The sequence below is a fragment of the Mytilus edulis genome, chromosome 2 (genome assembly GCF_963676685.1).
Source record: "Mytilus edulis chromosome 2, xbMytEdul2.2, whole genome shotgun sequence".
Lineage (NCBI taxonomy): Eukaryota > Metazoa > Mollusca > Bivalvia > Mytilida > Mytilidae > Mytilus > Mytilus edulis.
The window spans coordinates 71642205-71786383 of NC_092345.1; the positions used below are offsets into that span (position 1 = coordinate 71642205).

General features: G+C 32.0%; 4 protein-coding genes and 6 long non-coding RNA genes across 10 annotated transcripts in view; 6 read left to right on the forward strand and 4 right to left on the reverse strand.

Annotated features, from left to right (window-relative positions):
* The window catches only part of LOC139510670 (uncharacterized), a 4257-nt gene extending 2482 nt beyond the window's left edge, over positions 1 to 1775 (forward strand). The window contains exons 2-3 of the long non-coding RNA XR_011661950.1: positions 47 to 142; positions 1638 to 1775. This is a non-coding gene — a long non-coding RNA (uncharacterized lncRNA). The remainder of the gene's footprint in view (positions 1 to 46; positions 143 to 1637) is intronic.
* Positions 1776 to 11765: 9990 nt separating this feature from the next.
* Positions 11766 to 13924, reverse strand: LOC139511001 (uncharacterized). Its single transcript, XM_071297565.1, has 3 exons — positions 13201 to 13924; positions 12652 to 12999; positions 11766 to 12184 (listed from the first exon to the last, which is right to left on the reverse strand). The coding sequence occupies exons 1-3, from the start codon at positions 13922 to 13924 to the stop codon at positions 11766 to 11768; spliced, it is 1491 nt and encodes a 496-aa protein (XP_071153666.1).
* A 3325-nt stretch (positions 13925 to 17249) lies between these two features.
* On the forward strand, positions 17250 to 34115 carry LOC139510671 (uncharacterized). Its single transcript, XR_011661951.1, has 3 exons — positions 17250 to 17334; positions 31971 to 32066; positions 33980 to 34115. It is a non-coding gene; the product is annotated as an uncharacterized lncRNA (long non-coding RNA).
* Positions 34116 to 35997: 1882 nt separating this feature from the next.
* LOC139510672 (uncharacterized) lies at positions 35998 to 39574 on the forward strand. Its single transcript, XR_011661952.1, has 3 exons — positions 35998 to 36990; positions 38866 to 38967; positions 39503 to 39574. It is a non-coding gene; the product is annotated as an uncharacterized lncRNA (long non-coding RNA).
* Positions 39575 to 52847: 13273 nt separating this feature from the next.
* On the forward strand, positions 52848 to 57697 carry LOC139512843 (uncharacterized). Its single transcript, XR_011662348.1, has 3 exons — positions 52848 to 53041; positions 56311 to 56409; positions 57603 to 57697. It is a non-coding gene; the product is annotated as an uncharacterized lncRNA (long non-coding RNA).
* A 40858-nt stretch (positions 57698 to 98555) lies between these two features.
* On the forward strand, positions 98556 to 103889 carry LOC139512845 (uncharacterized). Its single transcript, XR_011662349.1, has 3 exons — positions 98556 to 98750; positions 102848 to 102946; positions 103794 to 103889. It is a non-coding gene; the product is annotated as an uncharacterized lncRNA (long non-coding RNA).
* An 8105-nt stretch (positions 103890 to 111994) lies between these two features.
* LOC139510673 (uncharacterized) lies at positions 111995 to 114710 on the forward strand. Its single transcript, XM_071297216.1, has 3 exons — positions 111995 to 112164; positions 113707 to 113940; positions 114580 to 114710. The coding sequence occupies exons 1-3, from the start codon at positions 112092 to 112094 to the stop codon at positions 114609 to 114611; spliced, it is 339 nt and encodes a 112-aa protein (XP_071153317.1). The 5' UTR covers positions 111995 to 112091; the 3' UTR covers positions 114612 to 114710.
* Positions 114711 to 124842: 10132 nt separating this feature from the next.
* On the reverse strand, positions 124843 to 132356 carry LOC139510674 (uncharacterized). The gene is made up of 4 exons (XM_071297218.1): positions 131807 to 132356; positions 129288 to 129431; positions 126175 to 126321; positions 124843 to 124930 (listed from the first exon to the last, which is right to left on the reverse strand). Exons 1-4 carry the CDS (start codon positions 131883 to 131885, stop codon positions 124896 to 124898), a joined length of 405 nt encoding a protein of 134 aa, XP_071153319.1. The 5' UTR covers positions 131886 to 132356; the 3' UTR covers positions 124843 to 124895.
* A 3348-nt stretch (positions 132357 to 135704) lies between these two features.
* On the reverse strand, positions 135705 to 140774 carry LOC139512846 (uncharacterized). The gene is made up of 4 exons (XM_071300774.1): positions 140650 to 140774; positions 138033 to 138185; positions 137529 to 137582; positions 135705 to 136041 (listed from the first exon to the last, which is right to left on the reverse strand). The coding sequence occupies exons 1-4, from the start codon at positions 140711 to 140713 to the stop codon at positions 136001 to 136003; spliced, it is 312 nt and encodes a 103-aa protein (XP_071156875.1). The 5' UTR covers positions 140714 to 140774; the 3' UTR covers positions 135705 to 136000.
* Positions 140775 to 144130: 3356 nt separating this feature from the next.
* LOC139512847 (uncharacterized) overlaps positions 144131 to 144179 on the reverse strand; it is a 1951-nt gene continuing 1902 nt past the window's right edge. The window contains exon 3 of the long non-coding RNA XR_011662350.1: positions 144131 to 144179. This exon is cut by the window's right edge and continues 439 nt beyond it. This is a non-coding gene — a long non-coding RNA (uncharacterized lncRNA).

The window sequence follows — 144179 nt, forward strand, 5'->3', positions numbered from 1 at the left end:
GAATACATTTAAAATATCGGTGATCGACGTTACTATCTTTTTTCAGGTTATGTTATACCAGTTCAAGATGGTACCAATCCAAACACCTGTGTATGTTCAACGGGATTAGTTTGTGACGAGGCAACCAACATGTGCGTTGAAGGCAAGACAATTTCGTTTATCTAATAATTAATAAATATCATTTCATTTTTACTTGACATTGTCAAGTCTAAACTAAATGCTGATTTGTTTAAATGTATAACAAAGTTTAAACAGTAGATAGAGTATGATGATAAATCAGTGTTAAACATCGGCTTACATCATTAACGGTAACAAATTATATTGCAACAGATGTGCACTTCGAAAAGTTATATTTTTTCAGTGATTGTCGAGGTTAACGTGCAAAAATCATTTTGTTAAATGTGTGACTAGACAATTTAAAATTCGATATATTTCGGTTGTAACAAAATCATATAAATTGGTTTTTTTTTCTTTTCATTTGTTTGCTTACACAAGTAAAATGAGTTCGTAGTCTTAGATGATCGTTTTGATCTAAACATCATCTGAACAAATATGTTTTAGTCGTGTTCAGTCATTCAGTCAATATTCATGCTTGTGTTTATGTGACGTTTTGAATTTAAACGAACGTAGTCTACCTATTACTTGCATATTATTAAGTCAGGGATTTCGTTATTACAAATAACTTTTAAAAAACTTACTAAATTTGTCCATCGATACAAAAATATGATTTGTAAGTTAAGCTGTACCTGTAGAAAACTTATTTCAAACGAGATAGCACATCCGTATTCTAACGAAGATTTTGTTACAAAGCCCGGATTCAGATACCATCCGAGTAAACTAATCAATCCTCTAAATAAACTTATTATAAAAAATTACCAAATTGAACACTGGAATTAGATATTAAAATATTGTTTTTATTGGTATAGATATTGATTTTATAAATTAAAACCAACATTTTATCATTGTTATAAACGTACAAATATGCACATTCACGGTTCTACAATATGTAGATACATGCTTTTTAACATCCCAAATATCTTCCACCACGCCACATTCTGTATATGCCTCTGTCAAGTCGGGAAACTATATGTCAATGGTTGTCGTCCTTGCTAAATATCGTATATGTATTTTTTTGACTGTTGTTTTTTACATAAATCAGGCCGTTAATTTTCTCGTTTGAATTATTTTACATTTGTCATTTCGGGGCCTTTTGTAGTTGAATATGCGGTATGGTTTTTTTCCCGTTGTTGAAAGTCGTACAGGGAACTATAGTTGGTTTCTAATGTCATTTGGTAATTATACCACATCCTCTGATTTTTTTATTATCCACTGCGGTAAATTAGGTAAAGTTTAGACTAAGTTATTTTCATTTAAAAAATATGTTTGTATGTCTTACTGCAAAGATATTTTTGTGAAACATTACATTGCAAATCGCTTCAGCTTGCCGGTCTAGCACAAAGACCGGTTCATGGTCATAATAATGTTATCTCGTAAAGTTAATTATACATGTTATACGATATTGTGTTATGTTGTTGCTACGATGTTGAACATAATATATGTTCTGCTGCAGTATTTTAATGGACCATACTTTTAATTTTATTTCTTGATACAATGTAATAATATTTACACAATTGTAGATGACGGCAGTACATATGGTAATGGTGGGGTGAACTTATCAGGGTAATATTTGGATGGACGACAAACAAAATGCAAATACAATGTACAAGCGTTACTTTCAAAAATAAACATTTACAATAAACAATAAACATATTTGTTTTTCGTTCATTTTTTTTATATGAATAGGGCCGTTAGTTTTCTCGTTTGAATTGTTTTACATTGTCATTTCGTGACCTTTTAAAGCTGACTATGTGGTATTGGCTTTGTTCATTATTAAAGGCCGTACGGTGACCTATAAATGTTAACTTCTGTGTCATTTTTGGTGTCTTGTGGACAGTTGTCTCATTGGCATTCATACCACATCTTCATTTTTATATTAATAAAATGTCTATTTATATAATGTGATTTTAGGCGCATAAATGCGGCGGGGTCACACATGTTTATGAGATCTCATGATAATGGTATACAATTTTTTTTGTAAGTAACAGAAGGGGTAATATAGGGGTCTCAATTTTATTCTTATTATTTTACCTTACATGTGTTGAAAATTTTGAAATTGGCTGAGTACCGGAAAAAGTTGAAAAGGGCTTGTTTCAAAATTGTTATATCAATTGTTCTTTGTCGTTTCTTGTAATTACGAATTTTGCATTGATATGTCAACTCAATAAGCAAAATATCCACGTGAAAAACTAAAAAAAAACACTTCGCTAGGGTAAGACACGATTCATTTGGTTTTAACAAAACTTTAACTTAATTTCCTCATCGGCACAAGGACATTATTCGTAAATATAAATCAATGTGCAAACATCTTAGGCCGTGTTTACATTGACCTAAACTCGGTGTTGTGTAAGTGTAACTCACACGTAAACTAAACAAAATTACGTTCCCATTGATAAAACTCAATGTTTACATGTAGTGTAGATCATGTTTTGTCTACATGCAGTCGATACTCGATGTAGGCCTTGTGTAGATTAAGTGTACACAAAACTAGGCATTTAAAACATTAGTTACACCGTGCATATTTAAAGAAGAAACGATTTTTGAATAAAATTGATATTTATAACAGTTATTAATAAAAGTTCTTTACAAAAATATTTGTCTAAACTTGATAGATATTTTTTTTTTATACTTTCAGGTATTTCACATCCAATATGTTATTGAAATACTCTATACAAAGCACAACAATGTTGTCATTCACCTAAAAAAACTAATCAAACATTTAAACAGACTTATTCAGAAGAGACATAGTTATAATACTGTTGTTGAGTCATGAAAGATGATATTTAATATTGGTGTACTAATAGGGTCTTTGCGACGGAAATAAACACATTTATTTTTAAGCCAGTTATATTCTTCATAACTGTTAGTTTCTTCTCGTATATTTTATGATGATATGATACTAAACCAAATACGAGAAGAATTGTGCTTGATTTTCATATGATGAAGACTTCATCGTTCAATCAGTTTAATTGAGGTCTAAAGTTGGCTTGTCAGTAACTGTTCGGAGTCCTTTGTTTATTTTTGTTCATCATTGTCATTTTCTGAGTTTTATCTGTTACCGTACCTAACATCGGACTCGGACTTCTTCTTAACTAAGTTTAACTGCGCGTATATCTTTGTGTTGTTTGATTCCACATTATCAGAACTACAGGGAGGGTTTCAGATCTCCCTAAACATGTTTGACTCCGCTGCATTTTTACGCCTTTCGAAAATCAGGAACCTCTGGCTTTTGTTAGTCTTGAATGATTTTTTTTTCTGTGGTTCGGAGTTAACGAATGACAAAAACAGTATACATTTTGAAAGGGACAGCTGAAGTCCGCCTCCGGGTGCCAGATTTTATCGCTGTGTTGATGACCCATTTGTGGATTTTGGCTGTTTTCTGGTTTTTGCTCGAGCTATTTTCTCTTGACAATCATTCCACTTTTCCATTCCCAATTGTATTTGTTGATTTTAGACACAAATGTTTTAGGTCGATCATGCTATATTATTTCAATTATTTCAAAACAATAAAACTTTACAAAGGGACATAAAACAATAGCAGGACTTTTCTACGGGGATTAGTCAAATAATAGAACTATTCACGAACCTAAACACATTTTTTTTTAAATAGAGAAGAAAATACAAAATAGAAGGCGTTAAGAGTTGGTCTTCTAAAATTACAGTGCAAAATGTAGGCGTCTAAAGGAATGCTCAAACTATTTCAATGAAAGTAAAACATTAATTGTACAAAGACAACTGTACTTTGTTTCAAATATAAAAGGATATAGTTGATACTTATTTGTATTCAGTTGTTACAGACCCCGTCTGTAAGTACATAATATAATGAACAAATACTTATGTTTAGTTCAAAGTTTTACATTTTTATCCATAACTGCAATTATCATGTTTAAGATTTATATTTCAAAAAGACAACGAAAAGGACGAAGCACCAATATTTACAATTTTGAAAATATTAATGTAATTGATGTTTTGAAGTTTGTGCTAAACGGCTGGCATGTTTTATTCAGAATCAATTTATTATAGTATTTCACTTCTTTAGGGATTTAATTTGTCAAAAATAAATTAACAGTTATAATACAAGATAAAGATCAACTAAGCAACACTGATGATTCAGTGAATTCTGTGAGAGACATATATGTCATGCAGTTCCTTGATTGCAACATCCGCCACTGCCCATATTTGAACTACCTATCAATAAAAACAAATGCATTACGATCAGTGTTTTGTTCAGCTGTTTTTTATTTGTTTTACAAATGTTTGTTGAATACAAGCTCTAAATTACAAAGAACACAAATACGTTCGAAATGGAATACAAAAAAAATGAAATTATTGAAAACATCTATTTTATAAAAGAAACTATTACATAATAAAAATTGAGAATGGAAATGGGGAATGTGCCAAAGAGACAACAACCCGACCATAGAGCAGACAACAGCAGAAGGTCACCAACAGGTCTTCAATGCAACGAGAAATTCCCGCACCAGGAGGCGTCCTTCATACTATTAAATATTTAAATCAAATAGTACAGGAGAAATACACAATCAAGGCATCACATTTTATTGAGATTGATATCGCAAAGAATAAATTCCGAATACATTTTAGAAAGTTTTAATAAATCAATGACGTTAATGATTTCCATAAAACGTTTCTTAACGTATATACAAACATACCTGTTAACTCGATAACACACCCTTCAACTTCAACGTACTTGTACCCCGCTGGACAAGATTGTCTTTGCTGAAGTTGTATTTCATGTTCATCATTCTTTTGTCTACGAGTATCTAAGCAGAAAAAGGTAAAATCACAAAAATACTGAACTTAGAGGAAAATCAATGCGGAAAGTCCATAATCACATGGTAAAATCAAATAACAAAACGCATCAAAATCGAATGGACAAGAACTGTCATATTCCTGACTTGGTACAGGCATTTTCAAATGTAGAAAATGGTGGATTAAACCTGGTTTTATAGCGCTAACCCTCTCACTTTGATAACAGTCTCATCAAATTCCGTTATATTTACATTGATGCGTAAACTAAACCGACACAATAAATAAAATAGTTAAAATATGGGTACATCAGTCATCATCGTATAACAATTTTAAAAGGAACAAGCCAACAGAACACAACAAACTTCCACCTACAAACACATTCATTGATTTGTGTGTCTGACTTCAGAAATATTTATACGTCACATAACGTTCAATGTGCATGCAAACAATTTTAAAATTTACAAAGGCAGTTTTAGCATATAGGGTTAAAAAAATCAAAGGTATGTAAGAATAAATATCAGAAATAGACCGAGATTGAAAATAGTCCAAAAGTTATATGTAGTATTTATAAGAATCCACAAATAGTCAATAATAGAAAATGTGACTCTATAAAACTGGTATGTATAAATTATCATATGGATGTAAATGAAATATAAAATTAAAATCATTATTTATAGCAGTGACATAGTCTCAACATAATAACAAAACCGTTATAAACTATATTTTCTCATTTTTCAAATTTGTAACCTATATTCATGGAATTAATGTATGTGTATGATATACAGCTCACTTATTTAATTATACCCCCGCTTTAAAAAAGGGGGGGTATACTGTTTTACCTCTGTCTGTCAGTCCGTCCGTCAGTCCGTCCATCAGTCCGTCCGTCAGTCAGTCCGTCCCATGAAACTTTCGTCACATTTTTCTCAGGAACTACACATCCACCCTTTCTGTAATTTGGTATCAACATTTATATATGTCAGTCATACCGTGTGATGCGTTTTCAGATTCATCACTTGACAACTTCCTGTTTACCGAACACTTGTCTGATTTTACACATGATAGCCAAGTTGAAAATTTTCGTCAAAATTTTCTCAGGAACTACAATACAAGGATTTCTGAAATTTGGTTTCAGGATTTATATAAGTCAGCTATACCGTGTGATGCGTTTTCAGATTCATCACTCGACAACTTCCTGTTTACCGAACACTTGCATATTTTTACACTATTAATATTATCCACTTGCGGCGGGGGTATCATCAGTGAGCAGTAGCTCGCAGTTTCACTTGTTATTTTAGAAATAATACATTTTTGAATCGCATTTAACATTAAAGATATTTTTTTTTTAATCTTTTGAAGACTCTGGCAATTGTATTTCTTTTAAACAATAGTAAATTCCAAGTTTTGTCGATGGATTATTTATAAGAAGAACCAACTTCACATTATTAAAATACTCAACCGTATCAAAGATGAAACAAAATGAAAACAACACATTGAATAATTGTAAGCGTTCGAAGCGCTTATCTGGATTTATCTACACCAGGAACCCTCAGAGCCTTATATTTGAAAGCCGAGGATGTATAGGCACTGACATAATTGAAAAATTTTATGACATAAAATACCAAATATTAGTCAAATTCATTTAAAGCGAAATGTACATGAGGGAGTTTATACCTTAGTTTCTTAATAATTTCAAAATTTATAAACGGGCAATTTAGATAGATTGTAAATCATGTCAGTACCAAAGTACTGACTAGTGAGCTGATTATACCCTAAGGGACTGATAGTCCACTGACTAATAAAGGTATCAATTCAGTGCTGTAAAAACATCACATTGAATAATTTCATGCGTTTGGGGCGCTTTACTGGATTAACATTCATCAGTAACGTTCAAAGTCTAATATTTGAAAGCACAGGATATATAAGTAACGATACAGTTAAAGCTTTATGGAAAGAAAATAGCCAAAAAATAGGAAAATCCTTTCAAGGCCAGGTTTGATAATCGGTGTACGTAAAGTTATATCTGATTGTGTATAATCATAATCTTTCTGAGTAGATGATCGATGTGTGTATGTTTAAAAATTAAGATGCTGTAAGTGAGCAAACGTTTTGGAATCAATGCCTTTCTCAATTTTATTTTACTGATAAGACGCTATACGCACATTGAATAGTGTCTCAAGATTTTTAACAATAGAGGGATGGTTTTGGTGAGAAAAAAAAATATATTTACAGTTGTGTCTAATAATATATCTATACATGAGTAAAACTATCTGTGACGTTTGAGGCTCACGGTTATTGTTTTATTTAACCAAAAGTATTTCTAGCTCTCCCAAGTAGCCCAATTTTAATCTGCAAAGATCATTTGGATCTTAAGAGTTCTTCAAATACTGATCGATATTTTTTAAGTTATACTCTTTATTTCTATTGATTTTCAGACTTATCCACGGCATAAAATTCAGAACCATTCAGAAAATTCGCCACCAGTCAGTAACAATCTATTTCCGACTGCTTTTTACCGTTATTTACATGTACAAAGATGCAACATTCTCAAAATTCCTTAAATGTCTTGAACAAACCTAAATTTACTGTAACCCAAATGTGCAGTAATGAATAAACCACAAAGACGATATCTAAAATATAATGAAACTCTTTAAAAGACGCAACGGTTTTATTTATACACTTATCAGATAATATTGATGTGATATTAACAATTTAAGACCATTGAGGTGTATTTATAAGTTTTGGTACTCCTATACATTACTGTACAATTTTATATAAGCAAAACTATGTGGCCTGATCCAAGAAGAAACTCATCTTGTCTGCATCGAGGACAGTGTTCTTTTTTGTAAGCCTGTTTCTGAAAATCAACGATGAATGTCTTACATAAAGGTAGATACATGAATACTCAATTACTATGAGTTTAAAACCAAACTCCCTTTTATAGTTCGTTCTTATGTGGTACTGTTACACCGCTGTCTCACGTATAGGGGAAAGGCCGGATCCAACTTACATGTTCAACCCCGCCACATTCTGTATGTATGTACCTGTCCCAAGTCAGGAGCCTGTAATTCAATTGCTGGCGTTCGTTGGTGTGTTACTTATTCGTTTTCGTTCATTAGTTGTTCATAAATTATGCCGTTAGTTTTCTTGTTTGAATTGTTTTACATTTGTCATTTCGGGGCTTTTTATAGCTGACTATGCGGTTAGTGCTTTGTTCATTGTTGAAGGTCGCGCATGGTGACATATATTGGTTAATTAATGTGTCCTTTGGTCTCTTGTGGAGAGTTGTCTCATTGGCAATCATATCACATCTTCTAGACTATATATACGCTGTCATGTCCGATTCACATACAATAACTTCTAAAAGGTTTTACATGTGAAACAATACTAACAAAAAAAAAGAAAAAAAGAAAGTTCGCAAATACCAGTAAGTTCAAAGCCTTTGCTTCACAAAACATTATTACTTTCTTATACCACACCATTATTCGCTTTGCTTCTAAATTGTTAGCAAAGTAACACTTTTTGTGTAGCAGCAAAAAAAATGGTTTTAACAGTGAATGCCTAACACTTTAGATAAATAAACATGGAGTTTTCCTAAATCTATTTTACATTTAATAGGAATTTGATATGACCATCTTAAAATTGAGAATGGAAATGGGGCATGTGTCAAAGAGAAAACAATCCGACAAAGAGCAGATGACAGCCGAGGGCCAAAAGTTCAGTGATGATGGACGTCATACTAAACTCCGAAATATATAAAAGAAACAAATTAAAAATCATACAAGACTAAGAGGCTCCTGACTTGGGACACGCGCAAAAAAAATGGCGGGGTTAAACATGTTTTTTGAAATCACAACCCTTCCCCTAAAAATCTAGCAAATGTAGAAAACAAACACATAACAATACGTAAAGTTAAACTCAGTCCGGGTCCGAAGTCAGAAAATGTATCAAAAGAGACTGAACAAAATGACAATGATACATAAATTAACAAAGGAATACTAGCAGTTACTGACATGTCAGCTCCAGGCCTCAATTTAAACTGATTGAAAGATTATGTCTTCATCTTCAACTTACACAATCAGCATTCCAATGGAAACCAAGTGTGCTCCTCGTTTGGCATACGATTCATATGAGACAGACTTCATATAAAAAGTTGAAAAGGACAAACGAGAAGAAGCCAACATTATCCTTTACTTTACAGCCGCTTTAAAGATGATCTTCTCTCATTGAATAATTCAAAGTTTGATGAATACAATGAAAAGTATCTATCATATCGCACAAGACATAAGGATGGACCATATACAATTTATATAAACATAAGATGTTGTATGATTCCCAATGATACAACTATCAACCACAGTTCAAATGAAGTGAGTATAATCATTTAAAGGCTATCGTACAGTCTTAGTGTATAGTTGCCTATAAAAGGATTCAATTCAAAAAATCAATTTTAACAGCCTTATTTATAACAAAACTATTTACGCAAAACACTTATAACATAAAAGTACCATAAAGCATAAAGCATAAAAGATTTATTTAAAGTCGGTTATACATATAACAATACAACATAAGCTCTGTAGAGCTTTTATCCGACATACATATAAGACAAGCACAATACATAAAACACATAAAACATGCAAAATAAATAATGTTATCAAGCACAACAATTAATTAGCACAATTAAAGCATATAAGCAAACATAAAATGCAGATAAACTAACATTCATGCAATAGCAATTATAAAGCACTAAAAGTAATCCAAGCATTAAGAACACAAATAAAAAAAAAAAAAAAAAATTATGCCAAATAATTTAAAAGCCAGAGTATACATGATAAATAAATAAACTGATCTACAGCTCATTGAGATCTGCAGGAGGAACACTGACACGAACTGCCCTCCCAATTACCAACCAAACCTTTGAACTGACCCAATGGCATTTCGTCCCTCATTTTATTTGGCAGTTCGTTCCAGAGTTTGGCTCCTGCATATCTAAATGAGTGTAGCCCATGGGTAGTTGTCCTTACCCTGGGAACATCTGCTATGTTGTTATTTCTAAAAGAGTAATTACATTTTTTAATTTCAATAAGTTCATGTAGATATATGAACTTATTAAGTACCAGCGATAATCGCTGATCTATAGGTTCGTGACATATGATAGATTAATAAAGCATTTTAGGTACAACATGTTTGGCGGTGCAAACTCACCCTAACACGAGACAGTAGTTTAAATCGGCCTAATATCTTGACTCACACATCGAAAAAAATAACAACAGGGATCGATTACGAACAAAACATTAAGATATAAGATAATTTTATCTTCTCAATTGTGAACTTTTAATTTCTATGTCGCAACATTTAAGTATGTCCTGTATATCTGATATGTTTTACATAAAATAGAATGATAACCAAACGGCAGGGACATACATGAAGATAAAGAAAGAAATAGAGAACAATGGTCTGAAAATTTTAGGAATAAAGAAATGGAGGACTCCAAAGATTTCAAAGATTGCATTTTAATTTATGATGGTCTTGATAGACGGTAGCTACTTACAGGGAAACTATTAAACCAAGTGTTCTAATTGGTGAAGTTAAAGTCATCCCTTTCAAATTTTAAAGAATATCAGGTTAACAGATGACGGTATATATTTTTAAGTTGTCGTGACCATAATCCCGTCATCTTTACTTTGATTGTGGTTTACTGAATTAAACTTATGACTGGTTTTTTTTACTTACATAGTAGCATATAACGGATGCTGCATCTTAGGCAGGATCTGCTTACACTTTCAAAGAACACGAATGCCGCCCCGGTTTTTCGTTTGGTTCTTGACTTTCGGTTTATAGTTTGCTAAAATTTGTTTTATACATTGATGTTTGGTTTTTGTTTGGTCATTTATCTCAATTGTTTGCCATGGCATTGTCGGTTCATAATGTGAATACACGGTGTAGATATCAGCCGTATGGATGGTGTAGATATCAGCCGTATGGATTAATAATTTAACGATACTTACCTTGGTTAAGTTGAAATTAAAGTGTAATTCTATGGAGACATAGAATAACACTGGAGGTGTTAGATGAGATAGTACTGCGCAACTGCAACCTCAATATTTACAGTAAAAACAAAAAATGTTGGTATTAAAAGTACATCTACCAATCACAATATACAAAGATGTACCAAGCCCTATAATAAGAGCTGATGGAGGGGGAGGTGGCATCTAACACCTCCAGTGTTATTCTATGTCTTCATAGAATTACCCTTTAACTTCAACTTAACCAAGGTAAGTATCGTTAAATTATTAATTCTATTACGTCATAACACTTCTGGTATTAGATGAGACTTCAAAGCTACAACTTTTTTTTCAGGTGTGCTTTTGAATGTATGTTACATGTATTTCTCACTTTGTTGACAATGAATACCTGTGATGATCATAAGATACTATCAGACAATTTTGCAACAACCAAATGCCAGTGATATGCATTATGTAGCACTCATACATGTAGATCATTTGATCTTTCTTATTAAAAACTAAATCATAAATCAAACATTTAATACAGTCAAATTTGTAACACTTTTTCTGCAAAAACATCACTTCTTGTTACTGTCTTGTCATAAAATTTTCCAAAAGTCGTTGAACTTGACCAACCGGCTTTAGCTAAAATATCACTAACAGGCACGTTATTTTGCTTTGCCTTCGAAGTAGATGCATATCGTGTACTGTGTGCTTTAAATATAGTTGTGTCGATTCCTGCACGGCACATAATAGACTTAATCCATCTAGAAATAGTTGAGCAACTAACTTTATTGTATGGTTTAATATAACTTAGTATTAATGAATCTTCTTCTGATCTTATATCAACAGTACGTTTCAAATATTCCTTCAGCACTAAATACACACATAGTCTCCTGTCTGGAGGATTCTTTTTAAAATAACTGCTGGATTCTTATATCCAGGTCTGCTTTGTTTCAGTAAATCAAATATCTTAAATCGAAAACAATCCTTCTGTTTTTGCATATTGCTGAGTTTTAATAAATGAATACTTTGTGATCTAGTAGCATTCGTCAATGCAATTAACATAACTAGTTTTAAAGTTAAATCTTTCACTGATATATCAGCAACTGGTGATAAACGTCTCAACAATCTCAAAACAATAGAAACATCCCAAATATTTACATCATTATGTACAGTTGGTCTCAAATGATATACTCCTTTGAGAAATCTTATCACAAGTGGATGCTTTCCAACAGGCACATAATCAAAAGTCAAACCAAACGCAGAAAGTGCTGACCTAGCACTATTCAATGCTGAATAACTCAATCCACATTCAAACAAATAAGTCAGAAATTCTAGCACAAGTTTTGCAGACGTGTGAAATTTATCCTCTTTCCGTTCAAGACAGAAAATAAATCATTTTTTGATATATGTTTTATATTGTTTTTGAGTTCCTGATCTCCATGATGCCATGATAATAGTGGAAGTTTTCTCTGAAATTCCTCTGTTTTGTAATCGGTTCCGGATAGCCGACATACCATCAAATTCAATGTCTTTTCTAAAGGATGAACTATGTCCTTGTATGGTAGGGTCAATAGCTTTTTGTTTGCTTTGATCACATATGGATTGTTTATTAACAGTTTCATTACTTGAACAAACCATGGTTGGGTTGGCCAAAGTGGTCCCACAAACAACACGTCTGCCTTGTCTTTTATAATCTTCTTTACACAGCGTCCGATCATGCTGAAAGGAGGAAACATATAGCTGTATGAAAAATTACCCCAATCAAGAGTAAAAGCATCAACAAAAGATGATTCTGGGTCAGCTTTCCATGAACAAAAAATTGGTAACTGAGTATTTAGATGTGAAGCAAATAAATCTATTTCTGGTTTATTCCATAATAAACATACTTTTTCAAAATTGTTTTTATTCTGTTGCCATTCTATCTGATCATTAAAATTTCTTGACTGATAGTCTGCTTTTGTATTCAACTTTCCTGGTATGTGAGTAGCAGTCGGCCATATCTGGTGTTCAATGCACCAAATCCAAATTTTTCTAGCAATGCTATTGCATTCAATAGACTGTATACCACCCATACTGTTTATATAGCTTACAGCAGTTGTATTGTCTGTAAGAATTTTAACATTTTCAACAGTATTCAAATCATCCTTAAATGATTTCAGAGCATAATAAACAGCTAATAATTCTAAACAATTAATATGATTATCTTTTTCATCATTGCTTTATCTGCTACCATTTTTTTGTTCATTCAAGACTGCTCCCCAACTTAATTTTGAGGCGTCTGTTTGAATTATAACCTATGGGTTACCTCTATTAAATTTTCTCTTCTGAGTATAAATATTTTCTGACCACCATTTTAGGTCTTGTTTCATTTCTGATGTTACAAACATTTCAGAATCAAAATCTCCCATAGCTAATTTTAATGCTTTAATTTTCTCTCTCTCTATTTTCCTGTAATAGAGTTTACCAAATTCCACAGCAGGGAGACATGATATGAGTATGCCAAGTACTCTAGCTACTTCCCTTATTTTACATTTATATTTATATTGTAATTGTTTGCATTCTTTAGCAATAGTATCTTGTTTTTCAACTGGTAAAGTAACTATCATTGTTTCCGAGTCAATGTAAAAACCTAAAAACTTGATGCATTTTTTAGGAGTAAACACTGACTTCTCTTTATGTACTATAAATCCAAGGCTTGACACCAAATTAACAGTTTCTGTAACATTATTTTTGCATTCGAGTTCAGTATCACCAAATAGTAGTGAATCGTCAATGTACCCAATATTAACATAACCCATTCTACGTAAACTAGCATATACAACTTTCATAATTTTGGTGAAAAGCCTTGGTTCCATAGCTATACCATTTGGTAAGCAGGAATATTGAAAATATTTCTCTTTCCAAACAAATCTTAAATATTTCCTATGCTGTTCAGCAATGTTAACAGAATAATAAGCATGTCTTAGGTCTACACTTGACATGTATGCATTTTCTTTAATCAAATTTAAAGCGCTTTCGAAAGAATCCATTTTGAAATGTTGATATTCAATGTGTTTATTTAATTCTTTCAAATTAAGTATCATTCTGTATTCGCCATTTTTTGGTCTTACAAAAATTGGGGAAATAAATTCGTTTATTTCAGATTCAACTTCTTGAATTACATTCATTTTTAATAATTTTTCAATTTCAATATCAAAAAATTTTCTTCCTTTAAATTGAATTTAGAATTTCTAATTGACATTTTATTTTGTATAGGAAGTTTATTGTCTATAAATTCTATATAACAGTGCTGAACCGCATCTAAAATATATTTATCAGATGTTAATTTTCTCCATTCATCAACAAACAATTTCAATCTTCCTGTTGAAAATCATTTGTGTTTATACTCATAATATCTAATTCCTGTACTTGTTGTGAGTCCAACGGGAGTTTTTTGACTCAGATTTGTAAATTGACCTTGAGGCACTACCACGACCTCTTCTGCCTCTGCCTCTACCACGGCGTCTATTCCATGAGGATCTCCACCCACCACGGAAACCACCTCTAAACTGGTTATAACCATTACCAACTGAAAGGCGATTTGAAATCTTACTACATTCTCCAATGTCTTTGACTGTTTTAGAGACATCTCCACCAAATAACCATTTATTGAAAGGTTGTGTTTTATTAAACAGGTGACTATATTCACCTTTTACATCAGGTTTCATGAGTTCTCTCCTAGCTAAGCATATTTCTTTATTTGCATGACCAAATAAAGCAAGAGAGTCCATACAGTCATCAAGAATACCTTCCAACTCAGGTTTGTTTTGAGTATCTTCTTTACCTAGAATTGTGTCTAGTCTATTCACTACTTTGGACAGATAAGTTGCCCCTCTGACTACAGTAGTCTGACATTGTCTCATTCTATTGTCATTAGTTCTAGTTCTGGGCCATAACAAGTCCCATACTAACTGATCAGTTTGAACTGGTACAAGTCCTTCACAATTCTCAGGCCGATTACTCTTTTCATCTTTCATAAGTTCTCTGTATTTCTCTTCAGAAATACCATTTCTGAACATATCTGTGATATTGTCTGCTAGATGTTCATCTAGTTTATCACCACATCTCTCACCAGATCTAAATCTTTTATTCATACTAGAAAACCTGGACTCTTCGCTATTTGAGACAGTTTTCTGTTTTTACAAGGGGGTTCATTACCGGTATCTTGACCGTCATCAGGTTTATGGACCTCGTCCATATCTTCATCCACATCACCTATATTATCATACTCATCATCATATTCATCATTATACAAAACGTCTATACGTTTGTTCATATCTTCCAACCTTTTATTAGTTGAAGATTGTTCATTTCTCATGTCAATAAGCATATTAATAATCACATTATTATTGCTATCTGAAGTACTAGCCGACACCTCGTGTCCCTTGTTTACCACAGTCTTTCCTTTAGCGTCCTTGTTATTAACCTTTGGACCTCTACCTGTACTACTTTTACTGGCAATAGGTTTTGAGCATTTTCTTTTAGCGGGACCTTTACCCTTCCCTTCATATGCTATTTCATCTTCATCTAACCTTAGTAAATCATCTTAAAAAGAAGATTTAGGAGTTTTATCTCCTTTCTCTTTATGCAGCATGGCGTCCTCCATCTTTGTCAAGTAGTAAATTAATCTCGTTTCACAAACGAAATAATTAAGATTTTTACTTGCGTAAAAAATCTCTATTTAAAGACATATACTTTTATTTAATATAAATAAAATATATGTACAAGTCAATCACATTGACTTAATATATCTTTAATGAAATCTTTAGTTAGAGGTTGCGCATCGAGACAAACCACGTCCGCTCGATAGCAAAGTCAGCAACACATTGAGGTTGCAGTTGCGCAGTACTATCTCATCTAATACCGGATGTGTTATGACGTAATAGAATTGTGTAGATATCAGCCGTATGGATGGTGTAGATATCAATCGTATGAATGGTGTAAATATCAGCCGTATGGATGGTCTAGATATCAGCCGTATGGATGGTGTAGATATCAGCCGTATGGATGGTGTAGATATTAGCCGTATGGATGGTGTAGATATCAGCCGTATGGATGGTGGAGATATCAGCAGTATGCATATGAGCGGCTGACATCTACAAATAGAGAGACATACAAACATCATCCAAAGACTATGGTGAGAAGGGCACACTTAAATCCCAAACAAATACTCATGAAAAAAGGAGGCGAGAGGTATATTTCATAGAGAGAGCGACACATTGAAATGAAAACAAAAAGTCTTATATAGGAATTATAAGGTCATTCAAAACCGATAGCTGTCAAAATTGGTCAAATTCTATTAAACTTTCATCGGTACAAAAATTAACTTTAATATAGAATTATGTCTCTGTTCTCCTATTTCAATAAATTATTTAAAGTAGAAAGATAAAGGTTTTATTACAGAATTAAATAAAAGTACGTAAAATACATCTTAACAAGAAAAGTAATGAAATTATAAAAATAAGTATGCGTGGCAAGATAGCCATCGAGACAACTCTCCATCTGAGACTAAATTACAAAAAAGTTAACTATAGGTGTACGGCCTTTCACAATGAGCATCACATATACCACAACCTCATCTATAAAATGACAAGCATACAACAATATAGACGGAAAAAAGACTAAATACTATGTTTATATGTATACATATGAAGTGATATTAATTTGATGTACACATCAATCGAATATCATGTATTCTTATTAAACGCTTTGACTCATACTTTGAGGGATTGTAAATACTAGTTCCCTATAGAACTCACAAGATCGGCATACATTTTGAAAGCGGTTGAATATGTTGTCTTTTATTGTGAAAAGGACTGATAAAAAATCGCTTCATTTCGTCTATATAATATAATTATTTACACTGTCCCAGGTTTTCTGTCTTAACTTGGCTGATGGTATTCCAATTTTTCTCAATGAACCACCATCAAATTCGACAAGAAACTCATATTTGCTTTATGTTGCCTATGCGTCAGTCCCAGTAATTAATGTTGGTAGCATAAATTTTGTTCAAATCTATAGGAAATTACTAAATAACATATCTCTACACCCACAAAAGACTTATATAGCAAGGAAGTAAAGAACAAAAATATTTCAAACATGTTACCATTTGAAATTATCTAAAATGTTAACATGATATTGATTTTGAAGAAGGCATTCAGTACATGTACTTGTTCATTATGTTTCATTGTTAACTTTCTAGTCATCATAAATTACATAATTTTCCTGAATATATAACGAACCTCATTATAATTTTATTGCAAATAGGTATCAAATCAGTTCTGTACGACTAATTTCAAGTTATAACTAGCAAACAACTGGACCGTGAATATGAATAGAAGCTTGATTCAAGTATTGTTCATGTTTATGTTGTTTCTACATATACAGCAGAGCGTGGATGGTATGTATATTATATTGATGCATTAGGTGACAAGGCTTTGAAAATAAAATCTTCAAATGACACTTAACTTATAAATTATGTCTTACATATAAATGCAAAGGAAAGGAATTTTTTAATTTTCAAACGCTCATGATCTTGATCTACCTTTACCGTGTTTTGAAAGACAAAAAAGAGGGGCGAGAGATACCAGAGGGATAGTCAAATTTATAGATAAAAAATAAACTGACAAAGCCATGCCAAAAGACAAAAATAGCAAGTAATCATTAAACTTTCTTTATGTGGTCTGAAAACGGAAGCGGTAGCCAAACATAAATATCCTTAAATTAAAGCTTTGTATGCGTTAAGGTGGATAAAAATAGAAAGTTTTTTAATACACAATCAAAAGGTTAAAACCACTTTATATTTATGTTAGATATTTTCTTTTACGTGATCTCTTGTTTGTTCATTTGTGATACTTTCTATTTGCTTTTGATTTGTAGCAGTCGTGTATAACATGTTGCAGGATTTGCCCATTGATCATTCGACAGTCAGTCCTTAATGTTTGATAGTTATAATAAAAAAATAATGAAAAATAATGTTCTTATCACAAGTAGAAAATTAATCATTTGTAAAGAACTCAATTCAGTAGATCAAAGTGCATAATAAAAGAACAACATTAAATTTTATTTTAAACCACTTCTACAAGATTTTCAAAAAGAGTAACAGCAGTAGATATGTGTTAAAGCCACAGTTAACATAAAACAGATAGATACGAGTACAAAGGTATAAGTCTATTAGCAGGATTTTTGTTATTGTAACACTAATATTGTATAGTTTATAGACATGAAGAATGGCGGACAGCTTTTATAAGATATTGAAAGTCATTTGTTGGTTAAACCTAGCAGAAATTGCAACAGAAATCAACATTTGTGTTGTGAATGTTTTGTTAAGAGAAAGATACAGCAGAATCTAAGACAATTGGTTTGACTCCGCAAAGCATTAATTGAAGTAGTTACATTTTTTCCACGATTCAAAAATCAAATTAACATTCATGTATGACATGCTTTCGAAAAAAAACTAAAGAACTTGAAGAAAGAGGACGGCGCAAATGAACAGCAAATTGATTCAAGTTCTTTTCTTGTGTATGTTGTTTCTTAATACACACCAGAAAGTAAATGGTATGTACTTCATATAATTAAAAGAAATGTTTTCATTTTAATACTACCGTTTTAAAGACATACTTCTTAATTAGTATCAAATTTGATAAAAATCAAATTTGAAATTTATGAATGAGATGTGATGTAAATGTCACAATGCAAAATTGATTTGTATCATTGTGATTAGTTAAGCACTTTCAATCGGTCTTATAGTTTGTTCAATGCCAATGGTTAAGGGTTGGGTAGGTGTCCGCTAATTAAATTAACTTTGCCTAAATTCTGTATGTATCTGTTTTAATTCTGAAGCCTGTAATTTAGAGATTGTCGTTTATTTCTGTATACCATATTTGCTTTTGGTTCATTAATTTGTACATAATTCAGGCCTTTAGTTTTCTCGTTTGTTTTGTTTTTACATTTGTCATATTGGGGGCATTTTTATAACTGAATACGCGGTATTGGTTTTACTCATTGGGGAAGGCTGTACTGTTACATATAGTGGTTAATGTCTGTGTCATTTGTTCTCTTGTAAAGAGTTGTCTCATTAACAATCATACCACATCTTCTTATTTCTATATAATAACGTCAGAAAAGAATATTGGAAAATTCATAAGAAAAAAATTATCATTAGTTCATGGTTTAAGTAAGTTTGATCAAGTGTTGACACATAGAATGTTAAAGATCTGCAATATTTGCAATATAAAAATTCCTTTCTCATTCTAAGTCCTTAGTCCTATTTTTTATGTTCTGTTCAATAAATAGTGTTTTGTTGTCAGTGATCTTGGATTTTCTTTTTGTCACAAGTTATTTGTTTGAATTCGATAGATGATTTTTTTTGTAGGCCGCTGTGTGTCGTCGTTCTCTTTTTTTGTTATGGGATTTTCAAAGACACATGGAAAGTGTGGACGTAAAAAAATGTTTTTAAATGCAGCCTTAAATAAAAGTTGATATATATATTTTTTTTTTTTAAATTGACACGGGTAGTAAGAAAAAAAAATGTCGGTTATACTGTCAACGGATCAAAAAATATTTATTTTGATTTTAGTTTCCTATTATTTTTTGTTTTAATTTTTTTTTAAATAATATCTTCTATTGTATTTGGATTTTCAACATATAAGCATCGATCATCACTGAGAAGATATGGATTTTATTGCATCTATGCAGTAATATTCAGTTAAAGGGCATACGATACAGTTTTGATCCGTGTTTACATTTTGATAAAAATTTCCATAAAGACTATTTTTTACCTGATTAAATCAAATATGCAATAAAAAATATACCTTCATGTGCTACTTTTTGAAATTTTGTATATTTGCTCAAAAGTAGGATTTGTGGCCGTATTTTCCCTTCCGAAAGAAAGACATTACTTTTTTGTTTTAAAAGATAAACACAATTTTTGTTTTGTTAAATAATTTGTAATTTCTGTATTTTATAAGAATCCTTAAAATTTATACAGTTTTTAATCAGAAATAACTCATATTTATCAAATGTTCATGAATGTAGAAAAAACATCATTTTTTGCTGTATATTTATCAAATTTTTAAAAATTGCACTATTTACGTTACGTGTATCATGAAATTTGGAACACATAATCTTCTCCCGATATCAAACCAAAAGGCATTTTTCAAAAAGAGGGGTCGTTTTCAAGTTTAATAAATTTGAATGATAAAAATCAGTAGAAAACTGAATCTTTTCCCGATAAGTTATAATTTGACGTCGCGAAAATAACGATTTACGTTAGCAACGTCATTACCTCCCCTGTTAGTGTATCGTATGCCCTTAATGTAATTGACTCTAGCCATAGTTACAATTAGAAAAGATGTTTATGACTGAAAGTATCAACGAGCCATTTATAAATAAAGCGATTTTATTTCGATATGATCTGATATTGGTTCAGTCGTAGTGTAGCAAGTCATTACATAATGCAAACTTTGCGTACTTCAGTTAACCTTTGAGATATAAATGAAATATTTAAATTATGAGTAAAATCTCTTTTTTTTTATTGGAAGTATTACATATATCTATTATAGCAAATAAACGATATGTTATTTTAAAATTTGGTGACTATGTGGAACGCATCTATCCCATCGAGCTAGAGATAAAGGATACTACAGATACATTACCGGATTTGTTATCACATAAGCAACACGACCGGTGCCGCTTGTGGAGCAGGATCTACTTACCCTTCTGGAGCATCTGAGATCACCCCTAGTTTTTTGGTGGGGTTCGTGTTGTTCATTCTTTAGTTTTCTATGTTGTGTCGTGTGTGCTATTGTTTGTTTGTCTGTTTCATTTTTAGCCATGGCGTTGTCAGTTTGTTTTAGATATATGAGTTTGACTGTCCCTTTGGTGTCTTTCGTCCCTCTTTTATAACCACTGGGTCGATGTCTCTGCTGGTGGACCACGGTGGGTATGGTTGTCCTGCGAGAGAACGTTCTGTGCTGATGATTTGGTCCTGTCAGGTGCTGGTGGGTCCTGATTCTGTGCTGGTGGGTTTGTTTACATTGTATCAGAACGTCAGTAAAACAACCATTTTGTTCCTTAATTTTTCTCTGATACGTCATCTGTACCATTCAAAGAATATTACAACAATTTTTTATTGCAAAAGTCGTGCAAGTTTGCAAAACGAAATTGTCCTGATGATGTGCTGGTGATTAGAAAAACGGTCCTGGTTCTGCGCTCCTATGTCCTGGTTCTGTGCCTTTATATTTTAGTCTAAAGTGGCATATTTTGAAGATCATTGATGCTGTACTGTTATTGACTAATTAACTGTTGTCTGTTTTCTTGAAATTGACATTGTTGTGAATCTGTTTACTGTTATTAAGAGAGAAAAAATACCCCTATTTTTAAATTTTTTAAAAAAATTAACTGTAACCTTATTTATTGGCCTGTTAACGGAACCCTTCTTGTCCCCTTTTAAGATCAAGACAATATGTTTACGATTTTCGGGATTACGATCATTGTACAACATTTTTATTTCCATCTATCCGTTTTCAGGACTTTAACAATCAACGTAAACACGCCTTGAAAGTAAAATGCGTATTCGGCTGTCTGTAATCGACCATTTTTAGACACCCTCCTAAAAAAAAAGCCGGAGTGGGGGGGGGTTCAGAGATGCAAATTAAGTACTTAGATCAATATCTTTTCGTGTATGGTTTATGACCCCTTCTGTGGCCTGTCAATTACGAAATGTGGCAACTGCAATAGTATCAAAAAAGAACAGACAATGCATAATAGAGATATAATTTTGTACATATATCAAGAGGAAACTTCTTGCAAAGCATTATTATTTATAGTTCATTATTGTATGTAGTAGAAAAAGAGAATTTGGTGAAAATAAAATCACTATTTTTGTAGAAAATTCACAGACTTTTGTACAGAGATTTGTGTTATGTTTAGCATCGGATCAACACAAGGGTACATTATCCTTAAACATATATATTTGAAAGTATTTGAAACTACCGTTTGCTTTGTTAATTGTGCCTTCAATTTCAAAAATTAAAATATCTCGTAGCTTCATACTATCAATTTAGTATAAATCAAGTATATAAGTTTAAAAAAGAAATTCTTAGATTAAACACCTACAATTAACTTTAAAAGGTCATAACAGTTTAAAACAATACAAATCTACACACACAAAAAACTGGCTTAATTTCAACTGGTAATCAACCCGAATCGCTATAAGATCATATATAAGCTCACCTGTGTCGAGGGGTCGTGTGATGTTCATGTATTGTCTTGGCGTCCGCAATTACAAAAAGATCTTTTCTGAAATTACTTGACCAAATGTTACCAAATGATTTTTCAAGAGTGAATCTAGGAAAAACAATATTCATCAACAAACATGACCATTGTCTGTTAAAATGTATTCGAGTTTTTAGTTACAGCCAATTCCATTGAGTATGTAGGCGAAGGTAATATCTTTGGTTAACTTGCTTGTTAGCTAAACCGTGAAGTCATTGTTAGGTAAGGTATACTACACTCCTTTCGAAGTAGCCTGGTCCTACAGACAGAAAGATGTGTCATTTGTCGGACTAGTCTACTCTTAAAGTAGGGTAGTTTACATAACCTAACAATGACTTTTCTGTTCAGCAAGCAAGATAACCAAAGATATTCCCTTTGTCTACACACTCATTGAAATCGGCTTTGCAAAAGTTCAAGCAATTAGGGCAAAACTTACCGAGTAAAAAAAATCCAAAAGGCTAATGTCTATCTACCTTGCACATTTCAGAAAATTCAGATCAGATAACGAAACTGGGTCCAGCAACATTTATAAGCAATTTAAGATTTTGACCCTCACAGTTTCCATTCAGCACAAATATATTCTCGTTACAACGAATCATTTTAGATACAAAAATACCAGTTGCAGCCTTTTGTTTATCTATTAATATATGTATACGGATAAAGTTATGAAAGGCAGCAGGGTCACCAGGGTGAGGAGTCCATGTCATCTGAAATAAATGCTAAGCATAGATATAGAAAGCGACAGATAATCATGACATTAAAAAAACTCTCTTCTTTTCGACTTTTTTCGAACAAATTATAGATAATATATATTGTTATCAGATATTGGACGAAAGATGTTGCCCTTTTATGTAATAATGTAATACAAGTTACGATCATTTGAAAACACATATTAAACAGCCAAATGGATGCACAAAAGCTAACATAGGAGTCATAGATCCTATTGACAACAATTATCTGCCCAATATTATTGATTTTGTAACATTTGTTTCAAATATTACCAACTTCTTATCCAAAATCAACAGCACCGTATCAGGACCAACCAGCACAATGACAGGACGGTCCGTGTAACACTTATCAATTCAAAGTTTTAAAAAGTTTTGAAATTTTGGATTTTTGGAATTTTGATCAAAGTTTTAAAATATCAAAATTTTAAATTGTGTTAAAGTTTTGAAATTTTGAAATTTTAACCAAATTATTAAAATATTAAATTTCTAAGTATCGTTTTTAAATTTGATAGTTTAGGAATTTGATCAAACTTTTAAAATACTAAACCTTACGTGCAATTTTGATTATTTCACTTTTAAAATATTTGATTAAATATCAAAAATAGAAAAGGGGCAAAAGAGGGGTACCTGTAAAAAGCGAACCGAATTAAAAGCGGAACGAAACGAAACAATATGAATTGAAAACATACTAAATCAGATACTTAAAAGTTGATGTATGAAATAAAGCTACAGACAAACAGTTGTAAGCGGTAAAAAATTGGATGACAAAATAAATATTTTTCAAAAGAAGAGAATTCATTTCAAAACAAGACGTACGGCTCTGATATTGGCCATTTTACTTGCTGGTTTTTCTAGCACCCATATTTTAGGAGAAACAGGAGTAACAGTAAAAACTGAACAACTCGCAGTAGGTCAAATAGTATGGTTAGGTTGAGCATGTATATATATTTTATACTGAACTCTAACACCGCAGTCCCACTAGGCCACGATCGCACTACGATCTGTGAAAAAAATGCAAATTTGGATGATCGTAGTAGGATCGTGTAAATCGTAGTAAGGTCGTATTACGGTCGTGGTGAGGTCTTCAAGATCGTGATGAGCGTGGCCAACTTTGAACATGTTGAAAACATTCGTGGTGCGGTCGTGGCGAAATCAGGTCGTAGTAGAAGCGTAGTGAGAGCGCACTAAGGTCGTAGCAAGATCGCAAAGGTCGCAATACCATCGTAGCGAGAGCGGATTGAAAGCGTGATTCTATTCGGAGAGAATGTGCTACGATCTCACAGCGACGTTATTACGGCTTCACTATGACCATCACGTTCCCAACTACGCTTCTACTATGACTATACCACGTTTACACCACGCTGTTCAAGACCATACTACGTTTCTAGCACGCCCTTGCCGTCCTCATCACGCTCTTCTTACGACCTGACTACGTTCATACTACGACCATCATTCTCATTGTCATTTTCACATAAAATATGTTAAGCCCCAGTCCCACTAGACCACGATCGCACCACGCTCACCGCGATCTAAAATAAATTTAGATCGTGGTGAGGTCGCGGTATGAGCGGCATGAAAATGTTAATTTTCGTTGCTTTCACGATGCTACTACGTCCTAATTACGCTTCTACAACGATCCCGCTACGATTAAACCACGTTCTCACCGCGCTTATTCTGCGACCTCACTACGCTTATAAAGATCTTTCTACGCTCTTCACGTTCTCACTACGACCATACCGATTTTATCGAGTTATCCGATTGCAACACGATCTTTCTGCGATTATAGCACGTTCTTATCACGATTATACTACGTTCAAACCACGATATTACTCCGTTCTCAGCAATACCGTCAATATCGTGTTTCATATCAATAAAGTTCCATTCCTTCTATTTCTGATTAAAACGGAGATTTCTCGGAAACAATACATTCATGCCACCAAAATCTACTAGAACACGTGGGCGTGGTGGTAGGGGTTGATGTAGAGGCAGAGGGAGCAAAGTATGAACGCCATACTAAACTCCAAATAGTACACAAGAAACTAAAATCAAAAATAGTACAAGACTAACAAAGGCCAAAGGCTCTTGACTTGGGACAGGCGCAAAAATAGTGGGGTTGAACATGTTTGTGAGATCTCAACCCTCCCCCTATACCTCTAGCCAATAAAGAAAAGTAAACGCAGAACAATACTCACATTAAAATTCAGTTCAAGAGAAGTCCGAGTCTGATGTCAGAAGATGTGACTAAAGAAAATAAACAAAATGACAATAATACATAAATAACAACAGACTACTAGCAGTTAACTGACATGCCAGCTCCAGACTTCAATTAAACTGATACTATACACATAAGTAGTATAATACTTGTCATCAAGAGATGTCGGAACGACCAATCAAACCTAAACTACAACCTATTTCTGGTCCATAAAGCTAAAATGACGATATTTTAGAGAACGATAGCAGAGATTACACAGATGTGTCAATATATGTAGAAAGATGTGGTATGAGTGCCAATGAGACAACTCTCCATCAACGTAAAAATCTATAAAAGTAAACCATTATAGGCCAAGGTACGGCCTTCAATACGGAGCCTTGGCTCACACCGAACAGCACGCTATAAAGGGCCCAAAAAAACTAATTTTAAACCATTTAAACGGGAAAAACCAACGGTCTATTCTATATAAAAACGAGAAGCATGGTTGAGCCGTTAGAGCAAATGGATAAATACATTCAGACAAACAAAATCTAGGGAGTTTTTTTTATATATTTTATGTGAAAATGACAATAAAAATGATGGTCGTAGTGTGAACGTAGTAAGATCGTGAGAAGAGCGTGATGAGGACGGCAAGGGCGTGCTAGAATCGTACTATGGTCGTGAAGAGCGTGATAAAGTCGTAGTGAAAGCGTACTTGGGTCGCGGTGAGAACGTGATGGTCGTAGTAAGGTCGTGATAACGTCGCTGTGAGATCGTAGCGCAATCTCTCCGAATAGAATCACGCTTTCGCTACGCTCTCGCTACGATTGTACAGCGACCTTTGCGATCTTACTACGATCTTACTACGATCTTAGTGCGCTCTCACTACGCTTCTACTACGACCTAATTTCGGCACGACCGCACCACGATTGTTTTGAACATGTTCAAAGTTGGCCACGCTCTTCACGATCTTGAAGACCTCACCATGACCGTGGTACGACCTTACTGCGACCTACACGATCGTACCACGATCATCAAAATTTGCATTTTTTTCACAGATCGTAGTGCGATCGTGGCCTAGTGGGACTAGGGTATTAAATTTCTCCAGATTTTGTTTGTCTGTATGTAATTAAGACCTCTTGTCCATTTTCTCTAACGGCTCAACCATGCTTCTCGTTTTTATACAGATTAGACCGGTGGTTTTCCCGTTTGAATGGTTTTACATTAGTAATTTTATGGCCCTTTATAGCTTGTTGTTCGGTGTGAGCCAAGGCTCCGTGTTGGAGACCGTACCTTTGCCTATAAGGGTTTACTTTTATAAATTGTTAATTCGATGTTGAGTTGTCTCATTGGCACTCATTCCACATATTCCTTTAATATATCTATTGACACATCTGTGTCATCTCTGTTATTGTTCACTTAAATTTCGACATTTGATCTTTATGGACCAGCAATAGGTTGTGATTTAGGTTGGATTGGTCGGTTCGACATCTCTGTTTGTTCAGGATTCGTTATTATCAGAGCTCCCGTCTGCCCCTACATCAACCCCTACCACCATGCCAACGTGTTCTAGTAGATTTTGGTGGCATGACTTTATTAGTTCCGCGAAATGGAATTGGAACTCTATTGATATGGAACAAGATGTTGACGTTATTGCTGAGAATGTAGTAAGATCGCGGTATGAGCGTAGTATAATCGTGGTAAGAAAGTGATATAATCGCAGTAGAAGCGTGGTGAGATCGTGTTGCAATCGGATAACTCGTGGTATGGTCGTAGTGAGAACGTCATGAGCGTAGAAAGATCTTGATCAGCGTAGTGAGGTCGCAGGGTAAGCGCGGTGAGAACGTGGTAAAATTGTAGCGGGATCGTTGTAGAAGCGTAATGGGGACGTAGCAGCATCGGGAAAGCATGGGAAATTTACATTTTCATGCCGCTCATACCGCGACCTCACCACGATCTGAATTTATTTTAGATCGCGGTGAGCGTGGTGCGATCATGGTCTAGTGGGACTGGGGCTTAAGCAATAAAAAGGCTCAATACACAGTGTATTATCTTTTGATTTCAAATTTTCTGTTTTGCTCTACGACTTCTTACTTTCTGTAATCATGTTGGCTAAAGAATATATCATTCCATGTACATTATGAACGATCATCTTTAACGTTTTAATCTATTCTTTGTAAGTTGTTGGCCCTAAATATTCAGCTTTCAGCGTTCCCTAAAAAGGTCGATCCAGAAAAGCGCTTTGGTCGTAACTTTTAACGTTATGTTTTCATTTTTATCGGTTGTATGACGATCATAATTATATTGCCTTGTATCAATGATTTTAGTTAATATTGTTTTGGTACGGTAGAATACTGAATGCATTGTGTCCCAATTAAGGTTGTGCTAGTCTACAATGTGGGAGGTTTTTGATATATATATATCTTATTTACGCTGAAATTAAGAGTACTAAGATCAAATATTAGTAGATTGGAGCCAAAATACTGTTACAAGGTATTTACATAAACTCATCATAGATGGATACCAGGTTTTTGCGCCAGACGCGCGTTTCGTCTACAAAAGACTTATCAGTGACGCTCGAATGAAATTAAGTTAAAAAGGCTAATAAAGTAAAATAAAATTAAAAGTAAACGTTTATATCCAACTTAGATAAAAGATTTTTGTAAAAGTTAACGACGACGAAGACGACGACGCGGGACGCCGGACGCAAAGTGATGAGAAAAGCTCACTTGGCCCTTCGGGCCAGGTGAGGTAAAAATGATTTGATATATTTCGTGCTATTTATTTATAACTAAGAGTGATTGTTATCAGAGCTGTGTTTACATCAGTGTTTACAGGTACCCCTCTTTTCGCCCCTTTTCTATCTTTGATATCTTAATCAAAAACTTTAAAAAAATCAAACTTTCAAAAAGTGAAATAATCAAAATTGCACGTAAGGTTTAGTATTTTAAAAGTTTGATCAAATTCCTAAACTATCAAATTTATAACGATATTTAGAATTTTAATATTTTAATAATTTGGTTAAAATTTCAAAATTTCAAAACTTTTACACAATTTGAAATTTTGATTTTTTAAAACTTTGATAAAAATTCCAAAAATCTAAAATTTCCAAAAATTTTTAAAACTTTGAATTGATAAGTGTTACACGGACCCAGGACCCACCAGCACAGTATCAGGACATGAATAAATTGAGAAAGTGCTAAATTTTAATAAATTGCAATGTTTTTTCACAAAATAGTTTTGTCGTGTGGATTGCGGTATAGAAAGCGGACTCTATGAGCATTTTTGTTTTATTTTTTCAGTTCTAGATTTTCTGAAAATGAGCACTTTTGTGTTACGCTTACTGAAACAGTTTGAGGGTCAACTTTTTAATGGTATTCCTATGAACCCATAAGAAACAAAACTGAAAAATCTCAACTGTTTCCTTCCATTTTCTATTAATGAAAACGTCAAAAATCATCATTTTCGTCTTGGTTTACATTTTTGCATTGATCACCAGCACCCGTCAGGACCGAATCACCAGCACAGAACGTTCTCTCGCAGGACAACCATACCCACCGTGTGGACATTTTGTCCCCGAGGACATCATCCGCCCAGTAGCAAAACTAATATTGCATGAATTTACGAAGATCTAACAGGAAACTGGCTCGCACGTCGCCCAGTATAAACAGGTCCGAAACAGACGTCACCATGGACACGGTGTCGTCTGATACGGCAGGTGTCCCCTCATCAACAAACATGGCAAATATCACAAACATGACTCATTCAGATCATCATCCTAGTGACAACAGCAATATTACACATATACAGCCATGTTCAGTTCTCCTTAAAGACATTTTGGTTTTTGATGACACAGTACAACACTGTCGCATTTCGAAATGTGAGACCAAAGGCTGCAAAACTTGTGCAATTTTAATTACAGATGCTGATTCCCTAGCAATTTGACCAAGATGTCCTATTTTACCAGAAGTTACGATGATCTGAATTGTAAATCGATAAATGTCGTCTACGGATTAGAGTGCAACCTTTGCGGATTGGTATACGTCGGTGAAACGAAAGGAAGGCTAAACAAACGTATGTTCGGTCATAGATCAGATTCTATACCAGCATTTCAATCAGCCCGATCATTCCATCGTTTCCATGACAGTTCGCATTATCGAAAAGATATACCATAGCTCTAACAATCCTAATCTTTCAACAACTCTCCGTAGACAAAAGGAGGACTACTGGATTAGACAATTGGGAACTGCGACACCTTATGGTTGCAATGACAAAATTGATGGTATAGGTATTCTATCTAGTCCTTCGTGTAACTCGGTGAATGTGATGAATATTTTCAACTCGACTCCTCGACGTAGACGCAGTCATGGTCATCGTCATTATACATCACCTTCTCTGCATGATGTATCTGTTAATGACTTGCTTCTATTTATACAAAAGCCGTTAGATATTCGTCGCATTCGCACGAAACTTTATTCATTACCCCTTTCAAAACTTCATTCTCTGTTCAATTTATGTTTGGAATCCACTGTTACAAACCCTCATTCAAACCAAAACAAAATTACAGCTATAATTTCGGATATTGCAAGTCACAGACTTTTCAAGTCAGTCCGCAATGGCAAAGATGAAAAAGAGAAAAGATCTTTCCTTACTCGTTCCTTTGCCAACAAAGGTATCGATGGCGTCAACTTAGGCAATATCCTTCATCATAAATTAGTTCAATCGAAGACAATACCTTCTTATTTCAAAGACCAGTCTGTACCAATCATTTCTTATACCTATACCAAACCTATTGCAACTACAATTTTCAATTACAAACACGTTTTGCAGGATCTCGATATTGACGACTTCAAGTCTAAACCTCCTGATTGCACTTGTGCTAGTTCCCAATTCACATATAATCCTGCTGGCCACGTTATTACCGGTGACCTCAACATTGTTAATAACACTTCTATACGAAATGTGTTATCGAAAGGTCCGAAATATCGTGAGCCTAAATCCATCAATTTGAAATACAACTTTAAAATTTTGATGGATTCAGTTGAGGATTATGCCAGGCAATGGGCTAAGCGCGAGAAAGAAGACGCAATGCCTATGATACGTCAATCTTTAAAGACCCAAATGTTGCAAAGCACCTATCCTACATCCATGACAAATATGTTGTTGTCCCCGCAGATAAAGCCCCAAACAACATCGTTTTTGTATGTAAAACTCAAATAACTGCTTGATAAACGAATTAGGTATTGACAATTCACTTGGAAACTCAACATATACCCTCACGACACTTACCAAAGAGGAAATCCTGGATAATCATAGGTCTGTTTTGTGTTCCTTTAATTTGGAATTTCAACCAAAGATGAAGAACTGGATCTGCCATCACTGTATTGGATACCTAAACTACATAAGTGTCCTTACAAACAACGGTATATTGCTGGGTCTTCCAAGTGCTCCACAAAACCTCTTTCTAAATTATTAACATCTATTTTATCAGCAATCAAAGACGGGTTTCAAAGTTATTGTGAAACTGCCTATTCTAGAGGGGGCGTGAATCAGATGTGGATACTTAAAAATTCAAAAGATCTTTTAGAGTACATACAATCTAACTCTCTTTTATCTTGTAACAGTATTAAAACATTTGACTTTTCTACTCTGTACACTAGTATTCCACATTCCAAACTAAAAGACAAATTGATAGAGTTGGTATTGCTTTGCTTCGTAAAAAGGAATGGCCAACGTAGATACAAGTATCTTGTCTTAGGGAGGGTAAATCCTACTTTGTAAAGGATCACTCTGATTCGAACAAAAAATTCTCGGAAACTGATATTATCAAGATGTTTGATTTCTTGATTGACAGCATATTTGTTACGTTCGGAAAACGTGTTTTTCACCAGACTGTCGGCATTCCAATGGGAACAAACTGTGCTTCTCTACTTGCCGACTTGTTTCTTTATTATTATGAGGCTGACTTCATGCAGGAACTTCTTAGGAAGAAAGATAAGAAGTTAGCAATATCCTTTAACTCTACTTTTCGCTATATAGAGGATGTTCTTTCATTAAATAATTCAAAATTTGGTGACTATATGCAACGCATCTATCCAATCGAGCTAGAGATAAAGGATACTACAGATACAGTTAAGTCAGCCTCATATCTTGATTTACATCTAGAAATTGACAATGAGGGTCGGTTGAAAACAAAACTTTACGACAAAAGAGATGATTTCAGCTTTCCAATTGTGAAGTAGCAACATTCCAGCAACACCTGCATAAGGGGTATATATCTCCCAATTGATACGATATTCCTGTGCTTACATTTCCTATCATGATTTTCTTGATATAGGGTTGCTGCTCACAAGGAAGCTATTAAACCAATAATTCCAAATGGTGAAGTTGAGATCATCCCTTCGTAAATTTTACGGACGCCATCACGAGTTGGTTGACCGTTATGGAATAACCGTTTCACAAATGATATCGGATATGTTCCTTACGTCGTAACTACAATTCCCTTCCCTTTCATGAATGTGACCTACCGAATTAGACTATTTACCGGATTTGTTATCACATAAGCAACACGACGGGTGCCACATGTGGAGCAAGATCTGCTTACCCTTCCGGAGCATCTGAGATCACCCCTAGTTTTTTGGTGCGGTTCGTGTTGTTTATTCTTTAGTTTTCATGTTGTATCGAGTGTGCTGTTGTTTGTTTGTCTTTTTTTCATTTTTAACCATGGCGTTGTCAGTTTGTTTTAGATTTATGAGTTTGACTGTCCATTTTGTATCTTTCGCCCCTCTTTTACATGAATACATTTAAAATATCGGTGATCGACGTTACAATCTTTTTCAGGTTTTGTTATACCAGTTCAAGATGGTACCAATCCAAACACCTGTGTATGTTCAACGGGATTAGTTTGTGACGAGGCAACCAACATGTGCATTCAAGGCAAGACAATTTCGTATATTAAATAATTAATAAAAGTCATTTCATTCAGTCTTACCTAAGTGCTGATTTGTTTAAATGTATAACAAAGTTTAAACAGTAGATAGAGTATGATGATGATTCAGTGTTAAACATCGGCTTACATCATTAACGGTAACAAATTATATTGCAACAGATGTGAACTTCGAAAATTCATATCTTTTCAGTGATGCTCGAGGTTAACGTGCGAATCATTTTGTTAAATATGTGACTAAGCAATTTAAAATTCTATATATTTCGGTTGTATTACCAATGTTATTTCAACTGATCGGGCGGAGTTTAAGTTTTAATTTGCATAAGGACAGTCTATTTGAAGATGTGTGTAATAAGGAAGATTGCTGTAATAATTATAAAATGATTTCTAATCACCTATCAGTGTTATTAGAGGAATTTACAAAAGAATGACTGAACACTTCATTGATGAGTGTATTCTAAAATACCTATCTGTAGATTGACTGGTTTTTTGTGAGTGAATCGTTTAAACTCCGCCCAGCCAAGTGAAATAAATCGAGTAATAACAAAATCATATAAATTGAGTTTGAATTTGTCCATCTATACAAAGATATGATTTGTAAGTTAAGCTGAAACCTTATTTCAAACAAGATAGTTACCTCATTCTAACGGAGATGTTGTTACAAAGCCCGGATTCAGATACGATCCGAGTAAACTTATCAATCCTTTAAAGACATAAGAAACGAATGACTGGTGAAAAATAATGTTCTTCCAATTTTTGAACCAATGCATACAAACATCATTAACTTCGTCCTCTGTGCACGAATTTATCATATTTTTTTTCGTGTAAATTTCGTTTAATCGTCAATATTTTTTTCAATCGGTCAGTGTTGTTGTGAAAATATGGCAGGTAATTAAAGTTAGTGTTTTGAAACCGAAGTTTACCGATTGTCACCTGTTTGTCAACAATCGACAAAAAATCAACAAAAAAGCATGGAAATTGAGCACGTGTTTAACATGTAAATTCAGATAATTTTAAGGATATCCATGCGTATTGTGATCACCGGATGTTTACGAGATGGGAAACACTGAGGTCACTTTGCATACGGAAAATATGCCAGGGGAATTGTTTCCTGGAAGGAAGCAATTAAAATAAAGTAAACTTCTTCTAAATATTAATAAATCAATGAATTTTCTTCAAAAAAAGTATATGTACATAAGTTTTATAATGAAAACTATCTATTGAGTTATGAAAAAAACATATGCACTGATTGTTTTTGGATTTGAGGTTTCTAATGACTTTAAAAAAAATTATTCTAAATAATTACCAAATTCAACACTGTAATTAGATATTAAAATATTGTTTTTATTGCTATATATATGGATTTTGTAATTTAAAACCAACATTGCATTATTGTTATAAACATACAAATATGCACATTCACGGTTCTACAATATGTAGATTCATGCTTTTTAACATCCCAAATATCATCCACCACGCCACATTCTGTATGTGCCTCTGTCAAGTCTATAACTTGTAAACTATAATTCAATGGTTGTCACGTTTGTTAAATATCATATTTGTATTTTTTTCATTGTTGTTTTTTACATAAATTAGGCCGTTAATTTTCTCGTTTGAATTGTTTTACATTTGTCATTTCGGGGCCTTTTATAGTAGATGAATATGCGGTATGGTTTTTGTCCGTTGTTGAAAGTCGCAAATCGCTTCAGCTTGCCGGTCTAGCACAAAGACGGGTTCATGGTCATAATAATTTTATCTCGTAATGATAAGTATACATGTTATACGATATTGTGTTGTGTTGTTGCTTACGACGATATTGAACATAATATATGTTCTGCTGCAGTATTTTCATGGAACATACTTTTAATTTTATTTCTTGATAATAATATTTACACAATTGTAGATGATGACAGTACATATGGTAATGCTGGGGTGGTCTCAATAGGGTAATATTTGGATGGACGACAAACTAAATGCAAATCCAATGTACAAGCGTTTCTTACAAAAATAAACATTTACAATAAACTATAAACATATTTGTTTTTCGTTTATTTTTTATATGAATAAGGCCGTTAGTTTTCTCGTTTGAATTGTTTTACATTGTCTTTTCGTGACCTTTTATAGCTGACTATGTGATATGGGCTTTGCTCATTGATGAAGGCCATACGTGACCTATAATTTTTAACTTCTGTGTCATTTTCTTGTGTCTTGTGGACAGTTGTCTCATTGGCATTCATACCATATCTTCTTTTTTATATTAATAAAATGTCTATTTATATAATGTGATTTAACATACCATCTCTTGCTGTTTTATAAAAACCACAGCGCTAACAGTCCCGTATATCGGTCTCATGTATATATAATTAAAATACCTTATAAAGCGTTATCAATTTCCGTACAATAACCGGTATGTACCATAATTGAACGTTAAAATGTATCTTATACTGTTTCAACTTGATAACTGACAAACAAAACAAAGGTAAACAATTATTGTTTGTAGGCAGTAATACGTGAAAACACAATTTGATAAACTTCATGAAGATTTTTCTGAATAAACCGTCATCACATATGCTCAAAGACAAATATTTGGAGGCGAAGGGTGTACTAAAACCAAAACAGTTGAAATACTAAATGACCAAAAGGACATAGTCCTATATAACTAAGATAAATTTCACTTTAGCAGAAAGAAAGAGAATGATTATATAGCAGTGTTACAATAAATATTTGTTTAATTATTTCAATGATAATAATTGATGGTATCTCACCGAAACATTTGCTGACAATCAGGTTAACAGATGACGGTGTATATTTTTAAGTTGTAGTTACCATAATCCCGTCATCTTTACCTTGATTGTGGTTTACTGAATTAAATTGATGACTGGGTTTTACTAACATAGTAGCATATAACGGATTCTGCATCTTTGGCAGGATCTGCTTACATTTTCAAAGAACATGAATGCCGCCCCGGTTTTTCATTGGGTTCTTGACTTTCGGTTTATAGTTTGCTAAAATTTGTTTTATACATTATTGTTTAGTTCTTGTTTGGTCGTTTATCTTAATTGTTTGTCATGGCATTGTCGGTTTATAATGTGAATACACGGTGTAGATATCAGCCGTATAGATGGTGTAGATATCAGCCGTATGGATGGTGTGGATATCAGCCGTACGGATGGTGTAGATATCAGCCGTATGGATGGTGTGGATATCAGCCGTACGGATGGTGTAGATTTCAGTCGTATGGATGGTGTAGATATCAGCCGTATGGATGGTGTAGATATCAGCCGTATTAATGGTGTGGATATTAGCCGTACGGATGGTGTAGATTTCAGTCGTATGGGTTGTGTAGATATCAGCCGAATGGATGGTGTAGATGTCAGTCGTATGAATGGTGTAGATATCAGCCGTATTGATGTAGTAGATATCAGCAGTATGGATGGTGTAGATATCAGCCGTATGGATGGTTAAGATATCAGCTTATGGATGGTGTAGATATAAGCTGTATGGATGGTGTAGATATCAGCCGTATGGATGGTGTAGATATCAGCCGTAGTGATGGTGTAGATATCAGCCGTATGCAGATGAGCGTCTGACATCTACAAATAAAGTGACATACAAACATCATCCAAAGCTGTAAAGGAATACAACTATAGTGAGAAGGGCACACTTAAATCCCAAACAATTACCCATGAAAAAAGGAGGCGAAGAGTTTATGTCACTGAGAGAGCGACACATGGAAATGAAAACAAAAAGTCTTTATAGGAATTATAAGGTCATTCAAAACCGATAGCTGTCGATACAATTTGTAAAATTTTATTAATCTTTTACCGGTACAAAAATTACCTTTAATATAGAAATATGTCTTTGTTCTCCTATTTAAATAGATTATTTAAAGAAGAAAGAAAAAAGTTTTATTACAGAATTAAATAGAAATACATTAAATACATCTTTACAAGAAAAGTAATGAATTTATAAAAATAAGTATGTGTGGCAAGACTGCCATCGAGACAACTCTCCATCTAAGACTAAATTACAAAAATATTAACTATAGGTTGTACGGCCTTTCGCAATGAGCAAATAATACCACAGCGCCATCTATAAAATAACAAGCATACAACAATATAGACGAGCAAAAATACTATGTGTATATGTATACATATGAAGTGATATTTCTTTGATTTGCACATCAAACGATTAGCATGTATTCTTATCAAACGCTTTGACTCATAAATTGAGGGATTTTAAATACTAGTTCCCAATAGAACTCACAAGATCTGCATATATTTTGAAAGCGGTTGAATATTTTGTCTTTTATTATGAAAAGGACTGATAAAAAATCGCTTCATTTCGTCTATATAATATAATTATTTACACTGTCCAAGGTTTTCTGTCTTAACTTGGCTGATGGTATTCCAATTGTTCTCGATGAACCACCATCACATTCAACAAGAAAGTCATGTTTGCTTTATGTTGCCTATGCGTCAGTCCCAGGAATTAATGTTGGTAGCATAAATTTCAAATCTATAGGAAATTACTAAATAACATATCTCTACACCCACAAAAGACTAATATAAAAAGAAAGTAAAGTACAAAAATATTTCAAACATGTTACCATTTGAAATTATATAAAAATGTTTACATGATATTGATTTTGAAGAAGGCATTCAGTACATGTACTTGTTCATTATGTTTCATTGTTAACTTTCTAGTCACCATAAATTACATAATTTCCCCTGAATACATATCGAACTTCATTATAATTTTATTACATATAGGTATCAAATCAGTTCTGTACGACTAATTTAAAGTATAACTAGCAAGGCACTGGTAGAAAGAGGACCATGAATATAAACAGCAGTTTGATTCAAGTATTGTTCATGTTTATGTTGTTTCTGCATATACACCAGAGCGTGGATGGTATGTATATTATATTGATGCATTAGGTTACAAGGCGTTGAAAATAAAATCTTCAAATGACACTTAACTTATAAATTATGTCATACATATAAATGCAAAGGAAAGGAATTTGTTAATTTTCCAACGCTCATGATCTTGATCTACCTTTACCGTGTTTTGAAAAAAAAGAGGGGCAAGAGATACCAGGGGGATAGTTAAACTGATAGATAAAAAATAAACTGACAATGCCATGTCAAAAGACAAAACCAACAATTAATCATTTAAATTTCTTTATGTATTCTGAAAAACAAAAGCGGTAGCCAGACATTATTATTATTTTAAAAGTAAAGCTTTGTATGCGTTAAGGTGAAAAAAAATAGAAAGTTTTTTAGTACACAATCAAAAGGTTAAAACCACTTATTTGTGTTAGATATTTTCTTTTACGTGATCTCTTGTTTGTTCATTTGTGATACTTTCTATTTGCTTGTGATTTGTCGCAGTCGTGTATAGCATGATGCAGGTTTTGCCCATTGATCATTCGACAGTCAGTCCTTAATGTTTAGTAGTTATAATAAAAACATTGTTCTTATCACAAGTAGAAAATTCATCATTTGTAAAGAACTCATTTCAGTAGATCAAAGTGTATAATAATGAAAAACAAACTTTAAATTTCATTTACAACCACCTCTACAAGATCTGCAAAGAAGAGTAACAGCAGTAGATATGTGTTATAGCCACAGTTAACATAAAATAGATACGAGTACAAATGTATAAGCCCATTGCAGGGTTTATGTTATAGAAACACTAATATTGTATAGTTGATAGACATGAAGAATGGAGGACAAGTCTCATAAGATATTAAAAGTCATTTATTAGTTAAACCTAGCAGAAACTGCAACAGAAATCAACATTTGTGTTGTGAATGTTTTGTTATGAGAAAGATACAGCAGAATCTAAGACAATTAGTTTGACTCCGCAAAGCATGAATTGAAGTCGTTACATTTTTAGCAAGATTCAAAAATCAAATTAACATTCATGTATGACATGCTTTTAAACAAAAATATTGTACTGAGGAGTTTTTGGAATGACTCTTGACTTCTTTAGATAAAAATCTTGTACGGCTTACGAAAAAGTTGGACTGGGAAAAGGGATTATATAGTAATGTTCCGATGAGGGATATTTTGTAGTCCAGAGGATGGAGACTAAAATGACGTAATCGTATGCAGATGAGTCAATTTGTTCCAAGGATAATCCTCTTGAACTGACTATTTCTAATTTTCGTTACAAACTTGACCTCAGTTTTAATTTTTTAACGGTACAATTTTCACTTATATAAATATTGCAAAAAGAGACTTCAAAGTTTCTAACTCAGTATACCATAATTATCAAATGCAGTGTTGAGTTTTAACACAACTTTGGCAGATGATAGATAAACAGCTCCTTAAGGTGAATGATTTCATTTCATTGAATGCATATACTAGTTTATATAGAAATTATACAGAAATTTAGAAAGCCATTATATATTTGAATCGTAACGATGTTCAGCGTGATATTCGGACGTTGTCGCATCAATAGAAAGTGAAGTGTTCTTTCCAACGTTTTTCAATGTAACAATGCACAGTTTAATTATAACTGCATAGCTAGAATGTTTGTTGTGTTTTATAAAAATTCTATAGCAAATTTGTTTTGAGAAACAACTGCTATTTTTAGGTCATACATTTTTTATCGTGCTTAGGTCTTAAACATTCTTAACATTAAAATGTGTGGCTTTGAGCGAATCTGAGGAAGGGTTAACCCAGAAAAGCTTCTCATACACACGAAATTGCTAAAGGTTTTCATTCTTTTAAAATATTGGACATTAAACTTAGAAAGATAACATTTTGTTTTTATAAATAGGTGTAAGATGTCCACCAAATTCTGAGTACGATTCAACAGAAGCAAAGTGTGTGTGTCGAGAAGGATATCATTGGGTCGATGAAACCCAAACATGTGATCCGAGTAAGTTAAGTAAATGGAAAATTCTTTCGTTCATCAAAAATATTCATAAATGGCATTTACTTTTTACTGAAATAAGTTGTATCTTTTTCTGCATGAATATTTTAAAAATGAAACTGGTATTCCATTCTCAATTTTATGATAACTCAACATTCTAAAGTACAAAAATCAAACAGAGAACCAACCCAAGGTGAAATGTAAAGAGACATATGAATTTGACTCTATAGACGTAGATTTTCACACGAATCTAGAACAAACATTCACAAAGAAAAACAACAGACAATTAATTATAGTAATGCATTGCTGAATGTCGAAGATTTCAAGTACTTGATAGTATTTATTCTTGAAAACAATCAAAAACGAACAATTCGTAGCTAGGAATCGCACAAATTCGAATTTTTCGGGAGTAGTAATTTAATTTAATTATGCATTGATGTAGCTATATGATAATGCCATTGAAAATATACAGTTACATAGTAATCTAATGGAAACTAATTTAATGATATGATATCTGAATCAAAACAATTTATAATTTCAGACGATATAATGTGTTGTAATCAAGACATAAGCGGTAAACGGTGACAGATTAAAATAAATCTATAACTACAAATTAGTTGTTTAGTCTTTCCACCTTTAATGCATATCTTTTGATTTGAAAATATTAACTTCCGAATATGAATTCAATTTTTGATGTCGGGTGAAATCAATTCTTTTATTGTTTCCAAAAATGTGAACATATATTCCTGAAAAATAAAAGAGAGACGATTAACCACGGACAAAATCAAACGCTATCAACCAACGGACCAAGTGAAAAACAACTGCCATATTTCTGACATGGTACATGCATTCTCTGAACAAATGGTAGGTTAACCCTGGTGTTAAAAGAGGGACGAAAGATACCAAAGGGACAGTCAAACTCATAAATCTAAAACAAACTGACAACGCCATGGCTAAAAATGAAAAAGACAAACAGAAAAACAATAGTACACATGACACAACATATAAAACTAAAGAATAAACAACACGAACCCCACCAAAAACTAGGGGTGATCGCAGGTGCTCCGTTAAAGCTCGCCATACATCTAACTTGTATGACAATTGTTTAAAGTTCCGTTATATGGTCAATTTGGGTGAGCACCCTTAACAGACATAAAAGATTAATGTGACAATAATTGGGATTCAGCAGTAAAAACTGTGTAAATATACATCACATACATACAAAACATCTCATTAAAGAAGTTATACAAGCATACAAATTAGTCTCACAGATGTGCCAACAAAAAAGGTGTAGTAAACAATTTCAGAGTTTTTGTCGTTGATTTTATATATATCGTCTCCCTTGTATTTGTTAACGTTATGCTATTGTTAAAGTCAATCAATTGTTTTATATACAAGTCACAGGATCTGTGAAAGCAGTGAAAGTACCAGTAAAAGTGATGAATTAAAACCGTTATTATCTTTTAATATTTTTCTTATATATATATACCTATATAGTTTTATAAAATTCTTGACAAAATAAAAATTCAGTGAATATCAATACAAAAGTAATAATGATATAAAAACACATCTGATAGTTTTCTCAAAACTGATTTAAAAAAGGTTTCTATGTTTTGGGGGTTTAAATTAAGGAGATAATATGATACTCCCTATTTACATAATGTTATTTACTTGATATTTTACTAAGATGTATGATTTCTAACTATATTGAATACCTGTCAGAATAAGAATAATCTGATGGTCCTTCTTCCGATTCATGTGTGACTGAATTGAGAAAAAAATCGTTGGCATAAAAAGTTTTTTTTCGAATATAACACGAACAGTACACTAGTTTCATGGGCTGTGTTCTTATTTTTATTTCACACAACTATGACTTCAACAAGTATTGTACTAAGAAACGAAAATGTTACTGGTAAATTGCACTTTTTTACACGGATTTCTATTTTATTTACCTGAGTCAATCGGATAACTTGATAAATGCAAAACATATCAATGTTCTGAGTCTTTTATCAGTTTGTTTAACTATGTGTTTTTCCATTTTGAAATACTACGTTACTGTTTCAGATTAGGCTGAATGTTGGCGCATTTTAAATGTTTAAACTAACTACATGTTTGCTCCTGCCCTACGTGTTATGTTCGGTGGTTGTAGTTGATTGGAGGGGTTTCATTTGTGTTCCTTCTTTTTTTGTATATCGAGTAGACCATTGTTTTTCGTGTTTCAATTGTTTTTCAATCGTCATTTGGGGCACTTTAAAGCTTTCTGTTCAGTGTTAGACAAGGCTACGTCTTTAAGGCAGTATTTTGACCTATAATTATGATTGCATACGTTCATGAACCGTTATAACAGCTCTAAATTATTTGTAAACAAATAAGTAAGGTACTTAGAGGCTTCTCAATACCACTCTGAGTAAGTATATCAGAAGTCCTTAACTTTATGATTCATATCTTAATAAATTATAAATGCATACACAAATCAGCACGCATCATATCATAAGATACTTTATACTTGAACAAATAGAATGAAAATAGAAATTATCTCATTCTTTCTAACATTTGATTAAAGTTATAGAGCTTTTCAAACCTTAAATAAATTACTTATGATGTCGTATTTTAATATCTAACAGCATTACAACAGTTCACTTGGTACATAATCAATTTTAATTTTAGTATTTGAATTCTTACAACTGTTACCTAACAGACAGGAAAGACAAATTTCCAACATGTATATGCGTCAGATGTAATAAAAAATATTATACTCATTCCCATATTGTATCTGATGAAAAACAAAATCGAATTAATACTGAACTCCAAGGAAAATTCAAAATGGAAAGTCCCCAATAAAATGACAAAAGCTCAAACACATCAAACAAAAGAACAATAACTGACATATTCCTGAATTGGTACAGTCATTTTCTTATGTAGAAAATGGTGGATTTACCCTGGATTTATAGCTAGCTAAAGCTCTCACTTGATTGAATAACAAATTATACATAAATCAAAGCGTAACTCGACTTTTCAGAATCTAAAGGACTATGGGTAATCTCATTGTTCGTACACCAAAAGAAAAATAACGTTATGTCATTGGTTGAATTTGCATTGTTTAGAACGTTTTGAACCAATCAAACGTTTTGAAGTACGTTTTTTAAAATAGAACCCAGAATGTATTAGATTTTGAATAGGCGTATTACCACACTTACGAACAGCCACTTACCTCAATTATATATCAACCCTTACATTCAAACCAATACTATAAGAAATCAAAACTAGTATTGCCATTGCAAGCAATAGCAGATGTCACCCATCCCCAATTACCACTAAACCACAACCATTTCAATAAAATTTAACAGTGAATGCATATATGTGCATCGCTATACATCTTTCTGTAAATTTTCAGAACATTCAGAGTATTTTAAAAAAAATCACATTTTGGCCGTTTCCATGGCAACGGCAACCATTTTGAAAATTTCAAAATGAAAAGTCTCATCTGTACTTGTCAGTTTACAATACTGTCAAGTTTCATTAAGTTCAAAGCAATTTTGGAGCATTTTGAATTTTTTGAAATTTTTGACATTTGTGATGGTTCCTATGGCAACAGAGACCATTCCCAAAATTTAATGGCATATACCACATTGGTACATAGGAGGGACCATACCATCAAAGTTTTGATCAATTTGACCTACCATTTTAAGAAAGTAAATGCCACTTTAAGGTTTTTGGATCATTTTGACCTGTTTTGCATTGTTTCCATGGTAACGGCAGACATTTTCGAAATTCCAACGCCAAATTCCACATCTATCAGTGTTGCTCATCGTTACATAAAGTTTCCAAAAAATTGGAGCATTTTGATATTTTTGAAATTTTTTGGTGTAGTTTCCATGGCAACATAGTAGTTCCAATGATTGCCAAAATCATCCAAAACCAGTATATGCCGGGCACCTACATTAATCAAAATATAATGATTCTAAGTTTAATTATGTCCAAATAATTCACCAAAACAAAAACTGAATTTTTTCACGATTGTTCCGTTTCCATGGTAACGGCAGCCATTTTTTTATGTTCTTAAGACCTACTGCAACCCGAAATTTTGTGTTCATCATTATAGTTAACTTTCATTAAGATTGATTCCATTGGCTCCGAGAAAACTGCCGGACAAAATAGGTGGAAGAATAATAATAATACAGAAAAAGAAACAGAAACAGAGGAAAAGCAATATGTCACCCGACATTGTCGATCGGTTGACATAACGATGCTTGCAGATTCTGAGAACTAGATCATAATATTTGTTTAAAGAAATGAAAAAAAAGAATATTTGACAGATAGTATTCAATACTCAACCGATTTATTTCCAAACTATTTTAAGAACTGTAATTCGCAAGGTTATGCTTTAGACAAAGTAGAATAATTAAAGATAGAATTTTAATGCATAAAAAGAAAAAAGTAAAGATGAAAAACGTGTTTCAAACTGAAAAAAAGCGAATCAACATTCATCCGCATAATACATCACATTGTGATCTCACTCCAGTTACGCAGCTGTATTGTGTGATTTGATTTCCACATATTCAACATTTTTTTAATGTTTTTACTTTTGATTGTTCTGTGTATTGTATGCGGAACTTGTATACGAAAGTTTAAAGAACCACGGTTATTTGTTTCCCAATCTGTGTAAATTATATATACATCCATATGGTACTTTCTGTTGTGACAAACAAAAACCTTCCGAATAAAAGACAAATTATTCAACTAAATTAATATATGATTGACATTGTACAATGACCCTTGAAACATCGTCATGATAAAACATTTGCTCGAATAAAAAATGTATGTGTTTTAATTATGCAAGTATGAAGTCAGCATGTGGCAACCAAAATCCATTGATATAAATAACACAGGCAATATTATAAGCAATATACATATAATTTGCAAGACATGTATTCCATTACGGTCAACAACAAACTAATGCCGTCCACGAAAAAAGTCGTAGAAAAGACACCAAACATGTTCAATAACATCCTTGTACGTCTTTAGTTTTTTTATGTTGTGCCTTGTGTATTAATATTTTTCTGTTTGTCTTGCAATGGCGTTTTCAGTTTACTTTCTTTCTATGGATTTCAATGTGTATCTTTCGCCATTCTATAATCTATAATAAAATAACGTTCTGAGGAATATGAAACAATTCAATTGAGAAAAAGAATTTTAAAAGCCTAATATATAACAAAACCATATACGCGAAACGATATTCTAGTATTACACACAAGTGATAACGACAACCACTGAACTATTGGTTCTTGGCATAGAATATAGTAGCTAAATAAAACATGTTGCGTTTAACATGTTTGGGGTGCAATTAGAGTTCTAATTGGCAACGTGAAAGTCATTCATTCGAAATTTTACGGAATATCAGGTTAACAGATGATGATAGATATTTTTTCAATTGTCATAACCCCAATCCCGTCATATTTCCCTTGAACATATGGTTTACCGAATTAAACTTTTTCGATTGGGTTCGTAGTTTGTTATAATGTGTTTTGTCATCTCTTGTTTTGTTTGGATTTTTTTTTGTCGTTTATCATTATTTTTTGCCATGGCATTGCTGGAATATACTGTGAATACACGGTGTAGATTCCGCCGGTCAGAAAGATTAATGTGTGTGTTTTTTTCAAATTTCTTTTCTGAACGGCTGATATCTACACATAGAGTAACATACAAATATCAGCCAAAACTGTCAAGGGCGAGACTATGGTGAGAAGGACACAGTTAAATCTTAAACAATTACTCGTGAAAACAGGAGGCGAGAACTATATGCCAAATAAAAAGTAACACATTGAAATAAAAACAAAAAGTATTATAGGTCTCTCAAAAGTGATAGCTGTCGATACAATTTGTCAAATTTTATTAAATTTTCATCGGTACAAAACTAACTTTGATATAGAAATGTGTCTTTGTTCTACGAATGAAACAGATTGTTTAAAGTAGAAAGAAAAGGGTTTTATTACAGAATAAAATAAAGATACACAAAAAACATCTTAGAAAGAAAACTAATTAAATATGATAATAAGAAAGTGTAAAATGATTGTCAACGAGACAATTCTCCATCAGAGACCAAATGACAAAGCAGTTAACAATTACGTCACCGTACGGCCTTTAAAAATGAGCAAAACATATACCACAAAGTCATCTATAAAAGATTCCGAAATGACAAGCATGCAAAAATTCAAACGAGAAAACTAAACGCAAAAACATAATATATGTATACATATGAAGTGAAATATATTTGATCTACGCATCAAATGAAAAGTTTGTATTCTTTTCCAACGTGTTGACTTATAGATTGAAGGATTTTCAAAACTAGTTCTCTAAATAACTTTGAAAGCTATTACTTTGTCTTTCATTGTGATTTAAAAATAGTTTTCATATAAACTAATAAAAAATCGCATCATTTCGTCTATATAATATAATTATTAACACTGTCCCATGTTTTCTGTCTTAACTTGGCTGATGGTAGTCCTATTTTTCACGATCAAACACCATCACATTCGACCAGAAAGTCATGTTTGCTTTATGTTCCTTGTAATTAATGTTGGTAGCATAAAATTTTGTTCAAATCTATTAGATGTTACTAAATAACATATCTCTACACCCACAAAAAGACTAATATAACAAGGAAGTATAGTACAAAAAATGTTTCAAACATGTTACATGTACCATTTGAAATTATATAAAATGTTTACATGATATTGATTTTGAAGAAGGCATCCGGTACATGTACTTGTTCATTATGTTTCATTGTTAACTTTCTAGACACCATAAATTACATACTTTTCCCTGAATACATATCGAACTTTATTACATATACGTATCAAATCAGCTCTGTACGACTAATTTCAAGTTATAACTAGCAAAGTACTGGTAGAAAGAGGACCGTGAATATGAACAACAAAAGAGCGGCGAGAGATACCAGAGGGACAGTCAAACTTATAGATCAAAAATAAACTGACAATGCCATGCCAAAAGACAAAAATAACAATTAATCATTAAACTTTCTTTATGTGGTCTGAAAACGGAAGCGGTAGCCAAACATTAGTATCTTAAAATTAAATCTTTGTATGCGTTAAGGTGGTAAAAATAGAAAGTTTTTTAGTACACAACCAAAAGGTTAAAACCACTTATTTATGTTAGATATTTTCTTTTACGCGATCTCTTGTTTGTTTATTTGTGATACTTTCTATTTGCTTTTGATTTGTCACAGTCGTGTATAACATGTTGCAGGTTTTGCCCGTTGATCATTCGACAGTCAGTCCTTAATGTTTGATAGTTATAAAAAAAAATAATGAAAAATAATGTTCTTATCACAAGTAGAAAATTCATCATTTGTAAAGAACTGATTTCAGTAGATCAAAGTGTATAATAAAAGAACAACTTTAAATTTCATTTAAAACCACTTCTACAAGATTTGCAAAGAAGAGTAACAGCAGTAGATATGTGTTATAACCACAGTTAACATGAAATAAATAGATACAAGTACAAAGTCTATTAACAGGGTTTTTGTTATAGTAACACTAATATTGTATAGTTGATAGACATGAAGAATGGAGGACAACTTTTATAAGATATTGAAAGTCAATTGTTGGTTAAACCTAACAGAAATTGCAACAGAAATCAACATTTGTGTTGTGAATGGTTTGTTAAGAGAAAGATACAAGAGAATCTAAGACAATTGGTTTGACTCCGCAAAGCATTAACTAAAGTAGTTACATTTTTTCCAAAATTCAAAAATCAAATTAACATTCATGTATGACATGTTTTGAAAAAAATATTGTACTGAGGAGTTTTTGGAATGACTCTTGACTTCTTTAGATAAAAATCTTAAACGGCTTACGAAAAAGTTGGACTGGGAAAAAGGATTATATAGTTCCAATGAGGGGTATTTTGTAGTCCAGAGGATGGAGACCAAAATGACGTAAAAAGTAATTTCACAAAAATACTGAACTCAGAGGAAATTCTAATCGGGAAGTACATAATCACATGGCAAAATCAAATGACAAAACACATCAAAAAACGAATGGACAAGAACGTTCATATTCCTGACTTGGTACAGGCATTTTCAAATGTAGAAAATGGTGAATTAAACTTGGTTTTATAGCGCTAAACCTTTCTCTTTTGACAGTCTCATCAAATCCCGTTATATTTACAATGATGCGTGAACTAAACAGACATAATAAATAAAATAGTCAAAATATGGGTACAGATTTCTGTAATCGTATGCAGATAAGTCAATTTTTTCCAAGGGTAATCCTCCTGAACTGACTATTTCTTATTTTCGATATAAACTTGACCTCATTTTTTTTAACGGTACAATTTTTACTTACCGTACACCGTAATTATGAAATGCAATGGTGAGTTTTAACACAACTTTGGCAGATGATGGATAAACAGCTCCTTAAGGTGAATGATTTAATTTCATTGAATTCATATACCAGTTTATATAGAAATTATATAGAAATTTAGAAAGCCATTATATATTTGAACCGTAACGATGTTCAGCGTGATATTCGGACGTTGTCGCATCAATAGAAAGTGAAGTGTTCTTTCCAACGTTTTTCAATGTAACAATGCACAGTTTAATTTTAACTGCATAGCTAGAATGTTTGTTGTGTTTTATAAAACTTCTTTAGCAAATTTGTTTTGAGAAGCAAATGCTATTTTTATGTCATCCATTTTTTATCGTGCTTAGGTCTTAAACATCCTTAACATTACAATGTGTGGATTTGAGCGAATCTGAGGAAGGGTTAACCCAGAAAAGCTTCTCATACACACGAAATTGATAAAGGTTTTCATTCTTTTAAAATATTGGACATTACACTTAGAAAGATAACATTTTGTTTTTATAAATAGGTGTAAGATGTCCACCAAATTCTGAGTACGATTTAACAGAAGCAAAGTGTGTGTGTCGAGAAGGATATCATTGGGTCGATGCAACCCAAACATGTGATCCGAGTAAGTTAAGTTAATGAAAAATTCTTTCGTTCATCAAAAATATTCATAAATGGCATTTACTTTTTACTGAAATAAGTTGTATCTTTTTCTGCATGAATATTTTAAAAATGAACCTGGTATGATAACTCAACATTCTAAAGTACAAAAATCAAACAGAGAAACAACCCAAGGTGAAATTTAAAGAGACATATGCATTTGACTCTATAGACGTAGATTTTCACACGAATATAGAACAAACATTCACAAAGAAAAACAACAGACAATTAATTATAGTAATGCATTGCTGAATGTCGAAGATTTCAAGTACTTGATAGTATTTTTTCTTGAAAACAATCAAACAAGAACAATTCGTAGCTAAGAATCGCACAAATTCGAATTTTTCGGAATTAGTAATTAAATTAAATTATGCAATGATGTAGCTATATGATAATGCCATTGAAAATATACAGTTGCATAGTCATCTAATGGAAACTAATTTAATGATATGATATCTTAATCAAAACAATTTATAATTTCAGACGATATTACATGCTGTAATCAAGACATGAGTGGTAAACGGTGACAGATTAAAATAAATCTATAACTAAAAATCAGTTGTTTAGTCTTTCCACGTTTAATGCATATCTTTTGATTTGAAAATATTAACTTCCGAATATGAATTCAATTTTTGATGTCATTAGAAATCAATTCTTTTATTGATTCCAAAAATGTGAATTTATATTCCTGAAAAATAAACGAGAGACGATTAACCACGGACAAAATCAAACGCTATCAACCAACGGAACAACTGAAAAACAACTGGCATATTTCTAACATGGTACATGCATTTTCTGAACAAATGGTGGGTTAACCCTAGTATTATAGCTCTCTGTACCTCTTACTTGTATGACTTGTTTAAAGGTCCGTTATATTGTCAATTTGGGTGAGCACCATTAACAGACATAATAGGTTCATGTGACAATAATTGGGATTCAGCAGTTAAAATTGTGTAAACATACATCAAAAACATACCTACAAAACATCTGATTAAAGAATTCATACAAACATACAAATTAGTCTCACAGATGCGGCAACAAAAAAAGTGGAGTAAATCAATGAACACGTAAATAATTGTTAAATAATTTTATACTGAATACTAGTACCTGTAAGAATTAGAATAATCTGATTGTCTTAGTTCCGATCCATGTGTCACTGATTCGAGAGAAAAATTCAATTCGATAGCATTAAAAGTTTTTCTATTTTGGAATATAACACAAACAGTACAACAATTTCATTGGCTGTGTTTTTAATTTATTTTAAACAACTACCACTTTAACAAGTATTGTACTAAAAAAGGAAAATGATACTGGTAAATTGCACTTTTTCACACGAATTTCTATTTCATTTACCCGCGTCAATTGGAAAACATGATAAATGCAAAATATTTCAATGTTCTAAAACTTCATCAGCAAATCATTGTCTTTTTACAGTATGTTTTTTAATGTGTCTTCCCCTGTTGTAATGTTACACAACTGTTACAGATTAGGCTGAATGTGGTGGCTTGTTTAAAAAACGTTTCAACCCACTGCATTTTTTTTTAATATCGAGTAAACCGTCGTTTTTCCTGTTTAAAATGTTTTACAATAGGCATTTCGGGCCCATTATAGTTTGCTGTTCAGTGTGAGACAAGGCTCCGTCTTTAAGGCAGTATTTCGACCTATAATTATGATTGCATACGTAACAGCACTAAATTAGCTGTAAACAAATACGTAAGGTAATTAGAGGCTTCTCAATATCACTCTTAGTTATATTGATAATATATCAGAAGTCCTTAACTTTATGCTTCATATCTTAATAAATTCTAAATGCATACACAAATCAGCACGCATCCTATCATAACATACTTTATGCTTGAACAAATAAAATGAAAAAAAAAATGAGCTCATTGTAAATATAACGGAATTTGATGAGACTGTCATCAAAGTGAGAGGTTTAGCGCTATAAAACCAGGTTTAATCCACCATTTTCTACATTTGAAAATGCCTGTACCAAGTCAGGAATATGACAGTTCTTGTCCATTCGTTTTTTATGCGTTTTGTCATTTGATTTTGTCATGTGATTAGGGACTTTCCGATTATATTTTTCTCTGAGTTCAGTATTTTTGTGATGTTACCTTTTATCTTACATTTGATTAAATTAATAGAGCTTTTCAGGCAACCTCTAACCTTAAATAAGTTAATCATATCGTATTAATATCTGACAACATTAAAACAGTTCACTTGGTACATAATCAATTTCAAACTTAGTACTTGAATTCTTACAATTATTATCTAACAGAAAGGAAAGACAAACTTCCAACATTTATATCCGTCAGTTTTAAAACGATTTTTACTCTTTTTTAATACTCACTCCCATATTGTATCTTTAGAAAAAAAGCGCATAAATACTGAACTCCGATGAATATTCAAAACGGAATTCGAAAATGCCTTATAAAATGGCAAAAGCTCAAAAACATCAAAAGAATGGACAACAACTGTCATATTCCTGAGTTGGTACATGCATTTTCGAATGTAAAAACATGACGGATAAACCCTGGCTTTATAGCTAGCTAAAGGTCTCTTTTGATTGAATAACAAAAGGTACATGAATCAAAGCGTAATTATCACACTTCAGAACAGCCACTTACCTCAGTTATATATATACCCTTATTTGCAAAACAATACTATAAGAAATGAAAACAATGCTTGTAGTTTCTGAGAACTAGATCAAAGCATTTGTTTAAAAAAAAAACGAATACTTGACATCTAGTATTCAATTCTCCTCCGATTGATTTCTAAACCATTTTAAGGAATGTATGTAAATAAAGGCAACAGTAGTATACCGCTGTACGAAATTCATAAATCTATTGAGAAAAAACAAATCCGGGTTACGAATTAAAACTGAGGGAAACACATCAAACATCAAATATAAGATAAGAACAACGACACAACAGAAACACTAAAATGCAACATACACAGAAACGAACTATAATATAAAAATGGCCATTTTCCTGACTTTGTACAGGACATTTTAGGAAAAAATGGTGGGTTAAACCTGGTTTTGCCTCTAGCCAAACCTCCCTGCTTTTATGACCATGGTATTTATAACATTAAAATGATAACGATACCTAACAGGACTACAATACAAATAAATAGGAGAACATGCAGGACAGAGAAACACAAATAAACAATACAATATAACATTACGAGACGCTAATATTTATCAAAGATACCAGGCTTGTAATTTAATACGTCAGACGCGTGTTTTGTCTCCATAAGACTTATCAGTGACGCTCAGGTCAAAATAGCAAAGAAAGCAAAACAAAGAGGAACGTATTGATGACCAAAACATTCCTAAAAGTAGTGCCAAATACGGCTTAGGTTATCAGCCTCGGATAAGAAATTCCTTAGTATTTAGAAAAATGCATACTTTTGAAAACAGTAAATTTATACAAAATTACTATATAATAAATATACATGTTAACACCGAAGTGATGGTGGCTTACTACTGAATAAAAACGAATACGTAAAAAGGTTATGCTGTGGACAAAGTCGAATAATTAAAGATAGAATTTCAATGCTTACAAAGAAACATTTAATCATGAACAATGTGTTTCAAACTGCAAATAAGCAAATAAATATTCATCCGTATAATACATCACATCTCACTACAATTAAGTAGCTGTATTGTGTGAGTTGGTTTCCAATTATTTAACAGTTTTTTAATGTTTTACTTATGTGTTTATTGTATACGGGACTTAAATACGAAAACTTAAAGTACCACGTTGCTTTGTTTACCAAGTTGTGTAAATGATAATCCATGTGATACTAATTAATTTCTGTTGTGACAATCAAAAACCTTACGAATAAAAGACACATGCTGCAACTAAATTGATATGTGATTGACATTGTACAATGACCCTTGAAACATCATCATAATAAAACATCTGCTCGAATCAATAATGCATGTATTTTAATTATGCAAGACAGAAGTCGGAATGTTGCAACTAAAATCCATTGATATATATAACACAGACAATTTCATAAGCAAACGACATATAATTTGCAAGACAGGTATGCCATTACGGTCAACAAAAACATAATGCCGTCCACCAAAAAGTCTTAGAAAAGACATTAAACATGTTCAATAACGTCCTTGCACGTATAAGCCGAAACAAATGACATAAACCGTGTCGATTCCTTTTGTACTGTTTTGTAACCAGTGTATTCTTACTGATGATATTTGTTTATTTCTAATTCTTCAACTGAATTCGTATATGAAATGTCATCAATATCCCAATTCTTTCATTCCATACATTAGGGTGGGCTTAGCGGGAAATCTACACTTTAAATGAAAAGCATTTACTATTATCAAGGCCTTTGACTAACAATACTAGTTGTATATAGAACATGCACCTCTATATAACTAAGAAGATCTTCATATATTTAAAAGCGCTAATAAAAAATATCGCAGAATTTAATCACCACATTACTACTATGCATAATGGCAGTCATTCTGTGTTTTTGTGTTATATATGGTAACTGGACTTATGATATTCCAACATTTCTCAGGAAACCTCACATTTAAGAAGACAGTCACGCTTGCTTTATGTTGCCTTCACGTCTGCTCCTGTATTTAATTTTGGTAATATCAATTTTCTCCAAATGTATAAAAGGTTTCTAAATAACATATTTGTACACCCACACAAAGACTTATACAACATGGAAGTAAAATACATATTATTTTAAACATGCTACCATTTGAAATTGTATAAAAATAAATTCATGATATTGATTTTAAGAGGGATTCATTAGGTACATGCATTTGTTCATTATGTTTTACTGTTAACTTTCTAGTCACCATAACTTGATATAATTATTTCTGAATACATTTTGAACTTGATTAGAATTTACTTGCATATATGAGCATCGCTTCAGTTCTGCACGAATTATTTGTAGTTTTCACTAGCAAAGTATTGACAGAAAGAGGACGATGAATATGAACAGCAGTTTAATTCAAGTATTGTTCATGTTTGTTATGTTTCTACATATCAGTCAAAATGTAGATGGTATGTATTTTTATATTAAAGCATATAATAACAAGGCTTTGGAATAAAGAAAATATTTAAAAGATACTTAGTATTTTAATCATTTAAAGAGAAAACTTGTTAAATTTCCAACCCTAATCGATTTGATTTATCTTTATAGTGTTTTCATCATGAGGAAACCTCACATTTAAGACAGTCACGCTTGCTTTCTGTTGCGTAAAAGTCTGCTCCTCTGTTGTTAATTTTGGTAGTATAAATTTTCTTTAAATCTATAAGATATTACTAAATAACATGTCTATAAACACAAATACTTATACAACAAGGATGTAAGGGGGAAAAATATTTCAAACATGTTACCTTTTGAAAGTATATAAAGATAAATACATGATATTGATTTTAAGAAGGATGCATTGGATACATATATTTGTTCATTATGTTATATGCTAAACATCCCAGTCACAATAACTTGAGATAAATGTCACTGAATACATATTGAATTGGATTACAATTTGTTGTATATTCGCATCACATCAGTTCTGTACGAATAATTTTAAGTTATAACTGGCAAATTACTTGGAGAATGTGGACAGCGAATACGAACAGCAGTTTGATTCAAGTATTGTTCATGTTTGTTTTGTTTCTACATATTAGTCAGAATGTAGATGGTATGTGTTTACATATATAAGCATGGGTTAACAAGGCTTTGGAATAGAGCAAATATTTAAAAGAAACTTAGTATTTTATACATTTAAAGAGATAATTTGATTATTTCCCAACCTTAATGAATTTGTTTTATCTGTATCGTGTTTTGATCATGAGACCAAACAAATATTGTGAATACTAAACACATTAAAATTTGCCCTTTTTGCGTTTTGAAAAACAGAATTGGAACACCAATATGAAATATCTAAACTGTAAATCTAAATCTGTGTTTAGAAAAAAACCAATAAGAAATGTTGTAATGCATATTCTAAATATGATAACCAATGATTTGGGCTTGATTTTTTTCTTTTATGTGATCTCTTGTTTGTTCAGTTACACTCTTATCTAGTTGCTTGTGTGTATTGACATATGAACATCTTTCAACCATGTTGCCCATTGAGAATTCAACATTCTAGCCTTTTCAACGTTTTGTAGTCAATGTTGGGAATTCATTATCAGAAATAATGAAAAACACAGATCTTGTCGCAAGTCAACCAATTATCATTTTAAATGAATGATTTTCAGTAGATCAAAGGTATAAAATAATAGAATAACTTTCAATTTCAATTTCAACAACTTTTGTGATATTTGTAAGAAATAAAAACAGCACAAGATGTGTGTCATTGTATGATTTAATAGTGTCCCCCATGAAATGATGTCCCATGGAAAAAAATTCACGGATATGACCTGTGAAATTTTGTCCAGGACATAATTTTATTATAAAACATGGTCCACTTCTGTGTAAAAGTGTCTCTTGAAAAGATATTTTATTTTTACCTTTGTTGGATATTTTTTCATCATGTACAAAATGCATAAAAGTCTTGTCTAATAACAATTAATTTACACAAAAAAATAAAGACTAACTTGACATTTGTTTTTAAATATACAGAAGGAATCAATGAATTGTTTTAACATTTTTGGATTGCCATTTTTTACAAGATCAATAATGTCATGAATAATATTAATAAATACTCGATTGTCGTTTCTTTTTGCGCATACGTTTAGGTCTTGCAGAATTTTACATTATTATCATTATTATTTAACTCTGGAGGGTATCGACCATCATACAAAAAGTCATATAGCTGTTTATATTCACCACTTTCCATTTTTGTTTAAATTTTGATTTAAACTTCAATTATGATTTAACTAATTGGTTATAACATTTCAATGATTGTTAAATTATTTCCCTTATTTAGGGACAGAAAAAATAGCTACACTATGAAAAATTGTTCCTTGTGACATATTTTTATAAAACATCCATGAAATTATGTCCAAGTACTAGGGACAATTTTTCACTAAGGGAGACACTATTTTATAGTTTACAAATGTGATATTCTGTCCCGTGAACGAAAATTCTTAGATGAACTGTGAAATATAGTTCATGAAGACACAATTTCATGGGAAACTTTTTTGGCTTACATTATAACTAGATTAAACTTAAAATAAGTGAATACAAGTACACACTTATAAGCCTGGTATCTTATTGAGATTTCGATAGCTACACTGAAATTGAAGAGAGTTGTTAGATTTTGGGTATTGGAGACAACTCTTTTAAAGGAATCGACAGTCATTTGTGAGTTTTAACCTAGCAGTTATTGCAACAGTGTTCAAACATTTTTGTTGTTAACGTTTGGTAATGAGAATGATACGGAAGGATGTAAGACATATTGGAAGATTTTGGAAAATTTAATTGGAAATATTGGATTGAATCATTAACTCATATGGATTTAGTACAAAGCTATTGGTTGATAGGCCTTACTTAACTATGGTCTGTGGATTTCAAATACAAACGGCAATATTATAGTCTGACCATCCAACCTAGTACAATCTAATATTAACAGATAGACTTAATTAGCACACAGAGTGTACTTAGACAGACTGTCAAAACATTAATTTTAGCAATATTTCTGACATGAACTGCAATTATGTTACTAACCTTACCTTTTTCACTTATGAAAATAATGTAAAAGGAGACAATATAAGTTTTGTTGGGGAAAACACGAATTTTGTCGAGATATTTTCTTTTCATTTTACGACTGTAAGCAAAATTGTTTAAAATTTAGTTAACTTTCAAACCGTCAAATGCAATAATAGTTCATGATAAATTAACTATCATTGATATGGTCATACTTTTAAAATAACTGTTTACAAAATTTTGAATTTTGACATGTTAAGGCTTTTCTACCCTGGAATCGATTACCTTAGCTGCATATACTAAGATAATAAATTAAAACACCAGACGCGCGTTTCGCCTACATAAGACCTATCCGTGACGCTCATGTCAAAATAGATATAAAGCCAAACAAGTACAAAGTTGAAGAGCATTGAGGACAAAATTTCGCAGGCACCGTTGACTTAAGAAGCAGTGCTATTTTTGGTTCCTTTTTGGGCATACTTTTGTTATCGTGCTTAAGGTCTTATAAATTCGATGCATGCACATTTCTTTAAGTTTGAGCGGTACCAAGGAAGAGTAATCCTAGAACAGCTTCTAAGACGCACGAAATTAATAAAGAAAAATATTCAATAGTTCCAATGCAAAAAATATTGGAAATTGAATTGAGAAGGAATATATTTTTTTTCATTTATAGGTTCATGCCCACCAAATTCTGAATTTGATTCAACGGAAGAAATGTGTGTGTGTGAAAAAGGATTCTCATGGAACGAGGCTTTCCAAACATGTTTTCGGGGTAAGTTTATTACTTGATAGAAGCTTTCACTTTTGATCAATATTCATAAATGACATTTTCTTTTAGTTTAGATATGTTGCCACTATCTCTGCATGAATACTTTTTATAAAAATTTTAAAGAGACATATGAATTGGAATATCTTTATTAAGTAAATTACACAAAACAAGAACAAACCATCACTTTAAAAAACACACAACAGCCATTTAACTATAGTAATGAATCGGGGAATGTCGTAGATTTCTAGTCATTGGTAGCATTAGTTCTTGCAAATGAATTTAGTCCAATTTACGTTCTAAACATTAAACAATAATAATTCCACTGCAACAACGTTTGTAACGTTCATTTTGATTGGATAACGTCACTTATTTACATGGCATCAATTGACAATTCATGCTATGGGACGTACGCGCAAGCGCAGACGGCATATGACAGATTTTAAATACATGTTTTAACGTTGTTTTCTGTCAGTTTCATTAGAATGGAGATAACAATATTGTATTTTAAGCTCCGAAGGCATCAATTGGGGATTTAATGGTCGCAAATACCCGTTTACTGTCTCCGCTAACGCGTTGCCAGTAAACCTAATTTGCGACCATCAACTCCCCAATTAATGCCGTCGGAGCTGAAAATACAACACAGTTATCTCCTAATTCATTGTTGGAAACTGCACATATTCGAACTATTTTGGTTGTAAGAAATAAACTTACCATAGATACCAGATTGAAATTTTATATTTGCATCAGACGCGCGTTTCGTCTACAAAAGACAATTCAGTGACGCTCTAATCAGAAATAAGTAAAAAGGCCGAATAAAATACGACGTTGAAAAGCATTGAAGAAAATACTTCCGAAGAGATTGCCAAATGCAGCTAAGGTAATCGAGTCTTGGGTAGAAAAGCCTTAATATGTCAAAAAATCTAAGTTTTGTAAATATTTATTTTAAAATTATGACCATATCAATGATAATTCATTGTCAAGGCAGAACTACAGACTACTGGGTTGGTGATACCCTCGGTGAATAAAAAAACTCTACCAGCAGTGGCATCGATTCAGTGGTTGTAAATAAACTCACCATAGAAAGTAACTTGATGAAGCTTTGCGGTAATGACATGGCAAATATCCTACGAAAAGGGCAATTGATGGAAACTAATCTAGTGACCCGATATCTTAATAATGCATATTTATAATTTCAGACAGTGGTGTATGGGATAACCCAAATATAAATGTTGGCAAAAGATAATACTTTGAACATTGCGAAGACAGATAAAAATAAATTTACAATTAAAAATCAATTGTTTATTTTTTTCATCCAAAATGCTAATTGAAATTTTAAATGCGCACTAGCTGTCAAATTCATGTTCATCGATTTTAATTAAATTCTCATATTTGATTTATAACAATGTAAAACATTTATCCAAACTATTAAAAGTCTAAAATAAACAATTTACAGGGCACGGGCATGAAAATACGTAGGTTCGTTTCGTGTGTATTTTAGTCTATACGCCATCTAATTAAATATCAAGTTGACCTCTTTAGTCATCCGATGCCCATATAAGCGATGTAAACATAAATATAGATATAAATTTTAGTAAACTCGTGCTGTTGTTTTTGTAGGCATATTTAATTTCATATCATAGATGAAAAATAAATGTTCAGCATCGTTTTTACCTGTGCAAGAATGATTTTTTGTGGATCGAATCAGTCAATTAATTGATTTACCTTTGTTTCACTTTCAGTGTTGACATTCTTTTCCTTTAAATAACTTTACACATATAATTCACGTGTTATTCATCTCAAGCAAGGGGTTAAATTGAAGTTCACATGAATACGGATTTAATGAGGTAGAATTATTCACTTGCAAGTGAATAATTCATAATCAATGTTTTTAGCTTATTGTGACATAATTGAACCATACTGGCTGCTAAAAGCGAATTATTATTTCACTATTTGCATTTCATTAATGATTGAGCAAAAAATATAATAAATTATATTTTTTACATATCTCGTAGCTCCTTCAAGTTTTGGTGTCAGAAGAAATCAAATTAAAAAAAAATGAATATTTATTAGTTACAAAAAAAGTCGATTTATCAATTACAGTTTACTCTAAACAACTTCATTTGTCCAAAGTTTCAAAAAAACACAAAACTCTAAGGCAAATCCAAAAAGAGGAAGTCCAGAAAAACTGACAAAACCAAAGCTATCAACCAACGAACAAGTGAAAAGCAACTGCCATATTTCTGACATGGTACAGGTATTTTCCGAACAAATGGTGGGTTCAATCTGGTTTTATAGCTAGCTATACCTTCCACTTGTATGACAATTGATTGTAGTTATTTATTTTGACAATATGGGTGAGCAACCTAAACAGACAAGGTCAATAGGTTAATGTGACATTATTTGGACTCAGAAGTCAAAACTGTGTGAACATATATCACATGCATAAAAAATGTCTAATAAAAAAAAACCATAAAAAGAACAGAGGAGCCAACAAAAAAGATGGAGTAGATCTTTTAACTTGACGTCAACAAACGAGTTTTGTCGTTGTTTATTTGCCTATATAGTTTATACACATGCTCAACAAAGTACAAATAAGTGTATACCAATACAAGGGTAAACAAAAATAGAAAAAAAAAACACAACTGATAGCTTATCTTACACTGATCGGTTATATGGTTTTTTTGTTTTGTTTAAATAAGAGAGATAATATGATTCTTCTGTTTACACAGTGTTATTTACTTGGTAGACTACTAAAATATAGTGTTCCTAGTTACGTAATATTGTTCTACTATTAGGAAACTGTTGTTCAGTGGGTGTCGTTTGTTGATGGTATTCATAAGTGTGTCTCGTTTCTCGTAGTGTTTTTTCATATTTATTAAACCGTTGTTTTTTTCTGTTTTAATTGTTTTACAGTTGTAATTTTGGGGCCCCTTTATAGGTTGTTAATAGATGTAAGACAAGGCACCGTGTTAAACGGCCTACTTTAACCTTTAATTGATTTCTTTTTACACATTGTGACTTGGATGAAAAACAAATAATTGTGTACTTCAACCAGTTTCGTATGCCACATTATGAGTCTGCACCACAAAACATAAAAGCAATTGTAGTAAAGGTGTTAGCGGAGCTAATTGTCATAAAGATAAGCGTTCGTCCAAACAAGGTGAACTTTAAAATCAGAATCCATTTTAGACATAATATATTAGTGATATTTCATCTTTTCTTAAAATATCTAGTTCCGATTTTAGTACCTTCTGACGCACCTTGTCTTGTTTTTTTTTAAAATGTATGTGATTCCCTCAGGTTTTGTTTTTAGCCTTTATGTGGCTCATCGTAATCGATGCACGATGTATATACATCGGCAAGATATTTTGCCCTTATTAGTCATATGGCTTGTAAATATGCAAGTATGATACAATACTGAATTTTTAGCGCCTTAGAGTAAGTTTTTTTATATAGGGATCTCTATAAATTTTCATTTTTATTATTATTATTATGATTCTGAGTTTGATCACTACTGATTTAGGTTAAACCGAAAAAGCTCTTCGAACGTATCAAATATATAAAGTGTTTTATTCATTATATATGACCATATAGATACCGCGTTAGTGTTGATAGCTTGTCTATTATTGTAGCAAAAGGGATCATTTGAGCAGACAAGATGTATGCCGATGATTGGTCTGAAAATATGTTAAATATCAGAAATAGAAAATTCGACAATAGAAACGTCGAAATCGTCATTTAAAAAAAATAATGGAGATATTGTATAATTGCAAATGAGACAACTTTCCACATAGTTCAAATTCCAACGATATAAGCAAGCAAATGTCATCATATGGCGTTTAACTACGAAAAAAGCTGACCGTATAGTAAGCGATATAATTGACGGCAAAAACTTACAATTGGTACCACCGGCCCCAGATAAAGTAATAGGTCTTTTCATTATTTGCTGAGGGTAGCCGCAAAAATAGATCAATGAAGGAAAACAAATGCATTAAGGCATTGTATGATGAAGTTTAGTAGTAATTTGTACTGTAGATACGAAAGTAGGTCCGAATATTATAATTTCAGTTTTGATTTTCAAAAATGATTCCTTTCCTAACAAAACTACAAGTAAGTCTATGCCTCTGTTATTATATGAATTTATTCTGATATATGATTATCAAATTATTTCACCATATTGTATCAAACCAGCATTTTAAAAGATACTACAAATGTCAAACAAAAAAAAACAAAAAATTAACCAAAAATACCAATATCTTTCTTCAATGTTGACTGCTGCACCCCATTTTTAGACATTTTCACCTTTTATATCAATTTGTTTTCCTCATCCTTTGTTGTAAATTTAATAGAATTGCATATGTCTGTCATACACGTTAGAGGTTATGTTAGATATAAAACCAGAAAAAAATCCATTGTTTTTCGCGTAAGGAAATACCAGTACCAAAATCAGGAATATGACAGTTGTTTTCCATTCGTTTGGTGTGTTTGAGCTTTTAATGACATATCAAAATAAATTCTAAACGCATACACAAATAAGCACGCATCTTTTTAAAGTTATAAAGTAATTTTTAACATAATCTTTAAGCCTGAAATAAACCGAATGTGTCTGGTCGATACCTGAAAACATTATGACCGTTCAATAAAGATTCAAATATAGCAAAACACTTGTCCTACCTCTACGACAAATGTGTCTTATCCCCGCAGATAAAGCCCCAAACAACATCGTTTTTGTGTGTAAATCTCATTTCATAAAATGTTTGGTAAATGAATTAGGTATTGACAATACAGTTTGAAACTCAATTTCTGTGTCGTCTGAGTGCTCCACGAAACCTCTTTTAGCATCAATTTTATCAGCAATCAAAGCCGAGCTTTCAAGTTATTGTTCAACTGTCTATTGTAGAGGAGGTGTGAATCAGATGTGGATACTAAAAAATTCCAAAGATATTTAAAGAGTACATACAATCTAAGATTCTTTCATCTTGCAATAGCATAAACACATTTGACTTTTCTTCACTTTACACAGGTACATGTATTCCACATTCAAAACTTAAAGACAAATTGAAAGAGTTTGTATTGCCTTGTTTCATAAAAAAAGAATGGCCAACGTAGAAACTAGTACCTTGTCTTATGGAGGAATACATCCTATGACTTAGAAAAAAATCGCTAAGACTGACATCATGAAGATGATTGATTTCTTAACTGTAATCATATTTGTTACGTTTTGAGTAGTGATTTTCAACACACTATCGGCATTCCCATGGCAACAAATTGTGCCCCTCTTCTTGTCGACTTGTTCCTGTATTCTTATGAGGTAGACTTCATACAGAAACTTCTTAGGAAGAAACACAATGAATAAGCAATATCCTTTCACTTTACTTTCCGCTATATAGATATTGTTGTCTCACTAAATTATTCCAAATTAAATGACTATGTTGACACATCTAGCTCATCGATCTAGAGATAAAGGATACAACAGATACAGTTAAGTCTACCTCATATCTTGGCTTACATCTAGAAATTCACAATGACGGTCGGTTGAAAACAAAACTTCACGACAAAGAGATGATTTCAGCTTCCCAATTGTGAACTTTCAACTTCTATGTAGCAACATTCCAGCAGCGCCTGCATACGGAGAAATATCTCCCAATTGATACGATACTTCCAGGCTTGTATTTCCTATCATGATTTCCATGAAAGAGAGTTGCTGCTCAAGAAAGCTATAAAACCAAGCGTTCCAAATGGTGAAGTTCAAATCATTCCTTCATCAATTGTTTGAACGCCATCACGAGCTCGTTGACCGTTACCGGATATGATCTGCATTCCCTTCCGGAGCACCTGATATCATCCCTAGTTTTTAGTGGGGTTCGTGTTGCTTAGTCTTTAGTTTCCTATGTTGTGTCTTGTGTACTTTTACTTGTCTGTTCGTCTTTTTCTTTTTGAGCCATGGCGTTGTCAGTTTATTTTTGATTAATGAATTTGAATGTCCCTCTGGTATCTTTCGCCTCCCTTTGGTACATAAACAAATTTAATTTAAGTACTGAATTCGTATAACTATTACCTATCAAAACCGAAAGAAAATAATTCCCACTTTTACATTTAAATTTGTCATATTCAATTAGTTTTACATTTAATAAAACTTACTGTTTGCATAGCATTAATTGTTCTAAATAATAAGGATGTTCTTATCCCAAGCATAAAAACATAGTCGTATTTGAAACAACCTTTTTCAACTTTTAATCTTCAGTGCTGTACAACTTTGTACTTTTTTTCACTTTCGATCTTTTATATCTGGGCGTCACTGGTGCGTCTTGTGTGGACGAGGCGCGTTTTGGCGTATTGAATTTTAAACCTGATGCCTTTTGTTATCTATTAATCATGTGTTTCTTTGTCTAATACGTTCTCCTATTTATTTGAATTGTAGTCCTGTGATATTATGTTGTCATTTCAATGTTATATTTAACATTGCCTTTAAAGTGCGAGGTTTGGCATGCCACAAAACCAGGTTCAACCCACCATTTCTATCTTTAAACATAAAATGTCATGTACCAAGTCAGGAAAATGGCCATTGTTATATTACAGTTCGTTTCTGTGTGTGTATCATTTTAACGTTGTGTTTCCGTTGTGTCGTTTGGTTTCTCTTATATTTGAGTGTGAATTAACATTACTATAAGACGTGTCAAGGTACTTTTCTATCCCAAATTCATGTATTTGATTTTGATGTTATATTTGTTATTCTCATCGGATTTTTTCTAATGCTTAGTCCGTTTCTGTGTATGTTACATTTTAATGTTGTGTCGTTGTTCTCCTCTTATATTTAATGCGTTTCCCTCAGTTTTAGTTTGTTACCCCAATTTTGTTTTTTGTACATATATTTACGAGTTTTGAATAGCGGTATACTACTGTTGCCTTTATTTACCAAACTTACTCTCTTATTGTATCCTGTGGAATAAAAAAAATGACATATAATACAGCATTAATAATAAAAATCTGAACAGCAAGTTAACTCAATTATATGTATATCAACACAGTACACTTACATGCAAAACAAAACTAAAAGAAAAGAAAAATGGTTGTAGTTCAAAGAAAGTTTGATAAAAAAAAAAGGATAAAGAATTCGAGTACTCAATACTCATCCGATTTACTTCCAAACTGTTAAAATTGATTAAGACAATCCAGGTTTAACAATGGACAAAGTAAAATAATAAAGATAATGTCAATAGTAACCTACGGTCTTATTTGTAACAAACCAATTTACGAAAAACAAAGCATGAACCACACCAACAACTGAACTAAAGGCTCTTCATATCGGACCGGCACATAACAAATGTTGCGGTGTTTAACATGTTTGTGAGCGCCCAACACTCTCCATAACTTGGGACACTGGTGTAAAAGTACAACATAAGAACAAGCTGTAATATCAGTTGGAAAAGGCTTAAGTCATCAGATGGATATAATGCAGAGTGGATGCGGACAGGTACTTCTAAAAAACACAAATACATTAAGTACTACAATAAGTACTCAGAGAGTACTCACAGTTCCTGGCAGCTAGTTAACAGCCAATAACAACTATAACAACATCGGGTATATAAGACCAAATACATCATATTGTGATCTCACTTCAATTACGTTAAGTACGATTTGGGTTCTAACAAATTTTTTTTATGTTTTTCTTTTTATTATTGTCTGTATTGTATGCGGGAAAGCTTACAGTTCCACGGTAATGTTTTGTCAAACTATAATAAACCCATATGGTACAAATTACTTTCTGACAGACAATAGCCTTGCGAATAACAGATTAGGCGAATTATTAAACTAAATCATATGTGTTTGACGTTGTATGAATAATTTTTTACTGTGAACCGACCCTTGAAACATCATCATAATAAAACATCTGTTTGAATTGATAACGCGTGCATTTTATTTATGTAAGTAAGAAGTCACCATGTGGCAATCAAAATCAATTAATATAAATAACACTGATAACATTATAACCAATAGAAAATAGATAAAACTAATATCAGACCACAAAATATTACATTGAACAACAACAACTGTGGATAAGCTCATGGGTTTTCTAAGGATTAAAAGTTTCTGCTTCATAAGCGGTATTCTATGTCCTGTATATCACTAAATACAACTTCGGTTGTTTATTCACATTCGCTGACTTAATAAACAATAAGCAAGAACATGAGGATGAAGTATTGTCAACAATAAATCAAATGTATGTGCGTTAGTCTGCAACACAAGTATATCCAGGTATTCCATAATGTCACCAAAAACATGATGCCGTCCGCAAAACTGTCGTAGGAAAAAATATCAAATCTTCCTTGTATATATAAGCCAGAAACTGTTACTAGTATTATTAGAAAATGCAGACAGAAAACGACCATATTGTTATATATACTGATACTCAACTGGGAGGTGCCATTGTTATATTATAGTTCGTTTATGTGTGTGTGTCAACCGTAAGTGTTGTGTTTTTGTTGTGTCATTATTCTCCTCTTATATTTGATGTGTTTCTCTCAGTTTTAGTTTGTAACCCAGATTTGTTTGTTTTTCTCCGAAATGGTTATACTTAACTGAGAGATACATACTCAAAGGATACTCATATAATCTATTAATTTTTTCTTAAATATGTCTTGTATGAAGTATCTTTAGAATGCAAAAAGATGTATTCTTTTTTAAAACGCATGATTTACTACGAAATGGTGTAGTAAATTAAGAAATTTTTTAATTAAAAAAATGTAGAGCTGTCATTGTCTTTTTTTTTGTGAGATAATACATGGGCTAACTTATTAAGTCTTTTTCTCTTAATTTAGAGTGAAGAGTACTTTATAACGACTTTATTAGTAAGATATTTAAAACAATTAGTGCACGATGAGAGGGATTTGGTTTGTATTTACATTGTGCTCCGCTTCATTTTTATGCAGAACAGTTTTTTGAATTTATCCACTTGAATTCTCAATAGAGAAGGTAGTCCTTCAAAAAGTGTTTAGCACGATTTTGAAGATCAAGATTGGTGTGTTTTGTAAAAATTACCATTCGATTTTTTTAGTCAAAAGAACGATAACTCTCACTATTTCTGTTCTTCCTTACCATATATATCAAACTATGTGTACTTTCCTTGAAGTGACCATTGGTATATACAACTAATGGTACCTCAATTGATATATAACGCTTAGAGCCATTTTTCCTAAATGATCGATTGGTACTTTAAATATCAAATAGTAATACACATGTCGAAAGAAATGATAAGATCCGCGTGTTAAAACGTTTAAACCCGCTGCATTGTATATACATCTGTCCGCAGTCAGGCGCCTGTTGTTCAGAAGTTTTCGTTTGATTGTGTGATTCATGAGTGTTTCTAGTTTCTCGTTTTTTGTTTAGATTAGACTGTTAGTTTCCTGATTAAACCAATACAAAAACTGTGCGGTAAAAATATCCCCAGTAAAGGCGTTATCCCTTTTTTAATTGAGTGTTAGGACTTAATTAATAAAGTATCTCTCTTTTCTCCAAGTGATGTAGCATTTAATTGATTTACATGCTACAGTGAACAAACACCTTTACGCAAGGACATTGTAAAACGTGATGAGAACATTAGATTTTAATTCTTAAAAAACTTTGTTTTTAATTAATATGTGTTTTGCGCTATTGGTTGTTAACAAATACCCTGAAAGGTTCAACTAACCCAAGTAGGTTTTAAAACCTTATGACCTGGATACTTAGAAACTATTTCAATTAATGTGTTTGTATACGCCATTCCCTTGCACCATTTGAACTCCAATATAAGTCATGCTGACGTGTTTTGCATTCGATAATAACTGATTTACAAATTTATAATTTTCTAATTAATTTTGAACATGTCATTATCAAACTTTTATTATATAAGCTACTTTTTGTTCAATATGATAGAAAAATTAATCCGTTGAGGTTTAATTACGTGTATATGGTATGCTGTGCTTGATCAGTTCTGTGGTTAAAACAGACACATAAGTATCATTTGCAGAGTTTGTTTTGACATAAAAAATAAAGAGTATTGGAAACGATAGTGAACAATACAATATGATATCCAACTTTATGTCACCGTAAGGTCTTTTTTAATGTGCAAAGTCAATATCGCATAGTCAGCTTTAAAATGCTCCAAAATGGCAATTGTAAAACAGTTCAAACGAAGGCTATGTGCACGATTGTATAATATCCACTTCGAATATTACTGTCTTCTTATATACATTTGTAAGTGCCGTTGCGAAAATCTGAATTCAATATTTTTTCTAGCCTAGATGATCCTATACATATAAAAATTTGCAATGTTTTCCTTAATATAGACTTCAATATAGTACATGGAAGTCTTGTGTGGACGAAAAAGTACTTCTGGCGTGTTAAATTTTAAACCTGGTGCCTTTTGTTAGCTATTATTCGTGTGTTTCTTTGTCCAATATGTTCTCCTATTTATTTGTATTGTTGTCCTGTAATGTTATATTGTCATTTTAATGTTATATTTAACATTGTCATTAAAGCGGGAGGTTTGGCATGCCCACCATTTTTTTTACTTTAAAAAAATGTCCTGTGCCAAGTCAGAAATATAGCCATTTTTTTTTTTATTATAGTTTGTTTCTGTGTGTGTTACATGTTAACGTTGTGTTTCTGTTGTGTCGTTTGTTTCCTCTTATATTTGAGTGGGAATTCACATTACTATTAGACGTGTCATAGTACTTTTCTATCCCAAATTCATGTATTTAGTTTTGATGTTATACTTGTTATTCTCATCGGATTATGTCTAATGCTTAGTTAGTTTCTGTGTGTGTTACATATTAATGTTGTGTTGGTGTTCTCCTCTTATATTTAATGCGTTTCCCCCGGTTTAAGTTTGTAACCCGGATTTGGTTTTTTTCTATCGGTTTATGAGTTTCGAACAGCGGTATACTACTGTTGCCTTTATTTTTTGTGATAGATAAGAAGATGGGAGAAAATATAAAAGACGGAAGATATTCACTTTTGATCAAAGTTCTGCTATCCCGTTTCACCTGTCCAGAAAACGTATATTGGGACTATGACATAGAACAATGTGAAAGTAATGAAAGGGTTCAGATTGATTGAATAACAAAAGGTACATGAATCAAAGCGTAATTATCTTCAGAACAGCCACTTACCTCAATTATATATATTTTGTTATTTGATTTTGCCATGTGATTATGGACTTTTCCAATTGATCTTCCTCTAAGTTCAGTATTTTTGTGATTTTACTTTTTATATATATACCCTTACATGCGAAACAATTATACAAGAAATAAAAACAATGCTAGTAGTTTCTGAGAACTATATTAAAGTATTTGTTTTTGGGGAAAAAACGCATATTTGACATCTTGTATTCAATTTTCCTCCGATTTACTTCTAAACCATTTTAAGGAATGTAGTAATGTAATCAAATAAAGGCAACAGTAGTATACCGCTGTACGAAATTCATAAATCTATTGAGAAAAAACAAATCCGGGTTACGAATTAAAACTGAGGAAAACATCAAATATAAGATGAGAACAACGACACAACAGAAACACTAAAATGCAACATGCACAGACACGAACTCTAATATGACAATGGCCATTTCCTGACTTTGTACAGGACATTTTAAGAAAAAAATGGTGGATTGAACCTGGTTTTGTCTCTAGCCAAATCTCCCTTCTTTTGTGACCATGTTAATTATAACATTAAAATGATAACGATACATGACAGGACTACAATACAAATGAAAAGGAGAACATACAGGACAGAGAAACACAAATAAACAATACAATATAACATTACGACAACCTTATATTTATCAAAGATACCAGGCTTGTAATTTAATACGTCAGACGCGTGTTTTGTCTACATAAGACTTATCAGTGACGCTCAGGTCAAAATAGCAAAGAAAGCAAAACAAAGATGAACGCATTGATGACCAAAACATTTCTAAAAGTAGTGCCCAATACGGCTGAGGTTATCAGCCTCGGATAAGACAGTATTTAGAATAATGCATACTTTTGCAAACAGTTAATTTATACGAAATTACTATATAATAGATATACATGTTAACACCGAATTGATGGTGGCTTACTACTGAATAAAAACGAATACGTAACACGGTTATGCTGTGGACAAAGTCGAATAATTGAATTTATAATTTCAATGCTTACAAAGAAACATTTAATCATGAACAATGTGTTTCAAACTGCAAATAAGCAAATAAATATTCATCCGTATAATACATCACATCTCACTACAATTAAGTATCTGTATTGTGTGAGTTGGTTTCCAATTATTTAACAGTTTTTAATGTTTAAAATTTACTTGTGTGTTTATTGTATGCGGGACTTATACATGCTTATATACGAAAACTTAAAGTACCACGTTGCTTTGTTTACCAAGTTGTGTAAATGATAATCCATGTGGTACTAATTACTTTCTGTTGTGACAATCAAAAACCTTACGAATATAAGACACATGCTGCAAATAAATTAATATGTGATTGACATTGTACAATGACCCTTGAAACATCATCATAATAAAACATCTGCTCGAATCAATAATGCATGTATTTTAATTATGCAAGACAGAAGTCGGAATGTGGCAACTAAAATCCATTGATATATATAATACAGACAATTTCATAAGCAATAGACATATAATTTGCAAGACAGGTATGCCATTATGGTCAACAAAAACATGATGCCGTCCACCAAAAAGTCTTAGAAAAGACATTAAACATGTTCAATAACGTCCTTGCACGTATAAGCCGAAACAAATGACATACACCGAATGCACGGCATTCCACAATGAGCAAACCCTATACCAAATAGTCAGCTACTAAAAATCCCAAACTAAAAAAGTAAACCCTACAAACGAAAAAACTGCAGGTAAATTAATACATATTCTAGTATACATATTCTAGTATGTGGTTTGTTGATGTGGTTCATAAGTGACCCTCGTTTCTCGTTTTTACATGTATATAGATTAGACCGTTGGTTTTCCCATTTGAATAACTTTACACTGGTAATTCTGGGGCCCTTTATAGCTTGCTGTTCGATGTTAGCCCAAGCTCCGTGTTGTAGACCGTACTTTGATCTATAATGTTTACTTTTACAAATTGTGATTTAGATGGAGAGTTGGCTCATTGGCACTCATTCGACATCTTCTTATATCTATATATGAAGTGAAATAGAAACGAACGGTTTTTGTCATATAAAGATATCCTATTCTCCTTGTGTGTTCATTCTTTTTGTACTGTTTTCTGACCAGCGTATTCTTACTGATAATATTTGTTTATTTCTAATTCTTCAACTGAATTCTTATATGAAATGTCATCAATATCCAAATACTTTCATTCCATATATTGGGGTGGGCTGTGCTGGAAATCTACACTTTAAATGAAAAGCATTTACTATTATCAAGGCCTTTCACTAACAATACTAGTTGTATATAGAACATGCACCTCTATATAACTAAGAAGATCTTCATATATTTAAAAGCGCTAATAAAAAAAATTGGCAGAATTTAATCACCACATTACTACTATGCATAATGACAGTCATTATGTGTTTTTGTGTTATATATGGTAACTGGACTTATGATAATTTCAACATTTCTCAGGAAATCTTACACTTAAGAAGACAGTCACGCTTGCTTTATGTTGCCAACACGTCTAACCCTGTATTTAATTTTGGTAATATCAATTTTCTTCAAATGTATAAAAGGTTTCTAAATAACATATTTTTACACCCACACAAAGACTTATACAACAAGGAAGTAAATAACAAAATATTTCAAACATGTTACCATTTGAAATTGTATAAAAAATGTATACATTATATTGATTTTAAGAGGGATTCATTAGGTACATGCATTTGTTCATTATGTTTTATTCTTAAATTTCTAGTTACCATAACGTGATATAATTATATCTGAATACATTTTGAACTTGATTAGAATTTACTTGCATATATGCGCATCGCCTCAGTTCTGCACGAATTATTTGTAGTTATCACTAGCAAAGTATTGACAAGAAGAGGACAGTGAATATGAACAGCAGTTTAGTTCAAGTATTGTTCATGTTTGTGTTTCTACATATCAGTCAAAATGTAGATGGTATGTATTTTTATATTAAAGCATATAATAACAAAGCTTTGGAATATAGAAAATATTTAAAAGATACTTTGTATTTTAATCATCTAAAGAGATATCTTGTTAATATTTCAACCCTAATCGATTTGATTTATCTTGATCGTGTTTTGATCATGAGACAAAAAATGTTGTGAACAACTAAAAACATTAAGATTTGCCTTATTTTGTGCGTTTTGAAAAACAGAATCGAAACACCAATATGAAATATTTTAACTATAAATCTTAATTTGTGTTCAGAAAAAAAATAAGAAATGTTTTGGTGCACATTCTAAACATGATAACATCTAATTCAGGCTTGACGTTTTATGTGATCTCTTGTTTGTTCAGTTATACGTTTATCTAGTTGCTTTTGATTTGTCACGCTTGTGTTTTATCCTATGCACATCTTTTAACAATGGTGCATGTTTTGCCCATTTAGCATTTGACATTCTAGCCTATTTAACGTTTTGTAGTTACTGTTGGTCATTCATTATTATAAATAATGAAAAACATAGATCATGTCACAAGTCAAACAATTCTCATTTTAATAAATGATTTTCGGTATATCAAAGGTATAAAATAAAAGAACAACTTTCAATATCATTTCGAACAACTGTTGTAATAGTTGTAAAGAATAATAACAGCAGCATATATGTTTTATATCTAGATTTAACTTTAAATAAATTAATACACGTACAAAATAAGAAGTCTGATACTAAATGAGATTTCTATGGCTATACTGAAATTGAAAAGATTTCGTTTACATTGAGATTGGGAGACAACTCTTTTGAAGGAATTGAAAGTCATTTGTGAGTTTTAACCTATCAGTAATTGCAACAGCGTTCAAACATTTCTGTTGTTAACGTTCGGTTATGAAAATTACACAGAAGGATCTAAGACATTTATCGCCGCGATATAGCCTTTTTGTGCTACTGCGGCGTCAAGCAACCAACAGTCAATCAATCTAAGACATTAAGGAAGATTTTGGAAAAAATTAAATTGAAAATATTAGATTGAATAATAAGGATTTAGTCCTAAGCTATTGGTTGATAGGCCTTACACTTACTTGTGTCTCTTTGGTTTTCAATATTATAGAAGTTATTGTCTGATCATCTACCCTAGTACAATCTAATGTTAACAGATAGGCTTTATTAGCACACAGTGTGTACTAAAATCGTGACAGAAAGTACAAAATTATAAACGTGGTACTACTGTGGATTCATTTATTTTCGTTGGTACCAATTTTCGTGGATTTAGAAAAACTTGCATATTCGTGGATATTTAATTTCGTTGTTTTGCTGGAGTCTGCATTCAAACCTATAGAAAAATTATCATTCGTTGAATATTGAATTTCGTGGTTTGACTGTGCCCACGAAATCCACGAAAATTGGTATCCAACGAAAAATAATGAATCCACAGTAAATGAGATTTCTATAATTTCACAGAAATTTTTGTTGTTTACATTGGTTATTGGAATGATACAGAAGGTTCTAAGATATCTAGAAAGATTTTGGAAAAAATAAATCGGACATATTGGATTGAATCATAACGTTTTAAGGATGTAGCACTAATCTATTGGTTGATAGGCCTTACTTAACTGTGTGTAAAATGCAAACGGCAATATTATAGTAGGTATAATCTGATTATCCACCTTAGTACAATTTAATGTTAACAGATTGCCTATATTAGCACACATAGTGTACTTAGATAGTGACAGACTGTCAAAACATTCATTCATAACACACACTCGTTTGATAAAAAGGAAACTAGTAGCCTAGAATATTACGTATTTTAATGTTGATATGTCAATACTGAATATTTCTAATTTTCCTTATAAAATGAAATGCCATTATGTTTGGAACCTTACCATTTCACTTATAAAAATAATATAAAAAGAGACTATATAAGTGTTGTTTAAAATAAACGAATTTTGTCAAGATATTTTCTTCTTCTTACGACTGTCAGCAAAATTGTTTTGAATGTTGTTAACTTTAAAACCGTCAAATGCTATAAAAGTTTATGATAAATAAACGTTATTTTTTTAAACATTTTTGATAGGAATTTCTTTCAGTTTGAAAAACAAATATGTAATCTGACAGGCCAGTTGTAACTCATTCATTATACAGGCTTCAATTTTTGCATGACATTTTCGAAACTTTAAAATATGTTTCTACATTTTGTTTATCAAACCCATGGGTCTTCCCAAGAAGTACGTACAAAAACACAGCAGTAATAGTGCATTCGACTATTTTTAAGATACCCTCAAAATTGTTCACATTCAACGATTAATTTCAATAAGACTTCACCGGATGATGCATGGACCCAAACGCTTTCAATGGTGTAAAAAGTAATTATGTGTGAAATGTTTATGATTTCAAAGATCTATCCCATTAAGGATAAGTATATATTTTATTTAATTTACATACTAGTTTATATAGAAAGCCATTACATATTTGAACCCTTACGATGTTCAACGAGATTTCTGAACTTTGTCGTATGAATAGAAATGAAAGTGTTCTTTTCGATGATATTCAATGTAATTTATTCAATTATAATAGCATAGCTAGTTGTCAAAGATACCAGGATTATAATTCAATACGCCAGACGCGCTTTTCGTCTACATAAGACTAATCAGTGACGCTCAGGTCAAAGTAGGTATAAAGACGAACAAGAACAAAGTTGAAGACAAAGTTGAAGAGTATTGGGGACCTAAAACTCGAAAATGTTGTGCCAAATTAGCCTACGGTAATCTATGTCTGGGATAAGAAAGTGTTAAGTTTTCGATAAATTTAAAGTTTTGTGAAATGATAATATCATTGACATTCATGTCTACACCGAAGTGCTGACCACTGGGCTGGTGATATCCTCGGGGACAAAACGTCTACCAGCAGTGGAATCGACCCAGTGGTGTACATAGTTATCAAAGGTACCAGGACTATAACTCAATACGCCAGACGCGCGTTTCGTTTACATAAAACACATCAGAGACGCTCAGATCAGAATGGTTATAAAGCCAAAACAAGTATTGTTTTTTAGTTTGTCGAAGCTTCTCAGACGTACGAAATAAATAAAGAATAAATTTCTATAGGTCAAAATGTCAAAATGTTGGAAATTGAACTGAGAAGAAATACATTTTTTTATGTATAGGTTTATGCCCACCAAATTCTGTAGTTGATTCAACGGAAGATAAGTGTGTGTGTACAGAAGGATACTTATGGGTCGAGGTTACAAAAACATGTGATCAAAGTAAGTTTATTAATTGATAGACACTTTCGTTGATCAACAATATTCATAAATGATATTTACTTTTAATTTAGATAAGTTGTAACTAGCTCTGCATGTAAATACTTTAATGAAATTTTAAAAGAGGCATATGCATTAGACTGCATTAGGTTAATGACATAAACAATAACAAACAATGACTAAGAAAAACAACAGCTACTAGTCTTTTGTAGTATTTCTGCAAACGAAGTGAGTCGCATTTAGTTTCTAAAAATTAAACAATAATAATTCATATTAGAAAATTTCACGAATTCAAACCATTTTGTTTGTTGGCAATTAAGCAATGGTGTAGCTTTGTGGTAATATTATTGAAAATATCTTCAGAAAAATGCAATTGATGATATCTATTTATTATTTCAGTGAATGGTATCACTGCGTATGGTAATCCAGGTAGTCCAGGTGATGGTAGAAGGTAGTTCTTGGAACAGAGCAAAATATAGCCAAAAATAAATATACATAGATCAATTGTTTAGTCGTTTTGTCCCAAATGCACATATGTTGATTTGAGATATCGACTTCCTGTTTAAACGTTTTAGTGTCAGAAGAAATCAAATTCATAAAATTTGAATATTTATTCGTGACAAAACTATATTTTCGTGAAAAAATGCATACACAAATTAGCACATATTCTATCAGAAGATACTTTATATTTGAACAAATGGAATGAAAATAGAAATTATCTCATTTTTTCTAACATTTGATTAAAGTTAAAGAGCTTTTCAAACAATCTTTTAACCTTCAATATTCGTATTTTGATATCTAACAGTATTACAAGAATTCACTTGATACATAATCAATTTTAATTTAAGTATTTGAATTCTTACAATTGTTACCTTACAGGAAGGAAAGACAAATTTCCAACATTTATATGCGTCAGATTTGTTAAGTTTTTTTATACTCTCTCCCATATTGTATCTTATGAAAAACAAATCGAAAAAATACTGAACTCCGAGGAAAATTCAAAACGGAAAGTCCCTAATAAAATGGCAAAAACTCAAACACAACAATTGAATGAACAATTGTCATATTCCTGAGTTGATACAGGCATTTTCTTATTTAGAAAATGGTGGATTAACCCTGGCTTTATAGCTAGCTAAAGCTGTCACTTGATTGAATAATAAAAGGTACATAAATCAAAGCGTAATTATCACACTTCAGAACTGCCACTTACCCCAATTATATGTATACCTTTACATGCGAAACAATACTACAAGAAATAAAAACAATGTTTGTAATTACTGAGAACTAGATCAAAGTATTTATTAAAAGAAAAAATTCAACACAATACTTGACATCTAGTATTCAAAACTCCAACGATTTACTTTCAAACCATTTAAAGGGATGTAGGTCACAAGATAATGCTGTTAACAAAGAAGAATAATTTAAGATAGAATGTCAATGCATAAAAAGTAAAAAACATTAAAAACGTGTTTCAAATTGCAAATAAGCGAATCAATATTCATCCGCATTATACATTACATTACGATCTCACTACAATTACGTAGCTGCATGTGTGATATTGGTTTCCTATTATTAACAGTTTTTTAATGTTTTACTTTTGTTTATTGTGTGTATTGTATGCGGGACTCTCATATGAAAGTTTTAAACTACCACGGTGATTTGTTTACCAATCTGTGTACATTATACATCAATGTGGTACTAATTACTTTCTGTTGTGACAATCAAAAACCTCAAGAATAAAAGACACATGCTACAACTGAATTAAAACCCTTGAAGCATCGTCATAATAAAACATCTGGTCGAATCAATAATGCATGTATTCTAATTATGCAAGAAAGAAGTCAGCATGTGTCAACCGAAATCCATTGATATAAATCACACAGATAATACCATAAACAATAGACATATAATATGCTAGACAGGTATTTCATTACGGTCAACAAAAACATGATGCCGTCCACCAACAACTCATAGAAAAGACATCAAATATGGTTAGTAACGTCCTTGCACATATAAGCCGAACAAAAGTTACTTTAACTGAATGTACGGCATTCCACAATGAGCAAACCTATTACCAAAATAGTCAGCTACTAAAGACCCTAAATTAAAAACGTAAACCTCTACAAACGAGAAAACTACAAGCTAAGTAATACATATACTAGTTTACATATATGTTGTTTGTTGATGTGGTTCATAAGTGATCCGTGTTTCTCGTTTTTTATATAGATTAGACAGTTGGTTTTCTCGTTTGAATGACTTTACACAAGTATTCTGGTAGCCCTTTATAACTTTCTGTTCGATGTGAGCCAAGACTCCGTGTTGTAGAACGTTCCTTAACCTATAATGTTTACTTTTACAAATTAAGATTTGGATGGAAAGTTGTCTCATTGGCACTCATACCACATGTGCTGTATCTGTATATGAAGGGAAATAGAAACTAGCGGTTTTTGTCATATTAAGATATCCTATTCTCCTGATGTGTTCATTCCATTTGTACTGTTTTCTGACCAACATATTCTTACTGATGATATTTTTTTTTTCTAATTTCTTCAACTGAATTCGTATATGAAATGTCATCAATATCCCAATACTTTCATTTAATACATTGTGATAGGCTGTGCGGAAAATCTACACTTTAAATGAAAAGCATTTACTATTATCAAACGCTTTGACGTATAAATTGCAGATCTTACAATACTAGTTGTATATAGAATATGTGCCTCTATACAACTAAGAAGATCTTTATATATTTAAAAGCGCTAAATAAATAATCGCATAATTTCATCACCACATTACTCCTATGCATAATGACAGTCATTCGATGTTTTTGTGTGATATATGGTAACTGGATTTCTGCAACATTTCTCAGGAAACCTCACATTTAAGACATTCACGCTTGCTTTTTGTTGCCTAAACGTCTGCTCCTTTGTTTAATATTATAAATTTTCTTCAACTCTATAAGATATTACTAAATAACATGTCTATAAACACAAATACTTATACAACAGGAATGTAAGGGGGAAAAGTATTTCAAACATGTTACCCTTTGAAAGCATATAAAGATAAAAACATGATATTGATTTTAAGAAGGATGCATTGGATACATATATTTGTTCATTATGTTATATGCTAAACATCCCAGTCACAATAACTTGAGATAAATGTCACTGAATACATATTGAATTGGATTACAATTTGTTGTATATTCGCATCACATCAGTTCTGTACGAATAATTTTAAGTTATAACTGTCAAAGTTCTTGGAGAATGTGGACAGCGAATACGAACAGCAGTTTAATTCAAGTATTGTTCATGTTTGTTTTGTTTCTACATATTAGTCAGAATGTAGATGGTATGTATTTACATATATAAGCATGGGTTAACAAGGCTTTGAAATAGAGCAAATATTTAAAAGATACTTAGTATTTTAAACATTTAAAGAGATAATTTGATTATTTCCCAACTTTAATGAATTTGTTTTATCTGTATCGTGTTTTGATCATGAGACCAAAAAAATATTGTGAATACAAAACACATTAAAATTTGCCCTTTTTGTGTTTTGAAAAACAGAATTGGAAGACCAATATGAAATATCTTAACTGTAAATCTTAATCTGTGTTTAGAAAAAACAATAAGAAATGTTGTAATGCATATTCTAAATATGATAACCAATGATTTGGGCTTGATTTTTTTCTTTTACGTGATCTCTTGTTTGTTCAGTTACACTCTTATCTAGTTGCTTGTGTGTATTGACATATGAACATCTTTCAACCATGTTGCCCATTGAGAATTCAACATTCTAGCCTTTTCAACGTTTTGTAGTCAATGTTGGGAATTCATTATCAGAAATAATGAAAAACACAGATCTTGTCGCAAGTCAACCAATTATCATTTTAAATGAATGATTTTCAGTAGGTCAAAGGTTTAAATTATAGAACAACTTTCAATTTCAATTTCAACAACTTGTGTGATATTTGTAAGAAATAAAAACAGCACAAGATGTGTGTCATTGTAGGATTTAATAGTGTCCCCCATGAAATGATGTCCAATGGACAAAATTTCACGGATATGACCTGTGAAAGTTTGTCCTGGACATAATTTTATTATAAAACATGGTCCACTTCTGTGTAAAAGTGTTCCTTGAAAAGATATTTTATTTTTACCTTTGTTGGATATTTTTTCATCATGTACAAAATTCAGAAAAGCCTTGTCTAATACCAAATAATTTACACAAAAAAATAAAGACTAACTTGACATTTGTTTTAAAATATACAGAAGGAATTAATGAATTGTTTTAACATCTTTGGATTGTCATTTTTAACAAGATCAATAATGTCATGAATAATATTAATAAATACTCGATTGTCGTTTCTTTTTGCGCATACGTTTAGGTCTTGAAGAATTTTACATTATTATCATTATTATTTAACTCTGGAGGGTATCGACCATCATACAAAAAGTCATATAGCTGTTTATATTCACCACTTTCCATTTTTGTTTAAATTTTGATTTAAATTTCAATTATGATTTAACTAATTGGTTATAACATTTCAATGATTGTTAAATTATTTCCCTTATTTAGGGACAGAAAAAATAGCTACACTATGAAAAATTTCCCCTTGTGACATATTTTTATAAAACATCCATGAAATTATGTCCAAGTACTAGGGACAATTTTACACTAAGGGAAACACTATTTTATAGTTTACAAATGTGATATTCTGTCCCGTGAACGAAAATTCATAGATAAACTGTGAAATATAGTTCATGAAGACACAATTTCATGGGACACTTTTTATAACTAGATTAAACTTAAAATAATTGAATACAAGTACACACTTATAAGCCTGGTATCTTATTGAGATTTCGATAGCTACACTGAAATTGAAGAGAGTTGTTAGACTTTGGGTATTGGAGACAAAGGAATCGACAGTCATTTGTTAGTTTAAACCTAGCAGTAATTGCAACAGTGTTCAAACATTTTTGTTGTTAACGTTTGGTAATGAGAATGATACGGAAGGATGTAAGACATATTGGAAAATTTAATTGGAAATATTGGATTGAATCATTAACTATATGGATTTAGTGCTAAACTATTGGTTGATAGGCCTTACTTAACTATGGTCTGTGGATTTCAAATACAAACGGCAATATTATAGTCTGACCATCCAACCTAGTACAATCTAATATTAACAGATAGACTTAATTAGCACACAGAGTGTACTTAGACAGACTGTCAAAACATTAATTTTAGCAATATTTCTGACATGAACTGCCATTATGTTACTAACCTTACCTTTTTCACTTATGAAAATAATGTAAAAAGAGACAATATAAGTTTTGTTGGGGAAAACACGAATTTTGTCGAGATATTTTCTTTTCATTTTACGACTGTAGGCAAAAATTTTTAAAATTTTGTTAACTTTCAAACCTTCAAATGCAATAATAGTTCATGATAAATGAACTATCATTGATATGGTCATACTTTTAAAATAACTGTTTACAAAATTTTGAATTTTGACATGTTAAGGCTTTTCTACCCTGGAATCGATTACCTTAGCTGCATATACCAGGATAATAATTTTAAACACCAGACGTGCGTTTCGCCTACATAAGACCTATCCGTGACGCTCATGTCAAAATAGATATAATGCCAAACTAGTACAAAGTTGAAGAGCATTGAGGACAAAATTTCGCAGGCACCGTTGACTTTTAAAAGAAGCAGTGCTATTTTTGGTTCTTTTTGGGGCATACTTTTGTTATCGTGCTTAAGGTCTTATAAATTCGATGCATGCACATGTCTTTAAGTTTGAGCGGTATCAAGGAAAGGTAATCCTAGAACAGCTTTTAAGACGCACGAAATTAATAAAGAAAAATATTCATTAGTTCCAATGCAAAAAATATTGGAAATTGAATTGAGAAGGAATACATTTTATTTTCATTTATAGGTTCATGCCCACCAAATTCTGAATTTGATTCAACGGAAGAAATGTGTGTGTGTGAAAAAGGATTCTCATGGAACGAGGCTTTCCAAACATGTTTTCGGGGTAAGTTTATTACTTGATAGAAGCTAGCTATCACCTTTGATCAATATTCATAAATGACATTTACTTTTAGTTTAGATATGTTGCCACTATCTCTGCATGAATACTTTTTATAAAAATTTTAAAAAGACATATGAATTGGAATATCTTTATTAAGTAAATTACACAAAACAAGAACAAACCATCACTTTAAAAAAAAAAACCACAACAGCCATTTAACTATAGTAATGAATCGGGGAATGTCGTAGATTTCTAGTCATTGGTAGCATTAGTTCTTGCAAATAAATTTAGTCCAATTTACTTTCTAAACATTAAACAATAATAATTCCAATGCAACAACGTTTGTAACGTTCATTTTGATTGGATAACGTCACTTATTTACATGGCATCAATTGACAATTCATGCTACGGGACGTACGCGCAAGCGCAGACGGCATATGAAAGATTTTAAATACATGTGTTAACGTTGTTTTCTGTCAGTTTCATTAGAATGGAGATAACAATATTGTATTTTAAGCTCCGAGGGCATCAATTGGGGAATTAATGGTCGCAAATACCCGTTCACTGTCTCCGCTAACGCGTCGCCAGTAAACCTAATTTGCGACCATCAACTCCCCAATTGATGCCGTCGGAGCTGAAAATACAACACAGTTATCTCCTAATTCATTGTTGGAAACTGCACATATTCGAACTATTTTGGTTGTAGGAAAAAAACTTACCATAGATACCAGGATTGAAATTTTATATTTGCATCAGACGCGCGTTTCGTCTACAAAAGACAATTCAGTGACGCTCTAATCAAAAAAGGCCGAATAAAATACGAAGTTGAAGAGCATTGAGGAAAATACTTCCGAAGAGATTGCCAAATGCAGCTAATGTAATCGATTCCTGGGTAGAAAAGCCTTAATATGTCAAAAAATCTAAGTTTTGTAAATAGTTATTTTAAAATTATGACCATATCAATGATAATTCATTGTCAAGGCAGAACTACAGACTACTGGGTTGGTGATACCCTCGGTAAATAAAAAAAACTCTACCAGCAGTGGCACCTATTCAGTGGTTGTAAATAAACTCACCATAGACAGTAACTTGATGAAGCTTTGTGGTAATGACATGGCAAATATCCTACGAAAAAGGCAATTGATGGAAACTAATTTAGTGAACCGATATCTTAATAATGCATATTTATAATTTCAGACAGTGGTGTATGGGATAACCCAAATATAATTGGTGGCAAAAGATAATACTTTGAACATTGCGAAGACAGATAAAAATAAATTTACAATTAAAAATCAATTGTTTATTTTTTCCATTCAAAATGCTAATTGAAATTTTAAAGGCGCACTAGCTGTCAAATTCATGTTCATCGATTTTAATTAAATTCTCATATTTGATTTATAACAATGTAAAACATTTATCCAAACTATTAAAAGTCTAAAATAAACAATTTACAGGGCACGGGCATGAAAATACGTAGGCTCGTTTCGTTTGTATTTTAGTCTATACGCTATCTAATTAAATATCAAGTTGACCTCTTTAGTCATCCGATGCCCATATAAACGATGTAAACATAAATATAGATATAAATTTTAGCAAACTCGTGCTGTTGTTTTTGTAGGCATATTTAATTTCATATCATAGATGAAAAATAAATGTTCAGCATCGTTTTTACCTGTGCAAGAATGATTTTTTGTGGATCAAATCAGTCAATTAATTGATTTACCTTTGTTTCACTTTCAGTGTTGACATTCTTTTCCTTTAAATAACTTTACACATATAATTCACGTGTTATTCATCTCAAGCTAAGGGGTTAAATTGAAGTTCACATGAATACGGATTTAATGAGGTAGAATTATTCACTTGCAAGTGAATAATTCATAATCAATGTTTTTAGCTTATTGTGACATAATTGAACCATACTGGCTGCTAAAAGCGAATTATTATTTCACTATTTGCATTTCATTAATGATTGAGCAAAAAATATAATAAATTAGATTTTTTACATATCTCGTAGCTAGTGCTCCTTCAAGTTTTGGTGTCAGAAGAAATCAAATTAAAAAAAAATGAATATTTATTAGTTACAAAAAAAGTCGATTTATCAATTACAGTTTACTCTAAACAACTTCATATGTCCAAAGTTTCACAAATATACAAAACTCTAAGACAAATCCAAAACGAGGAAGTCCAGAAAAACTGACAAAACCAAAGCTATCAGCCAACGAACAAGTGGAAAACAACTACCATATTTCTGACATGGTACAGGTATTTTCCGAACAAATGGTGGGTTCAATCTGGTTATATAGCTAGCTATACCTTCCACTTGTATGACAATTGATTGTAGTTATTTATCTTGACAATATCGGTGAGCAACCTAAACAGACAAGGTTAATAGGTTAATGTGACCATTATTTGGACTCAGAAGTCAAAACTGTGTGAAGATATATCACATGCATAAAAAATGTCTGATAAAAAAAAACATAAAAAGAACAGAGGAGCCAACAAAAAAGATGGAGTAGATTTTTAAACTTGACGTCAACAAACGAGTTTTGTCGTTGTTTATTTGCCTATATAGTTTATACACATGCTCAACAAAGTACAAATAAGTGTATACCAATACAAAGGTAAACAAAAATAGAAAAAAAAATACACAGCTGATAGCTTATCTTACACTGATCGGTTTCTATGTTTTTTTTTGTTTTTGTTTAAATAAGAGAGATAATATGATACTTCTGTTTACACAATGTTATTTACTTGGTAGACTACTAAAATATAGTGTTCCTAGTTACGTAATATTGATCTACTATTAGGAAACTGTTGTTCAGTGGGTGTCGCTTGTTGATGGTATTCATAAGTGTGTCTCGTTTCTCGTAGTGTTTTTTCATATTTATTAAACCGTTGTTTTTTTCTGTTGTAATTGTTTTACAGTAGTAATTTTGGTATGATACAATACTGAATTTTTAGCGCCTTAGAGTAATTTTTTTTTTATATAGGGAGCTATATAAATTTTCATTTTTATTATTATTATGATTCTGAGATTGATCACTACTGATTTAGGTTTAACCGAAAAAGCTCTTCGAACGTATCAAATATATAAAGTGTTTTATTATATGGTCATTGTTATATTATAGTTCGTTTCTGTGTGTATTACACTATAACGTTGTGTCGTTTGTTTTCTCTTATTTTTGAGTGTAAATTCACATTGCGATAAGACGTGTCACGGTACTTGTCTATCCCAAACTCATGTATTTGGTTTTGATGTTATATATATTATTCTCGTGGGATTTTGTCTATGTGTGTTACATTTTAGTGTTATGTCGTTGTTCTCCTCTTATATTTAATGCGTTTCCCTCGGTTTTAGTTTGTTATCCCGATTTTGTTTTTTGTCCATGGATTTATGAGTTTTGAACAGCGGTATACTACTGTTGCCTTTATTTATTCCGCGTTAGTGTTGATAGCTTATATATTATTATAGCAGAAGGGATCATTTGACCAGACAAGATGTATGCCGATGATTGGTCTGAAAATATGTTAAATCTCAGAAATAGAAAACTTGACAATAGAAACGTCGAAATCGTCATTTAAAAAAAATAATGGAGATATTGTATAATTGCAAATGAGACAACTTTCCACATAGTTCAAATTCCAACGATATAAGCAAGCAAATGTCATCAGATGGCGTTCAACTACGAAAAAAGCTGACCGAATAGTAATCGATATAATTGACGGCAAAAACTGACAATTGGTACCGCCGGCCCCAGATAAAGTAATAGCTCTTTTTCGTTTGTTTTCCTCATCCATTGTTGTAAATTTAATAGAATTGCATATGTCTGTCATACACGTTAGAGGTTAAGTTAGATATAAAACCAGAAAAAAATCCATTATTTTTCGCGTAAGGAAATACCAGTACCAAAATCAGGAATATGACAGTTATTTTCCATTCGTTTCGTGTGTTTAAGCTTTTGATGACATATCAAAATAAATTCTAAACGCATACACAAATCAGCACGCATCTTTTAAAGTTATAAAGTAATTTTTAACATAATCTTTAAGCCTGAAATAAACCGATTGTGTCTGGTCGATACCTGAAAACATTATAACCGTTCAATAAAGATTCAAATATAGCAAAACACTTGTCTTACCTCGACGACAAATGTGTTTTATCCCCGCAGATAAAGCCCCAAACAACATCGTTTTTGTGTGTAAATCTCATTTCATAAAATGTTTGGTAAATGAATTAGGTATTGACAATACAGTTTGAAACTCAATTTCTGTGTCGTCCGAGTGCTCCACAAAACCTCTTTTAGCATCAATTTTATCAGCAATCAAAGCCGGGCTTTCAAGTTATTGTTCAACTGTCTATTGTAGAGGAGGTGTGAATCAGATGTGGATACTAAAAAATTCCAAAGATATTTAAAGAGTACATACAATCTAAGATTCTTTCATCTTGCAATAGCATAAACACATTTGACTTTTCTTCACTTTACGCAGGTACATGTATTCCCCATTCAAAACTTAAAGACAAATTGAAAGAGTTTGTATTACCTTGTTTCATAAAAAAGAATGGCCAACGTAGAAACTAGTACCTTGTCTTATAGAGGAATACATCCTATGACTTAGAAAAAAATCGCTAAGACTGACATCATGAAGATGATTGATTTCTTAACTGTAATCATATTTGTTACGTTATGAGTAGTGATTTTCAACACACTATCGGCATTCCCATGGCAACAAATTGTGCCCCTCTTCTTGTCGACTTGTTCCTGTATTCTTATGAGGTAGACTTCATACAGAAACTTCTTAGGAAGAAACACAATGAATAAGCAATATCCTTTCACTTTACTTTCCGCTATATAGATATTGTTGTCTCACTAAATTATTCCAAATTAAATGACTATGTTGAACACATCTAGCTCATCGATCTAGAGATAAAGGATACAACAGATACAGTTAAGTCTACCTCATATCTTGGCTTACATCTAGAAATTCACAATGACGGTCGGATGAAAACAAAACTTCACGACAAAGAGATGATTTCATCTTCCCAATTGTGAACTTTCAACTTCTATGTAGCAACATTCCAGCAGCGCCTGCATACGGAGAAATATCTCCCAATTGATACGATACTTCCAGGCTTGTATTTCCTATCATGATTTCCATGAAAGAGAGTTGCTGCTCAAGCAAGCTATAAAACCAAGCGTTCCAAATGGTGAAGTTCAAATCATTCCTTCATCAATTGTTTGAACGCCATCACGAGCTCGTTGACCGTTACGGGATATGATCTGCATTCCCTTCCGGAGCACCTGATATCATCCCTAGTTTTTAGTGGGGTTCGTGTTGCTTAGTCTTTAGTTTCCTATGTTGTGTCTTGTGTACTTTTACTTGTCTGTTCGTCTTTTTCTTTTTTAGCCATGGCGTTGTCAGTTTATTTTTGATTAATGAATTTGAATGTCCCTCTGGTATCTTTCGCCTCCCTTTGGTACAGAAACAAATTTAATTTAAGTACTGAATTCGTATAACTATTACCTATCAAAAACGAAAGAAAATAATTCCCACTTTTACATTTAAATTTGTCATATTCAATTAGTTTTACATTTAATAAAACTTATCCCAAGCATAAAAACATAGTCGTATTTGAAACAACCTTTTTCAACTTTTAATCTTCAGTGCTGTACAACTTTATACTTTTTTTCACTTTCGATCTTTTATATCTGGGCGTCACTGGTGCGTCTTGTGTGGACAAGGCGCGTTTTGGCGTATTGAATTTTAAACCTGATGCCTTTTGTTATCTATTAATCATGTGTTTCTTTGTCTAATACGTTCTCCTATTTATTTGAATTGTAGTCCTGTGATATTATGTTGTCATTTCAATGTTATATTTAACATTGCCTTTAAAGTGCGAGGTTTGGCATGCCACAAAACCAGGTTCAACCCACCATTTCTATCTTTAAACATAAAATGTCATGTACCAAGTCAGGAAAATGGCCATTGTTATATTACAGTTCGTTTCTGTGTGTGTATCATTTTAACGTTGTGTTTCCGTTGTGTCGTTTGGTTTCTCTTATATTTGAGTGTGAATTAACATTACTATAAGACGTGTCAAGGTACTTTTCTATCCCAAATTCATGTATTTGGTTTTGATGTTATATTTGTTATTCTCATCGGATTTTTTCTAATGCTTAGTCCGTTTCTGTGTATGTTACATTTTAATGTTGTGTCGTTGTTATCCTCTTATATTTAATGCGTTTCCCTCAGTTTTACTTTGTTACCCCAATTTTGTTTTTTGTACATATATTTACGAGTTTTGAACAGCGGTATACTACTGTTGCCTTTATTTACAAAACTTACTCTCTTATTGTATCCTGTGGAATAAAAAAATGACATATAATACAGCATTAATAATAAAAATCTGAACAGCAAGTTAACTCAATTATATGTATATCAACACAGTACACTTACATGCAAAACAAAACTAAAAGAAAAGAAATATGGTTGTAGTTCAAAGAAAGTTTGATAAAAAAAAAGGATAAAGAATTCGAGTACTCAATACTCATCCGATTTACTTCCAAACTGCTAAAATTGATTAAGACAATCCAGTTTTAACAATGTACAAAGTAAAATAATAAAGATATAATGTCAATAGTAACCTACGGTCTTATTTGTAACAAACCAATTTACGAAAAACAAAGCATGAACCACACCAACAACTGAACTAAAGGCTCTTCATATCGGACCGGCACATAACAAATGTTGCGGTGTTTAACATGTTTGTGAGCGCCCAACACTCTCCATAACTTGGGACACTGGTGTAAAAGTACAACATAAGAACAAGCTGTAATATCAGTTGGAAAAGGCTTAAGTCATCAGATGGATATAATGCAGAGTGGATGCGGATAGGTACTTCTAAAAAACACAAATACATTAAGTACTACAATAAGTACTCAGAGAGTACTCACAGTTCCTGACAGCTAGTTAACAGCCAATAACAACTATAACAACATCGGGTATATAAGACCAAATACATCATATTGTGATCTCACTTCAATTACGTTAAGTACGGTTTGGGTTCTAACAATTTTTTCTTTTTATTATTGTCTGTATTGTATGCGGGAAAGCTCACAGTTCCACGGTAATGTTTTGTCAAACTATAATACACCCATATGGTACAAATTAATTTCTGACAGATAATAGCCTTGCGAATAAAAGATTAGGCGAATTATTAAACAAATCATATGTGTTTGACGTTGTATAAATAATTGGTCAATGTACAATGGATCAGTTATTTTTTACTGTGAACCGACCCTTGAAGCATCATCATAATAAAACATCTGTTTGAATTGATAACGCGTGCATTTTATTTATGTAAGTAAGAAGTCACCATGTGGCAATCAAAATTCATTAATATAAATAACACTGACAACATTATAACCAATAGAAAATAGATAAAACTAATATCAGACCACAAAATATTACATTGAACAACAACAACTGTAGATAAGCTCATTGGTTTTCTAATGATTAATAGTTTCTGCTTCATAAGCGGTATTCTATATCCTGTATATCACTAAATACAACTTCGGTTGTTTATTCACATTCGCTGACTTAATAAACAATAAGCAAGAACATGAGGATGAAGTATTGTCAACAATAAATCAAATGTATGTGCGTTAGTCTGCAACACAAGTATAGCCAGGTATTCCATAATGTCACCAAAAACATGATGCCGTCCGCAAAACTGTCGTTAGGAAAAAATATCAAATCTTCCTTGTATGTATAAGCCAGAAACTTTTACTAGTATTATTAGAAAATGCAGACAGAAAACGACCATATTGTTATATATACTGATACTCAACTGGGAGGTGCCATTGTTATATTATAGTTCGTTTATGTGTGTGTGTCAACCGTAAGTGTTGTGTTTTTGTTGTGTCATTATTCTCCTCTTAAATTTGATGTGTTTCTCTCAGTTTTAGTTTGTAACCCAGATTTGTTTGTTTTTTCTCAATCGATTTATGAATTTCGAACAGCGGTATGCAACTGCTGCCTTTATTTATTACTCAAAGGATACTCCTATGATCTATTGATTTTTCATTAATATTTGTAATATGAAGTATCTTTAGAATGTATATATAGAGATGTATCCTTTTTTACAAAGCATGATTTTCTCCGAAATGGTTATACTTAACTGAGAGATACATACTCAAATGATAATCATATAATCTATTAATGTTTTCTTAAATATGTCTTGTATGAAGTATCTTTAGAATAATAAGAGATGTATTCTTTTTTACAACGCATGATTTACTACGATATGGTGTAGTAAATTAAGATAATTTTTAATTAAAAAAATGTAGAGCTGTCATTGTCTTTTTATTGTGAAAAATACATGGGCTAACTTATTAAGTCTCTTTCTCTTAATTTAGAGTGAAGAGTACTTTATAACGGTTTGTAAAAAAAATTAACATTCGATTTTTAGTCAAAAGAACGATAACTGTCACTATTTCTGTACTTCCTTACCATATATATCAAACTATATGTACTTCCCTTGAAGTTTCCATTGGTATATAAAACTAATAGTACCTCAATTGATATATAACGCTAAGAGCCTTTTTTCCTCAATGATCGATTGGTACTTTAAATATCAAATAGTAATACACGTGTCGAAAGAAATGATAAGATCCACGTGTTAAAACGTTTAAACCCGCTGCATTGTATATACATCTGTCCGCAGTCAGGCTCCTGTTGTTCAGAAGTTTTCGTTTGATTGTGTGATTCATGAGTGTTTCTAGTTCCTCGTTTTTTGTTTAGATTAGACTGTTAGTTTCCTGATTAAACCAATACAAAAACTGTGCGGTAAAAATATCCCCAGTAAAGGCGTTATCCCTTTTTTAATTGAGTGTTAGGACTTAATTAATAAAGTATCTCTCTTTTCTCCAAGTGATGTAGCATTTAATTGATTTACATGCTACAGTGAACAAACACCTTTACGCAAGGACATTGTAAAACGTGATGAGAACATTAGATTTTAATTCTTAAAAAACTTTGTTTTTAATTAATATGTGTTTTGCGCTATTGGTTGTTAACAAATACCCTAAAAGGTTCAACTAACCCAAGTAGGTTTTAAAACCTTATGACCTGGATACTTAGAAACTATTTCAATTAATGTGTTTGTATACGCCATTCCCTTGCACCATTTGAACTCCAATATAAGTCATGCTGACGTGTTTTGCATTCGATAATAACTGATTTACAAATTTATAATTTTCTAATTAATTTTGAACATGTCATTATCAAACTTTTATTATATAAGCTACTTTTTGTTCAATATGATAGAAAAATTAATCCGTTGAGGTTTAATTACGTGTATATGGTATGCTGTGCTTGATCAGTTCTGTGGTTAAAACAGACACATAAGTATCATTTGCAGAGTTTGTTTTGACATACAAATAAAGAGTATTGGAAACGATAGTGAACAATACAATATGATATCCAACTTTATGTCACCGTAAGGTCTTCTTTAATGTGCAAAGTCAATATCGCATAGTCAGTTTTAAAATGCTCCAAAATGGCAATTGTAAAACAGTTCAAACGAAGGCTATGTGCACGATTGTATAATATCCACTTCGAATATTACTGTCTTCTTATATACATTTGTAAGTGCCGTTGCGCAAATCTGAATTCAATATTTTTTCTAGCCTAGATGATCCTATACATATAAAAATTTGCAATGTTTTCCTTAATATAGACTTCAATATAGTACATGGAAGTCTTGTGTGGACGAAAAAGCACTTCTGGCGTGTTAAATTTTAAACCTGGTGCCTTTTGTTAGCTATTATTCGTGTTTTTCTTTGTCCAATATGTTCTCCTATTTATTTGTATTGTTGTCCTGTAATGTTATATTGTCATTTTAATGTTATATTTAACATTGTCATTAAAGCGGGAGGTTTGGCATGCCCACCATTTTTTTTACTTTTAAAAATGTCCTGTGCCAAGTCAAGAATATAGCCTTTTTTATTATTATAGTTTGTTTCTGTGTGTGTTACATGTTAACGTTGTGTTTCTGTTGTGTTGTTTGTTTCCTCTTATATTTGAGTGGGAATTCACATTACTATTAGACGTGTCATAGTACTTTTCTATCCCAAATTCATGTATTTAGTTTTGATGTTATACTTGTTATTCTCATCAAATTTTGTCTAATGCTTAGTTAGTTTCTGTGTGTGTTACATATTAATGTTGTGTTGGTGTTCTCCTCTTATATTTAATGCGTTTCCCCCGGTTTAAGTTTGTAACCCAGATTTGGTTTTTTCTATCGATTTATGAGTTTCGAACAGCGGTATATACTACTGTTGCCTTTATTTTTTGTGATAGACAAGAAGATGGGAGAAAATATAAAAGACGGAAGATATTCACGTTTGATCAAAGTTCTGCTATCCCGTTTTACCTGTCCAGAAAACGTATATTGGAACTCTGACACAGAACAATGTGAAAGTAATGAAAGGGTTCAGATTGATTGAATAACAAAAGGTACATGAATCAAAGCGTAATTATCTTCAGAACAGCCACTTACCTCAATTATATATATTTTGTTATTTGATTTTGCCATGTGATTATGGACTTTCCCAATTGATCTTCCTCTAAGTTCAGTATTTTTGTGATTTTACTTTTTATATATATAACCTTACATGCGAAACAATTATACAAGAAATAAAAACAATGCTAGTAGTTTCTGAAAACTAGATCAAAGTATTTGTTTTTGGGAAAAAAACGCATATTTGACATCTAGTATTCAATTTTCCTCCGATTTACTTCTAAAGCATTTTAAGGAATGTAGTAATGTAATCAAATAAAGGCAACAGTAGTATACCGCTGTACGAACTTCATAAATCTATTGAGAAAAAACAAATCCAGGTTACGAATTAAAACTGAGGGAAACATCAAATATAAGATGAGAACAACGACACAACAGAAACACTAAAATGCAACATGCACAGACACGAACTCTGGTATGACAATGGCCATTTCCTGACTTTGTACAGGACATTTTAAGAAATAAATGGTGGATTGAACCTGGTTTTGTCTCTAGCCAAACCTCCCTTCTTTTGTGACCATGTTAATTATAACATAAAAATGATAACGATACATGACAGGACTACAATACAAATGAAAAGGAGAACATACAGGACAGAGAAACACAAATAAACAATACAATATAACATTACGACAACCTTATATTTATCAAAGATATCAGGCTTGTAATTTAATACGTCAGACCCGTGTTTGGTCTACATAAGACTTATCAGTGACGCTCAGGTCAAAATAGCAAAGAAAGCAAAACAAAGATGAACGCATTGATGACCAAAACATTCCTAAAAGTAGTGCCAAATACGGCTGAGGTTATCAGCCTCGGATAACACAGTATTTAGAATAATGCAAACAGTTAATTTATACGAAATTACTATATAATAGATATACATGTTAACACCGAAGTGATGGTGGCTTACTACTTAATAAAAACGAATACGTAACAAGGTTATGCTGTGGACAAAGTCGAATAATTAAAGATAAAATTTCAATGCTTACAAAAAAACATTTAATCATGAACAATGTGTTTCAAACTTCAAATAAGCAACTAAATATTCATCCGTATAATACATCACATCTCACTAGAATTAGGGATCTGTATTGTGTGAGTTGGTTTCCAATTATTTAACAGTTTTTAATGTTTTACTTATGTGTTTATTGAATGCGGGACTTATACATGTTATATACGAAAACTTAAAGTACCACGTTGCTTTGATTACCAAGTTGTGTAAATGATAATCCATGTGGTAATAATTACTTTCTGTTGTGACAATCAAAAACCTTACGAATATAAGACACATGCTGCAAATAAATTAATATGTGAATGACATTGTACAATGACCCTTGAAACATCATCATAATAAAACATCTGCTCGAATCAATAATGCATGTATTTTAATTATGCAAGACAGAAGTCGGAATGTGGCAACTAAAATCCATTGACATATATAACAGACAATTTCATAAGCAATAAACATATAATTTACAAGAGACAGGTATGCCATTACGGTCAACAAAAACATGATGCCGTCCACCAAAAAGTCTTAGAAAAGACATTAAACATGTTCAATAACGTCCTTGCACGTATAAACCAAAACAAATGACATACACCGAATGTACGGCATTCCACAATGAGCAAACCCTACACCAAATAGTCAGCTACTAAAAATCCCAAATTAAAAAAGAAAACCCTACAAACGAGAAAACTACAGGTAAATTAATACATATTATAGTATACATATACTAGTATGTGGTTTGTTGATGTGGTTCATAAGTGACCCTCGTTTCTCGTTTTTACATGTATAACATGATTAGACCGTTGGTTTTCCCATTTGAATAACTTTACACTGGTAATTCTGGGGCCCTTTATACCTTGCTGTTCGATGTTAGCCCAAGCTCCGTGTTGTAGACCGTACTTTGATCTATAATGTTTACTTTTACAAATTGTGATTTAGATGGAGAGTTGGCTCATTGGCACTCATTCGACATCTTCTTATATCTATATATGAAGTGAAATAGAAACGAGTGGTTTTTATCATATAAAGATATCCTATTCTCCTTGTGTGTTCATTCCTTTTGTACTGTTTTCTGACCAGCGCATTCTTACTGATAATATTTGTTTATTTCTAATTCTTCAACAGAATTCGTATATGAAATGTCATCAATATCCCAATACTTTCATTCCATACATTGGGGTGGGCTGTGCTGGAAATCTACACTTTAAATGAAAAGCATTTACTATTATCAAGGCCTTTCACTAACAATACAAGTTGTATATAGAACATGCACCTCTATATAACTAAGAAGATCTTCATATATTTAAAAGCGCTAATAAAAAATTCGCAGAATTTAATCACCACATTACTACTATGCATAATGACAGTCATTCTGTGTTTTTGTGTTATATATGGTAACTGGACATATGATAATCCAACATTTCTCAGGAAATCTCACACTTAAGAAGACAGTCATGCTTGGTTTATGTTGCCTACACGTCTAACCCTGTAATTAATTTTGGTAATATCAATTTTCTTCAAATGTATAAAAGGTTTCTAAATAACATATTTTTACACCCACACACAGACTTATACAACAAGGAAGTAAAAAACAAAATATTTCAAACATGTTACCATTTGAAATTGTAGAAAAATATATACATGATATTGATTTTAAGAGGGATTCATTAGGTACATGCATTTGTTCATTATGTTTTATTCTTAAATTTCTAGTCACCATAACTTGATATAATTATATCTGAATACATTTTGAACTTGATTAGAATTTACTTGCATATATGCGCATCGCCTCAGTTCTGCACGAATTATTTGTAGTTATCACTAGCAAAGTATTGACAGAAAGAGGACAGTGAATATGAACAGCAGTTTAGTTCAAGTATTGTTCATGTTTGTTATGTTTCTACATATCAGTCAACATGTAGATGGTATGTATTTTTTATATTAAAGCATATAATAACAAGGCTTTGGAATATAGAAAATATTTAAAAGATACTTTGTATTTTAATCATCTAAAGAGATAACTTGTTAATATTCCAACCCTAATCGATTTGATTTATCTTGATCGTGTTTTGATCATGAGACAAAAAATGTTGTGAACACTAAAGACATTAAGGTTTGCCTTATTTTGTGCGTTTTGAAAAACAGAATCGAAACACCAATATGAAATATTTTAACTATAAATCTTAATTTGTGTTCCTGAAAAAAATAAGAAATGTTTTGGTGCACATTCAAAACATGATAACATCTAATTCAGGCTTGACGTTTTACGTGATCTCTTGTTTGTTCAGTTATACGTTTATCTAGTTGCTTTTGATTTGTCACGCTTGTGTTTTATCCTATGCACATCTTTTAACAATGGTGCATGTTTTGCCCATTTAGCATTTGACATTCTAGCCTATTTAACGTTTTGTAGTTAATGTTGGTCATTCATTATCATAAATAATGAAAAACATAGATCATGTCATAAGTCAAACAATTCTCATTTTAATAAATGATTTTCAGTATATCAAAGGTATAAAATAAAAGAACAACTTTCAATATCATTTCGAACAACTGTTGTAATAGTTGTAAAGAATAATAACAGCAACATATATGTTTTATAGCTAGATTTAACTTAAAATAAATTAATACACGTACAAAATAAGAAGTCTGATACTAAATGAGATTTCTATGGTTATACTGAAATTGAAAAGATTTCGTTTACCTTGAGTATGGGAGACAACTCTTTTGAAGGAATCGAAAGTCATTTGTGAGTTTTAACCTAGCAGTAATTGCAACAGCGTTCAAACATTTCTGTTGTTAACGTTCGGTTATGAAAATTACACAGAAGGATCTAAGACATTTATCGCCGCGATATAGCCTTTTTGTGCTAATGCGGCGTAAAGCAACCAACAATCAATCAATCTAAGACATTAAGGAAGATTTTGGAAAAATTAAATTGAAAATATTAGATTGAATAATAAGGATTTAGTCCTAAGCTATTGGTTGATAGGCCTTACACTTACTTGTGTGTCTTTGGTTTTCAATATTATAGAAGGTATGGTCTGATCATCCACCCTAGTACAATCTAATGTTAACAGATAGGCTTTATTAGCACACAGAGTGTACTAAGATTGTGACAGAAAGTACAAAATTATAAGCCTGGTACTAAATGAGATTTCTATAATTTCACAGAAATTTTTGTTCTTTACATTGGTTATTGGAATGATACAGAAGGTTCTAAGATATCTAGAAAGATTTTGGAAAAAATAAATCGGACATATTGGATTGAATCATAACGTTTTAAGGATGTCGCACTAATCTATTGGTTGATAGGCCTTACTTAACTGTGTGTCAAATGCAAACGGCAATATTATAGTAGGTATGGTCTGATTATCCACCTTAGTACAATTTAATGTTAACAGATTGCCTATATTAGCACACATAGTGTACTTAGATAGTGACAGACTGTCAAAACATTCATTTAAGCGTCAACTCGTTTGATAAAAAGGGAACTAGTAGCCTAGAATATTACGTATTTTAATGTAGATATGTCAATTCGTTCTAAGGGTAATCTACCCATACTAAATATTTCTGATTTTCCTTATAAAATGAAATGCCATTATGTTTGGATCCTTACCATTTCATTTTACTTATAAAAATAATATAAAAAGAGACTATATAAGTGTTGTTAAACTTACAAGAAATACATTTTTTATGTATAGGTTTATGCCCACCAAATTCTCAATTTGATTCAACGGAAGAAAAGTGTGTGTGTAATGAAGGATACTCATGGGTCGAGGTTACAAAAACATGTGATTCAAGTAAGTTTATTAATTGATAGACACTTTCGTTTATCAACAATATTCATTAATGATATTTACTTTTAATTTAGATAAGTTGTAACTAGCTCTGTATGTAAATACTTTAATGAAATTTTAAAAGAGGCATATGCATTGGACTGCATTAGGTTAATGACAAACACAATAATAAACAATGACTAAGAAAAACAACAGCTACTAGTCTTTTGTAGTATTTCTGCAAACGAAGTGAGTCGCATTTAGTTTCTAAAAATTAAACAATAATAATTCATATTAGAAAATTCCACGAATTCAAACCATTTTGTTTGTTGGCAATTAGGCAATAGTGTAGCTTTGTGGTAATATTATTGAAAATATCTTCAGAAAAATGCAATTGATGATATCTATTTTTTATTTCAGTGAAGGGTGTCACTGCGTATGGTAATCCAGGTAGTCCAGGTGATGGTAGAAGGTAGTTCTTGGAACAGAGCAAAATATAGCCAAAAATAAATATACATAGAGCAATTGTTTAGTCGTTTTGTCCCAAATGCACATATGTTGATATGAGATATCGACTTCCTGTTTAAACGTGTTAGTGTCAGAAGAAATCAAATTCCTAAAATTTGAATATTTATTCGTGACAAAACTATATTTTCGTGAAAAATGCATACACAAATTAACACGTATTCTATCAAAAGATACTTTATATTTGAACAAATTGGAATGAAAATAGAAATTATCTCATTTTTTCTAAAATTTGATTAAAGTTAAAGAGCTTTTCAAACAATCTTTTAACCTTCAATATTCGTATTTTAATATCTAACAGTATTACAAGAATTCACTTGCTACATAATCAATTTTAATTTAAGTATTTGAATTCTTACAATTGTTACCTTACAGGAAGGAAAGACAAATTTCCAACATTTATATGCGTCAGATTTGTTACGTTTTTTTATACTCTCTCCCATATTGTATCTTATGAAAAACAAATCGAAAAAATACTGAACTCCGAGGAAAATTCAAAACGGAAAGTCCCTAATAAAATGGCAAAAGCTCAAACACAACAATTGAATGAACAATTGTCATATTCCTGAGTTGATACAGGCATTTTCTTATTTAGAAAATGGTGGATTAACCCTGGCTTTATAGCTAGCTAAAGCTGTCACTTGATTGAATAATAAAAGGTACATAAATCAAAGCGTATTTATCACACTTCAGAACTGCCACTTACCCAAATTATATGTATACCCTTACATACGAAACAGTACTACAAGAAATAAAAACAATGTTTGTAATTACTGAGAACTAGATCAAAGTATTTATTAAAAGAAAAAATTCAACACAATACTTGACATCTAGTATTCAAAACTCCAACGATTTACTTTCAAACCATTTAAAGGGATGTAGATCACAAGATAATGCTGGGAACAAAGAAAAATAATTAAAGATAAAAGTAAAAAACATTAAAAACTTGTTTCAAACTGCAAATAAGCGAATTAATATTCATCCGCATTATATATTACATTATGATCTCACTACAATTACGTAGCTGCATGTGTGAAACTGGTTTCCTATTATTCAACAGTTTTTTAATGTTTTATGTTTGTTTATTGTGTGTATTGTATGCGGGACTTTTATAAACTACCACGGTGATTTGTTAACCAATCTGTGTAAATTATACATCAATGTGGTACTAATTACTTTCTGTTGTGACAATCAAAAACCTCAAGAATAAAAAACACATGCTACAACTGAATTAAAACCATTGAAGCATCGTCATAATAAAACATCTGGTCGAATCAATAATGCATGTATACTAATTATGCAAGAAAGAAGTCAGCATGTGTCAACCAAAATCCATTGATATAAATCACACAGATAATACCATAAACAATAGACATATAATTTGCTAGACAGGTATTTCATTACGGTCAACAAAAACATGATGCCGTCCACCAACAACTCGTAGAAAGACATCAAATATGGTTAGTAACGTCCTTTCACATATAAGCCGAAAAAAAGTTTCTTTAACCGAATGTACGGCATTCCACAATGAGGAAACCCATTACCAAAATTGTCAGCTACTAAAGACCCTAAATTAAAAACGTAAACATCTACAAACGAGAAAACTACAAGCTAAGTAATACATATCATAGTTTACATATATGTCGTTTGTTGATGTGGTTCACAAGTGTTCATTGTTTCTAGTTTTTTATATAGATTAGACCGTAGATTTTCCCGTTTGAATGACTTTACATTCTGGTAGCCCTTTATAACTTTCTGTTCGATCGGAGCCAAGGCTCCGGGGTGTAGAACGTTCTTTGACCTATAATGTTTACTTTTACAAATTACGATTTGGATGGAAAGTTGTCTCATTGGCACTCATACCACATCTGCTTTATCTATATATGAAGGGAAATAGAAACGAGCGGTTTTTGTCATATCAAGATATCCTATTCTCCTGGTGTGTTCATTCCTTTTGTATTGTGTCTGACCAACGTATTCTTACTGATTATGTTTTTTTTTATTTCTAATTTCTTCAACTGAATTCGTATATGAAATGTCATCAATATCCTAATACTTTCATTTAATACATTGTGGTAGGCTGTGCCGAAAATCTACACTTTAAATGAAAAGCATTTACTATTATCAAGCGCTCTGACTTATAAATTGCAGATTGTATACCAAATGTATTTGGTTTTGATGTTATATTTGTTATTCTCGTGGGATTTTGTCTGATGCTTGGTCCGTTTCTGTGTGTGTTAGTTACATTGTAGTGTTGTGTCGTTGTTCTCCTCTTATATTTATGCGTTTCCCTCAGTTTTAGTTTGTTACCCCGATTTTGTTTTTTGTCCATGGATTTATGATTTTGAACAGCGGTATACTACTGTTGCCTTTATTTACAATACTATTTGTATATAGAACATGTACCTCTATACAACTAAGAAGATCTTTACATATTTAAAGCGCTAAATAAATAATCGCATACTTTCATCACATTACTCCTATGCATAATGACAGTCATTCGGTGTTTTTGTGTGATATATGGTAACTGGATTTCTCCAACATTTCTCAGGAAACCTCACATTTAAGACAGTCACGCTTGATTTTTGTTGCCTAAACGTCTGCTCCTTTGTTTAATATTATAAATTTTCTTCAAATCTATAAGATATAACACATGTCTATAAACACACATACTTATACAACAGGAATGTAAGGGGGAAAAGTATTTCAAACATGTTACCCTTTGAAAGTATATAAAGATAAATACATGATATTGATTTTAAGAAGGATGCATTGGATACATATATTTGTTCATTATGTTATATGCTAAACATCCCAGTCACAATAACTTGAGATAAATGTCACTGAACACATATTGAATTGGATTACAATTTGTTGTATATTCGCATCACATCAGTTCTGTACGAATAATTTTAAGTTATAACTGACAAAGTACTGGGAGAATGTGGACAGCGAATACGAACAGCAGTTTGATTCAAGTATTGTTCATGTTTGTTTTGTTTCTACATATTAGTCAGAATGTAGATGGTATGTATTTTCATATATAAGCATGGGTTAACAAGTCTTTGGAATAGAGAAAATATTTAAAAGATATCCAGTATTTTAATCATTTAAAGAGATAATTTGATTATGTGTTCATCCCTAATGAATTTGTTTTGTCTGTATCGTGTTTTGATCATGAGACAAAAACTTCTGTGTAAAAGTGTCCCTTGAAAAGATATTCTATTTTTACCTTTGTTGGATATTTTTTCATAGTGAAATCATGTACAAAATGCATAAAAGTCTTGTCCAATACCAAATAATTTACAAAACAAAATAAGACTAACTTGACATTTGTTTTTAAATATACAGAGGGAATCAATGAATTGTTTTAACATCTTTGGATTGTCATTTTTGACAAGATCAATAATGTCATGAATAATATTAATAAATACTCGATTGTCGTTTCTTTTTGCGCATACGTTTAGGTCTTGCAGAATTTTACATTATTATCATTATTATTTAACTCTGGAGGGTATTGACCATCATACAAAAATTCATATAGCTGTTCATATTCACCACTTTCCATTTTTGTTTACATCTGTGTTGTCTTGATTTAAATTTCAGTTATGATTTAACTAATTGATTAAAACATTTCAATGATTGTTAAATTATTTCCCTTATTTAGGGACAGAAAAAAATAGCTACACTATGAAAAATTTCCCCTTGTGACATATTTTTATATAACATCCATGAAATTATGTCCAAGTCCTAGGGACAATTTTTCACTAAGGGAGATTTTTCACTAAGGGAGACACTATTTTATAGTTTGCAAATGTGATATTCTGTCCCGTGAACGACAATTCATAGATGAGCTGTGAAATATAGTTCATGAAACACATTTCATGGGACACTTTTTTGGCTTACATTATAACTAGATTAAACTTGAAATAAGTGAATACACGTACATACTTATATGCCTGGTATCTTATTGAGATTTCGATAACTACACTGAAATTGAAGAGAGTTGTTAGACTTTGGGTATTGGAGACAACTCTTTTTAAGGAATCGACAGTCATTTGGTCCGAGAACACAATTAATTCGTAGTGCATTTCTTTTAGAACATAAATGAAAATAAAAAAAATCCCACCTGCGCTTTCTCAAAGAAACTTTTACAGTGTGTTGTACTACTTTTGGGACAAATTATATCAAATTTATAGAAAACTTCATCGCCTCTAACTCAAAATATGGCCAATTTTATGTTTAGGGCGTCTTGAAATCTTTTGACAGCTTCCGAAGTGCTCATTTTCAACCTTTTTCAGCTGGACCAAATCACTACTTTCCTTTAAAATTCTGGACCCAAATTTTTTTACAGTGTAATTTCAACCCCCTTCTTGCAATTTGAGGCAGTGAACATGGAGAAATAAATTTGGAAGGGGTATAAAAATTAATGGCAAGTAACCCACTGTCAACACTAGGGACTATATTTGTGAACAACGAAAATCAAGGGACGACAATGGTGGTCTCGGACCTAATAGGGTAGAAAGAGTAGACAAATCTTAAAAAAACTTGGTATGAACAAAGCTTAATGTATTATAACACTACTTACAAAGTTTCATGACAATAGGATGTATATTATAGACATTAAGTTTAGTTCTATACTCATCTTTGCGTGTAAAATTTTGACGTTAAAATTGAAAAATTTCAACTATCAACATTTGGGGCTTTAAAAATTTAAATATTGCAAAAAAATACTTGTTAAATGCCTTAATATATAACTTATGTACTAAAAGCAATAGAGTACTCATTTGATTTATCAGACTTGGCATAATTATTCATAAGTCAAATTTATATGAGCCTGCGCCTAAAAATTCAGGTTTTTCAATGAAGTGGAGCCTTACATGAAGATGTAATATTTTCCAGCAATTTTAAATTTGTGAAGCTTTTTGGTTATAAATAATCCTTACATATGTATTTAAAGTACTTTAAATGGAAAGAAAAGTTACAAATAACATATCATATTAGTTTAAAAGGGTCTTAGGCCAAGTAAGACTGGAAAAAATTTAGGGTCAATTAAGGCCGTGCCACATATTTACATTTAAAAATGCATATTGAGGCTATAAAAAATAAAAATGTGTGTCTTTTTTATCATTTCTATACTCATGTGACATGATACAACAAATCTGAGCACAAAAAGACTCTTGCAAATAACTTTTCTTACAAGCAGTATGGGCTGAAACAAAGATTTTTGCCTTTTTAGGGAAAAACTTTCATGCAATTTATTCTCAACAGGCTTATATTTAAACCACTTGCTATCCTACAGAAGAAAAGAAATATAGTATGTGAAATGGAACAGGTACAATAGACATTGTAAAGTGCATTTGATACAAATTTAGTGAAGTCTCTAATATGGACATCAAATTTTATATACCAAGCTCCCCACTATTGCCTTCATCCAAACAAGGCGTTAGACAAGGGTCATTCATACAACACATTTTGCACATTTTATCTGAGATAAACTTCTTTTCTGTAGATTCAGAGTTCATAAATAAGTAAAAGAAGCAGGTAAAGGCATAGAAACACAAATATTGACACATAAAAACCTGTCAGATAGAAAGTCAGGATGCCATTTATGCATCAATATTGAAAAAGTTATAAAATGCCTATTTTGACCATAAAATGTCAAAATTGGTCGTTTTGGCAGAAATTCTATAAAATAAAAGTTTAAATCCTTTAGTTTCATGCTATTTGACAAGTTGACACCATCAAATCATTTAGGGAAGTTGCCAGAGTACAAATTCTATATTTACAGATTTCACCTCTTAGGTCCGAGAACACAATTAATTCGTAGTGCATTTCTTTTAGAACATAAATGAAAATAAAAAAAATCCCACCTGCGCTTTCTCAAAGAAACTTTTACAGTGTGTTGTACTACTTTTGGGACAAATTATATCAAATTTATAGAAAACTTCATCGCCTCTAACTCAAAATATGGCCAATTTTATGTTTAGGGCGTCTTGAAATCTTTTGACAGCTTCCGAAGTGCTCATTTTCAACCTTTTTCAGCTGGACCAAATCACTACTTTCCTTTAAAATTCTGGACCCAAATTTTTTTACAGTGTAATTTCAACCCCCTTCTTGCAATTTGAGGCAGTGAACATGGAGAAATAAATTTGGAAGGGGTATAAAAATTAATGGCAAGTAACCCACTGTCAACACTAGGGACTATATTTGTGAACAACGAAAATCAAGGGACGACAATGGTGGTCTCGGACCATTTGTGAGTTTTAACCTAGCAGTAATTGCAACAGTGTTCAAACATTTTTGTTGTTAACGTTCAGTAATGAGAATGATACGGAAGGATCTAAGACATATTGGAAGATTTTGGAAAAATTAGATTGGAAATATTGGATTGAATCATAAACTCATAAGGATTTAGTACTAAGCTATTGGTTGATAGGCCTTACTTAACTATGGTCTGTGGATTTCAAATACAAACGGCAATATTATAGTATGATCATCCAACCTAGTACAATCTAATATTAACAGATATACTTTATTAGCACACAGAGTGTACTTAGACAGACTGTCAAACCATTAATTTTAGCAGCAGCTCATCTGATGATAGAGGAACTAGTAGCCTACGACATTACCTATTGTAACGTAGATATGTCAATTCGTCCCAAAGGGTAATCCTCTCATACTGAATATTTCTGACATGAACTGCCATTATGTTACGAACCTTACCTTTTACACTTTTTGAATTTTTGACATATTAAGGCTTTTCTATCCACGAATCGATTACCTTAACTGCATATACCAGGATTATAAGTTACCACACCAGACGCGCGTTTAGCATACATAAGACTTATCAGTGACGCTCATGTCAAAATATTTAGCAAAACTAGTACAAAGTTGAAGAGCATTGAGGACAAAATTTTGCAGGCACAGTTGACTTCAGAAGCAATGCTTGTTTTGGTTCCTTTTTGGGCATACTTCTGTTATCGTGCTTAAGGTCTTATAATGTATATGCATGCACATTGTTTTAAGTTCGACTCACGAAATTAATAAAGAAAAAAATGCATTAGTTCAAAATGTAAAAAATGGAAAATGAATTGAGAAGGAATACATTTTTTCATTTATAGGTTCATGCCCACCAAACTCTGAATTTGATTCAACGGAAGAAAAGTGTGTGTGTGAAGAAGGATTCTCATGGGTCGAGGCTTTCCAAATATGTTTTCCGGGTAAGTTTATTACTTGATAGAAACTTTCACTTTTGATCAATATTCTAAATGACATTTACTTTTAATTTAGATATGTTGCCACTATCTCTGCATGAATACTTTTTATAATTTTTTTAAAGAGACATATGAATTGGACTTTCTTTATTAGGTAAATTCCACAAAACAAGAACAAACCATCATTTAAAAAAAAAATACAACAGCCAATTAACTATAGTAATGAATCGGGGAATGTCGTAGATTTCTAGTCATTGGTAGCATTAGTTCTTGCAAATGAAGTCCCATTTACTTTCTAAACAAAATCTAATAAATCATTGTTGGAAACTGCACATATTCGAACTATTTTGGTTGCAGGAAATAAACTCACCATAGATACCAGGATTGAAATTTTATATTTGCGGCAAACGCGCGTTTCGTCTCCAAAAGACAATTCAGTGACGCTCTAATCAAACATAAGTAAAAATGCCGAATAAAATACGAAGTTGAAGAGCATTGAGGAACAAACTTCTGAATAGTTTGCCAAAAGCAGCTGAGGTAATCAATTCCTGGGTAGAAAAGCCTTTATATGTCAAAAATTCAAAATTTTGTAAACAGTTATTTCAAAATTATGACCATATCAATGATAATTCATTGTCAAGGCAGAATTACTAATTACATGGCTGGTGATACCCTCGGTCAAAAAAAAATCCACCAGCAGTGGCAGCGACCCAGTGATTTTAAATAAGCTCACCATAGAAATTAAGCAATGCAACTTTGTGGTATTGAAATGGCAAATATTCTACAAAAAAGGCAATTGATGGAAACTAATTTAGTGACCCGATATCTTAATAACGTATATTTATAATTTCAGACGGTGGTGTATTTGATAACCCACATGTAGATGGCGGCAAAAGATAATACTTTGAACAGAGCGAAAGACAGACACAAATAAATGTACAATCTAAAATTAATTGTTTAATCTTTTGAAATTTTAAGATTTTTGTTTTAGAAGAAATCATATTCAAAAAATCTGAATATTTGTTAGTTACAAAAAAGACGATTTATCACTTGCAGTTTACTCTAAACAACTGCCTATGTCAAAAGTTTCACAAAATACAGATCTCTAAGGCAAATTCAAAAACGGAACTCCCGAAAAACTGACAAAACAAACGAACTAGTGAAAAAACTGTCATATTTCTGACAATGTTCAGGCATTCTCCGAACAAATGCTGGTTTCAACCTGGTTTGATAGATAGTTATACATCACACTTGTATGACAATTGTTTGTAGTTCCGTTAAATTGACAATTTGGGTGAGCAACCTTAACAGTGTGTGTAATATTAGTTACATAGTGTGCTAGTGACCTAATACGGTATATATGGGGTCAGTAATTTCCATATAGGGTGAGACCTCATATATACCGTATTCGGTCACTAACACACTATGTAACGAATTTATCTTACCGACTATCTGAACGTGTGAAATTAAGACTAGTGATTCTCAAAATGAGCAAGTCATGAATACTGTTAGCATTAAGAAAATACATTAATTCTACAAATACAGATGCCAACAATGAAATCTTGTAAGGTTTAAATGTGTTTTATGAATTTATTTCAATCTTAATCATCAATTTCTTCGTCTGTTGGAACTTTTAAGATTATTTCTCAGTACCGTTTTGTTTTTATAAAGGGACATAACACCATTACTAACCGTGTATGAAATAAGCCCCGCCCCCTTCTTACCTAAAATGAAATATAAAGGGACGTAACTCCACTACTAACCGTGTATGAGATAAGCCCCGCCTCCCTACTAACCTAATATCAAATATACACGGTTTGCACGCGGATGCTTTTAACCAATCATATGCCTGGAAATGTATAGGAGGTAAGATAAATAGGTTAATGTGACAAGAATTGGGACTCAGCAGTCAAATCTGTGTGAACATACATCACATGCATACAAAATGTCTGATTAAAAAATTCAAACAAAGATAAACAAAAATAAACAAAAATAATCAGAGAAGCCAACAAAATAGGTTGTGTAGATCTTTTAATTTGACGTCAACAAACAGTTTTTGTCGTTTTTTATTTACCTTTATAGTATATCCACATGCTCTGCAAAGTCCAAATTAATGTATATTAATACAAAGGTAAACACAAATATTCAAACACAACTGATACGTTATCTTACACGCATATAAAAATAATTGGTTTCTATATTATTTGGTTTAAATTAGGGAGATGATATGATAATTATGTTTACATAATGTTATTTACTTGATAGGCTTCTAAAATATATGGTTCCTAGCTATGTCATATTGAATAACTGTTAGAATCATAACCTGTTGGTACTTATTCGATGTCATGAGTGTAAGGGTGAGGGTTGGCGCCTGTTTAAAGGTTTAAACCGCTGCATTTGTTTGCACATATCCTACGTTAGGAAAATGTTGTTCAGTTGGTGTCGTTTGTTGATGGTATTCATAATTGTTTCTCGTTGTTTCTTGTGGTATTTTTTCATACTTATTAAACTGGGTTTTTTTCTTCTGTTTTAATAGTTTTGCAATAGGCATTTGATAGCTTGTTAATAAGTGTAAGACAAGGCTCTGCGTTAAAGGGCGTACTTTTACCTTTAATCGATTTCTTACACTTTATGACTTGGATGGAGAATTATCTCATTTGCATTCATACCACATATTCTCTTTAACTAAATTTGTTCTAAATCGATTTATCATAGAAGAAGAAAATACTAAATTGTGTACTTCGTCCAGTTTCGTATGCCACCGCATGAGTCTGCATCACACAGAATGGCAGAATAACAATAGCATAAAAAACAATTGTTATAAAAGGTGTAAGCTAATTGTTACAAAGATAAGCGGTCGTTTAAACAAGGTGTGATTCAAATAGTTACCAGGATTTTAATTTAGTACGCCAGACGCGCGTTTCGTCTATATAAGACTCACTAGTGACGCTCATATCAAAATAGTTATAAAGCCAAACAAATACAAAGTTGAAGAGCACTGAGGATCCAAAATTTCCAAAAGTTGTGCAAAATACGGCTAAGGTAATCTATGCCTGTGACAAGAAAATCCTTAGTTTTTCGAAACATTCAAAGTTTTGTAAACAGGAAATTTATAAAAATGACCACATAATTGATATTCATGTCAACACCAAAGTGCTGACTACTGGGCTGATGGTACCCTCGGGGACGAAATGCCCACCAGCAGAGGCGTCGACTCAGTGGTGTAAATAGTTATCAAAATTACCAGAATTATAATGTAGTATGCCAGACGCGCGTTTCGTCTACATAAGACTCATCAGTGACGCTCATATCAAAATAGTTATAAAGCCAAACAAATACAAAGTTGAAGAGTATTGAGGATCCAAAATTCCAAAAAGTTGTGCCAAATACGGCTAAGGTAATCTATGCCTGGGATGATTTTAGACATAATATATTGGAGACGTTTAATCTCCTTTTGGTACCTTCTAACGCACCTACCCTATTTTTTGTTTTTTGCCTTTATTTGGCTCGTCGTAATCGATGCACGATATTCAAACAACTGTTGACTTAAGGTAGATTCATGGTATACCACAATCTTGGATTGTACAATCACAGTACGAAATCGGTCTAGTTATTTGCCCAAATCAGCAAATTTGGAAACAGATTGGAAATTAAATGGTTAGACTTTTTATTAATATAAAGAAAACTTGTTAGTTTAGCAAATATCAACCTTTTTGGTTTTTAAAACCATTTTTTTTTTAAATCAGCCGTTTAAGGGAAGATAACTCTTTTAGTACAAAATTTATACTGGGCTAATTGGGATTTTTTTATTTTCACTTGTGGCAAGAGAACAAGTTCGGTGACACCATGTTTTCTTTTTATTTTCTTAAAACATATTATGAAACATATCTTTTCACAATTTATTTTAAAATTTTATTTCATATATTTTTTTTATGCACTCTTATGTGTTATTTCATGAACAAACTAACCCAATTAGGCAATTTTCAACGACTCATAGCTTGAAAAATAGCACGGTGACCCATACCTTTTATGATATTTTTGAAAAAAGCATAGTAAAATCTTCATTTTGGCAAATTATAAGAAAATTCTGTCTAAAAAAACATTTACTTATGATCTATAATTAGTCATATCGCTTCGTAACTTTTCAAGCACGATACAATACTGGATTTTTATGATTTTGTTTTTTGTTCGAGCGCTACTGATTCAAGTTAATCCGGAAAAGGTTTTTAAACATACCAACTTGATGAATTGCTATTTCATTTTAAATGACCACATCGATACTGCGTTGCTATTTTACGATGGTTGCAACAATTCAGAAGTCTGTGTTTTAGCACACACAAGGTGTGTACCGATGATTTTTCAGATATGTTTAATCTGAGACATATAAAATTTGACAATAGAAACGCTGAAATCTTCATTTTAAAAATAAAGGAGATATTGTATAATCGACAATGAGACAACTTTTCACATAGTTCAAAATTCCAACGATATAAGCAATCAAGGGTCATGATATGGCTTTCAACAATGATAAAAAAAAACTTACTGTATAGTATAAATAGTAACTATAAAAGGCGACAAAAACTGACAATTGATACCTCTAGCCCCAAATAAAATACTAGATCTCTCCATTTTTTGCTGAAGGAAGTCTCAAAAATGGATCAAGGATGAAGACAATTGCAGTGTATGATGAAGCGACTGAAAAATTTGATTCAATTCTGAACAGGGATTAAATAGAAATATGTACTGTAGATACGAAAGTAGGTCAGAAAATTATAATTGCAGTTTGGATTTTTAGAAATGGTTCCTTTCCTAATATTATATGAGTATATACCCCTGTTTTTTAATGGATTTGTCCATATATGATATTATAAACTTATTTCACCACATTGTATAAACACATCATTTTAAAACATACTACAAACCAGTTAATTTTTTTCCCTCAATGTTGACTTCTGCACCCCAATTTCTGACATTTGTACCTACTATATCAATTTGTTTTGCTCATGCATTGTTGTTAATATAATGGAATGTTATATGTCTGTCATACACGTGCGAGGTTTAGTTAGATATAAAAATATAATTAATCCATTATTTTTTGAGACAGGAAATACCAGTACCAAAACCAGGAATATGAACATTGTTTTCCATTCTATTGATGTGTTTGAGCTTTTGATTTCATGACATAATAAAAGTAAAACGCATACAAAAATGATCAAGAAATTCTTTTTAATATGCTGTATGCTTGAACAAATAGATTGAAAATAGTAACTCTCTTATTTTTTCTTACATTAAATAAAGTTATTGAGATTTTGAAACAATCTGTAAGACTGAAATAAACCGATTGTGTCCAGTCACTATCTGAAAACATATATAAATATCTTCACTTATATCTATACATTGACATTGAGGCTCGGTTGAAAACATAATTTTACGACAAAAGAGATGATTATAGCTTCCCAATTGTGAACTTTCTACTTCTATGAAGCAACATTCAAGCAGCGCCTGCATACGGAGTATATATATCTCCCAACTGATACGATATTCCCGGGCTTAATTTCCTTGCGAGAGGGTTGCTTCTCACAAAGAAGCTATTAAACCAAGATGTCCAAATGGTGAGGTTGAACTTATCCCATCGTAAATTTTACGGACGCCATCACGAGTTGGTTGAACGTTACTGAATATCCGTTTCACAGATGATATCGGATATATTCCTTATGTCGAAACTACAATTCCATTCCCTTTTCACGAACGTGACCTACCGAATTAGACGTTTTACCTGGTTTTTATAACACGAGCAGTACGAAAAGTGTCACATGTGGTGCAATATATGGTTACCCTTCCGGAGCATCTGAGATCACCCGGCGATTTTGATGGAGTTCGTGTTGCTTAGTCTTTTGTTTCCTTTGTTGTGTCGTGTATAATTTTATTTTTCTGTTTGTCTTTTTCTATTTTAACCATGGCGTTGTCAGTTGATTTTCGATGTATTACTCTGAATGTCCATCTGATATTTTTCGCCGTTTTTTTTGGTATAGAACCAAATTTAATGTCAGTGCTAAATTCACAACTATTACCTTTCAAAAACGAAATACAAATTTCCCAAATTTACACTTGCTTGTGTCATATTTATTATTAGTTTTACAAATCTTACTCCCTTAGTGCATCTTGTTAGTTGAATGACAAACTTTACAAATAATACAGCATTAAAACAATAGTTTAGAACAGCCAGTAAACTCAACTATATATATATATATATCAACACAGTACACTAACATACAAAATAAAACTAAAAGAAAAGAAAAATGGTTAGAGTTTCTGCGAAATGTCTCAAAGAATTTAATAAAGAAAAAGGATACCAAATTCTAGTCCTCAATACTCGTCCGTTGAACTCGAAACTGTTTAAATGGAATGAGACAATCCAGTTTAAACAATGGACAAAGTAAAATAATTAAAGATAGAATTGCAATACAAACTAACGGTCTAACTCGTAACAATTGTTTTAAGGAAATCATAATTCTGCACACACCACTTCACTAGCTGACCCTGAATTCGGACAATCACATAAAGAATGTTGCGGTGTTAATCATGTTTGTGAGCGCCCAACACTTTCCATAACTTGGGACACCGGTGTAAAAGTACAAATTAAGAACAAACTGTAATATCAGTTGAAAAGGGCTTAAGTCATCAGATGGATATAATGCAGAGTGGATGCGGACAGGTACTTCTAAACAACACAAATACAATAAGTGCTACAATAAATACTCAGAGAGTACTCACAGTTACTGACAGCTAGTTGACAGCCAATAACAATGATAAAAAAAATCAGGTATATAAGGCCAAATACATCATATTGTGATCTCACTTCAATTACGCAACTGTTAAGTACGATTTTGGTTTCAATAGTTAAACAGGTTTTTTATGTTTTTCTTTTTATTATTGTCTGTATGGTATGCGGCCAAGCTTATAGTTCCACGGTAATGTTTTGTTAAACTGTCTTTATAATACACCCATATGATACAAGTTACTTTCTGACAAACAATAGCCTTGCGAATAAAAGATAAGGCGAATTATTAAACTAAATCATATGTGTTTGACGTTGTATGAATAATTGGTCAATGTACAATGGATCAGTTATTTCTACTGTGAACCGACCTTTGAAACATCGCTCATAAAAAAACATCTGCTTGAATTGATAACGCGTGCATCTTATTCATGTAAGCAAGAAGTCACCATGTGGCTATCAAAATCCATTAATATAAATAACACAGACAACCTTATAAGCAATAGAAAAGAGATAAAACTAATATCAGACCACAAAAGATTACATTGAGCAACAACAGCTGCTAATAAGCACATGGGTTTTATAAAGTGTTAATAGTTTCTGCTTGATCAGTGGTATTCTATGCCCTGTATATCACTAAATATAATTTTGGTTATGTGTCACATTCGTTTACTTAATAAACCAGAAAATGAGGATGAGGAATTGGCAATAATAAATTGAATTTATGTGCGTTCGTCTGGAACACAGGTATTGTCATGTATTCCATAACGTCATCAATATATGATGCGGTCCGCAAAACTGTCGTAGAAATAAATATCAAATCCTTTCAACAACTTCCTTATATGTAAAAGACAGAAACTGTTACTAGTATTATTAGAAAACGGAACAGAAAACGAACATATTGTTATATATACTCAACTGAGAGATACATACTCAAAGATTATTCTATTGGTTTTTATTAAATATCTCTGGTATGAAGTATCTTTAGAATTCATAGAGATGAATTCATTTTTACAACGCATGATTTTCTCCGAAATTATGGTGTAGTAAATTAAGATAATTCTTTATCAAAAACATGTATAGCTGTCATTATTTTTTTATTGAGAAAAATAAGTCTCTTTCTCTGGATATAGAATGAAGAATACTAATACTTTATAATGGTTGTATTTCAGATATTTTAGACGATTGCACGAGGAGACGGATTTGGATTGTATTTACATTGTGCTCCGCTTGATTTATTTGTAGAAAAGTTTGTGATTTATCTCACTTATATTTTCAATAGAGAAGATAGTCCTTCAAAAAGTGTTAAGCATTATTAGTTTGAAAATCAAGATTGTAAATTGACATAAGATTTTTGGTAAAAAGAACGATAACTGTAACTTTTTTCTGATCTTCCTTATCATAGATTTTAAACTAAGGATACTTCTCTTTTATTTTCCATTGGTATATAAAACCAATGTTACTTCTCCTATAGGGTCAATTGATATATAACGCTAATATCAACTTTCCTGAATGATCGATGCTTTCATTTCAATTCTAATAATAATAAACATAACGTTACATTATCCTGTTAAAACGTTTAATCCTGCTGCATTGTTATACATTTGTCCAAAGTCAGGAGCCTGTTGTTCAGTGGTTGTCAATTGTTAGTGTTATTCGTGAGTGTTTCTAGTTTCTCGGTTTTTTTCATACATTAGACTGGTAGTTTCCTGATTAAACCAATACACAAACTATGCGGTAAAAATATTCCCAGTGAAGGCGTTATCCCTTTTTTTAATTGAGTGCTAGGACTTAATTAAAAAGTATATCTCCTTTCTCCAAGTGATGTAGCATTTAATTGAAATACATGCTACAATGAATAAAAACCTAAAATTATGTAAGGACGTGATGGGAAAATAAAATTTAATTCCTTAAAAGACTTTGTTTTTAATTAATAAGTGTTTTGCACTATTGGTTGTTAACAAATGCCCTAAAAGGTTCAACTAACCCATTGGTGAGTAGGTTTTAAAACCTTATGACATGCATACTTAGAAATTATTTCAATTAATGTGTTTGTATACGCCATTCCCTGGATTTTGCACCTTTTGAACTCCAATATAAGTCATGCTGACGTGTTTTGCATTCGATAATAACTGATTTACAAATTTATAATTGTTCGAATTAATTTTGAACATGTCATTATCAAACTTTTATTATATAAGCAACTTTTTGTTCAATATGATAGAAAAATTAATCCGTTGAGGTTTAATTACATGTATATGTTATGCTGTGCTTGATCAGATCTGTGGTTAAAACAGACACATAAGTATCATTTGCAGAGTTTGTTTTTGCATACAAATAGAGAGTATTGGAAACGATAGTGAACGATACAATATGATATCAGCCGGACTTTTTCTGGTTATAAATGTGCTGGTCAGTCTTCAACTTGCAGAATGCCGCAGTGAAAGTATGTATATACGTATTGTAAAGTTTATGCATAAAAGATGTATATATTTATATATATGGACACTTGTAAATATAAACAAAGATATGGTATAATTTAAAATATGACAACTCTTCAAAAGAGTTCAAATGACACAGAAATACAACTGTATGTCACCGTAAGGTGTTCTTTAATGTGCAAGGTCAATACCACATAGTCAGCTTTAAAATGCTCCAAAATGGCAATTGTAAAACAGTTCAAACGAAGGCTATGTGTTCAGCCGAAATATCTGTCAACACGATTTTATAATATCCTCTTCGAATATTACTGTCTTCTTATATACATTTGTAAGTACCGTTGCGCAAATCTGAATTCAATATTTTATTTAGCCTAGATGATCTAATACATATAAAAATTTGCAATGTTTTCCTTAATATAGACTTCAATATATATATGATTTGTAGATTTCAAATTTGCCTGAACTTAAAATTTTGAAAATTTTAGTTATTATGAAAGGATGGTTTGATTCAAAATGTCAACTACGTTTAAGATTGTTTTTAGTAATACATTTTTGTATCAGAATAAAATTGATGAGATACGTTTATATCTTATTGAAGAAGTATGTCTGTTCTCCGAAATATATATTGACACTTGTATTTAAAAATGTAACCTTTTTAAATATTGGTGTTATTTTTACATAGTTTTTGCGTATAAATCCAATATCGTTTATGTTGGTTTATGTTATGTATCCGGTTCTGTTTATCATGTATATCTTTTATATAGTCATTTTATAAAATTTACTGTTTGCAAAAGTATAAATTATTCTAAATGATAAGGATGTACTTTACCCAAGCAGAAAACCCTAGCCGTATTTGGCACAACTTTTGAACTTTTGGTCCTCAGTGCTGTTCATCTTTGTACTTGTTTTCGCTTTCGACCTTGTGTTTCTGAGCGTCACTAGGACATGTAAGTCTTGTGTGGACGAAAAGCACTTCTGGCGTATTAAATTTAAACCTGGTGCATTTTGTTAACTATTATTCGTGTGTTTCTTTGTCAAATATGTTCTCCTATTTATTTGTATTGTAGTCCTGTAATGTTATGTTGTCATTTTAATGTTACATTTAACATTGTCATTAAAGCGGGAGGTTTGGCATGCCCACCATTTTTTTTAATTTAAAAAATGTCCTGTACCAAGTCAGGATAATAGCCATTGTTTTTATTATAGTTTGTTTCTGTGTGTGTTACATGTTAACGTTGTGTTTCTGTTGTGTCGTTTTTTTCCTTTTTTATTTGAGTGTGATTTCAAATTACTATGAGACGTGTCATGGTACTTTTCTTTCCCAAATTCATGTATTTAGTTTTGATGTTATATTTGTTATTTTCATCGCATTTTGTCTAATGCTTAGTTAGTTTCTGTGTGTGTTACATATTAATGTTGTGTTGTTGTTGTCTTATATTTAATGCGTTTCCCCCAGTTTAAGTTTGTAACCCGGATTTGGTTTTTTTCTATCGGTTTATGAGTTTCGAACAGCGTTATACTACTGTTGCCTTTATTTTATGTGATAGATAAGAAGATGGGAGAAAATATAAAAGACGGAAGATATTCACGTTTGATCAAAGTTCTGCTATCCCGTTTTACCTGTCCAGAAAACGCATATTGGGACTCTGACACAGAACAATGTGAAAGTAATGAGAGGGTTCAGAAGCAGTTGCAAACGTCTGCTTCCTGTCCGCCTAATACACAGTGTGAGTGTGGTGAAGGTTATTTCTATGACCCGATTAAAGGAATGTGTATACCTGGTAAGTCCTTTATTACATTTACTTATACATGTATGTCGTTTATGTAGGCACGGTAGTATTTCCTTTCTTTATAATATTCAGATGTATCATGACCGTTTCCCTGTTTTTCTATTTTTATAAACCTAAGGCCGCTAGTGCTTTAATGTCTTTTATTATGCAGTGCATACAAAATTTTAATAATTCCTCAAATATTGTGTGCAGTCCTACATAAAAACGGTATAAAAAAGAGGAATGGACTACACGCTTATATGACAGAAACCTAACGACATAAATTACAAAAAAAACACAGTCTTCTCTAGAAAACAGATGCTATACAAAATTATAATTTTCAGAGTGTAAAACATTGTGTATAAATTTAAAATTAACTTTCACATACTATAATATACCAGCAACGAATTTTGCAAAACTAATATTGAGATATGAAATAAGACAACTAAAACAAGTATCCAGATTACGGAAAGACACATGACCTTGTGGCGGAGTTGAACTATTTTTAACAAATATACGATTGATAGATTTCTTTTGCCCTTCGTACGTATTTTTAAATGTTATTGACGGTAAAATGAAAAGAAAAAAAAATTTCGGTTTGTGTTCATTTCCGAAAGAACTTATTATTAACTCACTATTTTTTTTCTGTAGAATCAGGTTGCTGTAATGGACACGTACCTTGATGAAGTACGTTGGCATGTGATAAACAGATATGTTATGTTATAGTATTTTCAATAAATCTGCGAGCATCGAATTGCTTGTAATAGAAAAGCAGTAGAAAAGAGTGTATTGAATTTTTTTTATTGTATATTGTACTTATTTTACATGATAAAAAACGAAAGACAATGCTATTCTGAAAAGGGATTTGTGTTTCATTTGGATGTTGTTGGTTTGTTTGGTTTTTTAAGGGTTTTTTTTGTAAGTGGTAGTGATGTTGGACTTTCAATTACCCATTACAATCCTGCTTGTGTTTTTCAACATTGAAACTGTATGAGCCAGTAAACCTGTTATCTTTCAAAATATATTGTTTTTCTAACCAAACCGGAAAATTTTAAATCGCTTGTGAACACCCATGTAACACACCAGTTGACTTCAGCTTCTACTTCCTATATCAAATGATGGTTTCAAGTGAATTAGTTGGGTTTTTCTTTCTCTAGAATTTCAAATCCATGAAATATTTTAAATTGAACTGGAGTCTTTAAAGGGTCGTCTTGTCCCCCATTTCCAACATCAATTTATCTACTTGTTTTGCAGACACAACCAGCAAAATACTTATCTAACATGTAACAATATTATTAAGCTAATTGTGTCATGTTCGAATTGTATCTATGGCGTTGGTGTAAAATATTGAAATTTGACGCTATTGTCAATGAGACAGCTATTCAATAGAGTAAAAATCACGTGGATTTAAGCAAAAATATCGGACAATAAGCAAAACGAACAAAAAGCAACGAACTAATAGCAAAAGTGTCGGACAAAAAGCAAATTGCGGAATAAAAGCACCATTTCAACAAAACACAAAACAAAGCCTAATTAATGAACAGAACAGTAAACGAAAAAAAAATGAGACGACAATTACATAATAGCATGCGCTTCGATGCAGACAAGGGCATATAGATGGTGGAGATAACCATGTTTCTGTGCGCTTCTCTAACCTGAGACAATGATGTAATAACACAACACGAGAACAAACAGTAAAATATTTTTAAAAGGCTTGACTCGTCAGATTGTTATAAAGCAAAACAAACATCTCACAAAAAGACAAAAGACAACATCACAATTTGTGAGACATACTTTTTGGCAATGTCAACAATCTGCATACTAATATTTTAATTAAACAGTTTGAAGGACCATATGTTTTATCAGGTATGGCATTTATGTTAAAATTTCCATAATCACATCAATTGTATTACCTATTAAACAATATAAAAACGATCTTACCATGGATGTCGATGAATGGCTGGCTATTGCCTAGCGGCAAATGTAATTTATACTCAGGACAAGTTTTTGTCTACCATTTTCTACATAATATTCTGCTTGTACCAAGTCAGGAATATAAAAGTTGTTATCCATTCGTTTGATTGGTGTGTTGGAAATTTTGATTTTGCTATTTGCTTAGGGACTTTTCGCTTAGAATTTTCCACGGAGTTAATTATGTTTGTTATTCTACTTTTTAATAAGAATTTTGCTGCATATATAATAAGAAGATGTGGTATAATTGTCAATGAGACAACTCTCCATAAAGCCTCGGTCACACCTTACCGGATAGCTCGAACGGACGCCTAACGGATAACTTTTTTTCAATCCGTTCATGTCCGTTAGACGTCCGTAATTATCCGTTAGACGTCCGTCCATATCCGTTGCATGACGGTTAAGTGTACGTTTTGTCCGTCGACGTCCGTTCTGTCCGGTGGAAAATTTTGAGCATTTTCAAAACTTTGAACGGACGTCCAACGGATAAAATGTCCGTTGAACGTCCGTTAGGCGTCCGTTTTGTACGGTACTCATCCGTTTTGTTTCCGTTTTGTATCCGTTACATGTCCGTTATACTCCGTTGGAGGTCTGGAAGATAAGTTCACCAACGGATTGTTACCCGACGTTTAACGGATAAAACGGATGTTGAACGAATGAGAAACGGATTTCTACCGGACGTATAACGGATAAAACGGATGCTGAACGGATCTGAAACGGATAAATGGCTATTGAAAAATTTCGCGTCAGAAATGCAAATTATTTGTATGTCAGATTTCTTAAGGTTCATGAATTAATTTTATTCATAATCGATCTTAGAGTAAAGGAACGTCGTCACAATCGAGCAGCTCTTATTCAGACCAGACAATGCCCTTTGGCGGCATTTTGAAAAACAAACCAAAACCAGTTACACAGAAACATTTTGAATATTAATGCGATTTACATGTATTATTATTGTCGCCTTTAATTTTCCGTATATCTTGTTTATCCGTTTTATCTGGTACTCTTCCGTTATGTGTCCGTTTTATGCGGTACTCGTCCGTTTGATGTACGTTCGACATCCGTTCTGTCCGTTACGTTTCCGTTTCTCGTACGTTGTATATCCGGTGTGTGTTCGTTATGCATTCGTTACACGTCCGTTTTATTCGGTCATTACATCAACTGACTCCCAACGGATAACAATTTTGTCAACGGACAACTTTTATTTTCATCCGTTAGGCGTCCGTTTGAGCTATCCGGTAAGGTGTGACCGAGGCTAAACAGACCAAATGACACATAATTAACAACTAAAGGTCACCGTGCAGTTTATTTTATGGTTTTGTCAATCTGTAAATACACCAGAAATTCAAAAGTCATAAAGAAGATTCTAGTTAACAGTGCAGCTTTTTGATTATTAAGGGATGGAGATTGCAGTTCTAATATACACATTCCCCGGTAGAAGAAATATGTATTTATACGTTTTTTGCCGTAAACATTGTATACTTATTGACTGGGTATTAGTGGAATAGTAAGTTTATTGTCCCGAGGAGCAACTATTGTCATGAGGCGTAGCCGAGGGTAATAGTTGTATCCGAGGGACAATAAAGTAACAATTCCACGAATATCCAGTCTTTAAGTGTTTTATTATATCGAAAAAAACAACAGACAATGAATGGCGGTGATCAATCAACTATCGTAATATTAAAAAGAAGAAACCAAACCGTAACGTTTACTTCATAGATATGTTCAAATGCTAAGGCTACGGCTTGCACTGGCGTCAACCCTATACTAGATACAATAGGTAAAACACGACGTCGTTATTTCCGCGTTATTTTCAAAATCCTCCAATCGCGTAGCTGCATTTAAAATTCCGCGAAAAACAATGACGCTTGTGGTCAAATAGTTTCACCCAGGTCCAATTGTTGGAAATTTTGACCGGTCCAATAGTTTCACCCAGGTCTAAAAGTTTGAAATTTTTGACCGGTCTAATAGTTTCACCCATGTCCAATAGTTCAGAGCTTGTAATTTGCAAAATAGTGAAAATATTGTGTACTTATTTTATATAGAAATGACATCTGTGGTATAATAATAAATGTTATCAACTTTTGAAATTGCATTCATGTTGCCGTAAGTGGTTTTACAAAAACAAAACCTGAATAGAACGGGTTCGCAAAAACAGAATCTCGACTTGTCAACAATAATACATCGCTCAACGTGAATAACTATCTATTTTAACAAAACAACTAATTTCAACAGTAGAAACAAATAACAAAACATTGACAAATTTGAAACAGGAGTTTACGAGTTGTCCTACGCTTCAGACTCGACATTCACTAAACATGCATGCTGAAATTGACGTGGTTGTTTTTGTTACACAATCATACACATTCAAGTTTTGAAATCGATAGTTGTCATCGTAGAAAAGACTCCTGTTATCGTATAACCGACCGCAAAAAAACTACCTATTCGATCTCATTTATTAGCACATCTTCTAAAGTCCTTTTTTTGCATCCTAAGCTCATCCCTACAGATAATTCACCAATGAACATCAACAAATTTAAAATCAAAAACCAAAATTTTAAATCAGTTAACAGAAAGAGATTTTAAACAATATATGCAAAACTTAAGATGAAATATGTGACAAACTTTGTTGTAGGGCGATTTTTTACCTACATACCTTTAATGCTTTTGGAAATTGCCATATCAGAGAATATTAGGACAAAAAATATTATTAACACTACACGTGTAATCTCCATGTGTTTTCCCAGCCAAACTAGCTCTTTTTAAAAACGTATTATTAGTTTGACTTTGAAATATACGTGAGAAATTAAAGTATTGGTAATAATGTATGCGACATATTTTATTTAATATTAATTTCATTTAATTTTGGTATGATGAATTAATTGAAAGTTAAAAAGCGTTACAATTAATCTCTGGTTTAGATTGATGAACAAGTGGACCAAACATTTTCATTGAAATCATCATTTTTAATTAAAAATATCAAAATGTTTCTATATATGAATTTTATCTTATATTGTGTTACTACATTGTCGTTGGTCAACAAAATTTCAATTTTGACATATATATTTTTCAATTAATTACTTGAATGAACTCTGATTTATAATTTGTCAGCAGGATCCAACATATTTTATAATGATATAAGTTTATGTCAATATTCACATGAATAGGTATTGCACCTGGTCAATGACAAAATAATATATAAGTCATTAAATACGTCCTAAATTCATTATTAATCCTATAAGGATTAAGCTTCTTATAACGGCGATTATTCCCTTTCCATAATATTTACTTTAACTTCATTCAAAACCTTTTCTAAACATAAGTACAAAACAATTGTATTTCGAATATTAACTCTTGTGTTAATTTTCAATTCTATTTTAATTCAAGTATGTTTTAAAATGTATATTACCATTACAATTTATTTAAATCTTTGATTCAAACCTGAAACCTCAACAAACAAATTCAATAAGACAAATGCAAAAATGCAATTCCTGTCGAAATGGTACTTATGAGATCGGTTATCTTTCGCATCTTGAATTGTCAAATAGCAGGAGTCACTCGTCTAAATATAACCGTTTAACCTCTGAGGATATCATCAGCCCAGTAGTCCATACTTTTGTATTGTCAAATCAATGAAATGTTCATTTACTTTAAATGTTCTATTTGTGAAATTTATAATTATTCGAAACAACCAGGATACTACCCTTAGGTAGAACGAATGTACAAATATATGGTTCCTAATACATTGATCGAATACAACGCAATTTTAATATTGCAGTCACTTAAACTAAACAAAGTATGAACTGTGAATCCTTGAAAAGGAAAATATACTTTTAAAGTTCTTAAGGAACGTGGTTCCTATTGTCATAAATTGGGAAACTATGATAATACCCGATGGGAATGTACCATCTACATAAATATTTAGTTTACTTTGAAAGTAAATAAAATCCAAATTGTAATCTTACAATTGATTTATTGATAGCTGTTTGTTAATTCCTATTCATGCGATTATCTATCGGCCACGTATATTTATATTTTCCTAAATCATCAAAATCATCATAGCTGAATTTCTCTCTCGCCCTGCTCGATCTAATTTAAATATTTTCTATTCTAAATATTGGCTATGAACAAGGTTAATTCAAAAAAGGATCAGATACTTCTTTGTTCTTATGATACCATATTTATTTTTATTAAATGAACAGACTTGTGTCATTCAAAAACACATAAATACATGTTATAACTTATATATGTACTAACGTGACGAACATAGAAGTAACTGCGAGCACCTATGTTCTAAAACGCCAAAGTTCAAAATTATTCCACTATATAAAACTATAAAACCGAAACAGTACAAACCGCCAAACTTAATTCGTGTAATTCATATGTTCATCTTGCCATGTAAAGAATCAGACATATCTACATTTTTATAAACATACTAACACCAGCAGCATCATATGCCTTTTTAAATCAGACTTTTTTATGTTTAATTGCCATATCAACTATAAAATTCCAAATTCGTCTTTGTCTTCTTATATATATATACAGTTCTAACATTGTTGGGTTGATGTTTAGACGAGTTGTATATACATAATGTACACAGCCATGTATCACCATCATTGCTGGTGATCCGATGGACAAATCTGTTGTAGAGTTGTCACTGACTCAGAAGTACTTATAAATATAATTATTTTCTGTGACTGTATCTTGCATTAATTTGTAGAATCCTTTACTATAGATAATTGAGCTGATCTGTAACAATAACATCGCCATGCCTTATATATCATGTACTGTAGTACGCCGCTAGATTAAAACTGACGAGGAAAGGTAACACACGGCCACCGAAAGCTTTATTTTTGTGAAGCCCAGGTGGTCGTGTGGTCTAGCGGGACGGCTGCAGTGCAGGCGATTTGGTGTCACGATATCTCAGTAGCATGGGTTCGAATCCCGGCGAGGGAAGAACAAAAAATTTGCGAAAGCAAATTTACAGATCTAACATTGCTGGGGCGATGTTTAGACGAGTTGTATATTAGACGAGTTGTATATACATTATGTACACAGCCATGTATCACCATCATTGATGGTGATCCGATGGATACATCTGTTGTAGGGTTGTCACTGACTCAGACGTACTTATGAATATAATTATTTTCTGTGACTGTATCTTACATTAATTTGTAGGATCCTTTACTATAGATAATTTAGCTGATCTGTAACAATAACATCTTCATGCCTTATATATCATGTACTGTAGTACGCCGCTAGATTAAAACTGACGTGGAAAGGTAACATATGGCCACCGAAAGCTCTTTTTTTGAGAGCCCAGGTGGTCGTGTGGTCTAGCGGGACGGCTGCAGTGCAGGCGATTTGGTGTCACGATATCTCAGTAGCATGGGTTCGAATCCCGGCGAGGGAAGAACAAAAAATTTGCGAAAGCAAATTTACAGATCTAACATTGCTGGGGCGATGTTTAGACGAGTTGTATATTAGACGAGTTGTATATACATTATGTACACAGCCATGTATCACCATCATTGATGGTGATCCGATGGATACATCTGTTGTAGGGTTGTCACTGACTCAGACGTACTTATGAATATAATTATTTTCTGTGACTGTATCTTACATTAATTTGTAGGATCCTTTACTATAGATAATTTAGCTGATCTGTAACAATAACATCTTCATGCCTTATATATCATGTACTGTAGTACGCCGCTAGATTAAAACTGACGTGGAAAGGTAACATATGGCCACCGAAAGCTCTTTTTTTGAGAGCCCAGGTGGTCGTGTGGTCTAGCGGGACGGCTGCAGTGCAGGCGATTTGGTGTCACGATATCACAGTAGCATGGGTTCGAATCCCGGCGAGGGAAGAACCAAAAATTTGCGAAAGCAAATTTACAGATCTAACATTGTTGGGTTGATGTTTAGACGAGTTGTATATAAATATATATATACATATTTCTATTTTTTCTTACATTTAAGGATTTCAGCAATCATCATGGCGATTCATTCAATAATTCCGATACGTCAACTGTTTATTTGACGGTAATTAGTAGCCAGTGAGAAAAAATGTTTGAATTGAGAATTATAAGAATGAAACAAATTGTTTTTCTATTTGTTATTTAAGAAATAATTGAAACAAGAAATATAAATCTCTTTCGAAATTAACATCAATTTTATCAGCAATTAAAGCTGGGGTTAAAAGTTATTGTGAAAAATCCAAATATCTTTTAGAGTACATACAATCTTAAACTCTTTCATCTTGCAATAGTATTAAACCATTTGATTTTTCTACACAAGTATTCCCCATTCCCCATTCCAAATTTAAAGACAAATTGGAAGAGATGGTATTGCTTTTTTGCATAAAAAAAAATGGCCAACGCATATAACGTATATCTTGTCTTAGGTAGGGGTAAATCCTTCTTTGCAAAGATTCACTCTGATTCAAACAAAAATTCTCTGAAACTGACATACTCAAGATGATTGATTTCTTGATTGACAACATATTTGTAACGTTTGCAGGACGTGTTCTTCAACAAATTCCTAATTGCGAACTTTACTTTTATATGTATATACGTAGCTACATTCAAGCAGCAACTGCATATGGATATATTTCGACCAATTGATACGATATACCGGCCTTGAATTATTCTTATGTAGACAAAACGCGCAACTTGCGTATTAAATTATAATCTTGGTACCTTTGATAACTATTTACACCACTAGGTCGATTCCACTGCTAATGTACCTTTCGTCCCCGAGGGTATCACCACCCCAGTAGTCAGCACTTCGGTGTTGACATGAATATCAATTATATGGTCATTTTTATTAAGTTCCTGTTATAAAACTTTGAATTTTATCGAAAAACTAAGGATTTTCTTATCCCGGGAATAGATTACCTGAGCCGCATTTGGCACAACTTTTTTTGGAATTTAGGGTCTTTAATGTTCTTTAACTTTGTAATTGTTTGGCTTTATAACTGTTTTGATCTTAGCGTCACTGATGAGTCGTATGTAGGCGGAAAGCGCGTTTGGCGGGCATATTAAATTATAATCCTGGTACCTTTGATTACTATTTACGGACGCCATCACGAGTTGGCTGACCGCTACGGAAGATCTGTTTAACAGCTGATATCGGATATATTCCTTATGTCGTAACTACAAGTCCGTTCAATTTTCACGAACATAACCTACTGAACTAGACTATTAATCGGGTTTGTAATTATATGAGCAACATGACGGGTGCACCATGTGGAGCAGGATCGTTTTACCCTTCCTAAGCACCTAACATCACCCCCCCACACACACACACACACACACACACACACACACACACACACACACACACACACACACACAGTTGTTTGTGGGGTTGGTGTTGCTAAGTCTTTAGTTTTCTATGGTGTGTCTTGTGTAATATTATTTATTTGTTTTTCTTTCTCTTTTTTTAGCAATGGCGGTGTCAGTTTGTTTTTCGTCTATGAGTTTGAATATCCCTCTGGTATATGTATGTATTTCGCTGTCCCGAGTGCTCTTGTGTTTATTTGTACTGTATTCCTGTCACGTATTGTTGTCATGTTAGCGGGATTTTTTACAAAGCCATACAAGTTGAAGTTTTGGCTAGCCATAAACTAGGTTTAACCTCCTGTTTTTCCTTAAAATTTCCTGTACCTAGTCAGGAATATGGCATACTGTGAATTCATTTATTTTCGTGGTTGTTTTAAGGAGAACTTACATAATCGTGGATATTCAATTTCGTGGTTTTGACATACAAGCCTACAGAAAACATGCTGTTTGTTTGAACTTTTGATGTCGTGGTTCACCTTAACCCACGAATGCCACGAAAATTGGTATCCAGCGAATATAAATGAATCCACAGTAGTCTGTTTCTATGTATGTTGGCGTTTGTTTATGTAACAGTTCGATTTTCTATTTTTTGTTTGTTTTTCTTAATCGATTTATGACTATTGAATAGCGGTTTACTACTTTGCTTTTTGAATTTTCCTCGGAGTTCAGTATTTTTGTGTTTTTACTTTTTACTACTGTTGCCTTAATCTACGAAGAAGAGACAGATATATAATTATCCTTACGATGCCTTATCATTATATAAAACTTCGTGTTAAAAGGAAAACGTGTTAGATAATCCTTATCTGGTATACAAATACGTAACATTTAATGCGCTTTTACTTGGTAGTTGATTTAGCTTTCCAACTGTTTTGATTAGTGCGCCACTGACGCGCGTCTACGAACTTTATTAGTCTGTTGACTTTGGAGAGTTTTTGATAACACAGGGTTGATGCCGGTGTTGATTGATATTTCGTCCGGTGGATATCACCAACCTAGAAGTCAGCACTCTGGGTTCAGTTGGGTTCATTTGTCGTTATAAGCTTATTGAATAGTTGGAAATATTTAGGTTTATCTATCCTTGGCAAAATTACCCTTTATGAATTATTTTTTAAAACAAAGTTGTGAAGTATTTGACTTTAAAAGCACTCATTTGATTGATCATCTTTCTATTTTGAGTCAAGCACCATTGGTCAGTCTTCTGTAAGCGAAACGCTCATCTTTCGTACCTACTTTCGACCCTTGTTTCTTTGGCAAGCCAATAGTACCAGCATGAGCTTTCTGTTTTCCTCATGCCATGGCCAATGACACTACGTTTTCGTGATTAGGCCTGTTGCATTACAAAATGAGTATGTTAGCAATAAATAAACCACGTTTGATATTTAGAAAGATTTTTTTCTGAATTCATCTGACCTTTACATAATACAAGGAGATGTGGCAATCAGACATCTGTTCACCGAGATCCTAATAGTGTGGATTTGAGAATATATAGGTCATCATACGGGCTTCAATAAATCAGTATATTGGGATTTTTTTATCGAATAAATCTGAGTATATATGTGTGTATATAAAATCATTTAATAAAAAAGTAATAAATAAATGACGATGCATCTTTATGTTTATTTATAACAATAATTATCTCTCCCTTCTGCTTTAACCACCTTGGCCACTACTACAACATCCATTTTCTACAAAAGTATGAAGCAACAGTCTTAACTAAGAAGACAAAACATATTCAATTAAATTCGGAATCCGTATGATATTCATCACAAGTGTTTGGTAATCGTTAAGTTTATTATCATTGGTATATGTCACAAATTATTATTCACAAAACTAATTTTGTTTGAAACAAATGACCGAAATCGATGCACAAATTTGGACAAGAAAAGTAGGCAACAATGGATATGTAATCCTTCGTACATGCTTCATCAAATTTTCGTGAAACAAAACTAAAATATGACTTAATATATTTGACGCGTTAATTTCCTGGTTTTTTTTTATGTACCATCATTAAAACAAGCTTACTATGCGGTATGGGCTTTTATGTCATTTGGTCTCTTGTTGAGAGTTGTCTCATTGGCAATCATATCACATCTTCTTTTCTATATATATTACTGAAAAATTATTATACCAGGTTTTTGATAGCACAAACTAGTCAAAATCTTCACTAAATTTTATCATCCGTACAAGGACAGCAATCGTAAATATAAATCAACTTGTAGACACCTTAAACTCTTGTGTTTATTCATCAGAAAAAGCTTACATATAAATAGGTAACACATCATCTCACAAACTGAAATTGTTTAATTTAAAGTGCAAATATATTGTAAAACTGTCTTTTAAACCGTTTGATATTGATTTAGTATCTTTTAGAGACTGTGTTAGTGTTTTGCAATTTGACTGAGATCTTGTCATATGAGACATGTATCAAAACGTGTCTATTGTTCTTTGTTTTTGTTTTTGTGTTCTCTATATTGACCTTAACCTATCTTATATGATGTGTGTAGAATAAACTATTCCTTGTCCATGTTAAACAAAAACGCAACCATCTTTATATATTGGTTACTTTGCCGGTTAATAAAATTAACTAATTTTAACCAGGTTAAATCCACCTTTGTCTATATAAGAAAATGCCTGTACCAAGTCAGTAAAATGACAGTTGTTATCCATTCGTTTGATTTGTTACAGCTTTTTATTATGACATTCGATTAGGGACTTTCCGTTTTGAATTTCCTCGGAATTCAGCATTTTTGAGATTTCAATTTTGAGTTTGAATCTCACCTATAATAAAAGAAAACGAATGTACTATATAGAAATAATGTAAGTGGTAAAAAGGATATAACACAAATTTAAGATGAAACCTATGACAAAATGTGGTAGATACAGCGTTAATTATAAGATTATCAATATATGTTCAACCTGATATACTTACTTTCCAAATTGAGTCTTTCGTCATCATTTTCACATTTTCTTGTCAATCTATTGTAAGAAAAACCTACTTCGTTGCACTGGTATTGCCCACTATCTCCCAACAAAAGTTTACGGAGGACATTCACAGGGTCAATTGATTTTGCTGGTTCTGAATAAAACCATTTTATTTACTTTTATAACGCAATATAGATGAGCAAAAATATAGATAGAAAATAAAACACACACTGGTAATCAAAGATAGATTGCACAAGGTTTTATGCAAATGCATTCTACTAATTAGAAGCTGAAATGTTTTGAATGTTAGCGTTTTTTATCAATGTCGTAGCTTTCATTAATGAATATATTTTTTTACTGAACAAAATAAAGTGTATTCTGTATCATGGATTAAAAAATATTCTGATCAAATATAAAATTCCTTGATGTTTACTAACGTTTTATTCCGATGTTACAACGAATAATCGTTTTCATTGATGCTTTTTTATCCAATGTCCAGACATACAATTGATCTCAGACAAACAGCATCCCATTTTCCTGTATGTGCTTTGGTATGTATTAAGAATATTAAGACAGAAATGGGTCTATTATTAACCTATATTATAGGTTTATCATAATCCTCAAAATTAAACTGATATGGCCTTTTGGGAATATCATCTAACAGGGAAAAGAATAGTGATATAAAACCAAGAAAACTCTAACTCGCCAACAAAGACCAAAAGAAGTAGACGATGACGACCAAAAGTTACTAAACCGCCTTTAACAACGAGAAATACCCATACCACATAGTAAGCTATAAAAGGGCGTAGAATGACTAGAATGACTAAAGTTAAACAATTCATACGAGTAAAAGAACAGCCAGATATATGAACACAACAATGAATGCAAAAAGATTATGAAATATAGGAACGTACGACCACCAATAAATGACATACTCCTGACTTGAAACAGGTACATACGACAAGTGGGTGTCAGCACAAGGCAACAACACACTATAAAATCTGTTAAATACAAGCTTTACTCATCAGATCTTTACGAATTTGATATAATTGATCTACACCAAGAGGTGTGTCGATTTGGAAAATATTTAAACTTGTTTTAGCTTCAGGCTAACCTGGATGAATCGCACTACCTTTTCAAACGAACTAACACAAATGCATTGCCTTTGTTATCAAATTTATTGAAATATTCACTATATTGCAATTATTTTCTAAAGTATACACTGGTATTGGTGAACTCACATAACCACCTAGTTTGTTTAATGTTTGCAATAACTAAACGCCTTGATTAGTACATCTAGTTTGCATGGAATAAATTTAAATCATGAACATATTTGGAATACATTATCAGAAGACACCTTATAACCGTTTGGAATTATATTTAAACAAACCATATCTTGATTGGAACTCGTGGTATTTACGAATTTGAAAAGATACTCTTATTTGAAACATATGAAATGATTGTTCGATGGTACAACTGTGTGAACTTAGTGACTGCTTGTTATGGAAAGACCAAGTTTGTTATCTAACAGCTATTACCGAGATGCTGACAATTACAAAGCGAGGGTTGTAAAATGACAAAAACAAAACTCTTCATAACCAGTCCTTCTAGCTTTTTTCAATCAAACAAGAAACATATTAGAGAAATCTGCAAACATCACCTGGTAAAATGTTGTGTAGACCTATTGTATGAGAGGAAATGCTTGTCCTCGTTTTCTTTTTTTTCAATCTAAAAACAGGTGTAGATGAGTATGACATACATTTACAGTTATCTGATTATAACGTATAGTGTTCGATATGGGTAACATATTAAAAACAAATACAAAATTCAAGAGTTAGTTTCTCCTATTATGCTATTTATGAACAGCAATAAGAAATGCAACCACTAATAACAGCCTTAAATTAAATACACACAAGGAATAATTTAATATAATTCAGTGAACAGATATTAGAAGAACTAGTAGCAGTGCCAATGAGACAACCTTCTATCCATGTTACAATTTGTAAAAGTACACCATATTAGGTCAAAGTACGGCGCTCGATCAAAACGAACAGCAAGCTATAAAGGGTCCCAAAGAGGGACGAAAGATACCAGAGGGAGAGTCAAACTCACAAAATCGAAAATAAACTGACAACGCCATGGCTAAAAATGAAAAGGACAAACAGACAAACATTAGTACACATGACACAACATAGAAAACTAAAGAATAAACAACACAAACCCCATCAAAAACTAGGGGTGATCTCATGTGCTCCGGAAGGGTAAGCAGATCCTGCTCCACATGTCCCAACAATGACAAGCGTAAATCCATTCAAACAGGAAAACCCATGTTATTATCTTTATTACAAAAAACAGAAGCGAGAAATATTTATGAACTCTACCAATCGACGACATCCACTGAACATCAGGTTTATAGTACATTTCAGCCGAAGATGTAAAAGAAGCACATACCCAACACTTGTGAAATCGTAAAATTGTTCTGTTGATAAATTATTGTTTCAAAGTGTTTGTAAAACAATATTATTTTTTGTTTACTATGTTGGTTAATGAAATGAATTAGTATGTTAATCTTTTTTTAGAAACACCCAAAACGAAAATCGTAAACTGAAATCATCAAGAAATAAAAGCACTTTTTCCAGAAATAAAGTGTCTTTTTTCAGAATAAAACTTCTGACATTGACAAAAGTGTTAGATTCAGTTTTAAATATTAGAATATGTCTACATATAAAAAAGAAGATGTGATATAATTGCCAATGAGACAACTGTCCACAAGAGACCAAAAAGACACAGACATTAACAAATATAGGTCACCGTACGGCCTTCAACAATGAGTAAAGCCCTTACCGCATAGTCAGCTATAAAAGGCCCCGATAAGAAAATGTAAAACAATTCAAACGAGAAAAATAACGGCCTTATTTATATAAAAAAAAAATGAACGAAAAACAAATATGTAACACATAAACAAACGACAACCACTGAATTACAGGCTCCTGACTTAGGACAGGCACATACATAAATAATGTGGCGGGGTTAAACATATTAGAGGGATCCCAACCCTCCCCTAACCTTGGACAGTGGTATAACAGTACAACATACATGTTCATCCGTTGATATACTTACTTCCAGAAAGATTGGATTTATCATCATCATTTTCACATTCTTCTGTCAGTACATTGTAAGAGAACCCTTCGTTACATTCTTTGATTTCATCTTCCAATAACAGGTTACGAAGGAGATCAATTTGTTCATTTGTCTTGTCTCTTCCTAAATAAAACCAAATAGTATAGTTTTGATAACGGTATAGAAACAACCCAACATAGTGATAGAACAAAAATACACCTATATAGAATATGATAAGGTTGTACATTGTTTTATAGTGATTCTGCAGTAGAAAAAATATTTACTGTTTCTTCCGTAGATTTTTTTAATTGTGCAGCTTCGGTTGATGGAGCTAATTTTGTTTTACTGAGAATTAAAAAAGAAGAAAAAAAGAACTTCATAATGTGTATTCTATAAAGGTAACAGTAGTTAATCGCTGTTCAAAAGTCATAAATCGATTGAGAGAAAAAGAAATCCGGGTTGCATACTAAAACCAAGGGAAACACATCCACTATAAGAGGAAAACAACGAAACAACTGACACACTGAAGTGCAACAAATTACAAACGACAATGCAACATACCTAAATAAGAACTGCCATATTCCAGACATGGAAAATTTAAGAAAAAAATGGAGGGTTGAACCTGGTTTTGTGGATAGCCAAATTTCGCCCTTTATGGCAATCTTAAATATACCGCTCAAATGACAGAAATACAGTAATACAGTATGAATTAAAGCAAGGCCACTTAGGACAGGGAAATATTTCAATAAATAATATAATAGAACATTTCGACATGTTAACCACAGAATAACAACGAATACCTAAATAGATTTAGGACAGTAAACAAAAACAGCTTAATAGAATTACGAACTGTGCGTCACAGTTGTTGTCCATTCGTTTGATTTGTTTTACTATTTGATGTTGCCGTTTGATTAGGCACTTTCCGTTTAGAATTTTTCTCGGAGTTCAGTATTTTTGTGATTTTACTTTTCATATGAATGTATTAACGCCACAAAAATTAGCTTTGTTATTAAGGTATTTGATGTATTTTATAACAATTACAAGAATAACAAATATATAATTGTGTTAGTAATTGTAAATTATAGGCTGAAACACATCTTTTGATATCCTAGTGACAAAGGTGAAACTAAAATGAATGAGATATAACTAAGGAAGAACTATTCCCTGATATAAGAATGAAGTGTTTACAAGAAATAATACATCGATGTCAATTCTTATTTATCAGCCATTATAGTTTCAACCAAGTAATGACCGAAATTTTTGACGATGTGTTAGATACCAGTCTCCAACTGTTAACTGTAAATGAGGCTTTCGAATCTCAATAATGGCAAATAATTAAAACTGTAAACAAAAATGGAGAAAATTTCATTTGTGAGCAGATGTCACTAAATTTACCACTAAAATTACCACTTGAAACTGAATAAAATTAAATATACACAAGGATCAGATAAAAGGGATTTTTTTTAAACAAAATTTAATGAAAGACTTACACTGCAATTTATCAAATATACCTTTTTACTGACTATCCAATTTTGCACATAGTCATAAGTAGAAGTATATTACAAATGATCTACTGATAGTCTACTTTTAAGGATGATTGCAAAAGGGGATAATAAATTAAGTTTTATTCTATGTGTATTTTCTCACAAGTATCATGGCTGGCATTTGTTGAATTTAATACAGTGATTTATTAAATTTTGAGATAATCAACGTAGCAAACCCTAATTGGGAACAGTTTATTCATTGATTTCACATATAATTTTTTCTATTTTCACATTCCCTTGAATCAAGAATAGGAAATATAAAAGAAATGGTAGCTGCTTTTGTACTATTCATATACTTTCTAGATATTAAGATTAGGTTAGTTTTGCCTACTTACATGTTAAGATGACAACATAGATTTACTGAACATGCATAGACAGGTATGTGGAAGTAAACACATTCACTTAGGTTTCACTGTGGGACTATTGACGTTATGTATATTTCATATGGGATCAGTAGATATGTAATTTTTAGCTAGGTAATTGGGGACATATTTCTGGGTTAATTAAGTCGTGCACTGCTTCATTGGTTCATTACTGGAAAAAATCTAACCATACTATAGATCTAGGTAGATGTGCATGTTTCGATATCTTAAAGTATGCTAATTGTTCAATACAATTTGATCTTGAATACATTTCTTATTTATTATGTATAGGTCCCAATTTTTATTTATTTCAATATATAAATAGTATAAAAAATAACACAAAAGTAGTTACCATGACATGTGATACTTTGTTATATATTAAAACACTTATGGTATTAAGAAAACATTTCACAATCTGCAGAGGTTATAAATAATCTACGATATAATCGACCGTTTAATTACTTATGTATTTCAATCGTGCATTTACAAATAAAATGAAATCATAAACATATTGTAGGAATAAGAAAAAAATAGAATAAAAACAGAAACATAAAGCTACATTTTCAATAAATCACAAAAAAGTAAAGTCATAGGTTCCCATTTACATACATACCTCTAACGTGTCGGGTGAGTGTGATCTCGAAACATATACACATCAGAAATAACGTCAATACTGAACGTAGAATATTCATGTCTAACTTTATTGGCAAATATTTTTTTCCGTTTTTTTTTCGTATCAATTATTCCTGCAACGGACTTAAATTTTGCACTGAATTTTTTTTACGATTCAACCCATTTTTATATGACGTACCTTGACATAAATTCAATTACATGAATGGTAGGTAAGATGAGTTAGTTCAAAATTAATATGGCGTTACGTCTAATCTCCTAGTTTGAATGACGAAGACCTTGGACCAAACCCTTTTATTCAAATCACCTTCTTTAATAAAAAAAAATTGCAATGTTTCCATTTATGAAGATTAATTCAAAATAACAAATGTAAGTGTCAACCTTTACTAGCATACACTTTGATTTATAATAAGTAAATCGGGCCAGTTGACAAGTCAATAAACTACACAATCGTGTTTAATACTCGAATAGAATTTGCTTAGTTCTGTGTTGATGCGAACGCACCAATAACATATACGTCATGAAAATAATAATTCAGTAAATTTAAATTCATTTTATTATTATATGTAGATTAATCTTTTGTTATAATCTATATTTAAACCCTTATCATACACATGTTTCGAAAATATATGTAATTTAATTTAATTTAAGAGTTTAAAAAGCTTGAAGAATACAATTTAAAGTTCTTTCCTACTATGTTATTGTACTAATTTAGGGATGGCAATCGTTTAGATGTTTTGAAGAAGCAGTCCATCAATTTCAGTGAATTCTTGCAGTTCGGTGTGAACCAAGGCTTCATTTTAAAGGCCGTACGTTGACCTATAATTGTTAAGTTTTCACAAATTGCAACTTGGATGGAGAGTGTGTCATTGGCATATAAATATAGTATAAATAGAGAGTGACCACGAGCAAGAATGATTTGTGAATCAAATCAGTCACCCAAATGGTTGATCCTTGTTTCTAATTCAATGTTGACATTAATTTAAATTTTATAGCTGAATACATATGACTAAACGATGCCTAACTAAGGAATTAGATTGAAGGTCACATCAATACGCATTCAATGAGGTCGTATTATTCACTTGAAAATGAATATTTTAGCTGCAATGTTTCTTGGCATATATTGACAAGTTGAAACAAATTGGCAGCTAAAAGCAAATTATAATTTCCCTATTTCACTTTCATAAATGATGAACAAAGTCAATTTTGTATATATATACGTTCAGGTATTTCACATCCAATTTTTTATGGAAATATTCTTTATAAATCACAAAGGTGTCAGTATTCACCTCAAAAACTAACAAAACCTTTGAATAGACTTATTAAGAAGGGATATAGTTACGATACTGTTGTCAGGTCATTAGAGATTGCATATTTTGGCGTCAGTATTGATTCACTTATAGGGTCTTTGCATCGGAACTAAATACATTTATTCAAAAACCAGTTGTTGGCATGACACGGGTTATGTTCTTCTCATATATGTTATGATGGTATGATACTAAACCCCTAACGGGAAGGATTGTGCCTGATGTTCATATGATGAAATCATAATATTTCAGTCAGTTTAATTGAAGTCTGGAGCTGGCATGTCAGTTAACTGCTAGTAGTCTGTTGTTATTTATGTATTATTGTCATTTTGTTTATTTTCTTTGGTTACACCTTCTGACATCAGACTCGGACTTCTCTTGAACTGAATTTTAATGTGCGTATTGTTATGCGTTTACTTTTCTACATTGGCTAGAGGTATAGGGGGAGGGTTGAGATCTCACAAACATGTTTAACCCCGCCGCATTTTTGCGCCTGTCCCAAGTCAGGAGCCTCTGGCCTTTGTTAGTCTTGTATTATTTTAATTTTAGTTTCTTGTGTACAATTTGGAAATTAGTATGGCGTTCATTATCACTGAACTAGTATATATTTGTTTAGGGGCCAGCTGAAGGACGCCTCTGGGTGTATGAATTTCTCGCTACATTGAAGACCTGTTGGTGACCTTCTGCTGTTGTTTTTTCCAATGGTCGGGTTGTTGTCTCTTTGGCACATTCCCCATTTCCATTCTCAATTTTATATATAGATACTTTTTGTAGGGAGTCTTTTTATGATACGTAACATTTTGTAAGTGGCCTTTTTTGTACGCCACCTTTTTTGTGAACTGGCTTTTTATCGGGGGAGTTAAATCAGGGGCATTTAAATGTTACCCTTAACAAGATTATCTCCCCTGTTGTCTTCGTTTTAAATAAATGATATTTTGATTGGAATCTTTCTCCTTGTTAATAATTCGCCTCCAAATACCGAGCAAAGTGTGTCCTGACATGCACTCATATATTAGTCATAAGGTGGGTGTTATACATGTATTTGGTTTCCTCAGCTTTGATAATAATATATCTATTATGCTGATCACATTAGACATAAAGTTAGTTTTTATGATATTTTACGAAATTGGTCATTATCATTGATTTTTTTTTTAACTTTTTTTAATAGAAATCAGCATATATTTTTGTACCTCGGGCGTGAATTTCAAACAGTGAAGTAAATATCCAATTTGAGTAGTTTACTAATGTTCAAATATTATAATTCGATTTAGAAGACAAACAAAATTAAAAATAAACAGCTGCGCCCGACGTCTTGTGTGGAAGTTTTATGCAATAATCATAAATAGTTTCTGAGAAAGTTTTAAGCAATTACCATTTATTGCTTTTGAGACACGGCGGGACATGTGAACCCCCCCCCCCCCCCCCCCCCCCCCCCGCCACATCCTGTTTTTTTTTTTACAAACATCGCTAAAATAAAATTTTGAATCAAACCAAAAAGTATACAGATCTTTAGATTAATATAACAAAGAAGTGTGTACAGTTTCAAGCAATAATCATAAAAAATTTTTACGATACGGCGCGACATGTAAAAAAAAACCCTCCCCTTTTTTACAAAATACTCAATAACTCAAAAATAAAATTTTGAGTCATCACCAAAAAGTATACAGATCTTTAGATTAATATGACAAAAAAGTGTGTAAAGTTTTAAGCAATAATCATAAATCGTTTTTGAGATACGGCACAACATGTAAAAAACCCCCTCCTCCTTTTTTACAAAATACTCAATAACTCAAAAATAAAATTTTTGAATCATCACCAAAAAGTATACAGATCTTTAGATTAATATAACAAAGAAGTGTGTAAAGTTTTAAGCAATAATCATAAATCATTTTTGAGATACGGCGCGACATGTAAAAAAACCCTCCCCCTTTTTTACAAAATACTCAATAACTTAAAAATGAAATTTTGAATCATCACCAAAAAGTATACAGATATTAAGATTAATATAACTAAGAAGTGTGTAAAGTTTTAAGCAATAATCAAGAATCGTTTTTAATATACGGTGCGACATGTGAAAAAAACACACCCCTGTTTTAGTTACAAAGTGCCGTAACTCAAAAAGTTTAAATCTTATTTTCACCAAAAAGTATACAGATCATTTGACCATCATAAAAAACAACTATATTAAGTTTCATGCAATTTAGATAAGTCGTTCTCAAGTTATGGTGCGACATGTTTACGCCGGACAGACAGACGGACAGACGGACAGACGGACAGACGGACAGACAGATGGACGGACACCGGACATTCGCATACCATAATACGTCCCGTCCAAATTTTGACGGGCGTATAAAAACGGAGGGAATCGCATAAAAACCAGATATGGTCTCCTGATATGCATTTATATCCCGTCATGTAAATCCACACTGAGTAAAACGTTAACAATCTGGAATAGGACACAAACGGTCAAATCACAGCTTAGACTTTGGTATCTAAAGATATTAGACTACAATGACATATAACTATATCTCACAATAGAAGCAGAATACAGGAAGACGATATTGATAAATATGCTTAACAAATATTGCAAAAGTTTATTTAAATAGCAAAATAGCTGATAAGAGGATAAAAACCCATACAGTATGTTCACATATAATGTCACAATAACTAATTTGAAGTATAATTATTATAAGAGAAAAAAACAACACATCCCTAAAAGTTATATTCGAAGCTTGTAAAACAAAGCATCTTCGAATATATTTGGGTTTTTTAAATAATTTAAAATGGAATTAGTTTTTCTATTGGATTTTTTATTTAAATGTTGGTTATTTTTAATCAAAATGGTAGATAGGATGCTGAAAACTGATTCCTTATTTTCTCCCAATTCCTGCTCCACCAAAACCTCCAATACCTGCAAAAACAAATTTGCATATAAACAAATTCGTAACGGAATTTATAGTACATGTATATATTTACTTCGATGGCCATAGATATTATTCCAACAAGATTCTATTGATACTAATATATATCACATTAGTTTTTATCTATCAATAGTGGCTCTATTTTACTATTCCTTGTCATTTTATTGCATTTCGTATTATGTTTTAGAAGGATTAGGACTTCAATAAGATATGCGTTGTCGTTGAAATTGGATGTACCAGAAATCAATCAAAAGAAATCACGTTCAGTTGCAACTCGTGGCCAGAGACAATGTGTTCAATCATTATACGCTAAATATCCTACAATTGAACTAATTGATAGTAAATATCATGTAATGATATTTAATAACTATCCAGGTACAAATTTATTAAAAATATATGAAGATTATAATTAGACAAATGAATATCAATTTCATTTGTCTAATTATAATCAGTGCATGCAGTTTAGTTTCAAGTTTTCGATATCGAATTATGCGTTTTGAAAGTGAATCTCAAGGCTTATGGTTTTTTTTTTAATGTAATGGAATTTATGCAACTGTCAAAAAACGTTAGAGGTTTAGCAAGCTATAAAATCAGGTGGAGTAATTGTTAACAGCGAGCAATACTGTTGTTGAATAAAAAAACAATAAAATCAGGTTTAATTCCCCCTTTTACCAAGTCAGGAATATGACAGTCGCTATCCATTCGTTTGATGTGTTTGAGCTTTTGATTTTGCCATTTGATAACGGACTTTCAGTTCTAATTTTCCTCGGATTACGTATTTTTTTCTTTTTTCTTTTTTGTGTATCTCAAGTGATGTCAAGACATGTACCTTGCCTACCCATATAATTTCGAATATGAAAAAATTATAATTTGAATTCGTATCTCTATTTCTATTCTTAACACCCTCTTTTCCTGAAATGTTTAGTAGTTATTTAGTTCTAGTAAACACCCAAAATACCAAACTTATTCTTTTATCAGTCTGTACACATCTGTTTAGTTGTATCATTGGCAAAAACACAATTACTCATTATGTTAATATATAAACAGAGGGGTGATAAGATTGAATGATTGAAACTAACAATATGGTCGAACAAAAGCTGCCGAAACCATGATTGAATGATAAAGCATGATTATAGCAACGGTAGCCATCTGATAATGATTGGAACAGAAAGCCCTGAGATAGTGTATTAACACTTTATGCAATCGCTGTTGGCTGTTGCTAATGACACTATAGATGTTTTCGCGTTTTCAGAAGGAAAGTTTATAATCATCATTTTATCAATGAGTTTAGGTCAAATCAGATCTTTATTCCCAAATATTTTATGCAAATATAATTGGATCAGTATTCATAATTTCGAGTGGAAATATGCGATCAATAATTATCAAAATATTCAATGAAAAAGATATCATCATCTTCACAAAAAGTGAAGTTCAATAACTATCAATTTAAGTCTAATTAATTAAATTTTTTACTTACCGTTTACTATGCAACTTAGAGTTTCTTTGCGAAAGATTTCGCCATCCCTACATTCTATTAAAAAGAAATAGGTTAATTGTACAATGTATGTGTCACAACATTTAGGCCATGAAACCAACTATTTGTTAAATCAATTAGGTATAACTATTCCACAATAAAATTAAAATTGAAAAAATAAGAAAATAAACATTAAATTGGCAATATCTTTAAATTTGCGAAAAATATATAACCTTGTTGTTTGTTATTGTAGATTAAACAAGGTTCGTGAATTCATGCTTTTTTAAAGATGTATTCTTTGTAATTAGAAAAATGTTCTACAAACCGCTATATTCCTATTACAGAATATGTTAATGTATTTTAAATCTTATCTTTTATATAAAATGCTGCATATATAGTGAACTTTATACATCATAGTGTATAAATAAAAGTTAAATTAAATTGCATATCTCTAAACAGCTTTGTGCCTTTTTCTAGGAACAATTTTGACAGAGAAGAAAATCGTACTTTTGCATTTTCCTGTAGTTGCATTGTACACTTTATTCTTCTTGGCACACTTAGCAGCATTCATTATTCTTCTCGTTTCGAGAAGATTCAAATCGGAACGCTCCATTGTATTCAGGTTGTTCAGGACTCGCAATATTCCATATTCCTTTCTTTCTGAAAAAAATATTATTTATTTTAGAACCATGTGAACTTGAAATTTAGTATATAACCGTAAAAAAAAATCTGCTTCAGTTCTTTTCTGTGATAATAGCACAGAAGGGCGGCTTAAAACTACAGTATATGTTAAATGTGATGATGAAAACTTTCGAATTGTCAATTTTCCTTTTCTCAGTAGTTACATGTCTCAATTTTAACGTTTCATTCGTACATGTTGAAATTACATTTAAAGACGTTCAACACTCAACGCTAATTTAGTCGGATCAGCCTGAATATATATACAGCAATCGTGGCAATCCCAGGTAGCCCGGATACTGGTGACATCCATGAAAATCTGTCAACTGAACATTTATACATCTAGCTAATTAACGTTTAAAAAACGTGGGAACATTTTTTTTTTCTTATAAAACAACCAAATTTATAATGGATTTTATATATATTTAAGCGTATACTAATCCATTCTTGTTTATCGAATATCTTACTAGCGAGAATCACGATATGACTATAAAAGCTGACACGAGGATCCCAAAACATCATACGACCGTTTTGATGCGAATTTCATTCACAGTGGTGTGCTTCTTGCTCCAAAAAAATGCTCCACTAGAGTTATGAGGAAGAAAACAAAAATTACAAAAAAGAGCTTGCAATTGTATCCAACAACCATAAATTAACGAGTTACATCAACCATTTCATATATTTTTTTCTATTCATTTGTTTAACATTGTTATGAAGAGCACGTGCAGTCATATATGTTGCATTTGTTAGGGGGAATATTTAAAAGTAAAGAATGCATCATGTATCATGCACGTTTCTCGCCAAAATCATATGAAATCGTATAAAAACCTCTTTGTATTGTTTTTTAATTGTGTAAAAGCATATTAATCAACTACATCCCGGTAAATATATAAACAAAATATCGTTTGATAAAACCACTAATTCGGGCTTGGTAGATAAGAACAAAAAAATAACTGCTTTACATGTTTAAACAAAATAGTTTGTACGCATAGTTGTACATAAGTAAATGTGTAAAATATTTAGTTAGTTTTGGAATCAAATTAAAACTTAAAGAGACATAACTTTTTTTGTATTGAATGTTCCCGCAAGTTAATGAATGTTTTTGATAATCGTAACATGCTATAACTGTCAACTATTCTTAAAGATAAAATAATTTCTATTACATAATTTTGCTCTCTTATACTTTTCAAACAGTGACGTATATATACGCCGGTATAATGGACATATTATGGTACACCGTTGTCCGTCCATCTATCTGTTCATTCGTCTGTCGTCAACATTGAAACTTTGGTAAATTGTTTATATCTCTTGACGTTGTTTGTTCTGGTTTTTTTTTTTTTTGGTTTTTTTTTTTGGTTTTTTTTTTTTTTGTTGTTTTTTTTTTCGATTTTGCGTTTCCGAGTTTTTTTCGATAAAAAGGGTGATTTTCAAGTTTTCTGATCATTACTCACACACTATTTCAAATTTCCAAGAAGCTTTGGTGACTGGTTTATATTTATTCAGATAGCCTCCTTTTAGTTTTTCATAAATTTCTGATATGACATTGAGAGGTTATGGATCTTTTTTCTATGAAAAAAAAGTGACGGGCGCATCATGCTCTCATGGTGCAGCAATGTACACATCAAAGGGACTTTACATATTTTAAAGATATCATCAACATAAAGTTTATTTAGACTTAAGATAGAATAGCTGGCCTCTTAAAATCGCCGAATTCACCATCGAAAACGAAGGGGCCAAGATTAGGTATTTTATTACATCAAAACACTAATACCTCTTAAATCGAAGAATGCAAAAATTAAACATTAAATGATAGGTATATTTAATTATACCAAGTGATCATACAAGATGTCATTTTTTGCAGGAAAAAAACATATGACGTTTGAACATTTTTTTCTTTTTCCTACAGTTCTTTTTCCTACAGTTGCAAAAAAGACAATAACGTTGCTAACGGTAAATGGCACAATTCGCGACGTCAAATGAGAAATATAAGGGAAAGATAATTGTTTCCATTGAATTTAAATATTTCCTAGAAAACAATTACATGACCTCTTGTTATTTTTCTTTATGTTTTGTTTACTTTTTATTTGGAAAAAATCCCGATTGTTTTTTTTTTTAAGGAGTATACTGGATTCAATACTAGTAATATCACAAAAATGATGTTCAATACCGATTAATACAAAAAACATATTTTGTTATAAAAGCATAGTATCGAATTGATATATCGCTTTTAGCAGTCAGTTTGGTTCAATTTATTTTAAGAAAAACCATCATCACTGAGATTAACTAAGTATAAATAACGAGAATCTAGGAGACACTATTAACACAATAATTGTGGAAACGACAAACAATAAAACTAACTGCCAACCAGACCACAAGTCCTGTTCTTATTACTAAATAAAACAAACTGAAAGTTTAAAAATGAAAATCAAGTTAAATGTTTACTTACTTTCAAAACCCATCGTTGTAGAGATGACTAAGATGAAAATCAGACCTTTTCCGAAATAAAACATCTTCAAGTATTGACGGTATTTGGTTTAATGTCCTGTTTAAGAGTAATTAATTTCAATTTATATAGTATTTGACCATTTAACATATAATGAGTTAAAGTAATAGAAAATAGATATTTTTATTTACATTTTATTTGCTGACGTATAAATGATTACTTATTTCAAGGGATAAAGTAACATTAACGTGTAAACTAAATATTATGTATTTATTTGGTTAAATTCAAATTGACCCCCAGTAACACCTTAATGCCATTTATAGACTTTTGAATAACAAATTTCACACTTATAAGTGTTTATACTTCCCTTGATTTTTTATTACCTTTGTAAAGAAAAGAAAAATGAATTTTAGAAACTGTGGGGGAATATGGACTGTTGAACTGTTAATCCCAATTAAATCGGTAACGTTCTGAATTTAATAACATTTTGATGTCAGTTCCCGTAATTCACCTGAAGACTATGACGTAAACATTCATAAGAGTATTGAATTTTATTTTCAAATCATCTATCGTGAAAATTTTAATTTTGAATAAAAACAAAAACAGACCTCGTGCCAGATTATAACTCTTTGAAAACAAATAAATATATGTTCACGCCATTTCTATTCTTTTTTTTTCTTTGTTGACACATGTTCTTCTTTTCAAAATTAACCAAACAAGACAACAACGTCAATTTTATATTTAAAAATAAAATTACAAAAATTAATTTGAGGTAGATTTTCTTATCTTTTTTTTTAATTTTAAAAAGCCCATTCACCATAGTAAGACCTTTCTATATGAGATGTCTAGAAGGGTGACTTACGCTATACTTCAGCGTCATTACGTACGTGTAATGGATGACATAATAATACCTATATTTGAAATATTTTCTGTTGTTATTTAACTTGTAACGAGAGATAACTCTCAGTTTGTATGATGCTACTTAGCTTATCAATGCATTATACGTGTATCTATATATTTAATTGAACAAACAAATGCATTGTAAATCGTAGCTATTATGATATGCTATGCCATAACATATTATTTCATAAAAATTGTTATCTGTCAGTTCGAATCAATAACAAATGAAAAATATCAATGGAAACAAGAAAAGGAATATCAGGTGTAATTAATCTACACCGAGATTTTATTATCAATGCAGAAAGAAAGTTTTCAGTAAATTAGGAGGGGGTCTTTCAGCGATGTTACCATATGTTATTGAAACGCATTAAATAAAGGGTATAAATAAAGGCAACAGTAGTATACCGCTGTTTAAAATTAATAAATCGATTAAGATTGATAAATAAAGGGTATCAAATTTCATTTAACGACATCTTGGTGTATTTTTGTGCATAATAAATGTAATATACACCAAAGACAACATCATTTGACCGATGTTCAAATCTGGTAAATCAATTCAAATGAGCGAACGAAACAAGATTGTAAACGTCGTCTTAAGAAATCTGATACGTCGATGTTGTAAGCGTCTCTTGATAAGCGTGTCACTACTGACAGGCGAATCCACCCTCATACAATAGGTCAAAATAGAGCAAGTCGGTTCATTAATACATCAGACGACTATTCTGCTATCTAACATTTACGCCAGACGCGCGTTTCTTCTACAAATGTCTCATCAGCGACGCTCAAATAAAAACAAATTTAAAGGCCAAATAAATTACGAAGTTTAAGAGCATTGAGGACCACAAATTCCTAAAAGTTTCGCCAAATACAACTTATTATATAAGGTAATCTATTCCTGAGGTAGAAAAGCCCAAGTAATTCAAAATTTTGTTAACAGTTTATTCATAAATGGCAGTTCCCGCTAAACATGTCGATTGTAAGTTGAGGCAAAGACTCATGGTAACGGTCAACCCTTCTGTGATAATGACTGCCATAAGTAAGCAGTCGTTTTTCCTCATATTCCTATCCGAGCAATTTCTGTGCAAGGTGCACACCCCTTTTTAGTGAGGTTCATGGTCATATAATGTGAACATTATTGTTAAAAAATGATACAATAGTATAAGTAGTGGGGTAGCACTACTAGTATACACAATACGACATCTTTTAATGTACAATTTAAAAAAAATGCTTTATTTAACTTAAAAAATACAAGGTTACTGGAAAATAGATCACACTATTACATCAATTAATACTCTAGAAAGTTAGAATAAAAAGACTTATTAACACATTTACTAGAAAAAGAACAGATAATGATTTGGAACATAAATATTTAGATATGAGACAGTCAGGACTTGACAGGGCAATATCGTGTACTGCTTTTCTCAGTTTGTATAATGCCACTTAGCTTATCAATGCATTATACGTGTATCTATATATTTAATTGAACAAACAAATGCATTGTAAATCGAAGCTATTATGATATGCTATGCCATAACATATTATTTCATAAAAATCGTTATCTGTCAGTTCGAATCCATAACAAATGAAAAAAATATCAATGGGAACAAGAAAAGGAATATCAGGTGTAATTAATCTACACCGAGATTTTATTATCAATGCAGAAAGAAAGTTTTCAGTAAATTAGGAGGGGGTCTTTCAGCGATGTTACCATATGTTATTGAAACGCATTAAATAAAGGGTATAAATAAAGGCAACAGTAGTATACCGCTGTTTAAAATTAATAAATCGATTAAGATTGATAAATAAAGGGTATCAAATTTCCATTTAACGACATCTTGGTGTATTTTTGTGCATAATAAATGTAATATACACCAAAGACAACATTATTTGACCGATGTTCAAATCTGGTAAATCAATTCAAATGAGCGAACGAAACAAGATTGTAAACGTCGTCTTAAGAAATCTGATACGTCGATGTTGTAAGCGTCTCTTGATAAGCGTGTCACTACTGACAGGCGAATCCACCCTCATACAATAGGTCAAAATAGAGCAAGTCGGTTCATTAACACATCAGACGACTATTCTGCTATCTAACATTTACGCCAGACGCGCGTTTCGTCTACAAAAGACTCATCAGTGACGCTCAAATAAAAACAAATTTAAAGGCCAAATAAATTACGAAGTTTAAGAGCATTGAGGACCACAAATTCCTAAAAGTTTCGCCAAATACAACTTATTATATAAGGTAATCTATTCCTGAGATAGAAAAGCCCAAGTAGTTCCATAATTCTAAATTTTGTTAACAGTTTATTCAAAAAATGGAAGTTCCTGCTAAACATGTCGATTGTAAGTTGAGGCAAAGACTCATGGTAACGGTCAACCCTTCTGTGATAATGACTGCCATAAGTAAGCAGTCGTTTTTCCTCATATTCCTATCTAAGCAATTTCTGTGCAAGGTGCACACCCCTTTTTAGTGAGGTTCATGGTCATATAATGTGAACATTATTGTTAAAAAATGATACAATAGTATAAGTAGTGGGGTAGCACTACTAGTATACACAATACGACATCTTTTAAAGTACAATTTTAAAAAAATGCTTTATTTAACTTAAAAAATACAAGGTTACTGGAAA

What these genes read in the sequence shown, in the direction of transcription:
- LOC139511001 (XM_071297565.1), bottom strand. Translation starts at nt 13,924, where the DNA reads ATGGATTCTTTCGAAAGCGCTTTAAATTTGATTAAAGAAAATGCATAC. An exon ending in GAAGAGAAAATTTAATAGAG is followed by an intron (nt 13,000 to 13,200) that starts GTAACCCATAGG and finishes AAATTCTTACAG; the next exon opens with ACAATACAACTGCTGTAAGC. An exon ending in TGCTTTTACTCTTGATTGGG is followed by an intron (nt 12,185 to 12,651) that starts GTAATTTTTCAT and finishes TGAGTTATTCAG; the next exon opens with CATTGAATAGTGCTAGGTCA.
- LOC139510673 (XM_071297216.1), top strand. Translation starts at nt 112,092, where the DNA reads ATGATATCAGCCGGACTTTTTCTGGTTATAAATGTGCTGGTCAGTCTT. An exon ending in TGCAGAATGCCGCAGTGAAA is followed by an intron (nt 112,165 to 113,706) that starts GTATGTATATAC and finishes TTTATGTGATAG; the next exon opens with ATAAGAAGATGGGAGAAAAT. An exon ending in TAAAGGAATGTGTATACCTG is followed by an intron (nt 113,941 to 114,579) that starts GTAAGTCCTTTA and finishes TTTTTTCTGTAG; the next exon opens with AATCAGGTTGCTGTAATGGA.
- LOC139510674 (XM_071297218.1), bottom strand. Translation starts at nt 131,885, where the DNA reads ATGAATATTCTACGTTCAGTATTGACGTTATTTCTGATGTGTATATGT. An exon ending in ACTCACCCGACACGTTAGAG is followed by an intron (nt 129,432 to 131,806) that starts GTATGTATGTAA and finishes GGTTTTATTTAG; the next exon opens with GAAGAGACAAGACAAATGAA. An exon ending in CGAAAGACTCAATTTGGAAA is followed by an intron (nt 124,931 to 126,174) that starts GTAAGTATATCA and finishes ATACTTTTGTAG; the next exon opens with AAAATGGATGTTGTAGTAGT.
- LOC139512846 (XM_071300774.1), bottom strand. Translation starts at nt 140,713, where the DNA reads ATGTTTTATTTCGGAAAAGGTCTGATTTTCATCTTAGTCATCTCTACA. An exon ending in TACAACGATGGGTTTTGAAA is followed by an intron (nt 138,186 to 140,649) that starts GTAAGTAAACAT and finishes TATTTTTTTCAG; the next exon opens with AAAGAAAGGAATATGGAATA. An exon ending in TCTAAGTTGCATAGTAAACG is followed by an intron (nt 136,042 to 137,528) that starts GTAAGTAAAAAA and finishes TTGTTTTTGCAG; the next exon opens with GTATTGGAGGTTTTGGTGGA.